Source organism: Euleptes europaea, chromosome 1 (assembly GCF_029931775.1).
Source record: "Euleptes europaea isolate rEulEur1 chromosome 1, rEulEur1.hap1, whole genome shotgun sequence".
In the NCBI taxonomy this organism is placed as follows: domain Eukaryota; kingdom Metazoa; phylum Chordata; class Lepidosauria; order Squamata; family Sphaerodactylidae; genus Euleptes; species Euleptes europaea.
In genome coordinates this window covers 126,606,025-126,730,169 of record NC_079312.1, presented here as the reverse complement: position 1 = coordinate 126,730,169, position 124,145 = coordinate 126,606,025, and the positions used below count along the sequence as shown (strand labels likewise).

Genomic DNA, 124,145 nt, shown 5'->3' with positions numbered 1-124,145 from the left:
ATGAAATAGATGCTGTGTTGGAGGGGAGATTTAAGGGGATTCCATACTCTGAAAGATTATGTTCATGCTCATTGGGGGAGGTGGAAATAACTGAGCATATTATTCTGAGATGTCCACATCACAGGGAGGCCAGATTAAAATATCTTCAGCCTGTGCTTGATGGCTTTCTGGGAGAATTCGATTAAATTAAATTGGAAAACTTACTGTCTGATAAAAATTCCTGGGCATCCAGACAAGCTGCTAAATTTTGCCTAGGGATATGTAAGACTTGGGGAACGATTGTAAAGCCGTTGTAAAGCTGTAGACTTTAATTCTTCTGTTGTACTGAATAATTGTTTTAAATGAGGAACTTTTGTTGAATCTTGTGATAACTTTTGTTATACTGGTCAAAAACCGCAATAAATTTTTTAAAATTATTATTATATATTGTAATTCAAGGATAGGTCAATAAAAGATGTTATGGATTCAGTTAACAGGATATTAGGAAGACTAGTTCTGTTTAACAATTCTTCACTTGATATTTTTTTTAAAATTCTAGCATACTTACATTATTACAGTCATATTGGTATACATAGGTTGTATTGGATCCCACCTAGAAATTTCACAGGTGCAAAGAGAATTTTCACAAATTCCCTCTTTCTGTGGAAGACCTTGGATTCTCCTTAAACTAGCCGCCCGCCCCACCCCCATTCTGTGGGAACAGCATTTGGGGGGATATAAATGAGAATTGACTCCCCTTGCACCTGTGAAAATTCCAGGTGGGATCTAAGCCAGTGACAAAATACAGATTTATAAAATAAGATGACTGGACACAAAGATAGTTTTTCTCAGTGGTTAACACCCACTAAAAGTAGCACGCAATAAGCCGAGGTACTTGTCATGCACAAACCCAACTTCATCACAAGAGGTTAGAAAGTTGCAGCGAACATATGAACATATGAAGCTGCCTTGTACTGAATCAGACCAATGGTCCGTCAAGGTCAGTGTTGTCTACTCAGACTGGCAGCGGCTCTCCAGAGTCTCAGGCGGAGGTCTTTCGCACCACCTTCTACCTCATCCTTTAAACTGGAGATGCCAGGGATTGAACTTGGGACCTTCTGCTTGCCAAGCAGATGCTCTAGCTCTAAGCCATGGCCCCACATATCCACATCTGATCTGCACCAAACTTGAGATGGATTCTATAGCCATGGTTTCTAATCCAGCACTGGGATGCATACTTATGTCTCCTAACTGGCTGGTTGTGGTTGCATCGTTAGAGGATCCACACATGTGACTACTTATTGACTTCACAAATCCTGATGCAGCAAGGAGTTTCCCTTGGTGGACTGAGACAGCCGAATGAAAGGGGGGAAGTTGCAACACTCCAATAATTTGTTCCAGAATAGTCAGGGAAGACTAAAAGATCATTCTAGAAAAAGTAATGTGCAAATTATAGCTTTAAACAACTCAGATCAATGGTTTGACAACTCCAGCTGTTCATGTCAGTAGTATAACTGGGAAAGAATCCCATGTCGACAAAAGAAAATGTCCAGCAAGTTGACAGTTTCCTGGTTCAGAAATCAAGTGGAAAAATTTCTCTCATGCTAAATTCTAAATCCTGAACAGGCAGGTAATATGCATAGAAGAAAATGGTGGTAATGGTAGAAGAGGATACACAAAACTACAAGAGATCAGAAAAGAGCTACTTCACATTGAAAAGATGTCCGTAAGACAAACATTTAAGCATATTGACTTTTTTCACAGATCAAGAGTCTTCTGAGTTGGCACACACTTTCTGCAGGCTGAATAATTGCACGAGGAGGGTTCTTCTTCCCAATTTACCTCCAGGTTCAATACTTCTGCAGATATTGACATGAAATTCTCTTATCTGCTTTGTTTGCTTTAAAATCAAGCAGTACAAAGGCATCCTTTATTGATTAAGGGTCCTATTTCCAAGCAGTCTATTATGTGTTATTTTCAATTATTTCAGCAGACAACAACATATGTGCCGATCACAAGGGTGACAAAAATTAGTTTTTTTAAATCACAGGAATGTAACATGTGATCAAATATGCTACCCCAAAGTATTCTTGCTGTGAACAGTGGGGTGGATATTGTGAGTGAGCTGACAGGAACATTGTGGATGCAAACAGACAAAATTAAAGGAATTATTCAATTGGGAGAGTGTTTAGCACATTCTTTAAAAAGTCATAAAATGTTTAACAACTTGTGCCCATTACCAGAGGCAGGGGGTAAGCAGGCTGCTTTTTCGAAGTGCTAAGAACCTGCAGCACCTACCAGATTTTCGTAGGTGTGATCAATGCATGTGCCCATTTACTGGGGACTTCTAGGAGTCAAGAGAAGCAGCTGCAGCCTCTGGACTGGGCTGTTCTGGATTTAGGTTGCTTGAGGGTGGCAAGAACAATGCCTGTGCCGATTCTGGTGATAGCAGCAGTGGATGAATGATTTATGTGAGAATAATGGAGCCACAGATTATGTTAGAAGAAGGAAAGAAGGGAAAAGACTACCGCAAGCTTCCTTACTCTACAACCTGCCATCTTTATGATTCCCCAAGAGGAAACCTGATAAAACCTATAGTTTTGAACTTCTCATCAAATAAAACGACAATACTTTACAAATTATTAGTTGATAAGGATCCTGAGATAACCAAAAATGTGGCAAAATTTTTGACGATAGTAGTTTCCGATGGGAATCTAGTCGGAAGTAGAATCACAACATTAAGGAATGATTTATTTTAATTTTATTTTACTCTAACTTTTATCCTTTTATATACTGCAGATTGTACTATGCCAATAAAGGTATTTGAAATTTGAAATTTAGTCTACAACAGTACTCATCGGCATGCCCCATGCTCCAAAAATACTATGCTACTTATTAACTTCAGTGAGGTAAGAAAAGGGATCCACATCACTCAAGATACCAAATACTGTCCCCTTGCACTTCAGATGGAATGTAATCCCTAAGAACAAAATATTGGTTATTTGCGGACGCAGAATAGGGAGAACCAACACCAAAGCTGGGATAATCAAAGAGACAACTTTATGTTCATTGCTTGAGAGAGGTCTGCAGCGCACACAGCCCCAGACCCCCAGAGCTAATTGTAGTGCAGGCAATTGGTGGGATCCAGAAGAGTCAGGCCTCCTCTGGTCTTAGGCAAGGCTACCCTGGCTTGGAGCCCTGAGCTGTCACGTGGGTACAGCTCATGCTCCTCCTTGCCAAGCCTTCTTTAGTGCTCGAGGGAGGCATGCCATGTCCAATCCCCTAAGATGTGAGGTCTATAGGTCAAGGATAGTAGCATCCCTCAACGGTAGGGTTCCAGGTCCCTCTTCGCCACCGGCGGGAGATTTTTTGGGCAGAGCCTGAGGAGGGCGGGGTTTGGGGAGTGGAGGGACTTAAATGCCATAGAGTTCAATTGCCAAAGCGGCCATTTTTCTCCAGGTGATCTGATCTCTATTGGCTGGAGATCAGTTGAATTAGCAGGAGATCTCCTGCTATTACCTGGCAGTTGGCAACCCTACTCAAGGGGTTCCTGTCCCAGGTCCCTGAAGGCACCAAGCCCCCAGGATTCTGGCCTGAAGGTTACCCCTTCATCTTTCAAATGGATGCCTCAGGGTGTTCACCTGAGTTGTACCATCATGCACCATTGAAACCATATTTTCTCACACTGCTCTCACATGCTTTCAGAGCCGGGTAGGTGAATCCCCCTCAGCTCACTGCCAATTGTGCCAGAGGGGCAACAAATTCCTACCCAGCCCCCAAATAGGTGACCAACTTGTACCTGCTCTGAAACAGAGGGAGGGAGGGTGTTTTCTCGTGTTTACTTTTCCAAAGGGGGAGGGTCAGCCTGATACAGGCCCATGTGTTCCCCTTCCTTGGGCCAACCTCTCTTTCTGCGTCAGGTCCCAGGCGAGAATGCAAACTGGCTCTCTCTTTGTGCCAGCCAGTGGCCAAACCCTGCCCCCTCCTCTCACTTCCTTGAAGGTGCGGATGGAGCAGCCATGTCTGACTCCCAGTCACAGTGAAATTTGCCAAATTAAAGGACATTGTTTATAGGGATACTATCCATACTTTGCCCTGACCTGGATGGCCCAGGTTAGCCTGATCTCATCAGATCTCAGAAGCTAAGCAGGGTCAGCCCTGGTTAGTATTTGGATGGGAGACCACCAAGGAATACCAGGGTTGCTGTGCAGAGGAAGGTACTGGCAAACCACCTCTGTTAGTCTCTTGCCTTGAAAACCCCCAAAAGGGGTCGCCATAAGTCGGCTGCGACTTGACGGCACTTTACACACACACATCCATACTTTGTGCTACTATGCCATGAAGCAATGGATCTGCTTTCCCTCTGGCTAAACTTCTCTGATGTCAAAAAGATATTGGGAAGGAAAGGAAGAGGAAGCAGAGCCTAGGAAAAGAGAAGGAAGTGAGGGAGCTATACAAGGGAAGAATATGCTCCCTAACCAGTTCCTTGTGCTAAGGCAGGGTTTCGGTAGGGGATAAGAAGCAGGGCCAGTTCTCTGACCAAGAAGGCATATAGAAAAGTCACTGATCCCCGGCATGGAAAAAGCTGTGGACCTGAAGTAGGAATGTAAAGTGAAGATCAGTGAAGTTTAAATATGCTTTCAAAACAATCCACCATATCTGTGGTTGCAGGTTTCTAGCCTCTATTTAAAATGTAACCTATAGTTTGTTCTGTAGGTCCCTTGGACACTGTGCATATTGGTGTCTCCTGCTCTTTGATTGTGGACGAAAAGGGCTAGTTCAGGTGGCTCAAATTCCTCAGAACTGTGGCTCCCAGCCCACCTTCCTGACCCACTCCACAGCCATACACTGTTGCTACGTAACACCCACCATTGTCCAGCATGCCCTCCCCACCCCTCTTTCTGCTCTTCCAGCTCCATTTTGCATTCCTGCCTTTTTCCCCCCTGGGTTGTTTCAACTATATATACCTCCTTCAGCCTCAATTTGTCTGAACAGAAAGAAGGGGAGAAGGCGGATAACTGGGCCAGATGGACATATCCATTGCACACTTAACGGACTACGTATACTTAATCTCTTAACAGGCTCTGGATGTGGAGGGTCCTCTTTCAGTCTAAGGGGTGAGATCAGATCACCATGCTTCTAACTCTGCAACCCTAGAAGGAAACAATGTCATTTGAATAAAAAGATCTAAGGTTACAGCGCTCAGCCTAAGTATTCTCTTCTAGTCAGAATCAGTGCACTGCTGAAAATTAAACACTTTAATCCACTTTACACTGTTACAGAGCTGTTCTTTGAGTGGAAAATGCAGCTCAGACCGCCCCCCCCCCGCCCCAATTAATAAAAGATAGAACATTTATCAGTCTCAAATATACAAAGCCTCACTAAAGACCATATCAGGGTGATAACAATCTCTATGGTTGATAGGTCCCCCTTCTCCTTTGGTGGGAAGTTTTTTGGGGTGGAGTTGGGGTGTTTTGGGGGTTTGGGAGGCTGCACACATGTGCGATCCATGCTCTGGAGCAGCCCGGTGGATTGGCAGGCAATTGCCTGCCAAAACCACCCATCTGGCAACCCTATTCATCTCTTAAAACGCCTGCTGTCCCTTTCCACCTTTATAATTTTGAGCAGTGAAGATTCAACTGGAACTAAAGAGAATTTAATAGGGTTGCCAGGCTCCAGGTGGGGTCCGGAGATCTCCCTAAATTACAACTAATCTCCAGAAGACAGAAATCAGTTCCCCAGGAGAAAATGGCTGTTTTAGAGGGTGGACTGTATGATATTATATCCCACACAGGTCTCTCCCTTCCCTCCTCAAATCCTGCCTTCCCCAGGGACCACCCCAAAATCTCCAGGAATTTCCCAACCCAAAGATGCCAACCATAATTATTACATATAAACAAAATTGCTTTGCTGGCAGGAAAATCAGTACGGCAATTTCTTATCCTCTCTATCTGTTGTTATACAATTTATAGCCATTTATGATATTTTCCCTTCCCCATAGTCAATTTGAAATTATAAGGGTAGTGGCTAGGGTTGCCAACCTCCAGGTAATGAAGGAGAAAATAGACACCTCTGTACATATATCAAAAGGATGAGAAAATCAGTACAGGAAAATAGCTGTTAACATTGCCAAATATATTACAGCTATGCAATTCACAGTATGTGGTAATAAATCCACCAATAGGGTGATTGGTGGATTTATTACCACATACTGTGAATTGCATAGCTATAACCTCCAGGTAATAGCAGAAGACCTCCTGCTATTACAACTGATCTCCAGGCAACAGAGATCAGTTCCCCTGGAGAAAATGGCCGTTTTGGCCATTGGACTCTATGGTACTGAAGTCCCTCCCCTCCCCAAACCCCGCCTTCCTCAGGCTTCGCCCCCAGAACCTCCCGCCGATGGCGAAGAGGGACCTGGCAGCCCTAGTAGTGGCAGCAATGGCATTAGCACTGGCTGGCTAGCTAGGGAATATTACCGGTGAGATAGTTGAATTGAAAACATTCTTTAGAAGATGATTTTATTATCCTGAAAGGCACTGAAATCTAGTCTGAGGCTTGGGCAATTCTGCGAGGTGTCTGCCTTTACGGTGGTTGTGAAGACAAGCCACCTGCTGGAACAACCTCGTGGAACCCCTCCCCTAATTTTTGCACCCGGGGTTTTGCCAATAATAACCCCCCTCTGGAAAGTCAAAAATAGAATGCGAGAGAGAAGGGAAGGAGAGAATTCAGTTCTCCCCCACCCACTTCTATAGCTTTTGGTATGACAGTTGGGTGGTGTGGTGAATGACCTCCAGCTCACGGAGCTGTCTTTTCACCCAGCACCCAAGGGAAATTATTAAAATCGTTAGACCGACTTGTGCTGACAGAATAACCACCATGGGGCGAAGGGCTAAATTCAAAAATCCGGTGGCAGAAGGGCTCCACCCTAAAAGACTCTCCCACCATGAATGGTCTCCCGCCTTCTCTATGATGGAAGAGATGTCTGTAATCACCTTAGTATCGTGGGAGATGACCAGGGAGCTGGTGTCTATGGACTGTTAGATTTCCTGAAGGGTAGACTGAAGTTTGGGATGTTTTAAAAGTTGGCTTATGGAGTCTAAGCCCATTCCTAAAAAGAGGGGTTGAATATAAGCAAAAAGTTCTGGGGACAAAATCATTTCTTCATGGGTCCATACAGGGATGGTGTATTTAAAGTCGCACCCCTGGACAGATGTGAGATTACAGAAACACCTACTCACAAAAGGGAGCATCGGTTGTAACAAAAAGGAGTTTAAAACAAGAAAGGGGCAGGGGGATCTGACGCAAATACACCCTTTCCCTAGGTATACCAGTGCAGATCCAGTTCCCTGCTTCAGGTCATGTTTGCAGATGCTGACCTGATCTATTTGAGGGGCTAAACAGGGATGGTTAGGTTCTAACTCATGATCCTCACAGATGAAGCCAAGGCGGTCTCTGCGCACACATCCCTCGGTGTCCAAAAAGAGTATTCCTTGCGGGGAGAGTCGTGCACAGTGGGAAGGGGTTATCTGCATAGACCACGTCCGACTCTCCCGCTTGTAAGCCTAGGGGGACAATAGGAAAAATGGGAAAAGATTATCAGCCAGTAGCCGTCAGTACACACGTTAGGAGTTCCTGGGACTGGGGGTAGAAGGTGGAATTCAGTGGGGTCCACCAAGGTTCTACTTGCAGCTCGGTGGCTGTTAGTTGTGGGGTGATGAGGTGTTTTATTTCCAGGGGGAGGTGCCCCGCTGAAGCTTCTGTAATTATTCCCCTGACAACAGCGGCGTTTAGGCTATGGGCTTGGGTACAAGCCATGGCGATGGACAGATTAGTTTGGAGAGACTGAGTTCCTCTTAAGAGGAGAGCAAAGTCCCTTTCAATTTGGCTTTCCCAATTTACTCGTATTTCACTAATTGAGTGCTGTACTTCGGTCAGGGAATGCATTGAGTTGGAGATGGGCTTGGCCAGGGCTGAGATCGTGGCTGTGGCATAAGCAAACTTGTTGGCCAGAACTTCTATATTTGCCGCAACTAAAAGGCTGTCAAAGATAGGACATTTTGGAGGACATTGATTCATAGGGTCGCCATGAGTCGGAAGCGACTTGACGGCACTTAACACACACACACACACACACAGTTACGCCCCTTGGAACAAGACTCACTTGCCTTACAGGTTGCCAAGAGTGCTTTAGCTCCTCACTGACTTTAATGTGACCTTCCTTTTCCAAAACTTCACCCTACCTAAAAGTTGTTTATGAAATCCGAAAAGGACAAACTTGTTTGCACCTGACTGGATTTCTTGCAGCCCTAATGCCTAGTGTGACCAACTCCAGAGTAGGAAATTACTGGAGATTTGGGGGTAAAGCCTGGGGAGGCAAGGTTTGGACAGGGGAGGGACCTCAGCGGGATATATTGCTAAGGAGTTCACTCTCCAAAGCAGCCATTTTCTACAGAGGAACTGAACTCTTGTCATCCAGAGATCAGTTGTAATTCCAAGAGATCTCTGGGCGCCACCTGGGGGCTGGCAACCCGACTTAATGCCTCAAATCCAAACAGCCAAGGCAAATATTTTCAGCCTTATAGACAAAATAACATACCTGGTTTAATTCTCTATTCAACCAAATGGCCCATAGCTTTTCTTCTGAGGCAAAGCATTAGATTATGGACCCCTCTGAATCCCATAGCAAATATCAAGTATGGCAGATATATAGATAGGAAAGGGACTCTGCCATTTGCCACGACACCAACGTGTAGGTTCTTCACAGCTCTTATGATTATTATTCCCATCAAGGAGAAGCTCGTTCTAGAGCAGCCACCTCTCTTTGAGAAGGGAGAGGGGCCTGGCTGCTTGAGTATCATTGAAAACAAAGGTGCAAACATCAATTTAGAGGCCATTTCGCCATTAATTATTATGGAAGGCTGGGGTCCATCCATGACATTGCACGGACATCGCATGAACTATACATCTCACTCCCTGTTGCGTCCCGGCCTTTCCGCGGTGCTAATGCTGCACATTAAATGTGGCACATTAGCATGCTGCACACACTAATGCGGCACAGACACTGCCTCTGAGCTGTGTCTCCTTTTGCAAAACCACAGAGGAAAGAGACAGTTGTTCGTGGAAACAGAAACGCCCTTGACTGGCTCTCCTCAGCCACAGTGCTTCATCTCTAAACGGCCAGCCCTCAGCCCACCCCTATGTTCAACTCAGGTTCTTTTCCCTGGGTTCGATGCTGCTGGGAAGCAGGTTTCCCCCCCTGCCTGCTTCCCCACAGCCACATGGTGCCTTCATGCACCTACAAAGGTTTCTCCAGCTTTTTCCTGTCCTCCCAAACCTGGTTTCCTCTGAGGTTTTGGGAAAGATCGCAGCAAAGCCTGGATGGCTGCTGTGTAGGCGGGAAAGTTTGAATTTGCCTGGTCCAGCCCACACTGCAGCCATTTCTTCCCCCAGCCACCAGGGGAATATCACTATAGCAATATCACTATAGCAGTACAACAATATGAGTAACAGGTTCTCTGAATTCCCAAGTTTTAATTTTTTTAAAGCAAGTCTTTAGCACCTTTTGTTGAGGGGCTATAAAGGGAAAGGCACATCTCAATAAAAGGGGCTACAGCAGGGGTGTCGAACTCAATTGTTACGAGGGCTGGATATGACATCAATGTCACTTGGTCGGGCCGGGCCATGCCTCGCCAGCCCAGATCGAGAGTGGGGGTGTGTGTGGCTACCTTGGCTGGCTCACGAGCCGGATAAGAGCGCTCAAGGGTCCGGATACCTCCCCCGCCCCCCGAGCCTTATGTTTATGGCTGTTACCGCGCTAGGTATTTCCAGCGATGTATTAAAAGTTTGGAAATGTTATAAAAAATACTGATCGCACTTTCTGTGTCTTCCCACTGATGTATTAAGAGTTTGAAACTGTTATAAAAAATACTGTTCGCACTTTGTTTGGCCCCTTTAGCTGGGAAGACGTCTTCCAACCATTTTTTAACCGTGGCATCCAAAAACCCTTTTAAAGCGATGCTTTTTATAACATTTCCAAACTCTTGATACATCGCTGGGAATACCTAGTGCGGTAACAGCCTTTGACACCCCTGGGCTAGAGGGTTACTTTTTAAAACAAAATGAAAGCTGGCAAGTGAGAGAATCTGTTATACATGTTGATATCATGTTATAATGATTTTCAATTGCTGAGCTATTAAAAAAAGCTGAAAAGGTCCTGGTGTTGCAGTGTGTGGGGCTGCTGCTGAGAAACTATGGAGAAAACTGGCCATGTGGAAGCCCGGCTGCCATCATGGTGTAATGGCAGCTACTACAGTGCATTGGGGAAATGACGCATGCTTGTCCTCATGTGGAAAAACACTTGAAATAAACCACCCTGCTCTCTATGATGTGCTTGTACCCCTGTGTGCGCACACATATACAAATGCTACCTCCATCACTGAGCCTAAAAAAGAATAAGGCAAATTGGGTCAGGGTGATTCAAAACTGGCCGAGGCTATTTACTTCTCTGATAGAGTTGAGTTAAAAAATCACATGCATTTAGAAAAAAAGCAAGTCTAGAGATAAAGATCTCTAGACTGGATCAGACAAGCAAATAGTTACTCAATTTCTTTACTCTCCAGATGACTGAAAGGTTGAGGCTGATAAAGACATTTTGGAATCTTGCCTATTGTGTTTAAATGTTATGTTTCTCGCTCCCATCAAGAAACAACTGTGCTTGGTTTTGCCCTATAACAGGGGAACCTTTTCCCGCCAAGGGCCATTTGGATATTTATAACATCATTCGCGGGCCGTACAAAATTATCAACTTAAAAATTAGCTGACCAAGCTACAAGCAGGCAGCTGCCCCAGATGCCCGGCACGGACAAGCAGGCAGGTATCCAACCAGTGGCACACTTGCCCACCTGGTGGCACAGGATGGTCTGTTGCACCAGCTGGGCGTAGCCGCCCAGCCGCACGCCAGAGTTGCTCCTGCTCCACATGGTTGGGGCCAGATTCTACTCCTGCTACCTCCGCCTACAGGGATGAAATGAGGACACGCTGGCTAAGAACTCATCCCCACACATTCTGGCCCTGCCCCCTTTAGCCCCTCCACTGTCACCACTTCTGCCCCCAGCCCTCTTGTAGTACAGAGGGAATACGTTTCTCCATGGCCAGGATGGGAAAGGGTTAACACAGTCTCTTGGGTGGTCCTAGCAGTTCCATAGCTAATGACTCTTCTCCAAGGGGGAAAAAAGGTTCCTTTTCTCAGCAAAACAAACACACATCTGCCTTGAATAGAGGCTATTCCTGTCCACGGGAGGGGGCGGATCACCAGTCTTAGATCCTTTTGAGCTAGAGATCTGCCAGGACCCACAAAGGGCCAGACCAAATGATTCTGCGGGCCTTAAACGGCCCCCAGGCCTGATGTTCCCCACCCCTGCCCTATAATATGGCGTTATCCATGATTTTGAGTAGAGTTAGATATTGGATTGTGTTTAAGGATCATGGCTGTTTACGTTGTGCCACCAAAGGGCAATGGAAGAAAAGTCACATCGTGGAAGTTGCCCTTACATGTAACAAAGGGTGGGGGGGAAGATCCCAGGGTGGCGGCGGCGGCGACAGCAGCAGCAGCAGCAGAAGCAGAAGAAGAAGAAGCAGAAGAAGAAGAGTTGGTTTTTATATGCTGACTTTCTCTACCATTTAAGGAAGACTCAAACCGGCTTATAATCACCTTCCCCTCCCTTCCCCACAACAGACACCCTGTGAGGGTGATAGGGCTGAGAGAGTGTGACTAGCCCAAGGTCGCCCAGCTGGCTCCACGTGTAGGAGTGGGGAAACCCACCCAGTTCATCAGATTAGCGTCCTCCTCTCATGTGGAGGAGTAGGGAATCAAACCCAGTTGTCCAGATCAGAGTCCACCACTCCAAAGCACCGCCCTTAACCACTACACCACGCTGGCTCTAGATGCTACTTGCAATGTATTTCAACCAAGGCTTTCTTAGCAGCATATTACGCCATAGAGATTCTCCAAGTTACCCAACATCATCCCCAACTGACAACAGTATATAAATGAAGTTACAATAAATTGCTATTTAATAAGCATAGAAGAACTTAAATTTTGTGCTTTATACCACTGCAACACACCTCGGCATTAATCTTTGAATTTTACCATTCTGTATTATTTCATGCCACTTTGTTGGATTGAAATCTTCCTTTCTCCAAGAGGAAAGCAAATTATTGCAGCATGTTATGCTGCTGGCTCCCTGTTCCTTTGTTAGGCAAATTGGTGGTTGGTTGATGTTTCATCACTAAGAGCTGAAGAGTAAGAGACAGGATCTTCCAATAGGTAGGAACCTCCATGTTTTGAATGAGATATCCACCAGAGGCATTTACTCCTATCTCATGAGGCTTGGGTTGCCAGCTCTGTGTTGGAAAAATCCTGGAGATTTTGGGGGTGGAGCCTGAGGAGGGTGAGGTTTGGGGAGGGGAGGGACCACAGAATGGTACAGTGCCACAGAGTCCACCCTCCAAAACAGCCATTTTCTCCAGGGGAACTGATCTCTGTCATCTTAGGGTTGCCAACCTCCAGGTACTAGCTGGAGATCTCCTGCTATTACAACTGATCTCCAGCCGACAGAGATCCGTTCACCTGGAGATAGGGTTGCCAGGTGCCCGGTGGTGGTGGGCAAACCCCCGGCAATTTGCCCCTTTGCCCGCTGAGCAGCTGAGGGTCGGCGGGCAAACATGCACACGCATCCACGCCACTGCAGGTCACTTCCGGTTGTAAACTGGAAGTGATGCGCACACGCTTTGGGGCATCCACGCGTTGCCGCGCGATCCCAAGCTGTGCCTTAAAAGTCTCCCTGTCTCGGAGGACAGGTAGGACCTGGCAACCCTACCTGGAGAAAATGGCCGCTTTGGCCAGTGGACTCTATGGCATTGTAGTTCCTCCCCTCCCCAAACCCTGCCCTCCCCAGGCTCCGCCCCAAAACTCTCCTGCTGGTGGCAAAGAGGGACCTGGCAACCCTTTGTCATCTGGAGATCAGTTGTAAAAGTGGGGGGTGTCCAAGCCCCACCTGGAGGCTGGTGACCCTACATAAGACAGGGAGCTAGGAATTCCCGAGTCTCAGCATACTGTTTGTTCAGTTTCCTGTTCAACACAACAGTGTAGCTTTGCATGCTACATACTTTACAGAAGACTGCAAACCACATGCAATGTGTCGATCTTGTAAGGCTGACGGTTTCTGTCTCGGTGCACACTCGATAGCCATTTGCAATGCTAGACCATTTTGGAATAATGGCTCCTCTAGCCAGAGCTATGAATAGGCTGTTAAGTTTTGACATTGCTAACTGCTATGTCAGCTCCTGCAGTTTAGGTGCCAAAAATATGATGGCTGGAAATTCAAGACTGCTCTTCAGCTAGAAAAGTCCAGAAAGTCCAAAGACTTTTAGCTAGGGTTACCAGGTCCCTCTTCGCCACCGGCGGAGATTTTTGGGGCGGAGCCTGAGGAGGGCGGGGTTTGGGGAGGGACTTCAATGCCATAGAGTCCAATTTGCCAAAGCGGCCATTTTTATCCAGGTGATCGGATCTCTATCGGCTGGAGATCAGTTGAATTAGCAGGAGATCTCCTGCTACTACCTGGCAGTTGGCAACCGTGCTTTTCGCCTATGCCACTAATCTACCCGACCAACTACTTTTGGGAAATAATCTGATCCATAGAGTTAGGGAATCTAATCCACAGAGCTGGATAGTCAAATAGCGTTGATGGGTGGATCCTTCCCACACACTGGGCCATAAAAATAAATACACCACAACACATCACACAAAGGAACTTGGGATGCGCTTTCACTTGCATTGGTTTTAGTGCCTGTGGCCTTTTATGCGGGGACGTTTCCCTGTGGTCACCCCCGCCGACAGCTTTGGGGCTTCTTTTTGATTATGCATGCTTTATCCACCCGCAGACAGGGAAACGTCCCTGCATAAAAGGCCTATGTTTCAGTGTCTATATTAAAAACAGGGAATTATTGAATTATGATGCTTTCCTACAGCATGAAATGTAAACTGCTTGGACGAACACAGAGCACTAAATGACACTTCATTAAGACCAATTAACAGAATAAGGTGAAAACTACACCCAAATATATTTGCATAAATAAAATTAAGTAGCAAATTTACAACATGTTCCGTTTTTATAAAACAATCATTTGGCTATACGGATAAAACACAAACAGCTTCATTACAGTTCACAGAGTCAGGGAAACATCAATTGTTTTGGATGTTTGTACGAATTTAGCATATCACGGAACGAGGGTTGCCAGGTCCCTCTTCGCCACCAGTGGGAGATGTTGGGGGCGGAGCCTGAGAAGGGCACGATTTAGGGAGGGGAGAGACTTCAGTGCCATAGAGTCCAATTGCTAAAGTGGTCATTTTCTCCAGGGGAACTGAACTCTATCGGCTGGAGATCAGTTGTAATAGCAGGAGATCTCCAGCTAGTACCTGGAGGTTGGCAACCCTACATGGAACAGCAGGGCTGGAATAAAGAGGGGAGTCTCTAGGGTATGCAGCAACATGGGAGCTTTCCTAAACTCTAGGCTTTGTGGCTCTGCTAAACTAGATGAGTACAGGAGGAGTCTCCTCCCTTCCAAAAGGCACATTAAAACTCCTATTTGGTTGTACTACTAAGGGGATGTGGTTGTTGTTACTGTGCATACTGGCCTAATTACTACTAGTCCAAGCCACAGGAACCAGGCACCTTTCGGGAACAGGATTCAACATAAGGGCAGACATATCATCTAGCCACTTGTGGAGAAAGCAATCCTGATAATTGCATAAGGGATGCAAATTGAGTGAATTTGCATGTTTTCATTCTCCACAATTCATTCTCACTTTCTACTATTTTGCATAATTTATTCTGGCTGTTACCATAGGGTTAACATAGGACATTGACACAGTTACAACCTTCTAAGTCCATTGAATGGCATTGTTAAGCACTGGCCCCTGGCAGCCAACCACCTCTCTGGATATTAATAACTCCACAGGTATTGCCCACACATATTCAAACATAGCTTTACAACCACAGGGGCTAGGGACTTTAATTTAAAAAAGCTGAATTCTGTGCCCATTCTGAACCTTTTCGGTGCTCCTGTGGAATCACAGCATCCGCACACCCCTGAGTATGACAGGGAAGAAGCTTCCCATGAAATCAGACAAGCCATCAAAGTCATCCGTACAATTAGATGAGGGAAAGATTCCTTCTGACTCTAAGTATGGGGAAGGAGGGGAGGGGAAAAAAATAAACTCTCCAAGTCATAAGGACTCCCCATAAACCCCATAAATGGAATCTCATAAACTGTACTGCAATAGGTGTCTGTATCCAAGACTTCACACCATTTAAAAGCCAAGACAGCTCTGAAAGAGGAGGAGGTAGCAATTCCCAGACGTTCCACGTGGTGCACATATTCAGGTGTGCATTGTTCCATTACATTAGTGACAGCATGAAAAGGCAAGGGAGGGCCTGAGAAAGTCACACTCAAACCAGTTTCACAGTACCTCACCCCTCCGCTTTTGTTCGACGTTACAAAGAAAGAAACAATTTAGGGCTGGGGATTTAGACAGGGATGGGCACCGAGCACTTTGGAAGTCTGCCGTGCTTGGACACACACACCAAAGACTTACGTGAGAGGATGGGAGTCTCTGTCCACACCTTGGCCAGGATTCCTTTCAGTGACCAAAGTCCTGCGCATTTAAAAAAAGAAAAGAAAGAAAGAAAAAGAAGAATTGCAAACAGGGACTGTTACCAAAAAAGAATGAAGGCATTATCTAACCAACACCGCAACCTTTGCACACGGTGGACCTCCTTTGATAACAAACAGTGCTCACAGGCACCGGTTCTACTTCCTCAAAGTGCAGGCGAGGGAGGGACGACGATCAGCAACTTCAAACTGAATTCAATCTGCTGAAGAGCGTACTCCACATCAGTCAGATTCACGAGGCAGCTGTCTCAATCTGTTTTGAACAATGGCGCACACCAGCGCTTCGAGCACTACAGCAGTTAAACAACGTTAGCAGACGGACAAGGAATATCACGAATTGGGTACTGCCGTATCAGTCAATAGGTCATAAAGAGTTTTTGGAGTGTGGATTTTTCCGTTTGTGAAAGGATGTAGCAGAGCCACCAAATGCACCCGATCAAGGAAATGTCATCGCTGTGATATAAGAAGCAAAGATGAACGGTTACAACTTTCCAGCTTACTTCAGACATGGCCGAGAGAAGGAATCAGAGAGGATGGAAACATTCGGAACTGCGTAGAATGAAGAGGGAAGCACCTTGAATTATGGCACTGGAAGTCAGTTGTACAGACAGCGAGCAATTCCACCAGGAAGCGATTAAATACTGCATTAAAAAAAAAAAAGGTCTTACTATTTGGTGTCCATTTAAGACTATGTTATTAGCTTTATTTCAAGCATGCGCATTTGTTTGTTTTGTTACATTTTTATCCCGCCCAATCCCAACTGAGGCTGGGCTCAGGGCGGATTGCATCCATCTAATATCAACCAAGACAATTCAAGTAAAATATGGTACATCAAAATTAATGATAAACAAATTACAATTTAAAACCTATAGTATCACACACATTTTAACAGTTAAAACCAAATGTTCCAGATGGCGCTCTGCATTCCAGCGCTGATAGCGAATCAGTAGGATTGCCATCCTCCAGGTACTAGCTGGAGATCTCCCGCTATTACAACTGATCTTCAGGTGACAGAGAGCAGTTCCCCTGGAGAAAATGTCAGCTTTAGCAATTGGACTCTATGGCATTGAAGTCCCTCCCTATTTCCACTCCCTCCCCAGCCCAGCCACAGGACCTCCGTCTTCGATGGATTTACTTTCAGCCGACTTCACTTCGGCCATCTCACCACTGCCTACAGACACCTGGCCAGAGTATCTGGGACAGCACCCAGGCGGCCACCCATCAGTAGATACAGCTGGGTGTCATCTGCATACTGGTGACAACCCCATCTGAACCTCCAGTCTAGCTGGGCGAGGGGGGCGCGTGTAGATGTTAAATAACATTGGAGAGAGAATTGTCCCTTGAGGACCCAACACACCAAAGGGTGGCATGGGAACACCCTCTCTCCTAGCACCACCCTTTCTGGGAGCCAGTGTGGGATAGTGGTTAAGAACGGTGGTTTGGAGCAGTGGGCTCTAATCTGGAGAACCAGATTTGATTCCCCACTCTTCCACATGAGCGGCGGACACTAATCTGGTGAACTGGGTTGGTTTCCCCTCTCCTCCACATGAAGCCTGCTGGGTGACTTGGGGCTACTCACAGATCTCTTACAGCTCTCTCAGCCTCACCTACCTCTCAAGGTGTCTGTTGTGGGGTGGGGAAAGGAAGGTGATTGTAAGCCAGTTTGATTCCTTCTTAAGTGATAGAGAAAGTCGGCATATAAAAACCAACTCTACTTCCCCGATTTCAGAGAAATGAGAGCAGCCATTGAAGGGCTGTCTCTCCTCACATTAATGATCTGACCTTCCATGTCCTTGGGTGAACATGTCACCTTCTGTACAGATGCAAAGGCCGCCACATCCTCACATTCAAGGAAGTGAGATAGGGTTGCCAGGTCCCTCTTTGCCAGTGGCGGGAGGTTTTTGGGGTGGAGCCGGAGGAGGGTGGGGTTTGGGGAGGGGAGAGACTTCAATGTCATCGAGTCCAATTGCCAAAGCGGCCATTTTCTCCAGGTGAACTGATCTCTATTGGCTGGAGATCAGTTGTAATAGCAGGAGATCTCTGGCTAGTACCTGGAGGTCGAAGGAAAGATAGACACCACTGCACTAGTATCAAGGAGATTAGGAAGTCAGTACAGAAGCAAAAAAGAGGGGTTTACAAAGTGCAAAACATTTAATATATGCTACCAACCTAATCTAAAGACAACTATGTACAAAACTGATGCTGACTGGTTTGTCAGTTTTGTACATAGTTGTCTTTAGATTAGGTTGGTAGCATATATTAAATGTTTTGCACTTTGTAAACCCCTCTTTTTCGCTTCTGTACTGAGTACCTGGAGGTCGGCAACCCTAAAGTGAGAGGAGGGGTGCAGTTTGGCCGCTGGCTGGCACAAAGAGAGCGCCAGTCTGAATTCACTCCTGGGGCATGATGCAGAAAGAGAGGTTGGCCCAAGGAAAGGGCACATATGGGCCTGCGTCAGGCTGACCTTCCCTCTTTGGAAGGCAATCATCAACAAAGGCGATCATCTAAAGAAGGCCTGGCGTGCCCATGCGACGTATCCATGCGACAGCTGCGGGCTCTGACCCAGGGTGGCCTCACCCTAGGATCCAGAAAATAGAGGAGACCTGGCGCTTCTGGATCCCACCAATTGCCTGCCCTGTGGTTAGCTGTGGGTTTTGGGCTGTGTGCACTGCAGATCCCTCTTGAGCAATGAAAATAAAGTTGGCTCTTTGATCACCCCAGCTTTAATGTCGGCTCACTTTATTCGGCATCCGCGGACAAAGTCCTCACAAGGTAAGGAAATGAAACTCTATCGCCACATCTACTGTACAGCCGCAAAACTGCGCAACAACCATTCAAGGCAGCTGGTGGACAGGCAAGCAGATCAAAGGTTCTGCTCACAGGTGATTGTGTGCCTATTCAACATATTCACCGCGGAGTTCGCAGCATCCCTACAAAGAATGAGAAAATATCACTGAGCCTTGCAGCAATTTTCAAATGTGTGTCCTTGTCCCTCCCCTCCTGAGAAATATACATTCAATCTGCAGAAATAAGTCAGTGAATGTGGCAGTGTGGCTCTGCTTCATAGCATTGCTGGGTATTTTTTTTAAAGCATCAGCTTCATTATTAAGCATAAGAGGAGCTTTAACTTCTTTCAGATCCTTCCTCAAAGCCCACCTTTGGCAGAACCCCAAGGCTGATTCAAGGTATTTTGTCACTCCATACAAAGTACACCAGCCACCTCCTGGGACAGTGCTGCTGCTGGCCAGGTCCTGGAGGTGATGCCAGTGATAGCTGGGGGAGAGCTGAGTGTCTATGGTTCACTGGCACCCTCTCCACTGTGCTGCCCCACTTTGCTGCTTGGTCAGAACGGGCCTTTAGTTCTTTCTTGCTTAGTTCCCAGCCTTAACATATGCGACTTATTCTTCCCTTGTTTATCTCCATCTCTGGCCTGGTGTAGTGGTTAAGAGTGGTGGATTCTAATCTGGAGAACTGGGTTTGATTCCCCACCCTTCCACACGAGTGGCAGACTCTAATCTGGAGGACCGGGTTGGTTTCCCCACTCCACATGAAGCCTGCTGGGTGACCTTGGGCCAGTCACAGTTTTCTCCAAACTCTCAGGCCTTCCTCAAGAGAGCCTTCTGCAATATTGGTGCTTTCAGAGAGTGGGCCCTGTCTCCTGTTGCCAACACCGTAACTTGCAACAGTAGAGGCACCCACAGCGGAGTTTCAGAAGATGATCTCAGTGGTTGTGAACTCATGAGAAAGAAACTGCTCCTTCAGAATCCGGTGCCAGACTCTTTAATGCTTTAAAGGTAGGCTGACCATACTTCCTTGAGGCAAAAACGGGACATTGGGGATGGCAAAAACGGGATAGGGGTTATGTAGCATTAGTGTAACCTGATCAGAGCACTTTTTCTATGAGAATTTACCCTGCCATGCCTGTATGCAGCATAAGAAATGTCAAAACTGAAGGAAACCAACGTTGGAAGTGTAATGAGGTGCAAAATGGGACAAAATTGACATTTTAATTAAAGACGGGACGGCCGGGAAATGTGATAAAAAAGGGTCCCGTTCAAAATGGTACACATGGTCAGCCTATTTAAAGGTCAAACCAGCACATTGTTCTCAGTCTCTGAAACCAGTGCGGCTCAAAAAGCGAAACACTCCTCTCCTCCGAGGTTTTAATCAAGAGTTTGTCTCTAGAGCATACTTTTGTCTTCAGCAGGTTACACTGTTTTGCTGCTTGTGTGAATTACATTCTTAAGGAGTTTAAGTCCACTTCTATTAGCACATGGTTATTTCCGGGAGTGGCATTCAGTCCGAACACAGTGGGCATTCTCCAAATTTATGGGTATTTTCTGATGTAAAACAAAATATGAACTATGTGTATGTTCACAAATACATGGTTTTGGCATAGTTTCTGTTTGGCATAGACTGCACCACTGAAAGCATTTTTGCCTTGATGAAATACGGCTTGAGCTCAGAATCCCTCCCCCCAAACTGTTGTCACATAGGAGCCACTGAGTTTTTCCCATCCCTGGAGAAGATGAACGTAGATGGCAAAAGAAACTGCCCTGGACTGGAACATCTGCCTTGAACCAGGGAACCCTTAACTTGGAATTAATTTTGTAACTTCAAAAAGCACTTTTTGAAAACCAGGATGACTTCCCGGCTGATGAAATTTAGGTAATCGTGTGCGGTTAAACATTTCTGCACCAAGGCCTGCACTAGCAGATGATCTGCTTAACTTGCTCAATAGTATGCCTATGTGTGAAAATCCTATTAAACAATCAGCAATGGGAGCTCTTGCCATACCATGACCAGTGCTAGGAAAGGCTTCAATAAACCTGCCAATATGCATAACGTTACTTATCATTCCAGAGGGGTAACCGTGTTAGTCTAAAAAATTAAAATGGTTATTTATAGTAATACTTTTAAAATTCCTGTTGTCTCAGTATAGTAGTAGTCTAGCATGCCATACTTACATGACTGAACTACTGATACTGTCAAAGTTCATTCATAACAAGACAATACAACTTACTGCCCATCACACTTATTATACCCCCTAATGATTTTCATTACAAGTCAGGCAGTGTTATTCTGGAATTCTTGAGTTTGATGGGTTTCTGAGTTGATACCACACTTTTGCTCCTGTTCAGGCCAGGAAGTTGAGGCTTGTTGTAGCCCGTTGGTGCATGTGCAAAATTGATTTTAGACCTTTAAAACTGATTTTAGTCTCAGCGAGAAAGAGCTCCTTCCCGCCTAAGAGCTCAAGCTAAATTGGAGGAAGTTGTTTTTTAAAATGGCAAGATAATCCACAAGTCAATCATCATAAGGGAAGTCAATGTATATCTCAAGGGCAGGGCATGTCTCATGTGAACATAATTACCAAAGCAAATGCAGGAGGGTTGAGTCAGGAGAAAGCTTTTTGTACAAACTTTTGGAGGGTGGGGGAAGGGGCTTTTTACCACCTATACAAATCAGTCAACAAATTTAAAATTTTGGCCAAACTCCCCAAGAATTTTGCACTCTTCCCAAGGCAATAACTGCCTGCCTCTAAGTTCCACTTCTATGAAGAACTCATACTGTCACATGCCAACCGTCTCCACTTGCACATGGAGAGGGAGACTGGGAAGTAGAGGATGTATACCACCCAAACAGATTCCTGTTCCATGTCAGTAGTTGACCACAGAGGGAGAGCAAGACTGCCAATAGCCTGCTTCTCATTGATGCAACTACAGATGCCATCACCTCTATGTTGGTAGCTCCATGCACTACAATTCCCAAGCAGCAACACGCACATTCCAACATGTTGAGCAATTTAGAATTCTGAACAGCCCTAGGATGAGACTAGGATTAGATCCTCCATTTTGTCATTCAGGGGGCAGCTACAGACACACTTCTAAATCAAACCACTTCTAGCAGCATACACGAAATGGTAAAACAGCTGTCTTATATAGGCCCAAAAATTATTTCAAGATGGTGGAGTGGTAAAAAAGGGGAAATAACGGTGAGCCACATTTTAAATGTTGTAAGATAATAGCTGCTATCTATAGTTGCATTTAGACGAGGAATCGCCAGCTAGATGCCCAAATCTGCTTCTTTGGTGAACCTCAACAAACCCCTATGACACGATGTTAATAGTGGGAACTTTTCCTACTTTCGCTGGATAAAGGGGGCGGTTGAAAAATGGCACTCTTTGTAAGATTTGATACACTGTATGTTTGACTGGTGCTGGAGTGATTGCTTTTTTTCTGATTAAAAAATAATATTAAAAAAACAAACCTTTAGTCAAGGTACAGATTTCAGTAAATGCTTAATCACATTTTTAACAAAAACTGTTTTCAAAAGTTGAGATATTTTACACATTTCTTTGGGTTTTCCATATGATTGCCCCACAACTGTGAAGTTCTTACCACTAGAAACCTGGAAACATTTGAAGAGGCTTCGTAAGAAACAATAAGCTTCCACAATTTTTCAAAAGCACCAAATGAATTTAATAGTCCCCTGTAGTTTGGCTATACTATAATAAGTTTGTTGCTGTCAGGCATATAAAAAAACCCTCTTGGCTATCACTGTGGGCGTCTTTCCCCTTCTCTGATAATGGCTGATTCATGTCTTAAACATGAATCAGTTGTCTGTGAAAATGCTTGCATCTGTAAACTCACCCACTGACAGCATTTTTGGCAGCCCTACTTCAGCGTTTAACATTCTATCAGCAAAAACCTCTGACAGGAATCCATTCTGCAGCTTCCAACACAAGAATAATCATTTTAGTTCACACTAGAAGTCACTCTTTCTCTGCAGAAAAAGACTGCATATTTTTACTATCGGCCAATGCTTTTATCAGAGCTTCACAGGCTCTTTTTTGTTGTTCATGAATTCAGAGAGCAACACAATAAGAATTGTTAAAGGAATCTATTTGGGAAACTCAATACATTCTGTTATCATTAACTACTGTCAGGCTCTGTAACCCAGATGCTGCTAATGCATGAATGAATAAGAACAGTTTTGATGTGACTATGCCTGAAAGGGACCCAAATATGAGAATTTTGCTACAGAATATGTCACACTTATTAGAACAGTGAGCTCACTGAAGATGCCCATAAGTTCCAACACTATCATAGCAGCCAAGCCCCTGAGACAAAGCCCCAAGATGTCTGAATCACTAGATGTAGGGGACAATAAACCACTTCCTCTTCCCGGTACAACTATGGGGACAGGATGACAGTTTGTCAACACCCAGATATATAAGGGAAGGAGAAGGGGGAAATTCTTATTATCATAAAAGATTAACATGTTAATTTTACATTCTGCATAGAAATTTACCTCTGATAAACTGCACAGGTGAAGCAGCATGAAAACACAAACTCAGCACTCTGGTTCAATATTACTGACCTCTAAATGCTTGATATAAGCTACGCCCTTAAAAGTCAGGAACTAAGTTTTTATTTCAGGATTTCCTTTCTGAGTAATATGCTTTGTGTCACAGGGTGCCTGACAAAAAAATTAAACATTTTTGACAGCAAACAAAGACAGTGGGAGTGGAATGTGCTCAGCTGCCCAAGGCTCGAGATGGATGGAAAACAAAGCAAAGTTCAGTACCATCCATATGAGGAACACAGTTCTCAGATTTAATTCAGATCTGATAAGCAAGAGGAGAGTCTGGAGCAAAGAACAAACAAAACACTAATAGGCATGTGCCCAGAAAGGAGACTGGAGACTGACACACTTCTTGTTCTCAAATTAGTCTTCAACAGAATCCACAAATTACTGGTTTAATAGACCTCATCTGTGTGAAACTGCACCACTTGATAAATTAAAAAAATATTCTTTTGCCTCCATTTCTCTTCTATAAAATGCCCCTTCCGCAAGACAGATTAGAAAGCCCATTTCATATACACGTTTTAAAACAGATGTGGCACCATTAGCCCCCCCCAAAAGAGACTGTCTTTTTACATTAAAAAAGAATCCAATAATTTTGGTAATAATGAAGCTCCATATTTCTTTAATCTGAAAGCGGTAATTATCTGCAGCTTGCTAACTCAGTGATTGAGAAGCATCACATTTGTTGAATATTTTCAAAACGGACCAATCCAGTTTTTCTACTATTTCCAACAATGTCAACAAGAAATACAGCAAAACTGGAGACCAGCATAACAAAAAATATAGCTAAGGACTGCCTGATCCAGCAAATACTTCAGACTAACTAGGAAAAATATTTTAAAACAAGCAACACAGCTGATGGAGAAGTCCCAAGTACAATTTAGATTCACAGATATTTTGAACGACTGAGCCTATTAACAGTTTTGAAAAAGTCACACTTGACAAGAAGGCTGGATCTCCACAACATGGTTAAAAGCTCTCAGAAAATGCACCCATGAACACAGGGCAACAATCTTTATTGCTTAGGACTCCACTCGCTCAGTTGACCAATTCCTCGCTCTCATTGAATTCCATAAAATAACCAAAAGTAATGCCAGAAAAAATGAAAAGAGATAGCTTTAATAATAAAAAAGAAACTCCCCATATACCAATTTTACCTAAATTAAACAGAGAAAAAAAAGTAATAAGGAATCTGTAAATTTAATAACCATTTGCTCTCTTTGACCCAAAGGCTTTTGAGGGAGATTCTCGGAGAATTCCTCCGTTCTGAGGAGGTGCTTCAAGCGTGGAGAGCTTATGCCATTGACTTGAAGCATATTCTCAACTCACTTTACCCTTCAGAGATTTTAGTCAGTTAACTATGAATTTTATTTAAAGTCTCCGAGGGCTCTAAAGCTTCTGAAACATAACGCCCCCAGCACTTTTACATGACTATAAAGTCAAAGTGTCAGGGTTTCATACTTTGCTTTGGCAGTCCAATTGCAAACCTGTGCTTTGGTACCCTTCTGTTCTAGCCTGTTCAAGATGTGCTAGCTTTTTAAAAAATCAAGTGTATAGTGTCAACTACTGAATGAAAATAACGGTCAGACCACATGAACTAGGTATTGGTTCTGCCTGAACCACAGGGAAGAAGTGGTTTCAGATTTTAGTTCTGTCAAGAAAGTAGGATAAAATTTCCATCAGTTTCAGGTACTGTAGAAGACTGACCAGACACATTATTTATGTTCTTAATTTGGAAAGTTTCTAATAAACCAGATGTACAGACAAGAGAGAATACTGGAAAGATATTAAAAACCTCCCACATGGATTTCAGACACAAACGGCTAAGGTCTAAATTTGCTGGAGTTTGCCCAAAAATCCAGAAAGACCAGCACTCTTCTTCTTGAGAACTGCCCTGGTTAACTCCGGAATCCAAAGATGCCCTTGATATATCCTGTAAGGCCACTCTTTGTTTTCTGCTCCACTTTGTCCTCCAAGGGTGGGAAAGTGACATGGTTGAGGGCCAGGTCAAAGAACAAAGGTTTGCATGGTATTGGCTGGAACTCTGGCGGGAAATGCACCAGGCTGGCTTGCTTGCTGACCAGAGAAGAATCCAGACAGAAAGTCTCCAACCGTTCTGAAAGCGGCTTGATATGAAAAGAAACAAAAAGAAAGATTAACAGAAATCAATGTGGCCGCTTAACCAAATCTAGTATTAATGGCAAGGCAGTAGTATAAAACTATTAGCAGAAACTTCAGGGGCCTCAGGCTTTATAGATAATATTCCCAAAGCAATGGACAGTGACAATAAAAGATCACTGATATCTGAACTGAACACCCCAAACCAGTCTCAGAAATGCCTCCTTAGGGATAGAAGAGGGAAATATTTCAAATTCTAAACCTCTTTAAGAGTGTATGTAAACAGAAAGGTGACATCTTTTCAAAAGTATGACTGACTAAAATGTAGAAGAGTTGGTTTTTATATGCCGACTTCCTCTACCACTTAAGGGAGACTCAAACTGGCTTACAATCATTTTCCCTTCTCCTCCCCACAACAGACAGCCTGTGAGGTAGATGGCTGAGAGAGCTCTAAAGACAGCTGTGACTAGCCCAAGGTCACCCAGCTGGCTTCATGTGGAAGAGTGGGGAAGAATCCACTACTCTTAACCACTATATCACACTGGCTAGATGTACTACATGCACAGAATTTAGCCTTCTTCTGACAAAATTTCTCTGTACAGCTATTGAGTTGTTTAGATTCAGAGAGGAAATCCTACTTCACGTGATCAGACTATGTGGAATTGTGGTAAAAATGTTTGTATTCCTCGTGTTTGATGAGAATTTTTTTAAATGTGAGACAAGGAAATCTAAGGAGGTGGAATTGAGAATTGTGCATGAAACTTGGCATTATTCCCAGCCCCTTGACCACTGCTCTCAGGCTGCCTTCCTATTGCTACTCATGTGGATCTCACTTGTTCACTCCAATCATGAGCTATAATCTTATTTTAAACGGAATAGGACAATTAGGCATCTTTGTATGATTTGTACAACTAGAAACATGGATTTACATTTTGCAGCAGTGGGAGCTGAGCATTTTGAGCATTTTGCAGCAGTGGGAGCATTTTGAAATCTCACATCAGCATGACCGAAACTGGCTTACCTTGCCATCCTTGACCTGAGATGGGGACTCAACCTCAGGGGTATCTCCAGCATCTGAAAGAGTCACAGGGATGCTCTATGAAAATGCAGCTTCCGGCAATACAACCATTTAACTTGAGCCAGCTACACATAGAAGGTATTTCATGCAACATCTTGTACTTGGGAACCCGTTCACAACTACATGCATGAAGCAACAATTATTAAAGTGACCATATGTCGAACCCATAGCCTTTCCATTCATTGTACTCTTACATTAATACCTGGTATGGGTCCTATGGCTATGGCCACAGCCTTCAATTTGCAAGATCTGAGCAAGGCTGTCAAAGACAGGACATTTTGGAGGACTTTCATTCATAGGGTCGCCATGAGTCGGAAGTGACTTGACGGCACTTAACACACACATGGGTCCTGAGTTGCTCAGAAAAAAGTCAGGGATATAAATATTTAAAATAAATAAATTTAAATGTTCAATTAATATGTATGTATGTAGTGGGTTGAATCCTTTTTTAGTCACAGTTTGGGAACAACATATATGGCCACACAGGATGCGTGGGCGATCTGGCTGTGACATCTGTAACCCTGCTGATTGGCGGGATTGATTCAGCTGATCTGGCTGGCTAGGCAGAGTGCCCCCTACTTCCCTCACTGCTCTTTGTGCATCCCTCCCGAAGCTGCGTGCTCAGTGGAAGAGGATGACCATCCCAGATAGGAGTGTACTGTTCTTCGGTCAAGGGTATACATATGGCCACTCTCCATGCTCAAGGTTATGCATGTGTATTTTATACTGGGGAAGCCTGTCCAAGTATGAAATCTGCCTTCCTGAGCTGCTCCCAACAGAACTCATAGATAATCTAGCACATCATTGTGGCTCTCACACATTTCAGGAAGAGTCTTAAGATGTGTAAGGGTCAATTAAAGAACATTTTTCTGTTCAGAATTGAGACAGAGCCCCACCACTGCAGCATATATGGGAGAGGAAAAAGCCCTTCAAGAGCCAGTGTGGTGCGGTAGGCTGAGTACTAAAATAAAACAAAGGAGAGCTATGTTCAAGTCCCCACACCACCATGGTCATTTACTGGGCGACTTTAGGCCAATCTCTCTTTCTCAGCCTAACCTACTTTTCACAGGATTGCTGTGATAATATAATGGAGGGGGGAACTATATACACTATCATGAATTGGAGGAAAAGGTGGGATAAAAATGAGATGGTTTCCTTCCCGTCCAATCTGATGACAAGCAATGCCACTAGAATGCTCAGCACAGAGATACCAAGGGCAGATCAAATGTGATGTCAAGGGAACTAACAAAAAAGGGAACAAAAAACCCCTAAACCTTAACTAGACAAAGAACCTAAAAGTTGAGCTGAAAATTATAACAAAATACTGATATTATTTATTATGCAGTGTACGCTAAATTAAAAACACTGGGCCTTAAATGTACAGGCTGATCAATTCAAAGAATATATGAAATAGTTGTGATGTCTGTCTAGACAATGGGTTGGATTCCCAGGAGCAGGACTGGGGAGGGCACAGTGGGGGAACCTGAGCAAATCACACACCACAGGGTGAAACCCTTGTGCCCTTGGAAATGCTATGCTGGATCCAGCCCCTTTAAGTGGTACATCCTTTGAACCCAGTAACATGTGGAACAGAATCATGGAAAGCTAGTTAGATTTGAATCCAGTAGCACCTTAGAGACCAACAAAAGTTTCGGTGTATACGTTTTTGAGAATCAAAACTCCCTTTGCCATGGAAAACTAGTGGCTCCCCAACAGTACTAAGATACTCACCTAATATGGCAGCAGCTTGCAAGGAGTATTTCTCTGCATTCACTTGGGTGATCAGCTCTTGAACATCAGGCAGCTCCTAGACAATATCAGTTCAAATATAATGCACTGAAGCATTATACTGTTCAGCAAGTTACAACAAATGTAGTTTTTTTTCAACAGATAGCAGACCATGTAGAACAGCTTTTAACATCCCACCAGATATGAGGAAACTCAACATGGCTAGTAAACAGCACACCTCTTCGGATCCATTAAGAGGGTTTTTTTTTAGTGCTAGCACCTGACAATAACACTGAGATGCATATGCTCAGCACTGTAAAAAAAACCTGAAGAGGCCTGTGAAAGCCACCCCTGCAAACAGTGCATCAAACCATCATTAATGGTAAAGTGACTGGCCCCTGCATGGCAGGCAGAAGTGGCACAACAGGACTGCTGACTGACAAGGCAGAAAGGGGTCTCTACATGCTTTGGAAGCTTCTCAGATATGCACAATACGACTTTTTTACACAGAGAAAAAGGAAAAAGGCCTGAGGTTGTCTGAAAATTCTTCAGAAGGGATGGAAGACTGTCAGCAGCTTTGCTAGAGGGAATTGTGTAAAATTGCTGAAGCCCTTGAGAGTTTAGACCAGTGGTTCCCAAACTTTTCAGCCCACCGCCCCCTTGCTTCCACAAACTCAACCCCAGTGCCCCCTATCCTATCCAACAACACAGTTGAAGGAGCCCACCTCTAGCGCCCCCTGCTGCCCCCTTGCCTCTTAGTGCCCCCTAGGTAATCCCACCGCCCCCAAGCGGGGATACTGCCCACTTTGGGAACCACTGGTTTAGACAATCTTGGAGGGAGAACTGTGGGGGGAGATTTCAAAATAGTTTTCCCCTCCTGTGATCTTCTATGCACCTCAAACTTAAAGTTAATAAGAACAAGACTGTATAAAAGCTTAAAACTGTGCCTGATAGACAGAATTCAAAATTTTGTGGCAATGGTCTTCACTATCTGTTATTCGTCAAAAGCTGCCTCATCAGAACAAAGTTTTTCATCTGAAATGGTTAATTTCATACCTTTAAGTTGTTTTTATAAGTTTCAGCTTCAGCTTCAACTTCATTGGCATATTTCAGAACTCGATCATACAAAACGAGGGCTTCACTCCATTTCTTCACCAGAACATATGACTGTGCAATGAAAAAACACCTAGTGGAATAAAACGACAATGTCAGATACATTCTTACTAGGGCTCAACCAATCAGTGGTAGAGGCTTTAACACAGCTGGCAACCAACAGCACATGATAAATGCAGCTCCACCATAGGGTAATGCGATTACAGACAGCTGAAATAAGTTTCCTACAACAGTGAAACCAGAGCCAATTTCTTACCCGATTCCCAATCTCACACCGAAAACCATGTATTGAAATTTCAGCTACATGGGGATATTCTACAGCTTCCTCCCAACTAATTAAGTAACCTTGTTATTTGCTTGAGAATTACCTGTAAGCTTTATACACCAGCGTCTTTATTCCTATCTCCTTTAGGAAGCTTTTGTCCTCTTCTAGGCCTGGAAGTTGTTGTAAGTCGGCTAAATTCTTCAGAGAGATCAAAATGAGAATTTTCTAAAGACTATTTTTTGCATGTAAATTGGCTTCTTGTATGCTTTATTTAATACTATCTTATGTTCTGGACTAGCTCAAACATTTATTCCGGAAGATTCACCTACATCTTCAACTCAAAATACGAGCTATCATGCTTTCAAAGCACTGCTCTCTTTAAGTGCTAACTTTCTTACAAGCTAATATCCTTCCCATTTGCTGTCCAGAACACAACCTGCAACTACCAGTAAATGCTCATTCAGGAAACTTAAATGTCTTCCATTTTAGTTTGCATGCAATCAATTACCACTTTGTGCCTAAACCTTAAAAACGAACAAAACAAAACAAAAAACCCCAATAAAGACTAATGAACTCAGTGCTTCCTAATCTTCAATTGTCTACATTTAACTTGATCAAAAGATGAAAGCCACAGAAACCAAAAATACTGAAGACCTTTTCTGCCATTGTCATTACCTGTAAGATGATGTCATAAAGGCGTATCAAGTCCTGAGGTCGAGGGTTACGCTTGCCATCTTCTTCTGGCTGCTGCTGCTGAAGTAGGGCCTTCTGCAAAGCTTTTGCCATGCTCTCATTGCGCTTGATTGCGGTGGACAGCTTGATGTAAGTCAGGTAACTAGAAAATATCATTTCAAGAATGTGGGATACTGTTAAAAGGTAGCTCAAAACCAGCCAGGTGTAAACACCATAACAGTTCTGCTATCAACTAACATGCAAGGTAAGAGAAAAGACTGTCAGATCTTCTCAGAACTTGCGTGGAAAAACTGGACCAATGAGCATCTCTGATTTAAAGATCCAGTGAATAAACAATGACAAAGATTTCTGCATCCAGCAATTCTCTTACCTGTGCAGGTACTGGATATTTGAGACTTTTCCAGAATCCACTTCCAAACAATGATCTCGTTGCTTCTGTAGGAAATAGAGTAACACTTCGTTGTATTTGATTGAGAAAGACACATGAAGCCTGACAGCAGCAGCAATTAGTATTATTAAAAAACCAACAAGGCCTTCCAAAATGGTTCTTAAAGCAAACCTCAGTTGAGGAGGGGAATGCCATCTACAAATCAAGGCCCTCCACAACAACAACACTTTATGCTTACCTGGTCTGGTTTCAGTTCTTCACGAACAGCCTGTATCGCATCTCGGCACTCACTCAGTAAGGACTCGAACAAACGCTCTTTAGTTCCTTCTTCTTCTGTCTAAATACAGAAGCAGTGCACAAAAATTCAAAATATCTGGGCTATTGCCATTTTTATCAAATCACAACCACTAAGCAGGATTACAGACATGTAAGCATCATGTGAATAAGATCAGAAACTTGAGACATGTTGAACTAACTGGTCATCTTCCCCCCCGCCCCACTAAGGCCCCTAAGATACACTAAGGAATAAGCCAGACCAAGGAGACTTCAGCAGTAATTCCTTCTGAATTTGTAAAATAATGCTTTTTTTTTTGCTATTCCCTTTGTTCAGTAGCAAAAACTCAAACAAAAAGGTGAAAACATTCTGACTGTTATAATGAATAGATAAAGTATGAGGAGATCATTATCTTGAGAAATACCTGGTTATTCAGGACACAGGCTCACACATGACTGGATAAAAAACAAAGAACTCTTCAACTGCCTTGTTCTTTCTCTTCCTAAATGCCAGCATCTATGCTATTCTACATTAAACCATCTGAACTGCAATTCCTATTACCAACAGCTTGTTTATAGTTGTTCAAAGAAATGACTGTCTCCTGCTTAGATCTAGTGTTTTGATTCCTCCCCACTTCCTCTGAGGCGACCATAACTAGAGACTGAATGTTGGGGCTTGTGGGGCTAGGCATAATCCCTAGAATGACCCAGTGGGTGAATTTCCCCCCCATGTTTACAGTTTACCTGATTTGGGATTCAAAAAAGAATTCTCTACAAGTCAGACTGGCCCAAGGATTCTTTGGCCTTCCTTAAAGCTTGGCTTGACTGACATGGATTGCCCATGCATGGCTAACATGCAATCCTCAAGTTGGCTACACAGCATTTTTATTAACTCAAGAAGCCCTTCAAAAAGCCACTCTAACTAGTTTGCGGATAGCAATTTTAACTGCTTAGTTCTCTTCCGATGTTAATTAAATTAATAAACTTTGTTTGCATGCACTTTGATCTTCGGCTATGTATAAGGAAAGCTTAATAATCAAATTAAGAAGTTTCCTAAATAGTAAGACGGGAGCATGGTTACTACCACAGAGGCAAGACAAACAAGTCTGACAACATTCTTAACCACACCTGTGAGCGTACTTCAGTTTCAGACATGCAAAGAGAAAACCAACTAGAACAGCAATGAAGTAAAAAAAGAGGTTCCCAAATTGCAAAACGGTATAGAGTTTAAGCCTCTCCTAAACATTTCCTGAAGTAGATCAGGAGCAGTTCTCAGCCCCAGGATCAAGCCCGTGGGGTTCACTCTGCTCCCATTACACCTGGCCAAATACTACCCATGTCTTGCCCCTTCCTTTTGTTTCACTAGCATGCCAAAATGTTTTAACAGGAAGATGTTGCAAGCTTTTGGCATTCAGGCCAAAAAGGCTGCCTACCAGTGCTTTATGTTATGTAGTATATGACTTCTTGTTGAAGACATGATACAGCTAACTACACAAGCATAAGCACGGTCACCAACAGTTGCTGAAGAAGCTCTTGTGATAAGAGTTAAAATGCAGGCGTTAAGATTCTTAGAGAACAGAATAAGGAAGAGATGGACATACAAGAACATGAGAACAAGAGGCATTGTTCTAATTATGGAATGTATGATGAGCTCCTGAAAGTAATGCTCTGCATCTGCAGTGTGGCTTTTGGAATGACTGGAACAGATATACTCATAAGAAGAACTGATTACAATTGCAAAGACAATTGTGAGAGTGGGATTTGTTCATTTAACCGGGCTTCGACTTGGGTCATTCCTGGAACAAGGCTCATGCATAACCCATTCAAAAATAAACTTGCCTATACTTATTTACAAGTCATCTTTCTCCCCAAACAGAACTCAAGTCTATTCTCAGCATCAACTTTAAAACATCCAAGATTTTAAAATAGCAAAAAACATATTACAATTCAATCTGGTAATAATTTTAAAAACTATCAAAAAACATTAACTGAGCACCTATCTAAGAAAACTCAGTTTTGCATAACTTCCAAGAAACTCAGGAAAGCTATTCCACAGTATAGGTACAATCATGGAACAAGCAAAGAAGGAGCATTGGCTGAGTTTACTAACCAGCAACAAGGAACAACAAGGAAATGCCGGTCACAGGAATGAAACTGCCCATGGCAGATACCGAGAGAGATGGTCCCTCAAGCATGTTAGGTCCCAGGCTATGAAAGGTAATAACCAGAAACTGGAAGTAGATCCAGAATCAAATAGGCAGCCAGATCAATGTTCTCAATTCAGCAGTAATGCTGTGCAGCTGCGTTTTGCACCAGCTGAAGGGTCCATGTCGTTTTCAAGGGCAGACCCACACAAATTGTGTTAGAAGTCTAGACTTAAGGATACGATTGCATGGACCAGCAAAGCTAGATTGGCAGAGTCCAAATATGGGACCAACCTCTTTGCTTGCTGGAGATGACACCACATACTTCTCACCATCAAATTTATCGGTTTTTCAAGAAAGAGTGCTTGTGCATAGATATCAGGCACGTGTATCCATCCAGCGGAAATCATTCCAGAAGCTATTATATAGATGTAAAACTTTATCAAGCTGGCTGCACGTCTATTCATGGCAGGCCTGTTCTGTCACGAAACTCACACCTCCTATATCCTCACAGATTACTGCTGGCTAAGCCAGAACCATGCACAATTTGGAACTACACCACCTCCTGGACACATAGCCCTATTACACATGTTATACTCTTCATATACAGGAGAAGGATAATGTGCAGCTACCTAATCAGACAAGAATACGCAACATTGTGCGCAGCAAAAACTACAAAGTGGCAGCTTTGGAGGATTTTCCACTTACCTGAGCAATAGCTGCTTCAGTATCTGCCAGCCCTAGCAGGAAGATCCTCACTTTGTCTATCTTCACTGGCACAGTTCTTCCCCTCCATTCCACCTCGCTCATAGTGGCTGCCTGCTTTGCTCGAGTCTGGGTGATGAGTGCCTGCGAAGCAAAGAGGTTATTACAGGGTTGAGTATCCCTTATTTGGAAATCCAAAATGATCCAAAATCCAAAACTCGGAGTGCCGACATGACTGCGCCTGACCTAATGCGACGGGCCCAGTCAAAACACAGGCACACAACAGACAGCTTATTCAGCGTCCCCAAGGGAAACTTACTTATCGGTAGCATATAAATTCAGAGTCAGGAATAATGGTGATGCCAAACAAACACAGATTGTCCACATGGGTGGCTGAGATAGCAACAGCTTTGCTTTCTGATGGTTCAGTGTGTACAAACTGTTTTATGCACAAAATTAATAAAGATATTGTATAAAATTACCTTTAGGCTATGTGTATAAAAAACAAATGAATTTCATGTTTAGACTTGGGTTGTATCCCCAAGGTAACTCATTATATACATGCAAATATTCAAAAATCCGAAACACTTCTGACCCCAAAAGATACTCAACCTGTAGTGGGAAGTGTGAATAGCAGCTCCTACTTCCATACTAAGTTTTGTTTGTTTTGTGTAAGAATCATGAAATAAATGTGGCAGTTTAGCTTTTTATAAATTACAACACATTTAACTTATTTAATTTTTCAATCTGCCCTATATCTTAAAAAGCTTGATAGGCAGTTATAAACAAAACATTTACTTTAATATTTACTGTTTAAAACCCCAACAACTAAAGCACTCCCCTCTATTCCTGGCTAAAAAATGTTTGCCTGTATAAAATGGTCTAAGCTGGGGCTGGGGGTGCTGCCAGGTCCTTTAAGGGATTTTATCATGGCCCGTGGCTCCTCTATCATACTACACACAAAATACCGAACCATATTTGGGTCCTGTCTGTGTCAAGGTTAGCTGCTCATATATATGTTTTGCTAAGTGGCTGAGGAGCAAAGAAGTTTGCTGCCAGGGCCTGCATGATGCAGCAAGACAAGTGTGTAGGCGTATACACACATGCAGATTTGCTTGTACTAGTGTCTCTGAGGCAGAATTCATGTTTTGGTATAGAATTTAGCTAGGAAATATTTTGCACGAAAAATTATAGGTATGATATTGATTGGAGGACCACCTTTGCTCTGCAACCTGAGCATGACAACCTTACACTAGGTTAAAGTTCACACGGACCTCTGTAGAAGGAGTCCTAAAGCAGGAAGCAGTTGCCAGGAAGGGCCCTCTGTAAGCCTCATTGTTGAGACTTGAAGCAAGACGACCACCATCAAGAGTTTACCAATAAGAGGGTGAGATTGAAGAAGGGAAATGAAACATCCTGAACAACACAAGTGCAGTAAGGATTTTAAAACATGCAGCTGGAACACACATCGGCAGCAGCACTTCTTCCAAATACTTGGGATACAAATATTACCTCCAGTTTTTCGGCAACAAGCCCCTCCGTACCTCCAGATCTCAGCCTCATTTGCATTAACTCACTAATAGCTGACTGGTCACCTAAGATATAAGACACCAAATATTGTTGCTATGAAACCTAGGACAACATTTGTTACTTAATGAAGTCAGAACAATCAGTGTGTATTTTTTTAAATCTGGTGAATCCAATGATCCATCAGTGGTCAGCAATCTTTGTTGTAAGTATTAGACAGATACAGATCCTTCCCTTGTTCTCGTCTTCCCAGAAATAGGCTGATAGAAGAGGGGGAACAAAGGGATTTCACCCCTTTCCCCCTCCTCAGTGCAGCCCCCCCCCCCAACCTGTGTGGCTATCAGTTCCTTCGAGTCCCATAACTCTGGGAATCAACCTTCCCAGTGTTGGAAAGGATTGTTGGGGGGGAGGGGAACACAGGAAAGATTAATGATCCTTCAACCCACAGATCACTGGATGAAGCCATAAATAAATTTAAGAACCCTTATGGTGCAAAAGAAAAACCAATATGCAACTGAAACAAGGAACTAAAGATGGCAATTGCTTGCCATTTGAACCTTGTACCAGGAAGACGTTTTAGCTAAATGATCTAAATTATGAACTAAAACACTGTCTGGCACAAGCTATGTGGGCGACCCAGTTGTGAGGAGTTTCTCAGTTTTCATTTGCAATGGTACAAAGGTGGGGCTTCTTCATCCTTTCCTTTCTAGCTGTTTTACATTAAAACATTCCTCCAAATTGTTTTCTTCCCTAAAGATATGGAGCAGAGAACAAAACAGTGGGGGGGGGGGGGGAAACAATATTAATGGAAATGCCAGAGAGAAAAGGGTTAAGGCGTTCCTCCTCTGCACTCATTTCACACTGCAGACTAATCTCTGCAGCTACATTTTGCAAAACCGAGAAAGTGTCAGGAAAACTACGTACAACAGAGCACTGTATGTGTTACTGCCCTTATTGCAATTACTGGGTTTTGGTCTAATATAATTTTTTGCACAATCAAGGGGAAGGAAATATTAGGAGGGCAAGTAATGATGTAGATCAAAGCTCTGAAAGAAAACAAGGGCTTCACGATCACCTAGGGCCTGCCTTAACTTTCTTTGGCATCCTATATTTCAGTAGATTCTTGTAGGTTTTCAAGCTATTCTTGACCATCACGACAGAGAAATTCTGAAGTGAATGTTGAAAATGATAAAAATGCTAAGCTGACTAAGATTATGGATTCTATGACATGTCAATACAGATGCATCGAGCAAGTTATTACGATACTCTCCCATCTTCTCATTTTAGAACAGAACCAACACAGAGATGTTTAGCACTCATTCCAGCCATTTTCTTCCGGTTTACTCACCGATGTTATAGGCACAGTAACGAATGTTGGGAGAGATCTCCTCTACTCGCTGATTATATAGTACAGCCTGCTCCTCTGTGAAAGCACTTGCCAGCTTTTCATATATGGTTCTGTAGCAGGAAGGTGAAAACTTAATTAGTATAGCAGGATTAGTCCCTTTTAGTTTGAAGAATTAGTGAGAGCAGTCTTCAAGGTGGCATTTTAGCTTTACTAATGTGCTTTTCAGTACAAGATGAAGAGGAGTTGGTTTTTACCCCCATTTTCTCTACTTTAAGGAGTCTCAAACTGGCTTACAATCACCTTCCCTTCCTCTTTTCACAACAGACACCTTGTGAGGTAGGTGGGGATGAGAGAGTTCAGAGAGAACTGACTAGCCAAGGTCACCCAGCAGGGATCATGGGCAGGAATGGGGAAACCAACACAGTTCACCAGATTAGAGTCCGCCACTCATGTGGAAGAGTGGGGAATCAGAGCCGGTTCTCCAGATTACAGTCCACCGTTCCTGACCACTACATCACTATTGAGTTTAAAACATATCAAAAGAAAAAAAAATCTACTGTAATATTTCAGTGTGTTCACTTAAAACTATAGGTCACTGAAAGACATAAGAACAGGTAATATTAGAACATCTTAAAGAATCTGAATGGATAGACTCACAAGGGTAGCTAGTGTGCTGTCTGAGTAGCCTTAACAAGATTCATGTAAGCACAAAGGTAACAGGGAGGAAACTCACTTGCATTTATTAAAAGCCTCCATGGCTGCTTTCCATTCCTGGTGCTCAAAGCGGAGCATACCCGTGAGGTAAGCTGTATATGCCTGCATAAAGAGAGCAAGATGAATGGCAGTCAGCGTGACAGAAATGATCTCTGTATGTGGCCATCAAGAACATCTCAGTAGAGACTGGACACTTCTCAGATGTCATTCTCCCTGTATCGTCACCACAAATGCGTTAACAGTTATAACCATAAAGCTCCACAGTAGACCTGACATCTATTTCCAACTCTTCCACCCTACCATACACTGGTACAGACATTATAAAATTCATTTCTGAAGCACTAAGAAGACAACTTGCATGTATGTTGAAGTGACCTTAGGAAACTTCTACCGAGCAGTTAAGCAATTCTATGTGGGGGGGACCTTAGAGGGGGAACCCACCTAAGATATATATATCCCTGAACTTCAATATTACCCACTTCATATTAAAAACCCAAAACATTAAACTGCAGAGTATTTTAACACTACCAGTTGCACCAATCAATATGTAGAGTACTGATCCGTCTTTGAGATTCAATACATAGCCTCCAGACTAGGCTTTCAGGGACAGAGATTATAACAAGCAAATGTCTTCATATTAAAGCAGGACATGCTTACTTTGTTATTAGCCTGTCCGCAGTGCTCTCCTACTTCTCACTGGAGAGCTTGAAATAAAAGTTCTCAGAACCATGTTTCCCAATGAAGCACTTGAGTTGCAGGTTTTGGTTTTCTTAAAAGAGAGATTGGTTGGCTCATAACTTTGGAGGCTGCTGTTCAAGGTTTCATGTTACACCACAGTTGTAAGTGAAAGGAGGGAAACGAAACCTTCTGAATGGCATGGACTAAATATTCAGTTTGTCACACTTTCAAAGACCAATTTGGCAAGGCCTAGATTTTTTGACCCACCTCCACTCATGCTCCCATACACATATCAAAATTCTACTTATGCCTCTGTCATCTCTCGTTACGGGATACCACTTAAACCCCTTCAGTGCCAGCAGGATAACATGAATCGGCTGTGGTTTAACATGCAGGTGGGCCAGCTGGAAACTTCGGACAGGCTGAACAGAAGCGAACCATGCTACACTAAGGCTGCAATCCTATGCAGTTACCTGAGAGTAAGCCCTAGTAACTAAAATGGGCTGCCTTCTGACTAATGTGTCTAGGATTCCACTACAACCATTAGCTGCCTGTTCCTTTTTCCAGTTCTGCTGCAGTATCTAATCTACTGCTCAAGCATCTGCCCGAGACAAAATGTTAGACTATGATCACCCACTGCTGCGAACCAATTGGTATGTTCTATAACTAGGGCTTAACAAGTCAGCTACAAACAAACTAAGCATTCCTGATCTAATCTCCCAAAAAGTTTTAATGTCATTTTATAATTTAGACTTGTTTTATAATTCACTCATTTATTCAAGAAGAGCTAATTTATGTTCTCTCTGCCTCTGCTACAAAACAGTTCTGAAAGCCAGAATTAACCTGAGCTTCCAGCTTGGTCTTGGCATCCACTCGGTTGCTTTCACACAGGCGCTCCAGCTCCTCGGCATGTTTTACAGCTTTGCGCAGGCGAGATAACAAGTGGAATCGTTTGCGGGGTTCGGTGTTGGCTTCCTGCTTAAGCTGCATAGCATAGCTCCAAGCTCTCTCGGCATCCATAAGAATCAAAAGCAAGTATCTGTAGGACAAGATAACATTATTTCTCATCTACTGGTTCAAAAATGCATTCCAAACATTTCTTCTATCACTCAAGCAGTAAACCCCATTGAACTAGAAAATTGCTTAAATCAGAACAAACATGTTTATCTACTCCTGGTCAAAGACCCAAACACAGAAGAACTTACATTAGATCTGAAGGCCTTACATTAGCAAAACTATTCAAGCCCTGCACGAAATCTAAACAATCTTGCATGGCAGCAACCTAGAACTGATACCAAAAGTATTTCAGACCTAAAAAAAGTTTGTGATACTGTGTTCAGCTGGTTTCTCCACTGAAAACTAGGATTGGATCCAATCAACCACAGTGAGTTTGTGGAAGAAGCTTTCTTACTGTATCCCTTTGAAAAAAATGCTGAGGGTCAGTGGAACCTGAGGAACAGTGTGTGAGGCAGCACAAGGAACGGCAACAAGGCAAGATCAACAGGAATCCCACCGTTTTTTATGCATCCTTTAGCCCCATTTGCAGAAGACAATGTGCAAGAGAGGTAATTCCTGCTAATGTGTTTCTTGCTGAAGCTCCTATGTTGCATCCCACACAATTCTTGAGGGTTCCTAACCCTCATGATGGCCTTTCAGGGAGCACAGGGGGATGTGGTGAGAAGGGGAAGTTGGCAAAGATCCCTTCTGTGAACTTGGCCATTTCATGATTGATTAGATTAAACCCATGGTAGTATAATGGTCAAGCACAAGACGTGATAAAGGTATCTTGAAGTACCACTAAGTAGCATGAAGAATGGCTGTAGTCCCTGTTTTAGACTGTCACTCACACTGATTTTGCTGGCCTTTATCCTATCTGCATGGTATAGTGGTTAAGAGCAATGGCCAAATTAGACATTATGATTTTTCACAGGTTGAATTTGGGTTCATGGTCTGCCTTTCCAACCATCAGTCACATATCACATGCTGGGAACTCATTTCCCTACCATGGTTTGGATTGGGACCACAGCATGGGGAGCCCTGCCTCCCCCCACACTATTTTCCCAACCTAGAACAGCTTGAGGGGCCACTATCTGCTCCATGGAAGCACTACATGCACAATCCCCTCATGGGACAAACAGCCCCCCTGAGCCACCTGAGGTCAGAAAAATTGCATGGGGGAAGGCTAAATCTCCTTCTCCCCTACGCCATGTTCCCAATCCAAATTAGGGCCCTGCACACTTTGGAAATGAGTTCCCAGTAGTGTGACATGTGACTGCTCATCTGAGTCAGATCATGGAACCTTGACACAACCCATAAAAAATCATGACTAGTTTGGCCCTAAGATATTGGAAATCTGGGTTAAACCCCACGCCTGGCCCATGAATCTTGCTAAGTGATCTTGGGCCATCAGCCTAACCCACCTCACGGGTTTTGAGAGGATAAAAGAGGAATCATGTATGCCAGAAGTCTGGAAGATGGAATATGCAGTCCCCCAAAAACTGGTATTTTAAGTACAAGAAGAAATCTGCCGCAAAATTTTTGCAATATCTAGCAGACTTAGACCTAGTCATTCTTCTGCCAAAAAGGGAAAATCTCCCCCTCCCCAGCCAAGCATCAATTTCATGTATCTAGTACTCTTCCTCTGCTGCACCACCTGATAGCGGTATGAAAACCTCCAGAGTGGTTCAGCAGGTACCCTAGAGCAGCCGTGTCAAAAAGCATGTAGCACCATTCCCCTTCACCACTGCTGCATTTTCTGGTATGGATTTATGAGTGTACACTTGGTCTCACTATTTGTGGACGTCATGCTCAGTATAGCTATTAGTGCTCCAAATACCTGTTATCGGATAAAAGCTCTTCTGTTACTTTCTTCCCTGTGAACTTGTGCCTATTTCCCATCTTGAAATTAAGAGTTTTTCTGAGCCTTCTTAGTCTGCGGGAGCAGTAACCCCTGGTGGAAGCAAAAATCACAAAGAATAGATCATACAAAGAATACAACTTCTTCCAGTGTCAGACTAAACAAAAAAGAAGAGTTGGTTCCAGGCACAATACATCTACAGTTAGTAAAATAAAGTGGACTTTAAAAACTATTTAAGAATCTGAGAATCCCATTAAGTATGAGAGATGCTAAAGCACAATGAGGCAAACCCCCTACTACAATTTCCTTATACTGGAATGCAACAGCCACCACAGAAGCAGATGTTTCTTACAAGACCGCTGAAAGAATTAGCAACCATTACTGTCTAGCAATTAGCTTGTATACGTTGACCAAGCATACTAACCTGTATCGCTGAAAATCACCATGCCGTAACCCGTGCTGCTGCTGTGATTCTTTAATAATCTGAAGTACTGAATAACTGGTTAGGGAAACTTACACAGTTCATTAAAGGAATGCTATAAACATCTGAAAGATACACACATGGATTTGGTCAATACTTCACTGAACTTGTCATGTTCAGAGAAAGGAATTTACCAAAACCTTCAAGTGGCAAAAGCAAAAGGGGGTTAGATGGCAGACATTTCCCTTTACTCAGACCAGTTCACACCTTAAAAGTCTGACAAACATTTGTGCCATGTTTGGCCTTTGGATGAAAAAAAGATATGAACAAGCTTTGGATGAAGAGCTGTATATAGAAAACAAATAAAAAACTGAAGTAATTTTGTAAACTTCTACTCTGCTATTATCTCTGCACTTGAAACTCATTTAAACAAGCAGAATTTTGTGGCAAGCCTAATTTTAACCTATTGTTTTCAAATGGTTATTTTCAAACTGTGCCCTGGGGTACATTGGAATATGAGTTTCTCAATAATATGAGAAATAATAAGTTTTATTGATTTTCCCATCCAGTGTGCAATCCCAAGAGAATACTGGGTGAGTTCTTGGTTGTTCTCAATTCACAACAATTAGGGCTAACAGGTTTAGCAAATGCCCTACATGATCTGAATATGCAGTCTAAACCAGAGCTTGACAAATCCAAGGTCACCATGAAATTTCACTGTAGCACCTAGTATTTTTAGCAATTATTTTATTGTAGTGTCTCTCCATGAGAAGTACAAAGCTCATTTATCATTTCACATCAGAATATTATACCATTCAATGGTGGTGGTGATGAATTCATTTCTTAACTAGCTGCTTTTGATACTGGCTCAAACAATGGAATTATGAGAAATAGGGGAGAAAGGCTAGCTTAGCTTTGAGCTAAGCTTTTTGCTGTCGTGATGACAACCAGGACTATCCCTATATCTATTTATATATAACATTTCGGTCATAGCTTTAATAAAATTATGAGGACTGAAGAGGTCAGGATTAGGTTTTGAGGCAACAATAATTTGACTAAATGGCAATTACAATCCAATCTGGGAAATCTCATACAATTATCTTTGACTTTAAAAGAGGAAACTTCTCTAAAATTAGAAAACTGGTAAAGAAGAAGTTGAAAGGAACAGTTAAGAGGGTTAAATCTCTTGAAAAGGCTTGGGGGTTACTCAAGTCCACATTACTAGAGGTTCAGCTAGTTTGTATACCGCAGGTCAGGAAAGGTAGTAATAAGTCCAAGAGGTCACCACCATGGCTAACGGGTAAGGTGAAGGAAGCAATTAGAGAAAAAAAGTCTTCCTCCAGAGACTGGAAGGTTTACCCAAACGAGGCGAACAGAGGCAAACACAAACTTGCACAAAGGAAATGCAAGCAGATAATTAGAGATGCAAAAAAAAGATTTTGAGAGGCATATTGCTAAACACATCAAAACAAACAATAAGAAATTCTTTAAGTATATTAGGAGTAGGAAACCAGCTAGGGAAGCGGTTGGACCATTGGATGACAATGGGAGTAAAGGAAGTCTAAGGGAGGATAAAGCGATTACTGAAAAACTAAATGAATTCTTCTCATCTGGCTTCACTGTTGAAGATACAGGGCAGATTGCTTCTCCTGAACAGAGATTTTGGAGAGGGGAAAATGAGGAACTGAGGCAAATAGTGGTAACAAGGCAGGAAGTCCTAGAACGTCTAGACAAACTGCAAACTAACAAGTCACGGGGACCAGACGGTATTCATCCTACAGTTCTTCAAGAACTCAGATGGGAAATTGCTGAACTTCTAACAAATATATGTAATATGTCCCTTCGATCAGCCTCTGTACCAGAGGACTGGAGAATGGCCAATGTAACACCCATTTATAAAAAAGGTTCCAGGGGGGACGCAGGAAATTACAGGCCACTTAGCTGAATGTCTGTTCCGGGTAAATTAGTGGAAAGCATTATTAAAGATAGAATTGTCAAGCATATAGAAGGGCAAGGTCTGCTGGGCAAAACCCAACATGGCTTCTGTAAGGGTAGGTCCTGTCTCACTAACCTATTAGAGTTTTTTGAAAGCGTCAATAAGAATGAAGACAGGAATGAGCCTGTGGATGTTGTGTATTTGGATTTCCAAAAAGCTTCCAAAGACTGCTAAGCAAACTTTATAGTCATGGGATAAGAGGACAAGTCCTCTTATGGATTGAGAGCTGGCTGAAAAATAGGAAGCAGAGAGTAGGAATCAATGGTCAGTTCTCACAATGGCGGGATGTGAGGAGTGGGGTGTCTCAGGGATCTTTGTTGGGACCGGTGCTTTTCAACCTGTTCATCAATGACCTGGAGTTGGGGGTTAAACAGTGAAGTAGCCAAGTTTGCAGATGACACCAAATTATTTAGGGTGGTTAAAACAAAATTGGACTGTGAAGAGCTCCAGAAGGATCTCTGCATACTGGAAGAATGGGCATTAAAATGGCAAAAGAGACTGTGTGAGCAAGTGTAAAGTGATGCATATTGGGGCAAAAAATCCCAACTTCACATATACACTGATGGGATCTGTGCTGGCAGCGACAGACCAAGAAAGGGATCTTGGGGGGGGGGGTGGATAGCTCAATGAAGATGTCAATATAGTGTGCGGCTGCTGTAAAAAAGGCAAATTCCATGCTGGCCATAATTAGACGAGGAATAGAGAATAAAACTGCTGATATCATACTGCCCTTGTACAAATCTATGATGAGACCACACTTGGAATACTGTGTACAGTTCTGGTCACCACACCTAAAAAAGGATATTACAGAGCTTGAGAAGGTGCAGAAAAGAGCAACCAAAATGATTAAGGGACTAAAGCAACTGTCCTATGGGGAGCGGTTAGGAAGCTTAGGGCTGTTTAGCTTGGAAAGAAGGAGGCTAAGGGGAGACATAATAGAGGTCTATAAAATTATGCATGGTTTGGAGAGAGTGGACAGGGAGAAGTTTTTCTCCCTCTCCCATAATACTAGAACACGGGGTCATCTGCTAAAGCTGGAGAGCAAGAGATTCAAAACAGATAAAAGGAAATATTTTTTCATACAACGCATAGTTAAATTGTGGAACTCCCTGCCCCAGGATGTGGTGATGGCTGCCAGCTTGGAGGGCTTTAAGAGGGGAGTGGACATATTCATGGAGGAGAGGGGTATTCATGGCTATTCGTTAGAATGGATGCTGGTCATGCTGCATACCTATTCTCTCTAGTATCAAAGGAGCATGCCTATTATTTTGGGTGTGGTGGAACACAGGCAGGATGGTGCTGCTGCAGTCGTCTTGTTTGTGGCTTCCTAAAGGCACCTGGTTGGCCACTGTGTGAACAGACTGCTGGACTTGATGGGCCTTGGTCTGATCCAGCAGGGCCTTATGTTCTTATGTCTACATAGTAACATAGAATTGTTGCAGCTGAGCATTTCTGACAAGGTTAGAACATAAATAGATTTTTTAAAAGATGCTAGAATTAGTAAAATTAATTTACTTAATTAATTTGCTGGCGAACATTCACAGCAAGTCTCAGAAATTGTGCCACTTTCTCCAATATACCAGGAGAGTGATTATTCAGTAAAAAATGAGCATTAAGAAAATCAGGGGAATTTGACTTTTTTGTCAAAATAGGGCCTAGAAATTTGCTGAGAATTTCTGCATAAAATCTATATGGCAATTAATGTACAAATGAAGACTAAAAAATGAGCTTGGCTCCTAAACATTTTGGCTGGCTCCTAGATCCAAAGAAAATTTGTCAAGGCATGGTCCAAACCGCGATCCAGAATCTTCTGATTTGTGTAAGCATTTAATGACAAATGAGTTCATGTGGAAAGGATTTCCTGAAGGTAGATGGCTGAAAAACACTTTTAATATACTAAATCCTCTGAAGCATGTCTGCTGGAATTACTCTGGAAGTTATTGATACAAAGTTGCATAAGGAAAGGCCAAAAAGGCTGGGACTTCAGTTTAGCGAAAACGTGACTGGAGAATGATAATATTTCTAAACTAGGCACAGGGTGCAGTAAGTGGATAGAAAGAACATTTTCTCCTATAAGCTCAGGGGCACCCAGTGAAGTTGATGAGCAACACACTCGAGACAAAAAGAAATACCTCCTCACTCAGTGAGTCATTCCATTCTCAAATTCACTGCTAGTGAATGCAGTGATGGCCACGCCATAGGTGACTGCTGCTAGCCATGGTGCCTAAAGGGAAGCTCCAAATTCAGAGATAGTAAATCTCCAAATACTAGTGCTAGGAAGCAGAACAGGGGAAGGTCTGAGGCACTGTATCCTATTTGTTGGTTCTCCAGAGCAACTATGTGAAACAGACAGACCACTGATGTGGCCTAGTAGGGCTCCTCTTATGCTCATATGTGCATAGTATGAGAAGTCTACAGCTAGGATTTTGTTTACTGAGCACATCCAAAGCCATCTGGGGAAAATCTTCACTGAAACCCTGTTAAAGCATAGTTTTTAAAAATCTCTTTAGTGTTCAAACATTTATTACATTCTATCCGTTAATTTTAATTTGGATACATCCAACTCTACAACTATGTAAGATAAATCAAGAGTGACTTCTTAAGCATTAATCAACAATACTTAAAATGTGGCAAACAAAAACTGTTTTTCCCTTAGTAGAAAGGAAATAATGTAAAATGTTTACAATAGGACAATACCCTCTGGAAGAGAAGGGGAGCATTTTGCTCTCATTTACAACAACAATTTTAGAAGCTGTAAACAGAACACCAATAAGAATATGAGCATTCCAAAATTTCATCCTTGTATTTACAAGCAGTATTTCCAGATAAACATGCTTCATGAAGCACATAACATTTCCAGAGTATATGTGTATGTATAATACCCCCCTGACCTGGATGGCCCAGGCTAGCCTGATCTCATCAGATCTCAGAAGCTAAGCAGGGTTAGCCCTGGTTAGTATTTGGATGGGAGACAACTAAGGAATACCAGGTGCAGAGGAAGGCATTGGCAAACCACCTGTTAGTCTCTTGCCATGAAAACCCCAAAAAACGGGTCGCCATAAGTCAGCTGCAACTTGACGGCACTTTACCCACACACATAATACCCCCAACTTCACATCAAGCTTCTATTTTGGGTGCATATTTGAAGCAAACAAAATACCAATACTAAATAGCAGCATCCAATAAATTAAGTATTTGTATTTATTTTGTACAATGTATGTGTAGAAACCAATTCAGCTGTTATTCACTAATTTTTGACAGATGCTTGCATGGACCTTACATGTTGCCCCAATGTGCATCACTTTACAATGATCATTATGCTGAATGGCATTTGCCATTTGGTTGCCCAGCCAACAGTTTGGAAAGACAATTTTGGAGTTCTTCATTTGGAGTTCTTTCCCATAATAAATCTCTAATACCTACCCACTGAAATACACAGTACCAAACACTAAATTCAAACTTGTCGAAATGTGTTTACTAGCTGTCTTGACGTTAAATGGTTAGCAATATTTACTGGCAGGGTGGATTTGATTTAAATCAAATCAATTTAAATCGCTTGTCAGTAAGACTAGATTTTCACTACTTAAATCTCTAGTAGGTAAGACTATATTTAAATCATGGCTTTCTACATAAACAGCACTTCTCATGATGTTGTTTCATTCAGGCCACCAGGCCTTGCATTTCTTTGTTGCAGTGTTTGCGTTTTGCACTCATGCCTCCCTTACCCATAGGTAGAGGAACTTCATTAAAATATTGCCAAACTGGGTCTCTTTTACAGCATGCTGCCATTATAGGTTTTCTCCTCCAGCAAGAGAATATGAGAAACCTCAGGCTATATATACAAAGATCCCAAGACTTGTGGAGAATTCTGCTCAAGAGGTTTCACTATCATTTCTACTGCTTGCCCCTCCTAGCTCCTTGTGCAGATCTATTCCACTTCAATTAATCTTCTATCCATTGAACTTTTTGAAAATTAGCACTTAAGAGGTAAGGGGTTGTGTCTATGTACACAGATTTGCAAAGGAGCAATGGCATTAAGGTCTTTTTCTCAACTATGTATAGTTTAAAACGTTTTTGACTTGAAGAGGCATGTTATCTCTGCAGATACAAAGTCACAGTTTTGAGAACTGCAAAACCAAATATCTGTGATAATATCTTTTAGATAGAAAAACTGCCCAAAATAATCTTACAGAAACACCTGGAAGAGCAGGACATTGTGAATGGATTAATAGAATTCATTTACCAAAAATTGTAAACATTGCATCAAAATATCGCCTCGTGCTACATGATTAAAAACTAATCCTTAGTCCAGACCTCTGGACTGTAATGTATCTTAAACAGAAAACTATCTTTTAGATAATTTTTCCTCAAAAAGCATTTTATCTAAAAAATCCGATTTAAATTAAAAAATCCAATTTTAAAAAAATCACTGATTTTTGTCCACCCTGTTTACTAGCAGTTTTGAGGAATTAGAATGCCTTATTTTCTGGAATATTCATCTTGAATTCTGTAGCTATATCCAGGACAATATAAATTTAATATTCCTACCATTACACTGAACTTCTATCAGTCACAGCTCAAGTCACTCAGAATTTGACGTCTGTTCTCCCGACCCTGTACTGGATCACAATCTCTTCTGCACCCAGCACAGAACCTGGCCTTACCTTTAAGCTATGTTCAGCCTACATTGAATAAACATATGCCATAAACTTATGCCAGCCTGCACTCCTTCAGCTTACCTAAATCATCTTCTTTAAATACCTTCTCATTGGACCCACTGCCATGCTTACACCAGGAATGCCTTTCCAGAACCCATATACTATATTGTCTCTCGTCAAAAATTCCTCCTCAAAACCGCCTTACATTACTCTGAACAGCACCAAATAGTGATTCTCCTCGTCCATAAACCTTATCATACTTGGGATGTGTTTCTTACCAAATCAAAGCATCACTTTCATAGTGATTTAAGTGGTTCTAACCACACCTTCCAGAAGGTAAAAAGTCTGCTGAGTCACACTCAAAACATCCACTATTTAAGAACTACAGGTGCTGGTCAAAAAAAACCCCCAAACAAGTCAACGTTTAAGTAAGTTGCTTATCTACAATCATCATTATATCACATATAGGGCAAATTCCAATGGAAAGACTATAGCAATTCCTCACCCACCCACCCGAAAACACCTACAAACAAAACAACTCATCACTTGCTCTCACATCCTTTCTGCAAACTGCACAGATTTGACATTACATCTCTAAATATTTCATACACAGCCATGCTTGCTTGATTTCCCAAGTGAATTTGCCTTGGGCTAATTTCCACAAAACAGATTCCAAAAACGCTGTTTCCAGCAATGGCTCTGTGGCTCTGTCAGCTTTGGAAGGGCCTCTTCTTAAAAGATGCCATATGTTGCTGGACCCTAAGCCTGAACGATGGGCATCTCTCCTGTAAAATTTCATGGTGAGAGAAATACTAACACTATACTGGTTGTAGAAAAGGGCAGGAGTCCAGTAGCACCTTAAAGACTAACAGAAATATTTTCTGGTAGGGTATGAGCTTTCGTGAGCCACAGCTCACTTCTTCAGATGCAGCTAGAATGTGAATCCATCTGTCTTTAAGTAGAGGAGAGTGAATTCAGACCAGCGTTAGTATGTAAATGTTAACAGATTGTAAATGTGACTAGCAGGCGTGCTGGGATGAGGTGTGGTCTGCAGAAGAGTCTGTGATGTCCAGGGGAGAGATGGGTGTGGAGAAATCAGCATTGGTCATGAGCCATGAACAGCTATTGGTTGAAACCTAACATCAGGGAAACCAAATTAGCCTACATTTATTTCTCAGATGTACGTGCTTGAGTCCCCATGCATCAAGCGTGCCATCCTAGACCCGTCGCTCCCGCAACCCCCCTTGGAAGTCCGCCAAGGGCCCCTTCGCCAGTAACCGCAGCCCCACGCCCGAGGGGAAGGAGTAACTGCAGAGCGGTATGTGGGGGGCGGGAAGAAACCAACGGCTTTCTCAGACTCCAGACTGGGCGCCGTACAGAGGGCTCAACCGCAGCCCGGCCGAGCCTAAAGTGACACGTCCCCATGAGCAGCCCCACCCCCGTCATGCCGTCAGGATACTCTCCAGGCCCAGGCTATCGCCGAGGTCGCCCGCCTTCGGCTTTTCATTTTCCTTGTTCTCCTCGGGGCCGGCCGCGGGGGCCCCGGCCCCGCAACCGCCTCCTCCGCGGGTGCCGCCGCCTGCCGCCACCTGCCGCTCCGCCGCCATCTTGCGCCTCTTCCGCTTGAAGCGCGGAGCATCATGGGGTGGCAGGGAGAGGGAGGAGGAGGAGCTGCCCGGAGCGCCGCGCGCGGGAGACATGGCCGCGGAGGATGACGGGATGGAGAAGGTCCGGCGAGGGAACGCTGGACTTTTAGAAAGAGGGGCTGAAGAATCTGATTGGCCGCTTAACGTATTCCCCGCCCCCTTTAGCTGACGTGTTCTGACCAGCGAAGATTGATGCAATGGTCAGAAGGGGCGCGGGCTCTATCGTGTTGGAGCCCAATGGGGGTTGCTTCTGATTAAATAAACGTGTTTAGACTCGCTCGAGGAGGTTGCACCGGCGTAGGCGTAGTAGCCGGTTCAGATGGGGTATTATGGAAGTAGAATGGGCCATCTATGTATGAAACTTGGTGGAGGGGCTAAGTGTCTAGGGAAGGCACATTGTTTTGCTATTAGTAGTACTCTTTCAAAGGGAGATTGGAGAGAGAAACTGCTGAATTACAGTTGATATTCAAGCTAAAGTCCATGCCTTTACCTGGGCTGAATGAAGCCCTTGCATCCATGGCTCATGACCAATGCTGATTTCTCCACACCCATCTCTCCCCTGGACATCACAGACTCTTTTGCACACCACACCTCATCCCATCACACCTGCTATTCACATTTACATCCTGTTAACATTTACATACTAATGCTGGTCTGAATTCACTCTCCTCTACTTAAAGACGGATTCACATTCTAGCTGTATCTGAAGAAGTGAGCTGTGGCTCACGAAAGCTCACCCTACCAGAAAATATTTTTGTTAATCTTTAAGGTGCTACTGGACTCTTGCCCTTTTCTACTACTGTTTTGCTATCGCTATTATATTTTTATTTACCTTCAAAACATTTTAAGAAATTATATATATAATTCACTTTTATCCCAACTTTCCTCCAGAGAGCTCAAGGTGGCATATATAGTTCACCTTTCCCCCATTTTATCTTCACAGCCCTGTGAGGTAGATTAGGCTAAGGGTGTGTGACTAGCCCAAGGTCACCCAGCAAGCTTGACTGTACAGTGGAGATTCGACTGCTTTCTCAAGATCTAAGTTCAATGCTCATACCGTTATTTGGAAACCTATACATAAAGGCTTGGATCTCATCTAGAATTTCCACAAGCACAAGTGCAGGGAGATGTCCCATCCAGGAGCCTAATTTCAGAGGATGTTTTGGGCTGCTGCAGGAGGAAAGAGCTGGTGAAAATCATCCCTCCTCTGTCACCCTAAATAGGCAGACTCTACTTTTGTTGGGGGAATTAGCTGAAAAGACAAGCAGCGAGGGGGGGGTGTAACTGGGGTTGATTACCTGTGTATACCAGGATAGTCCTGGGGGAAACTCTCCAATGAGCAGGCAGTTGACCAATTAAAATGAGTTTTATTAGATAAAAAATAATAAGGAACATACTTTCAAGCAGTGGATACATGCACAGAAATCATACAAGAGGAAAAGAGTGGAAGTTGGATAGGGTTTCAGGGATGGGTGATATTTACTGGTCTTGAAGGGACATTTTTTAGGGAAAGCAGTGCTGAAGAGGGAAACAACCAGCGTTTCTGGGAGTGAAGAAAAGAGACCACACACAAGTGGGAGTGTATGCATGGATCTAACACCCACACACCACACACTATGAATGGCCAAAGGACCAATATTTATACTCCAAAATGGGTCTTGAGGCAGTATGGGTTAGCTGTCAGGAAAACCAGAGGCTAAGAATTGATTGCTTTATTAGGGTCTGAACAAAAAGATACAAGAGGCTTGATGAGTCACCAGGACCCAAGAGAATGACTGCGCTATTCTCTTGAATATTGATCGATTGTTAGGAAGGATGCAGATAGGCTAATTAATGGTCTGGTTGAATTAGGGTGACACAATGGACATTAGCTAGCCTCACTGTGCAGCCAGGCACACTTTAGGGCCAGTGGAAAAGTTCAGCTGGCAACCTCCTTCCTGACCAAGCTTGACCCACAAGGTGGATCCCAAAACTCTTTGAGAAGCATCCATTTTGTGGGAAGCAGTATCTTGCTCTTATGCCAGTCTTTGGCCTCCGTGCCTTCGTGGCACCCCTTAGCGGGAGGAGGGGTCCGAATGCTTATACCTCCTTGTGCCCGTGGAAATTCCAAGCAGGATCCAAGCCAGCATCCTTAACAAGGATACAAAGTTACTGTGATAGCTGTAAATCAAGGGTCCCCAAAGTGGTACCTGTGGGCGCTGTGCTGCCAGCTGACACCTTTTCTGGCACCTGCCTGCCAAGTGTTTTTAGGAAATGAGTGGGTCCAGATAAGGCCTTTGCCCAGCAGGGCTTCTGATTGAGTACTGGAGATTTGATTTGCTGTACAGCTTTTTTTTTTAGGAGCCCCATGGCGCAGAGTTGTAAGCTGCAGTACTGCAGAGAAAAGCTCTGCTCACGACCTGAGTTCGATCCCGACGGAAGTCAGTTTCAGGTAGACGGCTCAAGGTTGACTCAGCCTTCCATCCTTCTGAGATCCGTAAAATGAGTACCCAGCTTGCTGGGAGTAAAGGGAAGATGACTGGGGAAGGCACTGGCAAACCACCACGTAAACAAAGTCTGCCTAGTAAACGTCGGGATGTGATCACTCCATGGGTCAGGAATGACCCGGTGCTTGCACAGGGGGCTACATTTACCTTTACAGCTTTTCAAAAATGTTGCTTTGACAGCTGTTGCCACTACAGCACAAAAATCTAGACTGTGTTACTGAAGTTAAGCTGCGGCAATCGTTTTGTGGTTGGCTTTGCCCCCCGAGGCAGCCATTTTGTGGCAGCCATTTTGTTGCTGTGCCCCACATGCCATGTCAGAATTCCAAATGTGCCCACAGGCTCAGAAAGGTTGGGGTGGGGTGAAAATGAATCCTATTATGGGCTAATGATTAAATGAGGCACTGCATTGTGTGTGCTTTGGATAGGGTTGCCAGGTCCCTCTTTGTCACTGGTGGGAAGATTTTGGGGCAGAGCCTGAGGAAGGCAGGGTTTGGGGAGGAGATGCCATAGAATCCAATTGCCAAAGCTGCCATTTTGTCCAGGTGAACTGCTCTCTGTTGGCTGGAAATTAGCTGTAATAGCAGGAGATCTCCAGCTACTACCTGGAGGTTACAAGCCAAAAAATGTAGTCACAATTTTATATAAATGCAAATTCTTTGTTACAAAATTGTCAACAAACAACCAACTAGTGTATACATGCAAAGTATCAAAAAGATACAAAATCCTTCTTATATCAGATAAGTAATATAAATATTTTTGTTTTCACTCTTATGTTAATAATGTTGTCTATAGAAGACTAATCATATATGAATTCTTGTTTCAGGCGCCAGGTAGAAGAGGAAGACGGCCGTTTCTTTCTTCTTCAGTTCCTCTTCTGACCCTTAATTTTACCAGTTGGTATATTCGTTCAATTCTACGTTTGTTCTTTCCTTTATTCAAAAGCTCCCCATGGGTAGTACAAAAAACAAATTCTCTGCTCTTTCAGGCTAGTCAGGTTCCATAGATTCCTCCTTGGGATATATCAGCCAATGGAGATCAGTTCACCTGAAGAAAATGGCCACTTTGGCAATTGGACTTTATGGCATTGAAGTCCCTCTGCTCCCCAAACCTCATCCTCCTAGGGCTTTGCCCCAAAACTCTCCAAGTATTTCCCAACCCGGAGCTGGTAACCCTAGCTGTTAGGGAGCAGAACTTTCAGAGATGAGCGAAACAAGTTTCTGGCATAGTAATTCCACAGTGGTAGCTGCTCAAAAAGAGAACACTGATCTCTTGAACAATTAAATTAAATTGAATACACTATTGCTTTAGTAATTAATTAATATCCTTTTGCAAATTCAGATCCTGAAAGGAAACACTGACTGGTAACTAAACAAAGGAGAAGCAAATAATAATAGCATTTTAGAGGGTGTCATCTAGTCTAATACACTTTAAGCAACTTAAAGGAATCTCTACAGGCCAGCCAAGATGTTTACAGACATCCCAGAGGGCACAGAATGTAATACTGAATTAATGTGTGCTACTTAAAGTGCTTTTCAGACATCTCCCTTTGTTGATGAGCACATGGCAAAACAGAATGGCAGTTTTAAGTGTGTTTTATCTGGTTTTTGAACAGACTGAGAACCACAAAGGAAGACTTGATTTACAATCACACTTCAACCTTCCTGTACCACTTGTGTTATGTATAATGCATAGAGATTTCAACCTGACCTGGTACATCCTCAGGTACAGCAATGGAAAGAAGGTCCTACTATCTTCTCAGGTCCCTGCATAGTTGCACCCATCCAGACAGCAGATTGGTTCCTCATGGCCAAGTAGGGCTGTTGAAATTTTTTTCGGCAAAATTCGGCCCATTTTTATTTGGGAAAAGCCGAAATCCGAACTCCCCCTATTAGGATCCGTGGAATTTGGCATGAAATTCGGCGTTCCCAAATTAATTCGGTCGAATAAAGCCATTTAAAGCTTTCCATGGCTCGGGGGGGCATTTTTGGAGGTAGAGGTCCCAAACTTTCAGGGTAGCTTGGAGGGACCCTACTTGCAAGAACCACCAAGTTTGGTGCAGATTGGGTCAGGGGGTCCCATGTTATGGGGTCTGGAAGGGGTCCCCCATCTGCCCATTGGAATGAATGGGAGCCGGCAATCCTTAATGTGCACCTAGACAGTGACAAATCCAAGGCAAAACCTTCCATTGTTTCTGGGGCAGCCAGAGAGAGACTCACTGACCCACACTGTGAAACCAGTGGAAACAGCAACAGTCACACTCACAAAGAGGAGATCAAGCCCCCCCACCAGGACAGGTAAGGTAACCCCCCCTTTGGCTCCCCCCCCACACAGTAGAAGCCAGTCCGTGGCTTCTAAGAACTGATGTAACACAAGCAAGAAAAGCTTTCATACTATGCTGAAAGTGCATCCTAGAATGCTCAAAGCGTAAGTAAACAGCGTTACTAGCATGGGTAATGTATCTTTTCATTTCAACACAGCCAAAGTGCATCTTATAACGCTACTAGTGTAAGTGCGACCTGCGCAAGTTGCGTATCTTCAGTATCGATAGATTTCATGCTGCTGGATTCAAATCTTCCACAGCAACAATCACACTCGCAAAGCAGCAATCAAGCCCCCCCAGCAGAACAACCCTCCCGAACCAGAAGATGCAAATTCCAAACAAAGGAGAAGAATGGGCCAGACAGAGAGAGACTACTGACATGGGATGTACTAAAACGAATGACAGGCTAGCCCAGGGGTGGGGAGCCTTTTTTCCACCAAGGGCCATTTGGATATTTATAACATCACTCTCGGGCCATACAAAATTATCAACTTAAAAATTAGCTGACCATGGCCCGGGTGGGAAAGGGTTAACACAGTTTCTTGGGCGGTCCTAGCAGCTCCATAGCTAACGACTCTTCTGCAAGGGGGGGAAGGTTCCTTTTCTCAGCAAAACAAACACACATCTGCCTTGAATAGAGGCTATTCCTGTCCGCGATAGGGTGCGGATCACCAATCTTAGATCCTTCTGAGCTAGAAATCTGCCAGGACCCACAAAGGGCCAGACCAAATGATTTCGCGGGCCTTAAATGGCTCCCGGGCCTGACGTTCCCCACCCCTGGGCTAGCCCATTAGAAACAACGGGAACGGCTGCACAGCTGCACTCAACTCCAGGCGAGGGTGGCAATGGGCAAAAAAGGCAGAATGCACACTTCCGCAGAGGCGAGCGGGCACCCCCCTGCAGAACAGGCAAAAGCCCCCCCCCTCAAACCAGTACGGCTCGGCTCAACCCCAAACAAACGAACCAAGGAGAAGGAGGTGCGGGTGCCAAGTGGAGGGAGACTCACGCACGCACCGCCGCACTGACTCAACTCCAGGCGAGTGTGGCAATGGGCAGAAAAAGGCAGAATGCACACTCCCGCAGAGGCGAGCGGGCACCCCCCCGGTAGAACAGGCAAAAGCCCCCCTTTGGTTTCCCCACCCACCCACAGAAACTGCTTTCCCCACCCACACACAGAATCTGCTTCCCCCCCCCCCACACACACAGGAGAAAAGGTATAGAGAAAACCCCCAAAAATCAAACTGTGTGGATGTCTTTCAGCAGGAGCAGGGAGGAGAAGTAAATCCAATCCAATCCTATTCCAGTAAGCAGGATCTCTCAGGTGCAGCACCACCAAAATGGAAGGAAATGAATACAGACTCAGGATGGGACGGGAGTTTTTATACTCTTCTCCTGGCCAATTCAAAAGGGAGAATCCCTGCTCTGATTGGCCAGAAGAGGACCCAGCTTGGGCCACCATTGGCCGCGGGAGAATTCGGGGGAGAATTCGGGGACACCGAATTTGCCCAAATTGATTCGGCGTCTGCCCAAACTCGCCGAATTCGGCTCGTCGTTTTCCGCCTTTTTTGACTTTGGCTCTATCAGAACTGGAAACCGCCGAATCTGGGGAAATTAGGCTGTTTTTATGTCGGATGGAACCGAATTGACAGCACTAGGCCAAGGCAGCCTACTAGGGTTGTCAGCTCTGAATTGGAAAATACCTGGAGATTTTGGGGGTGGAGCCTGAGGAGGGCAGGGTTTGGGGAGGGGAGGGACTTCAGTGGGGTATAATGCCAAAGACTCCACCGTTCAACTAGCTATTATCTCCAGGTGAACTGATCTCTGTCACTTGGAGATCAGTTGTAATAGTGGGAGATCTCCAGCCACCACTTGGAAGTTGGAGCAACCCAAAACAGCACTATAACACTATAAAGCAAATAAGTGAATTTTATAAAGTGCAAAGTGAATAAATATATACAGCATATACAAAGGGAGTACAAACAGATACAAAATTTACAATAACAATCCAATAAGTATGACTTATCAAGAGGATGCCAAGGATCCTGATTCAACAGGTAAGTTCAAGTAATCAACCAATTAAGGTATCATTTGATATTAGAATTTTTTGAATCATTCAAATTCTTTTTAGGTTGCAGTTATTGGAACAAAGCCACAGGAAAAAGATGTCAGACGTGTTGTCTAGATCGGGACCACGTTTCGCATATGGCTTCTTCGGTGACCTGTATCAATAATAGATATAAGTATAAGTGCCTTAGTAGGTGTTGTCTCATAGGGACCGCAAAGATTTGTATCCAGGTCTCCAAAAGGACAGAATAGTCAAGGAAAGATAAGGATGGTACTTGAACTTACCTGTTGAATCAGGATCCTTGGCATCCTCTTGATAAGTCATACTTATTGGATTGTTATTGTAAATTTTGTATCTGTTTGTACTCCCTTTGTATATGCTGTATATATTTATTCACTTTGCACTTTATAAAATTCACTTATTTGCTTTATAGTGTTATAGTGCTGTTTTGGATTGCTCCAATTATCCTTACAGCACTGAGCCTTCTTTTCTTGTGGTTTACCACTTGGAAGTTGGCAACTCTACAGCCTACACATACATCCGAATCAGGCCCGTGTCATTTTCTGGCACCAGCTGTAAGGCTTTCAAGGAGCTAGCCTTTCCACATAAAAAGTGATATGATTGACCTTAGGCCTGTGATAGACAGATGGGCTGCCTCGACAGAAGACCGCTTCATTTGTTCCCAGCTTGCCACGTGCCTACCCTTTCCCAGCCTGACTCTCTGCCTTCTGCTAGAGCTGTCCAACTTCTTTTCCTAACCATGTTCCCAAGATCTGGTCCCATTCCAGCCCCTTGAGTTCCTGGCTGCCTGTGTCCCAGTGCTGACAGGGATAACCTCTGAGCAAGGTAGCCCCTGGGGCTTGCCACAGTAAAATAAATTGTAAGTATCCCAACTAGCTGCCTGTGGTAGCTTTTCATGGCTCCCTTGAAGCTCGGATTTGGGCCGCGGCTTTTAGATTCTGGGTCAAGATTTATCTCTCCACAGAGTCGAATGGATACTTACATCTACTTCAAGCTGATTCTTATCAGACCTCGTGGAGTAAACTGGTTGAACGTCATATCCAGTCTTTAGGAATCTCTCTTTCTGACCTAAAGGATCGCGGGTCATTGGCAGCTCTTTCTTCAATCCTGAGCTGCTTGCAAAAACTGGATTTTAGAAGTACTACAGTTAAGAGCACGTAGAGTATGTTCACTTCTATACCTTGGTCTAAACTTGCTGTAACCTCTCCCAATGTATTTTGATTTTCTGACAATCCCCCGATACAGACAATTATTTATGTTGGCTAGACTGAATGCATCAGGGGAGTTAATGGGTTGTTTAAATAAGGTACCGTATTGTGAGAGAGTGTGCCAGTGTGCTTCTGGCCAAACAGACACTCTTCAGCATTCCTTGTTTAGCTGCGACCTGCTTAACAAAGCTAGATACAGATGGATAAAGCCTTTTATCTGGAAATCTGTCTGTGAATTGGATAATTTGAGGGTTCTTTTAGCAGGGGTGGCTTTTAATACTACATTGGCAGTTGCCAAGTTTTTCCCGCAGTCAATCAAGGAAAAAAAAAACTAATTTTCTTATGGGTTATCTAGATAGTTCTTTTTCTTTAATTTTTGATCTCAGTGTGACATTGTTCATGGCTGAACTGGCCATATGAACAGTATCGTTAAAGTAAAGATAGCCTTTCATGTGAGCTTGAGCTCAGGAATCCTTGGAAGAGAACACCCAGCATTCTGTCCCTTCCATGAGCCACCTGATGAGGGGAGAAAGCCTCTGCTGTGCAGAGTTCATCCCTCGCACTATGCAGTTACCCCTGGAGGAATGCCCATTCCCCTCTGAGAAGAACTAAAGCAGTCTTTCCCCTCTCTTTAAACACACGCGCAAACCCCACACTCTCAACCACCTAAATGGTCAGCATGTGTATATATGGGGAGGGGGCTGTGTTTCCATAGACACGATTACTTTTATTGTAGCCTTTTGTCTCCCTGGAAACGAGAGGCGGGCTTGAATACATTAGTCCTCCCCCCCAAATACTCCATACACAAGCATTCAGCGCGCACAGGGCTCGGTGAGGGGATAGTTAAGCTACCCATAATTGCAAGTGGCGAGAAGTTTAGTCCCTCCGCTTCGCACACCTAGAAGGGCAGCCGCAAGCGCTTCCAGTCAGAGAAGAGGCAGCCAAGCAGCCTGAAAAGAGACTCCAGCGCAAAGTCAGAAAACTGTTGGCTACAGAAAGAATATAAAGACGGAGCTCTAAGAATATGATACCAATTTGCTGACAGGCAGCATTTTCTGAGAGGGACCAGTGCTGAGTTGGGAGTCAACCTTGAGTCAAGTAAGAGTGTGGCTACGCAAAAGATCGGCTATGAAGGAAAACTCTTCTCAGAAGAGAAGTTCTGTCGGGAAGTGATCGGCCTGGAAGCGATGCAGGGGTTCCTGGCTCACCCAGGCTGCTGAAGGACCCGTTTCCCCTCATCTCTTCCCAAATGACAGCATGGATCCTGCTTCCAAGATGAACAGATCGGTGCCCCAGCTGAACTCTTCTGGCAGTGGTGAAAGCAACAGTTGGCAGCTGGTGCCAATCATCATTCCCCTGGTGTATTCGCTGATTTTCCTTGTTGGCACAGTGGGCAACTCTCTGGTGCTGGCAGTACTGCTGAGGAACAGGCAAGTCAACAATACCACCAATCTCTTCATCCTCAATCTGGGAGTGGCCGACCTGTGCTTTATTGTCTTCTGTGTGCCCTTCCAGGCCACAATCTACACCCTGGACGACTGGATCTTCGGGCCCTACTTGTGCAAAGCTGTGCATTTCTTCATCTATTTGACTATGTATGCCAGCAGCTTCACCCTCGCAACTGTATCCCTGGACAGGTGAGCAGGCAGGTGGTGGGCTGGGTGTTTAGATTTTGTCTCTGATTTTGTCTCTTTGGGGAGGGGCCATGGCTCAGTGGTAGAGCATCTGCTTGGGATGCAGAAGGTCCCAGGTTCAATCCCCGACATCTTCAGTTAAAGGGACTAGGCAGGTAGGTGATATGAAAGACCTCTGCCTGAGACCCTGGAGATCCGCTGCCAGTCTGAGTAGACAATACTGACTTTGATGGGCTAAGGATCTGATTCAGTAGAAGGCAGCTTCATGTTTTCATGTGTTCAACACTGTGCAGTTTCAGAGATTTCCAAATAACTCTGCAGCATGTCACGGTTTCATCTTTTCCCATATCCCTGCATGCGGACACAACTCGGTCTCATTAGCGATGACTGAAAGGAAGGGAAATAAAGCAGGAGTCCCATGGCACCTTAAAGACAAAAAAGGGGAAAAAATATTCCAGCTCAAGCATTTGTGATCCAGAGCCTGCTTCATCAGATGCGTGTTGTCATGTAGTACATGTACCTGTTTCTGATGAAGTGAGCTCTGACTCATGAAAACTTAAGCTGGAATAAATGTCATAAGCCTTTAAGGTGTCACTGGGCTTCTGCTTTATTTTGCTGCTACAAACACAGTCTGATGTTACCATCATGAAAAGAAGAAGAGTTGGTTTTTATATGCTGATTTACTCTACCTTTTTAAAGAGAATCAAACCAGCTTACAGTCTCCTTCCCTTCCTCTCCCCACAACAGGCACCTTGTGAGGTAGGTGGGGCTGAGAGAGTTCAGAGAGAACTGTGACTGGCCCAAGGTCACCCAGCTGGCTTCATGGGGAGGAGCAGGGAATCAAACCTGCTTCTCCAGATTAGAGTCCAAAAGGAGGGAGAACCTCTCAAACAACTCAGTTCAACTGAAGGTATTATTGCAAGCGATCATTATCCATCAGTATACATTTTGTTCAGGGCAACAGATGCTGAAGGGAAACACTGGCTAATAACTAAACAGAGAAGATTCCAAACTACAGCATGAAAATGGGCCATCGAGTCCAACACCCCCTAGGAGATGAGAGAGTCCATTTAGGCATCCTTCCTGGTAGATCAGTCCAAGACAGACAGACCACAGTGAACCCAATCCAGGATAGAGGTGCAGGGTACCTGTGGAACAAAATACTTCCAAACAACCTGAAAGAAGAGTATGTTCCGTTACCATGCTGATTCCATAGACTGCCAGGGAAGAAAAGAAACAGTGAGGAGGTATGACTAAGTGACTAAGATTGGGAACTTTGAACCCAGAAGAATCCAATCTTTCCTCAGTCATGAACTCACTAAAATAACCTTAGGAAAGCCTCTCTTTCCACCTCAGCACCCAACTGCGATAAGGGGATAGTTTTACTTACCAACCTTGCAGGGTTGTTGTAATGATTACAGAGCTGATATACAAAGAGACACTTCAAACACTAAAAAAGGGCTATAAAAAGTGTTGTTACTATTTTACCTATTATTGATCAAGTAATTGTTGCAAAAGGAGCCCCATAGTGCGGAGTGGTAAGCTGCAGTACTGCAGTCCAAGCTCTGCTCACGACCTGAGTTCGATCCCAATGGAAGTTCGTTTCAGGTAGCCAGCTCAAGGTTTACTCAGCCTTCCATCCTTCCGAGGTTGGTAAAATGAGTACCCAGCTTGCTGGGGGTAAAGGGAAGATGACTGGGGAAGGCACTGGCAAACCACCCCGTAAACAAAGTCTGCCTAGGAAACGTCGGGATGTGACGTCACCCCATGGGTCAGGAATGACCCGGTGCTTGCACAGGGGACCTTTACCTTTAATTGTTGCAAAATGCTACCGTCTCTAAAACTCTCACTTTTATCATCTATATAGGCATATTGAACAAAAATGAAATTAATTTTGCATTGAGGCACTGATGTCCCAGGCAGGTAACCAGAACATTTGGACATATAGCAAATCCTGATTTCAGTTTTCTCTGATGTAATATGCCCTATGAAGAAATGGTTATGCATGATCCATGGGTAGTCATGCACAACAGTCATGTTGGAATAATATCTGGAGACTGTCAGAAAGGGGTAAACATTTGCACCTATATAACAAGGCAGGTGGGAACACACATCCCTATTGACACCCTGCAATGCAAATGAGAACTGCTTTGGGTACACCGCATCCAAATGCATATCCAGTCTGTGTTAGCAACATCTGTTCAACATCTGTCTTGCTGTACAGGCCAACTTGTGAACATGGAATAGAAAGCAGAAGAGAGGCAGCTAGAAGAGAGGCATTTTGTACAATGTAGGGAGTATATTAACATTATAAACAAATATCAGCAAGAAAAACACAAACTTCCCAGGGACTATGCTAGAGCCCTTTTTCAGTTATTACATTTTACTACACGTGGGGGGAGAATATGTGACCTCCTGATATGCATGACTGCCACACACATGTCAAAATGGCGATTGCCCCTATTGGGAGAATCACGTGTAGTGTGTTTTCTCCATACAAGTGACAAAATGTAATGTAATGACTGAAAGAGGCAGAAAGCACAAGCTACTACCTGGAGGTTGGCAACCCTAGTCATCATGCAAACTCTGACGCCCTGCTTATTGATGATGTGCCGAAGTTTACGTCAATGGCAGCATATTTTCAAGTCAGAACCTTGACTTCTTAGATAGGGTATGACTCATAGGAGATTCTTATTTTTGGCTAACCCCAACCATGAAGGCTGTGATTTGTTCTATCTTACTTTGTATCCAGCATAAATGGCTTTAAGTCTTTTCTGCTTCAGCAACAAATAAATCTTGTTGTTTCCCGTTCTGTAGTTTGACAAACCTCTACAGACTTTCTTGAATCTTTTCTTTCCCAGTCTTGTTCTTTAAAGCGCTGTCAGATTTTTTGTTTTATTTTGCAGCTTTATTTCCATCACCAGCTTCACAATGTCATGCGGGTGCTCTCAAATGAGGGCTTTCCATTATCCACGCAGGGAAAAAATCTTTATGTAGAAGCAGCCCAGGACACGCTATTTCTGAGTAAATAAATTCAATGTTCTGCTAGTGGAGCAGAGCCTTCTGCTGGATGTAGTGAGGGATCAGAGGTGAAGCTCAGGCAAGGAGAGCTGTTAACAAATACACAAGCGTGTCATTTTTTCATCTGTTGTTTGTGCCATAACCTTGAAAGTGAATGTATAGGACTGGGCTATTAAGAAATAAATGCCAAGCAGAATTGTGTCATGTGCTTTTGAGAAAAGTAAATGCTTTTGAGTAATTTCTGGCGGCAATAATGTGATTAACCCGTGGTAGTAGGTGTGTTGAAGAAATTCCACTCACCCTTTCCTGCTGTTGCATTAGGGTTGCCAACTTCCAGGTACTAGCTGGAGATCTCCTGCTATTACAGCTGATCTCCAGCCGATAGAGATCAGTTCACCTGGAGAAAATGGCCGCTTTGGGAATTGGACTCTATGGCATTGAAGTCCCTCCCCTCCCCAAACCCCACCCTCCTCAGGCTCCACCCCAAAAACCTCCTGCCGGTGGCGAAGAGGGACCTGGCAACCCTGTGTTGCGTAACAAACCAAGATGCACCTCTCACTGAAATAAAGCCAGCCATTGTCTATTTGAATATGTCAATGCATATGTGAAAGGAAATATGTCTGTTGACACAAAGGGACATTATTCACTGACTGAATTTTTGAGAGAGCAATCCTAAGCAGATCTACTTGGACATAAATCCCATTTTATCCAGTGGGTTTTACTCCCAGGAAAGCAGCTTGAATTTGCTAAAGGGCAGTTGTGCTGTGTCAGTGAGTAAGGTTTTGCCCTTATTGAACCGGAACTTGTAGAGACTGTAATTCAAGGCTGTTGTGGAACAGGGTATAGAAAAGGATGATCTACAGGTAAGGTTAACTGGTCACTTTTCTCCACCGGTGGGAGATTTTTGGGGCGGAGCCTGAGAAGGGTGGGGCTTGGGGAAGGGAGGGACTTCAATGCCATAGAGTTCAATTGCTAAAGCCGCCATTTTTCTCCAGGTGATCTGATCTCTATCGGCTGGAGATCAGTTGTAATAGCAGGAGATCTCCTGCTACTACCTGGCAGTTGGCAACCCTATCAACAGGAAAGGCCAGATGAGAACCAGTTTTTCTTGGTTGAGATGGTCAGACACAGATACAACAGGAGAAGGAGATTCTTGCCCATTTGACAGAATTGTGGAAATCACCATGAAGTGGTGAATTTAGAATTCAACGCACACACTGCCTTGATAGCTAGAAAAGTCTGCAATAATTTATTTCATTTATACCCTACCTCTCTCCCCAGTGGGAACCCAAAGCACCTTTCATTGTTTCCCTCTCCTCCATTTTCGCCTAACAACAACACTGTGAAGTAGGTTAGGCTAAGAGTGTGTGAGTAGACTATCTGGAGATCTCCTGATATTACAACTGATTTCCAGATGTTAGAGATCAGTTCACCTGGAGAAAATGGCCGCTTTGGCAATTGGACTCTATGGCACTGAAGACCCTCACCACCCCAAAAATCTCCTGCCAATGGCAACATTGGCAACTTTACATGTGACTGACCCAATGTCACTCAGCAAGCTTCCGTGGCAGAGTAAGGTTCAAACCAGATCCCAGATCCTAGTCACTTTGATCACTGTCTACCTACAACTGACCATATATTGAATTTGGTTTGTGATTTTAATTCTGATTACAAAATGGAATTTCTTTGCCAGGGTCAGGCCAAGAGAGGTCCTATACACTTGGCACTATTAACAAAAGGATGAAGGAAATATAAGCCAGCTGACCAATGGAAGCTCCACTTCTTTCTCTACATCATTGAGAACTAGAAAAGTTTGCCTTTTAAAAAATGAAATCTGAAAATTTCTGGCTCTTGAAAAAGTGTCCATTCTTGAATGACAGGTTCACATTGACTATATGGAATTCCCTTGAATTCAGAGTTGGATTTATAGATAATAGACATCATGAAGATATTTTAACAACCTTTCTTAAGTTAAAAGCAAAAAATGAGAATACAGTAAATTCAAAATGAAAATATCAGCTCTAAATATCAATACATTCTTGAGAAATAGTAGAAATACGAGTAGAATAATAAATCTGGGATATCTGTGGGCCAAAATGAAGCCCTACAAATTAAAAGGGGATTAAAATTTTAGGGCTAATGAAATGAGCATTTGAACAATTTTATTCTGAAAGAAAAGCAAACATCTTTAAATTCAAGTAACTAGGCCAAAGAGACCATGACACTGATATCAAGTCCCTCCATTCTTTGAATATGTGGGGACACTCTTGTTGAATGTCCATATGTATATGTAATATGTGGGCCACGTACACAAAAATTCTTCAGATTAATTTGTGTGTGTGTGGGTGGGAGGGGTTAAACCAGAAATTAACTACAATTAGCCTGGCAAGATTTCTTTTCTTTTATAAAATATTTATCTTAATTATTCAAACAGAAAACCACCACCCAAACAAACAACAATAACAACAAACCTTTTAAAAAACTTAACAAAAATGCATAAAGTTGAATCAGAGTATTGACAGAGGGCTTAGTATTTAACACATTTTCTGATTTATCTTTCAATTACAGATAAGAGATGAATTCATCAATGGCACTGGGGATTTTAAACAATATTATTTATATTTTAGACTTAATTCCTTTCCCATAACCCGAGGAAAGGCTTAGATAGATGCTGAATACCATTCTGATTTGTGTATGAAATAAAATCATGCCACGTTTCATAGAAATCTGATATTTTAGCTTTACCTTTCATTACTCAAAAGTTGATGTGTCAATTTTACTGCCATAGCTGTTTACCACAGTTTGGAATAACAAGAATGTAATGTTAAAAGTTCTGTGGTTTTCCAACATTTTCGCTATTACTCTACGTGCTGCCATCAACATAAACACTATTAATCCCTTGGATGACGCTTTTCCATTCCCCCCCCCAAGATTGTTAACTGGTGTAATCCTGGTGTAGCATGTATGGTTTGATGTGTAATATTTGTCATTTCTATAAATATTTTCCTCAAAACTGTGACACTACAGAGCATGACCACCACATGTGAATATATTTGCCTTGCTGATTGCAATTTCTCCAACATTTTGTATTATTTGTATTACTTACAGCCCAATTTTGAAGAGGGGGACAGATCCACAGTGGCCGGGAGTGGCGCAGCCATGCCGCCTCCTCAAAAGCTTCCTGGCCGCTGTGGAAGAAAAAAGGCCAAAAAAGGTGGCACAGCACCGCAGCAGCATGAGGGGGTGTTCCTGGGGTGAAAGGGGTGAGGAAGCTGCCTAATGGCAGCTCCTCCCCAGGATCACCCCAGGAACACCCCCTCGCACTGCAGCAGTGCTGTGCCACCTTTATTTGTGGCTGCACTGGCTACAGGGGCTGGCAGTGCCCGGACGCTGGCGTGTTTACCAGGTGGCACCTTTGCTGGCACGGGGTCATGCCGGCTCTTAAGGAGCTTCGCCCCCCCTTCAGGAATGGGTTCTTAGTCTTGCAAGACCCACCGGAGTAAAATACCATTGGTGTAGTAGTTTCAAAGAATTCTCCCTAGGGGCAATTTACTCCATATTTTTTGTTCTATTTTTATTCAAAAATCATCTTCCCATACTGTTTTCAATTCGGTTGACATACTTGTTTCTATTTCAATTAAATGAGAATATATTTTGGAAATTAATCGTTCTGTGCTATGCATATGTTCCATCAGGATCTGTTCAAATTTCATCATCTTTCTGGTCATACTTTGCCTTACTGTAGGATTCATAATTAGGTAGTGTAATTGTTGAAAAAGAATCAAATTAATTGACACTCCTTGCAGCTTTTCTTTTAATTGTACTACGAAGGAGAGTTCCATTTTTATAAAAGTCTCTTATTATGTAAATTCCCTTTTCTTTCAATTTAACATATTTCTCTGGCTTGCCTACATAAGAAAAAATTGGGATGTAGCATAAAAGGAAGTATACAGTACGTATGATAAGATAAGAATGCATTGTTAAATTATGGTTCATTTCACTCTTCACATTTGAAGAATAGTTTACCGTATAGTCAGTTCATTAGACTTAGGAGGAACTCTACTGAGGAAAAAGATTTTCATACAGCTGCAGAGAATTTATCCAAATCATTAATAGCAAAGGGATACCCACAATGAATAGTCAGTAACGCATTTAATAAAGTACAGAATATTAATCTCCAACGGATATTGTCCAATAAAGTTAAAACTACAGATAAATCATTAACCTTCTCTTTAGAATACACTCATTTGGCCCTAGCCATAAAGAAAATTGTCCGTAACAATTGGCACATTTTAAATACCATTCTAGGTTGTGAACAGTTGCCAAGAATAGGTTTGAGAAAAACCAAAGCTCTTAAGGATCAGTTGATAAGATCAGACTATAGGATGCTAGCAAATCCACAACCAGTAACTACCGGCCACCATAGCTGTGGATGCTGTGTCAATTGTTCCCTGTCCCTTCCTGTTAAAGAATTTGTATGCACACAAACAGGCTTTCTGTTCGTCCTCAAATAATTTACCAGTTGTGACTCCAAGAGAGTAATTTATATTATAAAATATGTTTGTAATTTAATTTATGTCGGTAAAACCTCAAGATCATTGAAATATAGAATTGGTGAACACCGCTCTAGGATCTGGAACCAAGTTCTGGAATCTCCAATGGTCCCACATTTTCTGGAAAAGTGACATAGGGACACTGACATGCAGTTTTTTGCAATCTGGCAGCTACATAAAAATATACGTGTGTGTGTGTGTGTGTGTGTAAAGTGCCGTCAAGTCGCTTGAAAGGATATTATGCCAGCAGGAGACTAAATTTATCCACCTATTTAAATCAGTCCATCCTTATGGATTGAATTCCTCCATGGATCTATCTAGTTATATATAATTTTCCTCATATTGTTTCTTTTACAGCAATTTTTTTTAAATAATTGCCTGTCATACAGGTTCACTTTAGATATAGGTAGACAGCATAGTAACAAAGGAAACACCATGATGAAAGTTTTTAAAGAATACTTACCATTAACACTTACCGTACATAACTGAAACACCTGTTTGTGGATAAATCACTATATTAGAACAGTCATTGGGCTTTGTATTAATGGACATAAGAGTCATACTCTATGAACTGCAAAGTTGCAGTCGGGTGAGTAGAAATTGCAAGAAGAGATATTGATGTTAGTTTCATTGTTTTGCTGAGAGATGGGGTTGTGGATATTATTTAATTTCATTATTGTTATAGATAATAGGAAACATATAGTCTGAAGAAGCCAGCGAAACAAGATAAAAACCGGGGTCTTGTCATATTATATTATATTTGGCAATGCTTAAGCTGTACACAGCAGCGACAGCAACACTCAGCTGGGCACAGCAGCGATATTTCTAAGGAACCTTGCCCGATTGGCCAGCAATGATCAGCTGACTACAGGAGCATCTCTTTGGCATTCGCAGCACGAAGGATTTAACGTTTAAAAATCCCTGGTGAACCATCTCTTTGGCATTCGCAGCTGCGTTGAATTTAACGTTTAAAAATCCCTTGCGAAAAATCCCTATACACATTACTAAACGGTGGTTACAACACAGTTAAGATTTTGATCTGCAAACGGCATGGGACTGCAACGGTATAGGATCTCGTTGATCTCAGGGGACTGTATACAATCAACACCAGTTTGTTATATACTGTGTAATTGTATGAGAAATAGCTCACTGTATCATTATTTTGTATGTTGGCACTATTGTTTTGTATAAATAAGAAAGTACCTCAAGAGTAGTAAAATTAATTAGCATCATAATATTTACTGACAGATGAATCCTGGGAGGGGGCTAGTTCCACAGTGACTGGAAGGGGCGCAACCACGCTGCAGCCACAGAGGATTCCCGGCCGCAAAACGAAAATTAAAAGAAAATAAAAACAAAACTCATCCCAAAATCCCTCATTGAAATTAAAGGGGCTACACCACCAAAAACGTTGGCATTTCCATGCCACTGCGAGAAGGGGCATTCTCGGGGCGGAAGGGGTTAGGAAGCTGTCTAAACGCAGCTCTGCCCCCAGGAATGCCCCGGGAATGTCTCTCAGGACACCAGCACGGAGACCTGCACCACTGCAATGCTGCCAGGAGGCAGCTCCAGCACCCGAGCCCCACACTGCTGCATCGTGTGTTGGCACCAGCACGGATGCCACCCATGATGGCATAAGTGCCCCTTATTCCGGGTTAAATGGGCGCTTACATGCTGGCTCCTAAGGAGCTTCGCCCCCCTTTAGGATTGCAGTATTAACTAGGTTCTCCCCATCCCCCTTGATCCAATCTATTTTGTCTCAAAGTCTTTGTAAGTTGTAGTCTTTTGTCTTGATAAATAAAACTAGTGAATATTTTTTGTCACTTTACCAGGTCTTTTGGTTCAATTGCTATGAGAAGCGTTTGAAATAAATAGTTTAATTTTGGCACTGCTACCATTTTTATAGCACTGGTTCGGCCTATGATTGTCAAATATATCTGGGACTATCTTTTAACATCTTTTCTTATTCGTCGGACCACTGGATGAAAATTTAACTGCTGGTGTTCATTTAAATTCTTTGGAATAGTTATTCCTAAGCATTTAAACGATTTATGAAATACTGGGATACCTATGTCATTTTGGATTTCATGTTGTATTTTGGGTTTAATGTTTATATACAGCATTCCAGATTTTTTTATAATTAATACATAATCCTGGTACTGCTCCATACTCATGGATCTCTCTCATTAATTCTGGTAAAGCTTCTTTAGGAATTGCAGTTAATATTGTCACATCATCTGCAAACATATTGATCTTGTGTATTTGACTATTTACTTTTAGACCTCTAATATTGTTGTTAGTCTTTATGGCATTTGCCAAAGGTTCTAAGGAGAGGACAGAGAGCAGGGGTGATAAAGGAGTCCCTGCTTGATTCCTCTAGCCAGGGGGAAACTTCCAGAGCTAAATCCATTTACTCACACTCTAGCTTTTGATTTTTGATAGACTGATTGTATTGCATTCATAAAGTATTGCCCAATATTTAATTTAATGAGAGCCAGCATGGTGTTATGGTTAAGAGGGGTGATTTGGAGTGGTGGACTCTGATCTGGAGAACCGGGTTTGATTCCTCACTCCTCCACATGAGTGGCAGACGCTAATTTGGTAAACAGGGGTCGGTTTCCCCACTCCTCCACATGAAGCCAGCTGGGTGACCTTGGGCTAGTCCTAGCTCCCTTAGAGCTCTCTCAGCCCCACCTACCTCCCAGGGTGTCTGTAGTGGGGAGGGGAAGGGAAGGTGACTGTAAGCCAGTTTGATTCTTCCTTAAGTAGTAGAGAATGTCAGCATATAAAAACCAACTCTTTTTCTTTTTCATCAATGTAACTTGATTGGGCAGACTTGCTGACTCCATGCCAGAATCAGTGCATGAGGTGGCACTTTTGAGGCAGCAATGCGCCTCTGAGTATAAAATGAAAACCATCCTAGAGCCTCTGCCCACACCACTTTACAAATCGGTCTTACTGATCCCTCACATTTCTTTTATTTCTTCGACTGTTCTCCCTCCTCCTGAGCCATGTAATATTCTAATTAGTTTAAGCTATGTCTTTACGCCTTATGAACAGGAGTCTTGTGGCGTCTTAAAGACTAACATGTTTTATTCTAACATACGGTAAATTTACCTGGATTAGAGCCCACTTCGTATGATACAATGACTGCTATTGTAAGTGGTTTCTTTATTGTTCATTTATTTTATTCAGTACATTTTTATCCCACACTTTCTCCAAGGAACTCAGGCTGTTATATATCATTCTTCCCTCCTCCTCACAGCCACCCTGTTATTCCTTATATTTATTTTATTCCTTATATTTATAGCCCGCCCTCATTCCCAGCAAGCCGGGCTCAGAGCGGTTAGATAGGTTAGGTTGAGAGAAACTGACTAACCCAAAGTCAACCATTATGTTTCACGGCAGGGTGGGAATTTGAACCTGGGTCTCTTAGGCCATCATTCTAATCATTACTCATACTGGTTCTCTAGCTTACTTTACCTCTGTACTTTGCTTGACGGCTTGAATTTTACGTGATACCATTTTACTCTCTCCTTCCTGCATTTCATGGTCTTTTAATTATCCTGTTTGCAATTGTTTCCCCTTCATAAACGCATATGTGTCTGCCTAGTAAGGATGTACTACATGCATCTGATGAAGTGCACTCTAGTCCATGAAAGCTTATGCTAGAATAAAAACTTGTTTGTGATGTCACAAGGTGTCCGTTATTTGTGTGTGTGTGTGTGTGGCAAAAGATTAATGTGGGTGCTCTTCTGGAATTATTTAGACATAATGTTATTTTATTCCAGTGCTCATACAGTGCAATCCTGAGCCTGCGGTGGCGTTCAGCCCCCCCCCCCCACGCCGGCATCTGAGCAACTTATGCCAGTGTTAGTGGCCCGAATGCCGGTGGGAAGGCCTGGACACCAGTTGCCGGGTGCTGCCGTGGTAGCGCCATCCCGGGACGCCGACAGGGCTTTCCACCAGCGTCCCACCGGCATAAAAGCCTGCGCCAGGCATAAAAGCCTGCGCCCAGGAGGCGTCCCGGCATCACAGAAGGCGTTCCTGGGGTGTTCCGGCACCGGGCTGGGGGAAGAGCCACCTTTAGGTGGCCTCCAAAGCCCTTTCGAGAAAGGAATGCCCCTTTTTTATTTTCACGAGATACCCCACCTTTTTAGGTGGCGTATCTCCGGGTTGCATGGATTTTTTATGCCATGGAGAGGTTTCGAGGGGGGGGACCTCCTTTGGAGGCAGCGCAGCTGCACTGCCTCCTATGACCGGTGCAGGCATTCCTCTCAGGAATGCGCTGATAATTCACTATAATCACCAGAATCAGCATCTTCCCAGGGTCATGATTCAACTCCTTCAGCTCTCTCTCCATCACTCCAAATATTATCCTGACTATTGTGTATATCACTGTAATTGTGTCTTATAAATTTAGTTTCTCCTCACATAGAATTTTTCAGATTATTCTGATAGTGCCTCAAGTATCATGATAACTCTTGCTTTTATTTTGTCTTCTCAGGTACTTGGCCATAAGGTACCCATTGCATTCAAGAGAACTAAGAACACCCAGGAATGCTCTCATAGCCATTTGTTTCATCTGGGGTCTTTCCTTTATCTTCTCTGGACCATATCTCAGTTACTACCAGGAATTCCAGGTAGCCAATGTTACTGTTTGCCATCCTATTTGGAAAACCTCTCAGCGCAAAGTCATGGACCTCTGCACTTTTGTCTTCAGCTATGTCATTCCAGTGTTAATTTTGAGCCTCACCTATGTGAGGACCATCCGTTATCTCTGGACTTCTGTGGATCCCATTGAAGACATGTCTGACTCCAAGAAGGCCAAGCACAAGGTCACCCGAATGATCATCATTGTGGCTGTTCTCTTCTGCATTTGCTGGCTGCCCCATCACCTGGTCATCCTCTGTTTTTGGTTTGGCTATTTCCCACTGAACAATTCCACCTATGTGCTTAGGATCCTCTCCCACTTGATTTCATATGCCAACTCCTGTGTCAATCCCATTGTCTATGCTTTGGTATCCAAGCACTTTCGTAAGGGATTCAAGAAGATCTTCAGCTGCCTTTTGCACAAGAGAGTAGCCAACAAGGTCCATGTGGCACAGGTGACCCGCACTGTTAGTACCTTGGAAGCAGATCTGACTGAGGTGACCCATGTCAGTGATCCCACACATGCCAGGGTCTCCTCCTGTTGTCAATTCCCTATCCAGACATGGAGTGAGACAGAGCAGCTGAGACGACAAAAGAAAGTTGCCAGTTCTTTCATTACCTTCAATGTCACTTAGTGCTTTCATCTGGCTCTAATCAAGGAGGAATCCTTCTTAAGCATCGTGGTATTTGATTTTGCATGAATTAAAGAACATAATATGGGATTCTAAAAAGCATAAGAATAACCAGATGGTTCATGCCAATGATCCATTTGCTTCATTGTCCATTGCTCTTAAAAATCACCTCTATCAGAAGCTTCAGAAGGTAGTGCTGATGCTTGGTTTCCCTAGATGTCTGAATGCCTCCCACCAAAATAATAACAAATTAAGCAGCAGTTGACAGTGAAGACTGACACTGTAGAATCCATTTTATGGTGAAACAAGCAGGATTTATTTTGTTTCTGTCAACCTGTGGTGACAGCATTATATATGCCGTCCTCTAGCTAAGAACTCGAAATGATCTGAGATGTGACTTCATGCCAAGAGACCCAGCTCTTTCCCTTAGAGGTACTGGACCATTATCAATTTGAGTAGAATTGTTTCAAGTGTTCGAAACACAGGCATCTGGATTACAGTGGTGATGTATCAGGCTCGCAAGTGACCTTTGTGTGTAGAATCATATAAAAGTGTTATTTAAATTATAAGATCTTGGAAGACTGACATCTCAAAGATGAAGGAGCAGCTACTGGCAGTGTGGCAACTTACCCCATACACCTGAGAAGATTAGTTTCCCCGAGCAGCGGATAGATAATTGTATACACTCAACTTGGAATCCATCAACCTGTTGAATTTAGAGTTAATGTATTTGTGTAGTTCACTTTGTATTAGCAAATAAACTTGTGCCTGCTTTCAACTAATGTGTGTCGTGTCTAAACAAGGGAGATGTATAGTAAAATACTGAATAAGGGGTTGAACTACCAGTGCTTCCACGAGTAACAAATGGGTAACAAACAAAGCATGAGTAACACTTTTGTGCTACAGAGAACTAGAGTTCTCTGTAGCACAAAAGTGTTACCCATGCTTTGTTTGTTACTCATTTGTTACTCGTGGAAGCACTGGAAAATGTAGAGAGCATCATTCCTCATTAGTCATACCTGGAAGATTCTCTGAGGATGAGAGGATGTAAGTTGTTGCTGGAGTTTATTGCTCTGAAAATTGAGTGGTTTTATACTTATGTCCGTGGCTTGTGTGGTGAGACAGGTCTCGCCAGTGCCTGTTTCTGCACTATAGCAATTGAAGAAGTTACTCGGCCTACCCAGGTCCCCAGCCGCTAGACCCCAACAAGGCTCCTCTTCCTCTACATCCCACTTTTCTGAGTATCCACTGCCACCAGCAGATCAGTTCTCACTGAGGGTCCGCATCCGGGCTCATCTTGCATTTAGTCTCTTAAAAGTCCTTAGCACCAATTTTGAGTCTCCCTCTCTATCCAAATTGCCACAGAGGGGACCAGGCTCTGAGCTCTTTTGGCGAGCAGGGTTTGACAGCCTCCCCCTCCTTTCATATTCCTGGTAGGTGTGGACTGAACTGGGATTAATGCGGTTTAGAGAGATCAGGGTGACAGTAATGAAAAGAATGATTTACATTCTATTGTGTTTTCCTATCAGCTATGAAATGTGTGCTTTTAATTTACTACATTTGCTATATTTCAGGCTCCAGCTCCTGGCCTGTAGTTTAAGCTGCTGTGCTTGGAGACACAGGGCTAAAGACCTGGTGAGGACCTGAAATGCTAAAGACAATTCTAGAGCAACAACCTCATGGTATGTTGTTAGTGGTTAAGATGACTTTTGAATATGGCCGGGCTTATTAGGACACAGTGAAACAAATTTCTGGTTCTCTAGGGGATACTACGAACGCATACTCTAGCAGAGAGTTGCAGCTACTCTGAATATTTTACTTACAATACAAGACAATTTGCATAACTCTTTGGTATGGATGAGGAGGCCATCAGAACATGGCTTTTTCACTCGAATGCCAAGTGTGCAATTTTCAGCATAAAGTAGCGTATTTGGGAATTGATCTTCAGTGAAGTGAAATCTCCATTACCATTTCACAGAATCATAGAATCATAGAGTTGGAAGGGACTACCAGGGTCCAATCTAGTCCAACCCCCTGCACAATGCAGGAAATCCACAACTACCTCCCCCCCCACACACCCAGTGACCCCCACTCCATGTCCAGAAGATGGCCAAGATGCCCTCCCTCTCATCATCTGCTTAAGGTTATAGAATCAGCATTGCTGACAGATGGCTATCCAACTTCTTCTTAAAAACCTCCAGAGAAGGAGCGCTCACCACCTCCCGAGGAAGTCTGTTCCACTGAGAAAAGGCTCTAACGGTTAGAAAATTCTTCCTAATGTTGAGACGAAAACTCTTTTGATTTAATTTCAACTTAAGATCAAAATGTCCGGGTGGAGAATCTGGAGCAGGTAGCCATTTCTTTGTTTTTGCATTGTGTTTCACAAGAGCAACAGGTATGGGTTGAATTTTGTCAGCAAAAGCAAGACTGGCATAAGAAGTTTCCATTTCTTGTTCTCTCCTCAGATGTAAAGAAGGATTCAGGAATAGTCAGGACTTGGCTAGCTCCTTAACGGCGTGGGCCAGATCTCCAGTGACAGACTGATGACAACAAACATTTTTTAATATTAAAAACCCAAGTGGTAATCCTAGCAGACCTCTACTGTGGATTCACAAGACCCTCCAAAAGATTATTTTTCTATCACTATTTTCACTTGGTCAACTTTGATGGAGCCCTTTAGGCAGCATACAGATGATAAAACAAGCAAATCAATAATCTCAAAATTCAACACACACATTAACTATTATATGAGCAAAATCTCCTCTCTAAACCCTTGAATCTAAAGCCTCCTGTTGTTGATGCTGTCTCCTCCCCAGAGGGTCTGAGAAACTCTTTCCTGTCTGCAATGGTTAATCTCCATTAAACCTCTTTGCCAGAACTGGTTGTTCCTACGTCGAGAGATGCAATGCATCCTATCAATAATCGCTATATTTAGTCAAACAATTCTCCTGGCATGAATCATGTACAATGATTGTATAAACACTCCCATTATATATTACCTTATTTACTGCCCTGGTCTGAATCTTCTGGGGTTGAAGGGGATATTTATTTAATAGCTATCTCATGCCTTCTCTTCTCTGCAACTTCTCTATAATTCCCCAGTCTGATGGATAGGTCCTTCTTTTAAGTGCTTTCAGAATGAGGAAATAGTCTGGCTTGAGATCAGCAGTTCACCTTAGCTTGATTTCACAGCTGGAAGACATGGGAAGGAGTGGAGCACATTTTTAATAGCCCCCAAAATACGAAAATAAAGTTGTGTATGTGGGGAGATGGTGAACTGAAGGAAACCCACAGCAATTCCCCTTTTATGTATGTAACTCACACATACTAATTTTGTAATATACCAGGCAATTCAATATCTTCACACAATTACATTTCAGTCATTTTTTCCTAACTTGAACCTTTTAGGGTTAACTTGTATCTGAAAACCTTCTGCCAAAAACAAAAACCTTCTGCCGGTGGTGAAGAAGGACTTGGCAACCCTATGGATGCCCCCATTTTTAGAAGGAGCTTCCACATGACTAGGGTTGCCAGGACTGTCTTCGCCACTGGCAGGAGGTTTTTGGGGTGGAGCCTGAGGAGGGCGGGGTTTGGGAAAGGGTGGGATTTCAATACCATAGAGTCCAATGGCCAAAGCGGCCATTTTCTCCAGGTGAACTGATCTCTGTTGGCTGGAGATCAGTTGTAATAGCAGGAGTTCTCCAGCTAGTACCTGGCAACCCTACACATGACACTCAGTCAGAATACCACGTGTATGGCTCCTGAGGCTTTCCCCTATAAACCAGAGTAAAGGAAATGGCTACTTAAAGGGGAAAGTGCAGAGTGGCTGTGGGCAGAGCCTCCATCGGGAAGCTCTGCCAACACCCAATCTGGGGAGAGGACAGAGCTAAGCTCTACTGTCCATCCCCCCTTTACACTCTTTAATGGGCCTTTTCCTCACTGATGCAACAGATCAAAAGGGGGAGGGGGAGCAGCTAAGCTAGGGTTGCCAACCTCCAGGTACTATTTCACACATGATAGTTTTTGCATAGCACTGATTTACAGAGGTAGGGACAACTCATATTAGAAAACACCAACACACCACCTGATAAACTTTCAGTCACGGTATACCAGGAGGCTGTGAATTCTTACCATATGTGATGCTAAACAATTAGGGTTGCCAACCTCTAAGTAGTAGCTGGACCTCTCCCACCATTACAACTGATCTCCAGCCAATAGAGATCAGTTCACCTGGAGTAAATGGCTGCTTTGGCCATTGGACTCCATGGCATTGAAGTCCCTCCCCTCCTCAAACCCCGCCTTCCTCAGGCTCCGCCCCAGAAACCTCATGCTGGTGGCAAAGAGGGACCAGTGGCAACCATATAAACAATGGTAGAACAGGAACCGCAGGATTATGGGTAAAAGCAACAATCCAACCTTTATTACTTTTGAAGGACCCCTCCTAGAAATATTTGTGCTCAGGTAGAACAATAAAAACCCAATGCAATAAAAAACACACCAAGAACTAGAAACAGGAAATAATTAGAAGGGAGGGATCCCTAACTTTCAGAGTATCAAATAAATAGGACAGATTTTGCCTGGTGCCTAAAATATGATGATTGGTTGCACAAAGGGAACATCCATTAGGAGGAAGGCCCATAAGGAAGGTGCCACCACAGAAGAGCCCCCCTCCTGTTGACACCTTTTGAAGGCCGAGTCTCTAGGGTCCTCTGATGATGATCTCATCCGATGAGCAGGTTTGTAGAGGAGGAGGAGGTTGTTCAGATTTCCTGATCCCAGACCTTTTAGGGCCTTAGAAATCAACGCCAGCCTTTTGAATTGCACCAGTGACCATTTCTGACCACCAGCGGCATATGTTCTCTGCAATAAGTCCCTGTTAGCAATCTGGCTACCATATTCTGCACCAGTGGAAACACCTGGAGAGGAGACTCTTTTAAAAAGCCACAGTACATCATAATGGGTAGTCTGCGTATTACTAGGTTTGGAATACTTTGACCAGTCCTTTTCCAAGAGTGACCATGGCTGGCATACATAGCACACTTGTTAAAAGATGCTCCAAGCTATGGGACCACTTGTGTACCAAAATTCCCTCCAGGACTGAGTCAGAGTTTGCAAAGTACATTGACCAAACTAGGTTGGCCCTAGAAGATGGCAGGGATGAAACCAGGTGGGTCGTGACTTCACAGAAAGCAAACCAATTTAGGAGGCAGATTCTGATATTAAACGAACTGGATTGACAGGACCAAAAGCACAGGTTATTGTAAGGGGCTGTATCATGGAAACCAAGAGAGCTGATTAAAGTCCGCTAAACAAAATGGAATAAAAGGACGCCAAACTCTAAATGAGTGAAGTTCCAAACGAAAAGGAATAAAAGAAGCCAATAGAAACACATATAGTAAATTGCCAAAGAGTGGACACTACACTTTTAGTATCCAAGGTAACTGTGGCCTTAACAGAGGGAGCTGGCTCAAAGGCAGAATTTACACAGATGTTTTAAAATTGATTTATTTCTCTCTGCTATCATTATCGGCTCTCCTGAACTTTGTCTCCTGTTCCTGATCTCAGGCTCTCTTGCTGTTTCCTAGCAGGGACTTTTTGGCCTGCTTTGCTATTTTCCCCTCACCAGCGGCATTTCCTGTTTGGCTGCAGAACCATTGCTTTCAAAATGTGTTGACATGAAAAGCAATTCTGGGGGGGCTTATGGTTGTTGGGGAGCTTACAACTGCAGTCCTTGTCTCCAGTGAGAAATCTTTGCTTTCAATTATTAATTTTAAACGTTTAGAACCTCGACTTTCTTTTTTGTGTAGCTATCCAAGGTTGGTGACTACAAATTACAACTGTAGGAACAATACAGATTAAGTATCACAGCACAATGTCTTCATTCCACAGTGTTGCTCAGAAGACACTCAAAGAATATCATAAACTGCTTGGTGTAGTGGTTAAGAGTGGTGGAATCTGACCTGGAGAACTGGGCTTGATTCCCCTCTCCTCTACATGAACGGCGGATGCTAATCTGGTAAACTGGGTTGGTTTCCCCACTCCTGCACATGAAGCCAGCTGGGTGACCTTGGGCTAGTCACAGCTCTTAGAGCTCTCTCAGCCCCACCTGCAGGAATCATGCTAAGAGCTCAGTGGAGGATGTTTCAGGTATCTGCTTTATCTTGTGGCTGTCAAACACCATAGAACAATTGGACCCATTCTTTCACTGTACTTTGCATTGTATTGAGCCACAAAAATTATCATTGATCCTAACATTTCCTTTATCTCAGGGATGAGCAACTGCCTGGTGTAAAAGAAGGAGTGTTCATATGTGTGATAAAGCTACTGGTTGTAGAGACCACCCTTATTGTCTAGACTCATGCCTCCAACAGACATCAGCAGCAGCAACAAATAGGTTCCTTACATCAGTAGGGTAGAATGAATCCAGTGACACTCCCTGACCCCTATAAAAACTTCCTGTCAAGCTTGCTTACAGCTTTGGGCAATTAGGTGGCCTGCTTTTGCTAAGAAATGGTTTGAGTCCTCACCGGTTAAGCTCATGTCCTGCTTGCTCATCACAAGAAGGGCAACCGATTATTCAGAGGACACTTTAGGTTCCTTGAGAGCACTTTGACCCTGTTTGCTAGGTTACTTTCCACACTCAGAAGGAGAGCTGGTTTTTATATGCCAACTTTCTCTAACTTTTAAGGAGATTCAAATGGGTTTACAATCTCCTTCCCTTCCTCTCCCCACAGCAGACACCTTGTAGAAAAAGAAGAAAAAGGGTTGGTTTTTATATGCCGACTTTCTCTACCACTTAAGGCAGAATCAAACCAGCTTACAATCACCTTCCCTTTCCCTCCCCACAACAGACACCCTGTGAGGTAGGTGAGGCTGAGAGAGCGTAACTTGCCCAAGGTCACCCAGTTGGCTTTGTGTGTAGGAGTGGGGAAACAAATCCAGTTTACCAGATTAGCCTCCGCAGTTCATGTGGAGGAGTGGGGAATCAAACCTGGTTCTCCAGATCAGACTCCACCACTCCAAACCACTGCTCTTAACCACTACACCACAGTGGCTCTCTGTGAGGTAGTGTGAGGTGGGTGGGGCTGAGAGTTCAGAGAGAAATGTAACTAGCCCAAGGTTACCCAGCTGGCTTCATGTGCAGGAGTGGGGAAACCAACCTGGCTCTCCAGATCAGAGTCCACCGCTCGTGTAGGAGTGGGGAATCAAACCCGGTTCTCCAGATTAGAGTCCACTGCTCTTAACCTCTACACCACACTGGCTCTCAACTGGCTCTCAACATACAGACAACTGTAAAGGTAAAGTTCCCCTGTGCAAGCACCAGGTCATTCCTGACCCATGGGGTGACGTCACATCCCAACGTTTACTAGGCAGACTTTTGTTTACGGGGTGGTTTGCCAGTGCCTTCCCCAGTCATCTTCCCTTTACCCCCAGGAAGCCGGGTACTCATTTTACTGACCTCTGAAGGATGGAAGAGGAGTCAACCTTGAGCCGGCTACCTGAAACCAACTTCCGTTGGGATCCAACTCAGGTCGTGGGCAGAGCTTTTGACTGCAGTACTGCAGTTTACCACACTGCACCACAGGGCTCCTACAGACAACTGTACAAACGGCATTTACCCTCTGTCATTGCTGCTGTCTGACCATACTCCACTGTGAACTATTTGACAAAGAAAGACAGTCAGTCATATATTGTTTATGTATTTTTTAGTTTTATGTATCTTTTTTAGTTTTATCATTTGGTGCTTGTCTGAATATGCCTGACAGATCTCAATAGTTTGTCCATGTGCATTGTCACACAGCACCCATGGAAGTCATAGTTGTCTACATGTAACCTGTGAGTAGAATTTAATTACCTGGCCCAAACTGATTTTACCTACCGTGCAGGTACAAAAGTGGCTGTAAGGCAGCTAAAGTGAAATTGCACCACCACGGTTATTGCGCAGCTGCAAATCTGCACAGCCAAGTGCTTAAGCTGGGAGCGAAGAGCAAACGTGAGACAATTCAACCTGAACATTTGCCTCATGAATTATTGAAGCCATCAAAAACGGTATGTTCGCCATGAAGTTCTCACTGTGCCTACTTTTCCTGCTTGCTCTGGTTGGCAATCATGAGTTTTTGGACCCCGATGAAATGTAATGTTCACCAGTGTTCTGCCTCATGACTGTGCATGTCACTTATATTGTACATTAGTATGGGTTTGTTCTTTAAAAATAAATACAAATGGTAGCTCGTCTGCTACAAATGTCAATAGCTAAGGTTAGGCATAGCCAAATGTTGGTGAATCCACTATAATGAATTCCACGTTGGGCCACCACAAAATCTAAAGTAGTTGAGAAATGTTTTCATTCGGAAGAATCCAACATCTGGGGCAGGAACTAGGAGGGTGAAGGGATTCATGGATTAATGGGGACAAGCACAGCAGACAAAGGTGGTGGCTGCAGAGAGGCAGGTAGATTTGCAAAAGTTTCCAGATCCTGATACACTCCATATACATTCTTATACTTTTAAATAATAACAAATATGACTAAAACCATGGATAATTAAGGGTGCTTGTCCCATTGAAATCATCGTCATTAGTGTGCTTATCTATGACGTATAGTGCTATAATACTACTATTTTAAAAAATGAAAATAGAGATTATCTATATCAGGGGTGTCAAACTCAATTGTTGCAAGGGCCGGATATGACATAAATGCCACTTGGTCGGGTCAGGCCACTCCTTGCCAGCCCAGACCGAGAGTGGGGTGGTGGTGGTAGCTGCCTCGATTGGCTCGCGGGCTGGATAGGAGCTCTCAAGGGGCCAGATCCGGCCCGCGGGCCTTATGTTTGACACCCCTGATCTATATCCTGTCTATATGCATGTAGCATGATCACCTGCATTTCTAGATCTCTGGGTTTATTGAACAAATGAAAATCACATTTTAGGTAGACTGATCTTTTGAACTTGCCTATGCAGAGCCCATGTGTGTGTGTGTGTGTGTGAAGTGCTGTCAAGTCGCTTCCAACTCATGGCGACCCTATGAATGAAAGTCCTCCAAAATGTCCTATCTTTGACAGCCTTGCTCAGATATTGCAAATTGAAGGCTGTGGCTTCCTTTATTGAGTCAATCCATCTCTTGTTGGGTCTTCCTCTTTTCCTGCTGCCCTCAACTTTTCCTAGCATGGCTGCCTTTTCCAGTGACTCTTGTCGTCTCATGATGTGACCAAAATACGATAGCCTCAGTTTAGTCATTTTAGCTTCTAGGGTCAGTTCAGGCTTGATTTGATCTATAACCCACTGATTTGTTTTTTTGGCAGTCCACGGAATCCGTAACACTCTCCTCCAACACCACATTTCAAAAGAATCTATTTTCTTCCTATCAGCTTTCTTCACTGTCCAGCTTTCACACCCATACATAGTAATAGGGAATACAATGGCATGAATTAACCTAGTCTTGGTGGCCAGTGACACATCCTTACACTTCAAAATATTTTCTAGCTCCTTCATGGCTGCCCTTCCCAGTCTCAATCTCCTTCTGATTTCTTGGCTGCAGTCTCCCTTTTGGTTGATGGTGGAGCCAAGGAATAGAAAGTCTTGAACAATTTCAATTTCCTCAAATTATTAATGTTCCTCCCTCCAATTTTCACTCCACCTTCATCTAAATCTAATTCAGCTTTCCTAATTATATGTTCTGCATATAGATTGAAGAGATAGGGAGATAAAATACATCCTTGTCTGACACCTTTGCCAATTGGAAACCATTCCGTTTCTCCATATTCTGTTTTAACTGTGGCCTCTTGTCCAGAGTACAGATTTGCACATCAAAACGATCAGATGTAGTAGCTCACCCATTTCCTTTAAAACCAGTCATAGCTTTTCATGATCCACACAGTCAAAAGCTTTGCTGTAATCTATGAAACACAAGCTGATTTTCTTCTGAAATTCTCTCGTATGCTCCAGTAACCAGCGTATATTTGCAATATGATCTCTAGTGCCTCTTCCTTTTCTGAAACTAGCTTGAACATCAGGCATTTCTCGTTCCATATATGGTAACAGCCTTTGCTGTAAGATTTTGAGCATCTCTTTACTTGCATGAGAAATTAATGCGATGGTCCGATAGTTGCTGCAATCTTTGATGTCTCCTTTCTTGGGAATTGGAATGTAAATGGATCGTTTCCAGTCTGTGGGCCATTGTTTTGTTTTCCATATCTGTTGGCATATTCTTGTCAAGATTTTGATGGACTCCGTTTCAGTGGCTTGGAACAGCTCTATTGATATCCCATCTGCTCCTGGTGATTTGTTTCTCCTGATTGCTCTCAATGCAGCTTTCACTTCACTTTCTAAAACTGTAGTTTCTTCTTCGAAAGATTCTTCTTGGAAAGAATCTTTTATCCTTTAATCTCTTCTGTATAGTTCTTCAGTGTACTGTTCCCACCTTTTCTTTATTTTGTCCTGTTCAGTTAATGTATTTCCATGCTGATCTTTCAGCATGCCTAACCGTGCTTTAAATTTCCCTTTGATTTCTTGAATCTTGTGGAACAGATCTCTTGTTCTTCCTTTTTTGTTGTTCTCTTCTATTTCTTTACACTGGTTATTATAATAGGTCTCTTTGTCTCTACGTACGAGTCGCTGGAACATTGCACTTAGACATTTGATTCTATTTCTGTCACCTTCTACTTTTGCTTCTCATCTATCTCTGTCAATTTTAAGAGTTTCCTCAGACATCCATTGAGGTTTTTCTTTTCTTTTGGCTACAGGAATAGTCTTTGCACATTCTTCCTTGATAATATCTCTAGTTTCCATCCATAGTTCTTCAGGTTTGCATTCACTTGAATTCAGTAATGCAAATCTGTTTCTTACATGGTCTTTAAACTCTTCCGGAATATTGCTTAGATTGTATTTTGGTGCTATGAATGTTTTGGTATTTTTCTTAAGCTTTATCTTGATTTTCGATATTAACCATGATCTGTACCGCAGTCGGCTCCTGGTCTTGTTTTGGCCGAGAGAATAGAGCTTCTCCATCTTCTGCTTCCAATTATATAATCTATTTGATTTCTATACTGGCCGTCTGGTGATGTCCATGTATACAATCGTCTATTTGGTTGCCTGAAACATGTGTTTGCAATTAACAGATAGTTGTCTTCACAGAATTCTACGAGGCGTTCTCCTGCTTCATTCCGTGCTCCTAGCCCAAATCTGCCAACAACATTTGATTCTGCTTTGTTTCCTACTTTTGCGTTCCAATCACCTATGATTATCAGCATATCTTGTTTAGGTGTGTGATCAATTTCTTCCTGAACACTGGCATAAAAACTTTCAATTTCTTCCTCATCAGCATCTGTAGTTGGGGCATAAACTTGAATGATGCTTATGTTGATAGGCTTTCCCTCAAGTCTGATTGATATTATTCGGTCAGACTTTGCATTATAGCTCCTGACTGCCTTTGCTACATCTTGCCTCACTATTAAAGCAACTCCGTTTCTTCTCTTTTTATCATTCCCTGAATAAAACACTTTGTAATTTTCTGATTGAAAATGTCCTAATCCAGTCCACTTTAATTCACTTACTCCCAGGACTGAAATGTCCATACGTTCCATTTCTTGTTTAACAATTTCAAGCTTACCCTGATTCATGCTTCTCACATTCCATGTTCCTATTATATGTGTCGAACAGCTTCGGACTTTCCTTTTGCATCTATTCATGTCAACCACTGAACGTCCTTTCGACTTTAGTCCAATCGCATCATTAAGAACAGCGCTACTCGTACTTGTCCTCTGCTCTACCCCAGTAGCAGATTGAGTGCCATCCGACCTGGGGGTCCCATCTTCCAGCACTATATCTTTTTTCATTTTGGATTGTCTCATCATAGGGTTTTCAAGGTAAAGGTTGGTCAGAAGTGGTTTACCAGTGTCTTCTTCTGCGCAGTACTAACCAGGGTTAGCCGTAGTGGCACTGCCGTTGTCTATGAAAGATCCTCCGCCAGTGTCACCTTCCACTACTGCTGCTGCCCAGTAGCTAACCTTCAGGGATTCCTCTGCCCCCATCCCCATTGGAACTGCCTGTTCTCTTCTGCGGATGTGGCCATTGATCCCTTAAGGGGGTGGATGCATCTCCGTCTGGTGTCTCAGCTGTCACCATTCCGTCTTGAGTGACTCTGCTAGGAGTTTAGTCTCTTGATAGAGTCTAGACCCCTTACGGTATTGCTCTCAGCTTCCCTGACACACACAAACCCCCTCACCACGTTAAGGTGTGCATCCAAAATAAAATATAGACTTACTTTTCCCCCTTCGTGGATAGATGAGGTAGCTGTGCTATGACCAACCACTTAATGCATGGGCAAAATGGCCTGAAAATGAGAGGATTAGTGAGGAAAAACCTGAGTTTCACAGACTGAAAATCCAGACCCGAATTTGTCTATTTTAAATGAATGAAATTATTCAAATATGGTGCTTTTCATGATTTCAGACCGCATCCTCTGCAAATGATCATTATTTTTCTATTACTGTCTGTTAGAAAGAACACATGAACTGAATATCTATGGATACTGTCACTGAAGCACTATGAGATGCTTTGTTATCTCTGCCAATGATACGGAAATTACTAAAAAGCATCATTATATTAAAGTCTCCATTTATTCAAAGCAAAAAAAAAGAAAAAGAAAAAAGGACTTCCTGCCCAGGCTTGGACACAAAAGACACCCCAGTCTCTGAAGTGCTTTTAAAAACAAATTCCCCTTCATTAATCTCATTATTTCAGATGCAAACCAGTACGATCACATATTTTCTTGATTGTCAGCAATGATGGAACTAATGTGCTAGCAAGGCAATGGAAGTAACATATGTGATGCTGCATACAAACCTATTGGATGGATGCTTACGCTCTGGGCTTTGGTTGTCTGTATCAGTGGCGTAGCGTGGGGGTGCAGGGGGGGCCGGCCGCACCGGGCGCAACATCTGGGGGGGCGCGCTCGCACTCGCAGCTCTCTGCCCCGAGGGGCCTGGTCTCCATGGCTGGGGGAGGGGGGGCAGACCCCCCCCCCGTCCCCAGCAGCCGCTCTTCTCCAGAGACCGCTCCAGCCTCGCCTCGCCCGCCAGGGTCTCAAGGGGAAGCCTCCCCTCCGGCAAAAGGGCGCTTCACCCGACCCGCCACCCCTTTCCTCTCCAGTGGGGACCCAAGACGGCTCACGTCGTTCCCCTCTGCGGCATGTTATCCTCACCCCCACCGGGTGAGGTGGGCCAGGCGGAGAATGCACGCGCTTGGCCGAGACCACCCAACACGCGTGCACGACGCAGCTGGGATTCGACCCCTGCCCCGCCGAGCCGAGCGTCCGCCAAGCCACCCTTCCTGGCGCCGCAGCCGGCCTGGCCGTTTGCTGGCAGGGAGGCAGGCAGGCAGGCAGGCAGGCCCCGCGCCTCCGCGCCAGCCCGGGGGCACGCGCACCCCCCCCAGCCCCCTGGCCCGCTCACCTGCGCGCCGTCCAGGCGGCTCTTGCTGCGGGGCCAGCAGACGTGGCGCAGGGAGGCGTGGCCCGGCCCGGCCCGGCCCCCTCGCCAAGCACCTGCGCGGCACAGGGAGCGGAGCCGGCCCGGCCCCTGCGTGGCACAGCAGCCCCGCTCCCGCGGGAACGTGCCCTTTCGGCGCAAGGCCGGCCCTTCGGCTTCTGCCGCCGGCCTTTCCTTCCAAGCCAGCTCCTGGAGCACGACCTGCAGCAAGACCCCCTCCCTAAGCCCCAGAAATCAAGCTGCCCTCCCTTCTGCGCCCCCCAGCAAAACCAAGATTTGAACCCAGGCCTCCCAGGCCCCAGTTAGCACAACATGCTCTGCAGGGGACCAGTGCCCCCCCCCCCACAGGCCCTCTCCTTGGAAACACATTACAGCCCTGGCGGAGGCTGCGGACACCAGGATGCTCTTCTGAGAAGTGTTTGAAAATAAACTTGTATTTAGATGCATTTTACTTTAATTACATCAGTATTTTCATAACAAACAATACATGTGCTTAGGGGGTAAGGGTTTCTTTAACTAATCTAGTGGAAGAGACTCGAGTGCTAAAATCCACGGGTTAGGGGGCGCAAATTACTTGCCTTGCCCCGGGTGCTGACAACCCACGCTACGCCACTGGTCTGTATAGCAGAGCAAAAGATTGGTAGGATTATTTAGGTTCTAATCCTCCAGAACATATAAGGTAGTGGACAACTACAGTCCATGGGCTTAGAAAGCTGTAACTCTGTCTAGGATTGCCAACTCCTACGATTGCCAACTCCTAGAGATTTGGGGATGAGCCTGGGGAGGGTGGGATTTGGGGATGAGCCTGGGGAGGGTGGGGTTTGGGGAGGGACCTTTGCGGGGCATAACGCCACAGAGTCTGCCCTCCAAATGCAGCCATTTTGTCCAGGGGGACTGATTTCTGGCTTCTGCAGTTCAGTTGTAATTCTGGGAGATCTCCAGACCCCACCAGGAGATTGGCAACATTTTAAACATTATGATGTATTGATTCAGGTTATATCAATTTGAGAAAGACTGCCCGCTGACAATTGGAAAGGAAATTTATGAAACATTTGTTCTATTTTGTAAGAACCAAGTGAGTTTTATGGGAATAAATTTAAAGCAAAGTGGGATATGTTGAAAGTCCATATATTAGATTCTGAGTGGGAGATAATTTTTACAGAAAGCCCTGCAGCATCACCATATATCAATCTGAAAGGGAATTTTTATAATAAGGATGGCTGATACTTGAACCCTCATTGATGAAATGACATTTACCATACTGCTGAGGATAAGTGTTGGAGATGCTGTCAATCAACAGCAGATCTTATTCCTATCTGGAGGGAATGCCTGGTTTTGAATTAGATCTTATGTACTGTTGATTTAATAACTGGTTTTGAGATACAGTAATAACTCACAAATCATGGCTTCCTCTAGAGCTGTTTAGTTACAGCGCACTTCATCCTCTTTATACTATTCTCTCCAGGATCAGAGGAGCATGCCTATTATATTTGGTGCTTTGGAACACAGGCAGGACAATGCTGCTACAGTCGTCTTGTTTGTGGGCTTCCTAGAGGCACCCAGTCGGCCACTGTGTGAACTGACTGCTGGACTTGATGGGCCTTGGTCTGATCCAGCATGGCCTTCCTTATGTTCTTATGTTCATCCTAGATGGGCTAGGGAACCTGCTAGGGCTGTGCAGTGGCTCTGCAGCACAGCTGGACCAGCCAGCAATAAATATGGCTAGGATGGAAGTGGTGTGACACTGCTGTAGCCAGGACAGCCACCCCAACCCACTTGCATAGCTAAAAAACAAGGCCTCAGTAGCAGGTGTGAGGTCAATGGATAAGACTTCCACAGCTCTTCCAGGAGGAAGCTTGGACACAGAAGGCAATCTGGAGCAGCTTCCTAGGATGCTCCCACATGGGGACTTCATAGTGTCAGTCAAGTGGTGACAGCCGCTTCCTCCCGTTGGCACGTGGGTCTTCCCATGGAACATTCCAGAATGTGGACTCTGTTCAGCAAAAGAGAGTTCATTGTATTAGTCAATAGGGGCACAGTACTCTGCCCTTACACTACATAACTTTACTTACCTGCAAAGATAATGATGAGAAAGGGGAGCTTGGAACCACTCCAACATACCCATTAGAACAGTATTATAATTGCCTCTTGTAGCATTGTTTCACACAGTAGACCCTTTCAGTATTCTGCTTGGCCCATTACCTAGACTGGTTGGAAAACAATATTATGATCCAGTTTGGAATTTACTAGCCACCGCTAAAAAATTAACAGAAAAATGTTGGTGCAATGTAGAACCTCCTTTTTCATTCCTGGCTTATCGAATAAATGTCAACTATTACAGAGTTCCATAGGAAAAAAAGGTGAATGGTAGAAAGAAACGTATTCCTTATGCCAACCTTTCGTTGATTCTTCAGAAGAGGAAGAGCATGTGATTTTAAGCTGCTTTGAGACTCCTTAAGGTAGAGAAAAGCTGGGTATAAAAACCTACACTTCGTGTTCTTCAGTTCATGATTCTGTTACAACATGGATGAAAGTGTGTCTGTATTTGTTTTGTAATTCATATAATCAGAATATGGGGTGGACTTTGAATATCTTGCTAGACAACTTGGTCCTGTTTTGGTGGTACTAAGGTTGCCAGGTGGGTGGTATTGGGGGCAATTGCCTGCCAATCCACCCAGCTGCTCCAGTTTGGGGGTTTGAATGTTAAATCAGTCACGGTGATGTGGTACTTCCAGAAGTGCCGTGTAAGCATGCCCGTGTGCACCCACGGCCGCCCCAGCCCTAAAACCTTCCGCTGATCTGAAGGCGGGACCTGGCAACCTTTTACAACCTGGTGAATCTCCCCTGCCACAGTTTTTCTTTGTATTTTTTGTAGAAATTTTAAAAATATTTTAAAATAAGTATAACATTGAAACTCTAGTATTTGAAATAAGAGTCACACAATGTTCTATGCAGATTAGCAGACAAGAAGGATCCATTACATTACTAAAATTGATATAGAATAATGGATATCCCTTACAGTACCCTGGGAGAGACAACCTGTATGTTTCCAAAATGATACTCCTCCCTCAGCCTGTGACTATAAGTGCTTTTGAGGAACAGCATGCCGGTTATCTTGTGTATTAGGTTTGCCAACCTCCAGGTGGTGGTGGTGGGGGGGGAAAATGATGGAGTTCTTCTGACATTACAGCTGATCTCCAGACTACAGAGATCCATTCCTCTGGAGAAAATGGCAGCTTCAGAGGGTAGAGGCTATGGAATCAAATCCCTGCTGAGCTCCCTCCCTAAACTCTGCCCTCCCCAGGCTCCACCCCCAAATCTCCAAAACTTTCTCAGCCCAGACATGGCATGTCTATTGGGTATCCAGGAAAAGTCGAAAAGAAAAGGAATAAGTTAAGCTATGCTAACAAAATAAATCACTATTATATCTAATTCTCAATAACAGGAGTGTGGCTCAAAAGACCCACACAATGGAGCCCACCAACATCTCGTGAGACTACATGGTGAGATCTCAGTGGCCATTTTGAAGGTTGCTAGGCAATTATTCCCAAGGATTCGAAGCCCTAGTTAGTGTCACTGTGGGGGAGGGGGGGAGACAGACTTAAAAAGAACCAGCTGGAGTTTCCGAATCAGTCTCGAGGACCGCCCTACGTAGAGCAAGTTACAGTAATCTAGCCTGGAGGTGACCATAACATGGGTGGCTAGGTCAAGGCGGGAAAGATAAGGCACCAGCTGCCTAGCTTGGCAGAGATGGTAAAAAGCTGCCTCGGCTGTGGCTGTGACCTGAGCCTCCATTGATAAGGAGGCATCAAAGTTCACATCCAGACTCTTGACAGCGGGCACAGGTGTCAACTGCATGCCATCCTGAGCCGGGAGCTGGCTCCCCACCTCCAATCCACCCTGACCTAGCCACAAGACTTTAGTCTTCGATGGAATATGCTTCAGTCAGCTCTGCTTCATCCATTTCGTCATGGCCTCCAAGCACCTGGCCAGGGTGTCCGGGGCGGTATTAGGCCGTCCATCCATCAACAGGTAAAGCTGTGTGCCATTAGCATATTAGTGACAACCCACCCCGAAACTCTGGACTAGCTGTGCGAGGGGATGCATATGGATGTTAAACAATAGGGGAAAGGATCATTCCTTGCGGGACCCCACACACCAAGAGGTGCTGCAACAATATTCCTTCCCCAAGCGTTTCCCTCTGTCCCCGACCATGGAGAAAGGAGCGCAGCCATTGAAGGGCTGTGCCCTGAATCCTAACATTGGTGACGTGGTAGTCTAAAAGATCATAATTGACCATGTCGAAGGCTGCTGAAAGATCTAGTAAAATCGGCAGCCCCAACCCGCCTTAATCCAGCCGTCGGTGAAGATTGTCTGTGAGGGCGACCAGCGCTGTCTCCGTCCCGTGACCAGGGCAGAAGCTTTACTGAAATGGGTCCAGAGCCAATGTGTCCTACAGGAATGCCTGGAGCTGTTCAGCCACCACTCTCTCAACTACCTTGCCCAGGAAAGACAGTTTTGACACTGGGCAGTAGTTAGCCAGATCACTAGGATCTAAAGACGGTCTTTTTAAGAGCGGGCGCACCACTGTCTCCTTCATACTCGCTGGGAAGACTCCTATACTAAAGGACAGGGTAATGATCTCTCCCAGGGGAAGAGAACTCTGCTTAGAATGGCAGTGTAAATTATCTATGTGGTGTTCATGGCTTGAGAGATTTCATATAATGCTCCTGTGACAGGCAAGACAAGAAAAATCGAACAATGCAGTTCCGGCTGAGCAGAACACGGAAACACTGGATTTGGAAGAAAGCAGAATGTGTTCCATGTGGTGCCTTTTACAGTTATGAAAAGGACTTAAAGAGATACCTGAGATATTTCTTGAATGCACTGAAAATCATCAAGTGAATAGGAATGGATGTAGAAAAAGGTTGCAGGTAGCCAGATTAATCCAAAGTAAAATTCAAAAACAGAAGCTGTGTCATCCTTTTTATTAGTGCCAACCACAATATCATTGTAAAAGATCCCTCCCCTGTTCCCACTGTCTTTGCCCATGTGGTGGTGGGGAATTGGATGCCAGTCTCCAGGTGGGACCTGGTCTCTAGGCCCCTGATCATCTTCGTAGCTCTCCTCTGTACTCCCTCCCTACTGTCCACATCCTTTCTGAAGTGGGGCCTCCAGAACTGCTTACAGTACTCCAGGTGCAGCCTGACCTGGACAGTGCACAGTGGGACTCTGACATCTTGCAATTTGCATGTTATGCCTCTGTTGATACCCCCCAAGACCACATTAGCCTTTTTTACAGCTGCATCACACTGACTGCTCATATTCATTTTACAGTCCACCCGTACCCTTAGATCTTGTTCACACACAGTACTACTGAGAAGTGTATCCCCCATCTAGTATGCATGCTTCTCATTTTTGTTACCAAGATGTAGAACTCTGCACTTATCCTTGTTGAACTGCATCTTGTTCACATCCGCCCACTTTCCCAGTGTGCAACCCTAACACAAAATAACATTGCATTCATGGCCCATTACCAATGCTGATTTCTCCACACCCATCTCTCCCCTGGACATCACAGACTCTTTTGCATATCGCACCTAATCCAATCAAGCCTGCTATTCACATTTACATACTGTTCCTCTACTTAAAGACCAATGGATTCACATTCTAGCTGTATCTGAAGAAGTGAGCTGTGGCTCACGAAAACTCACACCCTACCAGAAAATATTTTTTTTAGTCTTTAAGGTGCTACTGTACTCTTGCCCTTTTTGACAAAACAACAGGCAAGCTTTCAAAATTTCCAGAATTCTTCATAAGGCTGAATGCTTTTTAAAAGGATAAGGGGGTGTCTCAGGTTATGATCTTACAAGACCTTGTCTTGAAAGCATTCTGTGTGAAGTGCTGAGCAGATATGCAGACTTGAAATGGTGCTGGTGTCAGATTACACCCTTGGCCTTCTGGGAGGAAGAAGGAAAAAAGCCCAGAAATATTCAATGAAAACACAAGGGCCTCTAATAAAGCTAAGAGCAGAGGGAAAATGTGGTAGTCATTGTATTCATGTATGTAGCTTCCTCCAAAATCAGCAAGCATCATGCAAGAGTAGACATTCAGGGCTTGAAGTGGAGAATGAATGGGGAAAATATAATCTCAGCCATAGAAATTGTTTTACTGTAAAAGACAAAGCAATTTTTTTGTCAAAAAATTAGTTTTCTGTCTGTCACTGATAGCATTTCAGACATAAAACAGATACACTTCTTTTGATTTAGTTAGCCATTGCATAGGATTTGGTAAGCATTGTGGGATAAGCTTCTCCCACCCCATCCAAATACTTCTTGGGGTAAACCAAATTGATATTTCTCCCCAAAACAACTGTTACAATGCACAGCATGAAGAAAAGGGCTGCTGTAAACCACAGTGACTTGATTGGAATGATCAACTTGCCCAATGCAGCCTTGGGATGCAGAGGAAATGGATGTATTAAAGTTTTCGTGAGTTCCTGCCGTTGACAAGCACTCAACAATCAAGGGGCACCCCAGGAAGCCACTTTGCAGCTCTGGTCTCCAGAAATGCTTCCCTCATCTCTGTTTTATTGAATGCTGCTGCTCATTTAGTATCCCACTCTTGTGCAGAATGATCGGGTCTGTAGGTACAACGAGAAAAAACAGTGGGTAGGTCTTAGAAGTAGGGCTGTTGAAAACAAAAAAAAAATTGGTTTAATTTGGTTTCGGGTTTAAATGGCCTTTTTTTATTCGGGAAAACCTGAATGCCGAATTCCATAGATGGGAATTCGGCTTTAAATTCAGGATTCTCGAATAATTTGGCCATTTAAACACATTAAATGCATTTCACGGCTTTTCGCAGCTCCTGCGGGGGCATTTTTGCAGGCAGATGTCCCAAATTTTCAGGGTAGCTAGAAGGGACTCTCCTTGCAAGAACCCCCACGTTTGGTAAAGATTGGGTCAGGGGGTCCGGAGTTATGAGGTCTTGAAGGGATCGCCCTCATCCTCCTCCATTCAAATGCATTGGCAAAGTGGCTGTGTTCACACTCTTTAATGTGATGTTTGCAATGTATCTGAATGGAGAAGCTGGGCTTTGAACAGTGGGTAAGTTCACCCCACACCTCCATAGAGTGTATCACATTGTATCTCTATGAAGGCACCGGGCGAACTTTCCCACCCACCGTTTAAAGCCCAGCTTCTCCATTCAGATACATTGGTAAGATCATATTAAAGAGTCTGCCAATTCCCCTAAGGGGAACTTCTCTCTGTAGTCTGGAGATCAACTGTAATTCTGGGAGTCTCCAAGTCCCACCTGGAGGTTAGTAACATTGGACAGAAGAAAGAATTGAGCCCAAGTCTGAAGCTTGCTGGGAAATATTGCTAAGAGTTGTGTGGCTTCTCAAAGCAGTTCTTGAAATATTTTCAAATAGATTGATGTTGCTTGAGGACAAGTGATGTTGCCAAAGTTTATTACTCTCAAGCTCCAAACACAAACACAGGCTTACTGTCAATATTATGAAGGTGACCTGTAGTTTCAATTTTAACTCAGACCTAACACAAAGAACCCCATCTTTCCACCCCTAACCATCTACCAATGGTGTGCTGCTGCTTTTCTGGGGGTACGTAGGGTTGCCAACTTAAGGCTGGGAAATTCCTGGAGATTTGGGGATGGAGCCTAGGGTAGGCAAGGTTTGGGGAGGGTCCTCAGCATGGTATAATGCCATAGAGTCCACCCTTCAAAGCTGCCATTTCCTCCGGGGGAACTGATCTCTGTCATCTAGAGATCAGTTATAATTCCGGGAGACCCCAGCCTCCACCTGGGGAGGGGCTGAGGCTCAGTGGTAGAGCATCTGCTTGGCATGCAGAAGGTCCCAAGTTCAATCCCTGGCATTTCCAGATAAAGCAACTGGGCAAGTAGGTGATGTGAAAGACCCCTGCCTAAGACCCCGGAGAGCCACTGCCGGTCAGAGTAGACAATACTGACTTTGATGGACCAAGAGTCTAATTCAGTATAAGGCAGCTTTATGTGTTCATCCAATCCTGCACTGGTGGGAATGCGGCCTGCCTCTTAGCTCTTGTCCTCACACCCCAATGGCTGCAGTGGGGGTGGCAGGGAGACTGGGAACATAAGAAAAAAAGGAAGAGCCCTTCTGTAGCAGACAGTCCATCTACTCCAGCATCCCACTTCCCATAATAGCATACCAGATACCCTGAAAGGGCCACAAGCAACTTTGTGTCAGATAGGCTCTCCTCCGGCCCCGGATAGAAACAAGATGGTTTCCCCCACGGACAAAATGGAGTCCTTTTGCACTCCGTCCCTCCCCGTTTGCACCTGGTCTCCTGCCCAAGATCTGCAGCTCAATGGAGACCCGCCCCGGTAATGGCTGATCTGATACCAGGTCCCGCAGAACAATACTGGGAGCCCGGGAAGATCAGCACTTAACGCACGCATTTTACTCTGAATACTTTTGCTCAAGTCTTTACCGGTAGTTTGCTTCGGTATTGTGTCTTTGTTTCCAATAATTCAATCAACCCCATTGTATCCACCCTATTGTCGTGGTGCAGGCGAGGAGCGAGGGCTGAAAGTTGTAAGCGTAGTCTGGGGAACAGTCCAAGGTCATTCACAGTGAAGGCAGAGTCCGAGATATCAATACAGGCAAGGGAAGTCCAAGGGGTTAGTCAGAGCCAGTCCAAGAAGTCAGGGTACCAGGAATCCAAAGGATAGCAGGGAAACAAGGCCGGTACACCAGGAGGTTGGTGACAAGTTGCTTGCACAACAGCCAAGCCTAACTGATGGCTTAAATCCCTTCCCCTACTTCTGTAGCAGAGCCAGCTGATGCTGATGAGGCTGAGTTCACAGGTGGTGCTTCAGCCCTGCTCTTCCTCATCACTGCTACTGGGGAGGTTCCTGTGTAAAGCCTTCAGCCTAGCACTCTGCCGTCTCTGCTGCATTGCCAGACAAACCTGTTTTCTTTTCTGCTCCAGTGGCCTTGGCGAGGCCTCTGGAGACACTGCATGTTGCAAGGTGTCAGGTCCAACTGGAGTCCTTGAGCTGGCAGGCTGCAGGCATGGCGAGTCATCTCCTGACTTTGGCTGATCCTCTATTCTGGCCTCTACTTCCTCTTCGTCAGAGGAGGTCTCTGCAAGCTGACTCTCTGCCGGCTGACTCATGACACCTATATATATTTCAATATTTCCCCATGCCTGTATGCTAGCCTTAAGTCTTTTGACCTGCTGAAATAGCTGTTCTTCTGAAATAAACTTTTTACTCGCTGTATCGTCTGGAGGAAAGTTATTTTCTGGAATGCATCGACTTGCTGAGGCCTGACAGTAGGCTAGCATCTCCTCTTCTTTATTATTTTTGTACTATTGAAGTAGTTTTGGACAGGATGTCTGCACGGTCCACTAACCCGTTCCTTGCGGATGAAGATCTTCGCCAGAAATACTGGCCAGGGGCAACCCCCCTCGCTGAGGAGGGTCGGGGAGAAGGAGCTCCGGGGCGGCACCCGACCAAGCGTGCCGGTTTTCCCCCCGAGAGGCCGGCCCGGACCTCCGGACCTACGCACACCGAGTCGCAGGGGTGGATCGGGACCAACCGACGGATGGCGACGGACCCGACCGCTTTTACTGAGGGCCGCTGACCCCCATGTACGAAGGGGGATGGGTGATGACCGACTGATGGGACGACTCCTCGACCATCCATGCCCCTGGTATCCCAACCCTCGGTACCAGGGAGGAGGAAGCCCTACTGTGGGAGCGGAACCAGGCACTGACTTCCCAGAACCGGGATCTTCAGGCGCAGCTGCGAACCCTCCAGAGGGACATGGAAGCTGTATTGGGAGTGGTGAGAGACCTTCAAACGCCCATCAGCACAAGGACACCCCCACCCATCCCACCTAGGCGGCCTGCGACCCGGGATCTGAAGGTGTCTTTTGATGGGTCCTGTGCCCAGCTGCCCCACTTCTTGCTCCAGCTGACCGGGTTCATGGAAGACCAAGGAGGTACTTTTCCTTCAGAGGAAGCCCGGGTCCGATACACCATCACCCTGCTGGAGAGAGAGGCGGTAGAGTGGGCGGTCACGGCGACAGAATCCGAACCCCGGATCCTACACTCTCTGAATGCATTCTTGGGGGCCCTGCAATGCCGTTTTGAAGACCCTCACCAGGGGGAGAGGGCCAAGATTGCCATGCGCAAGTTAAAACAGGGGGCTCGCTCTGTAATGGAGTATGGCCAGGAGTTTCAGTCCCTCTCTTGCAAAATAAGAGAGTGGAGCGAAGCCACCAAGGTCCAACACTTCCGCGAAGGACTGCGGTGGGAAGTGTTGGACAGCTTTTTGACCCTAGGCGACCCACAAACGGTCAAGGAATGGATCCGATTGGCAGCGCAAGTTGAGACGCTTAAGTCAACGCTCCAATTTGCGAGGGAGTGCCCGGCGAAAGAACCTCCCTGAGGCCCTCCCAAGGGGGGCGCCGCGACGGAGTCCCGCCGCGACGAGGGGGGCTGGGGCAGATTCGCAGAAGAGAGAGCACGCCGCTTCAGAGAGGGAGCCTGCCTACGCTGCGGGGGTGTGGGGCATTTTGCGGTGTAATGTCCCAGCGGATCTACAGAATCGGCTGCTGGCAGAGCAACCATATCCCGGAACTGAGGAGAACGGAGGGCCCGACCACCCACTGTGGGATGACTGCTATGCGCGCCGACCCGGCACCCGCTCCCTGCACTCATCGCTGCTGCTCCAGGGACTCATCGCCAGCAAAAAACGAGGAGGGCTTTCTGTGAGCGGACCGGCATGGAAGGCTACCTTTAGGAACACCAATCCGGTTCCGACCTGGGTGAGCGATCAGGGTAACACCTTCCTGATACCAGTGGTGTTACGGAATCCCAAGGGGGGGGATCCAGCCATCCCCGACAGGAGGGTGGGCCAGAAAGGCATTCTCCCGGCCAGCATGCCGGGACTGAGAGGCGAGGCCAGGAGTGACCCGGGGCAGGGCAACGCCCCAGCGGGCTGGCTCCAGCATCAGGCGGCCCTTACAACAAGGGAGAGGGGAGCCAAAACAGGGTGGCCTAGAGGAGGCCTCGGGGGGAGGTAGCTCTCAGGCTGGCCGGCCGGCGGGAAGACGGGCCTGGATGTACACCAGATGGCCCCCCGACCAGACCACCCGCCAGAGAGGAAAGGGGCGGGGCTGGAAACTGGGAGGGCCCTTGGAAGTTCGGGGAAGGTGGAAGGGGTGGGAAGCGCTTCAAACCCCCGCCGGCCAGCTGGATGGGACTGGAAAGAGCCGCACTCAAGGGCTCAAAGCCGCGCTTTTGCGACCCGTGTCCTAGGGAAATGATTATGTTCCACAAGGCTAAGCATCTTCCTGCTGTGAACAACTTTAGCTGAAGCATGGGAGGGGGGGAGGGGAAACCAACAACCCCAAACCCAGGGACAATAGACACCAGGTGCCACAAAGCAAAAATTGTAATGCAGCTCACTGACCCACCGTCAATGCTCTTTCCACTGCTTAATGTCCAATTAAAGGTGGTGGAGAAGCAAGCGGCAAGGCTCACTGCCAATTTATGAAGCCTTCCCCGATGGCTCGGAGCCTAATGTGCAGACTTCTCTCTTAAACACGGAACGCAGCGCTGGGATTAACTGCCGATCGGTGGCCCATCTGTTGCTCCAAGCATGGGGCTCCATGCTGAGCTGGAGGCAAAGTGTTTGCCCTGGTGAGTTTTGTTGGCAGGGGGCCTTTACCTGCTGCCCTCTGATTAGGTTCCTAGTTCCGGATTTGATGAACCAGTGATATAAAACAATGAGAAGACTTTTTCAGGTTAAGAATGCTCACATATTTTGCTCATGCTCTGTCCTAAACCCACATAAAACTCTCTCTTTGCTTTGCTACTACTTGGAGGTTTCATTCTTTGGTAGGGCTGCCAACCTCCAGGTACTACCTGTAGATCTCCTGCTATTACATCTGATCTCCAGCCAATAGAGATCTGTTCACCTGGAGAAAATGGCCACTTTGGCATTTGGACTCTATGTCATTGAAGTCCCTCCCCTCCCCAAACCCCTCCCTCCTCAGGCTGCATCCCGCAGGTGGCGAAGAGGGACCTGGCAACCCTATTCTTTAGGAGGGTATATGGTGGAATTGCAAGGCCACTGTATTCAAGGTGAAAAGGGGCAACCAGGGGCTCCTATGCTTGTGTTAGCCATCAGTTCTCTGTTTGCAATGGTGGATTAACGTACCAGAAAATTTCCAGGGTGTGTGCGTGTGTATGTGTGTATGAAGGCTGCTCCACTGGAGGACTCTTGGGGGCCAGGAGGAAGCCAAGCTGAGCCTCGGCAGCACTGGCAACACCACAAGGCCGCTCAGCTCAGACATGCCCAGTGGTGGTGTGGGAAGTGACATTCACCATCATAACTGCTGTTGGTCAGGTCTGGCAGTGCCACAGAGGCTGCTCTATATCACTATCTGCCTTGGTCAGTTTGGAGGTAATTGTATAGAAAGGTGGTGGCAGCTATCCTTAGTCGAGTCATGAATGTGGGTATATTAGACCACTATTCCAGGTATGTTTTAAGGCATCTTCATTTGCCTTTAGAGCAGTAAAGATGTCTAATGGGGCTGTGGCTGTGTTGACTAGCATTTAAAGCCAGCATGCACAGTGGAACTGCCAGGCGTGTATTTTGGATCTTCTTAAGATGTTATGATGGTAAGCAGTGCTGACTGTCAAGTTGTTGAAGGCCGTTGGTTATTCCTGGCATGAGTCACAAGGTGTTAATGGAAAGCAATTTAATCTACTGTGGTTCTTGTGCATTAAAAGTACTGGGTCTAAAGGTGAGAAGAGTGTAAATTTAACGAGACCAGGTCCTTGTCCAATGACAAGTGGTACAAGTGGGATTTAGCATTGGTGTGACCAACTATGGACCTGTGGAATAGGTCCATGTACGGTTGGAGAGCACATGAAACAGCAAGCTTGGGGAAGCTCAGCAGGCCTGGATCAGGTCTAGGGTTGCCAGGTCCCCTCTGGCCACTGGCAGACGATGGGGGAGTAGGGTTGCCATATCCAGGTTGGCAAGCTTCTGGAGATTTGAGGATGGAGCCTGGGGAGCAGAGAGACCTCAGTGGAGTACAGTGCCATAGAGACCATACTCCAAAGCATTCATTTTCTCCAGGAGAACTTATCTTTGTAGTCTGGAGATGAACTGTAATTCCAGCAGATCTCCAGGTCCCACCTGGAGGGTGGCATCACTAATCAGGTCAATGACTGTATAGGAAGCCTCCTGCGAACCCCAGTGTAAGCTGTCTTACACTGGGTTAGACCATTTGTTACTTATTTATTAATTTTTCATTTTATATCCCACCCTCACTCCCTGGCCTCAGCCGGGCACAGGGTGTCTCACAACATGGTACTCTACACCAGTACAATAAATACAATAAAACCACATAAAATCAATAAAACATCAATATCTCCAGCTGATAGAGAACAGTTCACCAGGGAAAAAATGGCTGCTTTGGCAATTGGACTCTATGGCATTGAAGTCCCTCCCTCCCCAAACCCCGCCCTCCTCAGGCTCCACCCCCAGTCCAGGACAGCCGAACACTCTATGGACCACCAGAAGATTATTATTAGTGGAACGTTATGTTCTCAGGGGGTTGTACCAGGAGAGGTGGTCCCATTGGTTTATCAAAGTCAGTATTGTCTACTCTAACTAGTACCAGCTTTCCAAGATCTCAACTAGTGGTCTTTCACACCATCTACTACCCGACCCTTTAAAAAAGTGGAGATGCTTAGGATTGAACCTGGGACATGCTGCATGCAAATCAGATGCTCTATCTCTATGCCTTGGCACTTTTAATTTCCTGTATATAAAAAAATTCATGTAAAAAGGTGGTATATAAATATAATAGAGACAATGAATAAATAGTGATTTATTAAAATATTTATATGCCACATTTCCTGCCAGCCAGGGCAGCTCAAGGTGGCTTAGAAAAACCATGACCCATGGGCAATATACCATTTAAAACAAAACAGACAACAAGAAATAAGTGACTATAGAATATTCCGTTTACACAATATAAAGTAAATTAAATACCAAATGTCTGCCTGAAAAGGATAGCCTTTGGTGTGTTTTTTTCTAATGAAAAATGGATAGCATAGCAGCCCTCCTCACATCCTCAGGAAAGGCCCTCCATAATGCCAGGGCCACCACTGGAAAAGTGTGGGTCTCTGCTGTAGTTGACTGCACAACTGGAAGAGAGAGCTTAAATAAGCTGTGAGTCTTTCACATGGAGGTTTCCTGTGGTTCAGGTGCCAACCTACAGTGGTTTTTCTCTGAACTTCTTTACAACCTTGCTTTCCATATGTTCTATTTCCATTTTTTCTTCATTATTTCTCTATGCTTCCTCAAACCACCTTTGATCCGATTTGAGAAAAAACAGAGAAATGACCAGGAAACCATAGAATGACCCCAGATGGAAAATGAGGATGTCATAAGCTCTGAGAAAAGAAACACTGCAGGTTGGCGTCCACGTGCGGAGAAAATCTCCCTGTGAAAAGCCCCTGCTCTGGAGCCTGACCTCTGATACGGCAGTGTTTTAAAATTAAGGACCAAGTTCTGTAGTACTGCAATGCTCTGGGACCCATGATGCTTCCTAAAAATAAGGGATGCCCCCTTTAAAAGGGGACATCTGGCAACCCTGGTGCTGCAACAGTAGGCTAAAATAACCTAGAAGAGGGTTATATGCTGTATAATAAGCAATGTTAATTCAAAGGTGAATTATCTTGTGTTCTAAAGCGGGGGACTGGACTGGTCTTTCCCCTCGTTTTCTTTGGGCTCCCCGGAACCTGGCCTGCCCCGGGAAGTGGCGCGCAGGCAACGGCTCACCTTTGCTTTTGATGTACAAGAGTATTTGGAGGAGGAGGACTTGTATGCAGAGGAGGCTGACTAGAATACGAACTACCGAGTCAGCCAAACCCGATGGACTGGGGGGGCTGAGGAGGAGATCCATGCCTTGAGGTTTCAAAACCGAGAGCTGTTGGATTGTATGGCCCGTATGCAGGACCAAATGGATGTATTGCTGTGTGAGTACGGTCGCCTACAGCAAGCTCAAGGGGCGCCGGCGTAGGCACCGGTCCCAGGCCAACAACCCCCGGGCCAGCAGCCTCCGATGCAGCCGGCTCCGGCACAGCTGGCTCCAGGGCAACCTCCGGCGCAACCGCCTCCGGGGCAGCTGGCCCCAGTACAACCGGCTCCCGGGTAGCCAGCCCCTGGTCAACCACCGGCACCACCACCAGTGGGACCGGTCCAGCCTATGGTTCCGGTCGTGCAGTGGAAGCAACCCCGTTTGCGAGTGACATTTGATGGCTCCTCGGACGCTTTGCCCTGTTTCCTACAACAAGTGGACAGTTACATGAGAGAACAAGGGCATTCCTTTCCCACAGAAGACAGCCGAATAAGATTCGTTTCCTCACTTTTGACTGGAAAGGCTACAGAATGGATGGTCCTCCAGTTTGATACCCGGGCCCACTCCATACGGTCACTTAATGAATTCATGCGAGCGTTGAGAAGATGTTTTGAGGATCCATTTCAAGGGGAGAAGGCCAAAGCGGCCCTCCTACAACTCCGTCAAGGATCCTCCTCAGTCCGAGAGTTTGCGGATGAGTTCCAAAGACTCGCTAATAAAATAGTGGATTGGACTGAAGCTACCTAGGTGCATTACTTCAGAGCAGCGTTGCATTCTGAGATTCTAAACTGGGCATACATGCAGCGAGACCCAGCCACCTTGGAAGAGTGGATTTTACTGGCGGAGGAAGTGGAAAGCCGCCGCCAGTTTATTTCCCTTGCCCGACGGCAGTCCAGGGAGGGGGGAAGCCAGAGAAACCCTCCCAAACCTGCCGCTCCTCAGGCCCCGTGGAGGCCGGCTCTACCTCCGCAAGACCGAGTGTTGCAGTTTCAAAGGGGACTCTGCCTCATTTGCGGTGCCATGGGTCACTTTGCTGCCACTTGTCCGTCACGTCCGGGACTGCCGAGTCCCACTCCCCAGCCAGAGGGGACTCCTCACGGGAGAGGACGCGCTCGGGGGAAAGGCACCGCAGCCGAGTGGAGCATCGCTCCAAGACGAAAAGCGCCCCCAGCTCTGCACGCCGGAGAAGTGACAACGGACCTTTCGCCAGTGGACCTGTCGGGGTCCAGGATTACAGTTACTACTCCTGGGGAGGATAGCTCCGCTTCTTCAGAGGAGGGTAACCCCTGGAACTCCCCAGCCCTTAACTTGGAGTCTCCCCTTGAACAGCCAAAAAACAGACTGGGTCTGCGGTAGAAGGAGTGATACCGCAGACCTCCACAGGTGTTCCTGCGAAACCTGAGGCTCCTTTTATGGTGAGTGAAGTCTTACCCAACGCCCGGGTGGAGTGGACCCCCCAGTGTCAAGCCGCCTTCGATAGTCTTAAGCAGCTTTTTACATCCGAACCTGATTTGCAGCACCCAGACTGCAATCAACCATTCGTAGTGCACGTAGACGCTTCCGATGTAACGATGGGGGGTGCGCTCCTGCAGCGGGGGGAGGATAGGCACTTGCATACGTGTGCTTATTTTTCTAAAAAGTTCACTCAATCTGAACTCAATTGGGCCGTTTGGGGAAAAAAAGCCGCTGCGGTAAAGCATGCCCTGACAGTGTGGAGGCAGTTTTTAGAGGGTTCCAAGGTGCCTTTTGAAGTGTGGTCTGAGCACAAAAACCTAGAGGCCCTAATGGGGGCTCGCAAGCTGTCCGCGAAGCACATGCGCTGGGCGGACTTCTTTGCCCAATTTTGATTTGTCCTAAAATATGTACCAGGGAAGCAAAACCTTCTGGCTGACGCTTTATCCAGACTTCGCCAATATCCCACCAAGGTTGATCAGCCCACAGAGTCGCTCTTCACCCCTGCCCAATGAGGTCTATTGCCCACCTTAGCTGTACAAACCCGTTCTTAGACCCGATCCCCACCGCCGCCATTTTCCGGTGGGAGGGGAAGCCCCATGCCCAGATGAGCCGGCAGCACCACCCGCCTCGCTTCCTCCTCCCCCTGAGCGACTGACAGCCATGGTTCCCGAGGTGCGGGGACCTGAGCGCACCATTCAGTCACTCCCTGCACCTGTGTCATCTCCGTCCCCGGTCCAGCTGCCCGCCAGCACAACACCAGAGGGGGTGGAAGGACTGACTGGTTCCTTTAAGGAGACTCTTCTTCGCAGTTATCAAGCAGAACTTTCCTCGCAGGCCCTTCCAGCTACTCTAATTAAATGCGGAGAATTTTGGTACAAAGATTCTAAATTGTATGTTCCGGAAGTGTTGCGGGGGGAGGTTTTGGGTTTGGTTCATGGCGCCAAGACTGCAGGACATTTCAGATTTCTCAAGATATTGCATTTGCTACAGAGACAGTTTTGGTGGGCGGGCATGCGGTCAGATGTGGACACCTTCATCCGCAGCTGCCCCATATGTGCAGCAGCCAAACAATCTCAGGGAAAACCGCCAGGACTTTTGCAACCGTTAGAGACTCCCTCAAAACCATGGGAAGTGATTGCAATGGACATCATGACGGACCTACCCCCTAGTGGGGGAAAGACAGTTCTTTGGGTGATTACTGATCTGTTTTCAAAACAGGTTCATCTTGTACCCTGCACAGGTATCCCTTCCGCCCCGAAATTGGCCCGCCTCTTTGTGTCACATGTCTTCCATCTCCATTCCTTTCCGCACAAGATAGTGACGGACAGGGATTCAAATTTTGTGGCCAAATTTTGGAAAGCTTTTCTCAAATTGGTTGGAGTAGAACAAGGACTGTCTAGTGCCTTCCATCCCCAAACGGATGGTCAAACTGAACGGGTGAATGCGGTGTTAGAATGCTATTTACGCTGTTATGTTAATTACCATTAAGATGATTGGGTAGACCTGTTGCCTTTTGCTGAATATGCTTATAATAATGTGGTTCACCAATCCACAGGGTTCAGCCACGGTAAAGAGTTTGGCCCCGCTGGTCATGTTGATGTTTCTGAGGAGGAGGGGGGAGCTGACGTGGCCAGATGGGTGTGTTCCATTCAAACAACCTGGCAATGGCCATGGTTAAAAATCTGGAGCGAGCCGAACGAAAGTACAAGGCTCAGGCTGACAAACATCGCTCCCCCGGTAAGGAATGCAAGGGGGGGGGATCTCGTCTATCTGTCCACCAAGATCCTACGATCCACCCGCCCGTGTGATAAACTCAGTGCCAAGTACGTGGGTCCGTTCCCCATTTCCCAGATTATTAATCCAGTGACTGTAGCTCTCCTTGCCCAAGTCTCTACGGAGAATTCATCCTGTGTTCCATGTCAGTCTTTTAAAACCGTACATTCCTTCCCAAAAATGGCATTCTGAGCCACAACCCGAAGTGCCTGAAATGGTGGGGTGGGGGGAGGAACATTTTGAAGTAGCTAAAATACTGGATTCTCGCATTCGCTACAGTACCCTTCAATACCTGGTCTGCTGGAAACATTTTAGTCCCACCCAGGATGAATGGGTGCACGCCTGTGATGTCTCCGCCCCCCGCTTGGTACAAGAATTCCATGCCGCCTACCCTCACAAACCCATGCTGGGAGGGTGAAGGGGGGTCTTTAGGGGGGCAGAATGTCAGGAGCAGGCCATGAGGATGGTATGTGGTAGTGTTGTTGTGCTGCTTCCAGGTGCTGTTGTGCTATTCTGTCCAAAGCCAGTCTAAGCCCCGTGTTTAGTCTTCATAGATTCCCATACTGTGGGAATCGCTGAGTGCTCCTTCCTGCCTGTTGGAGGGGGGGGGGTTGCCTGGGTAACCGGTTATCTCCTTTTGCTCTCCCATATATGCTATGTGCCTTGCCTTTGACCCTTACTAGTGTCCTTTTGAATATGGCTTCCGAAACCTGTCGATTCTAACCAATAAAATTGCTTTCGTGGATTTGCCGTCTGCTGAAATCTGTTTATGGGTTTGCCGCAGGGCTAGAGCTTACAATGGCTTTGAATTGTTTGCCAGTGTTCCTTCAATGGCCTCTTTAGTCTAAACATTTCTACTGTTGACAGGTCCCACTTGCTGATTAATTTCAGACAAAATAATAGTAATTAGAACATGTATTCATAAGTACATTCATTTTGTTTGAAATTAAAAGCTCCCAGTAACACTATTGTTTGGACAAAATGCTAAGAGGCTCCCTTCTTTGGCTAATGGATACCTGCCAGATGTGCTTCTGGGAATGTGCACGACTGAATCATGCCAGCTGGAATAGCCATACACACACACACACACACACACACACACACACACACACACACACACACATGCACAATTGCTGGAGAAAAAACTATCAGCCTAGTAGAGCTTAGCAGTGGGAAAATCACGCTATCCAAACAAACTGTTTATCTCTAGGAGCGGGAGCAATTCTGCCCCCACTGGCACAGAATGCAAAATAACGGTTCAAAAAGAGAAAATATATGCACAGAATTACAAAGGGAGAAATTAAGTAGCACAGAGCAAGCAAAGAACATCCAGGTAAAAACTGTCTGTTCTGTCAGGCGAGAAGGCAAGCGCCTTGTCATCATCAGAAATAACCAGATATGTTGGTAGTGACAAACTTTCATTACCACTGACATTTAGGGTTGCAGCCCCTGGTCTGTAATATGGCAGAGAGATGCCAGATGCCTTGAGTTACACAGAGAAGACCCGGGGGAAATTCTTTCTCAGGGAATGGAGCTATAATCTGTTTTCATTGCCAACTGAGTGGAGATACCTGCAAGGCAATACCCATTTGCCTAGTTGCTAGGAAGGGGTAAGATGGATGGCTAATTGGACGCCCTTAGTAGGGCCACAATCAGTGGCGGACCTACATTTTTGGGGCCCTGAAGCTTGAACTGTTATGGGGGCCCCTTCACAGCCAGCAACAATAGGGCAACATCCAACAAGGTCCAAATGGCCTTGTTGCCCTTGCGAGGCCCACGAGGCCCAAATGGTGGAGAACAGGGTGGTGGGGTGGAGTCCTTGCAAATGGGCCATACAGTGATGAAATAAAACTATAGAACTATTAAGCCGTGCACCAATGAAGGATTTAAGGACCCAACTGCCAAAATGTAGGCTATGAACAGATTCTGGTGAGCTCAGAGAGCCCTTACAGCTGGGGGTTTGAGAACTGCAAGCCCCCGAGAAAATTTTGAAATTTGACCAATTACAGGGACATTTTGAGGCCATATGAAATAGGTATTAGAGTATATTCTAAGGTCAATATTAAGTACTTCAACCCATTGGCTTATGATTCTATCACTTAAAAACCCCATCGATTTTGTTGAGAAATTTATTCATTAAAAAAATGTAGCTTCAGGGGGCCCCTCCAGGATTAGGGGCCCTGAAGCTTAAGCTTCATTAGTTTCACAGTCCACAATGGTTTGAGACGTGCACCCTAAGCTGACTGGAGAAAAGGGTGCAGAGGGATCCATGTGAGGGGCACTTCCAAACTCATTATAGGGTAGGGTTGTCGGGTTTCTCTTTGCCACCAGTGGGAGGTTTTTGGGGCGGAGCCTGAGGAGGGCAGGGTTTGGGGAGGGGAGGGACTTCAATGCCATAGAGTCCAATGGCCAAAGTGGCCATTTTCTCCAGGGGAACTGATCTCTATCGGCTGGAGATCAGTTGTAATAGCAGGAGATCTCCGGCTAGTACCTGGAGGTTGGCAACCCTATTATAGGGTGAAGGGAAACCCACTCAGCTGGGACAGGGAAAGTAAATAGGGATGTGTACAAATATAGGGATATTAAGTAAATAGGGATGTGTACAAATGATGCAATAAGAAAGGAATTGCAGCAGATTTTAAGCCTGCAGAGTAAGCCCAGCTTCCTGCTTCCTTGCCTGTCCCCCATGCTTCAACTAGGATGACTGCATTTTAAACACTTCTTGTGTATGTTCATTCATTTGAACTTTCACTTGTTGTGACTTTTAAAGAAAAGCAGACATATTTTAAAAGCTGTAAAACTGCTCTGGGATGTGGGGGAGTTGGTGGGAAAGGAAACGACTCCCAGATCTTAAGAATGGGTTCAGGATATGTCAGAACTGAAGATGGTCTCAGGGCCAAACTAAACACTTGGGTTTTTAAAGAGTGGGATCCAGACTCGGGTTCCCTGCAGCCACCCAGCAGCTACAGGGAAGGACTGTTAAAAATAAAGGAGAGGCCAAACGGGTTCAGAATGCTACAACTGAGGGGGCTCCTACCCCCCCAGCTGTTTTCCTGCTCCAAATCAGCACTCGGGGGGGGGGGAGTTATTTCCTTATTTTTACTACTCCACATTTCCCCTATATTTACTGCTCCACATGGAGCTAGTCTCTGGGTCTGCCGGATTACTGCCTGCTTTTCCTAGGGTGGCAAATGCCTCCTCTTTCCCATCAAAACCAATGGAAAATGAAAATGTAGAGCTATCTATGCAATAACTAACAGACACTGAGAAAAATTGTGTACCTCCTAAAATACACAGATCCAGCTTTTACAGTTGTCTGGAACGCAGTTCTCTTGGCTTGCTTGCACACTAGTATGCTGTCCCTGATCAGTTGCACATCAACAGTGTCTGGTGTGCAACAGGACTGTTGATTTACAATAAGGTTGCCAACCTCCAGGTGGCAGCTGGAGAGCTCCCACTAATACAACTGATCTTCACCGATAGAGATCACCTGGAGAAAATGGCCGCTTTGGCAATTGGACTCTATGGCGTTGAAGTCCCTCCCGTCTCCAAACTCCACTCTCCTCAGGCTCCGCTTCCAAAATCTCCAGGTATTTCCCAACCCAGAGCTGGCAGCCTTAATTTACAATCATGTTGATGCAGCCACAGCAGTCTGGGTCTCTATGCAGGCCTCTAGTTCACATCAAGATCCTTGGTGGGCAGCTCAGGAAAAGAGAACAAGAAGACTGGCACAGCAAGCAGCAAAACTGCCTTTCCTGGGTTTGGTTGACATGGAGCGGAGAGAGTCAGTGTGATGTAGAACTTTGTTCTCCTGCTTCTCAGAGCGTGCTTCTTAATGACAAAATATTAGACACCAGGTCTGCAAATCTGTCCAATTTTACCAGGTACTAAAGACACTCATCTCCTTTTAGAAATTACAGAAAAAAATATATTACCCAGTACAGATGAAAATTCAGAGAGTGTCAAACCTATGTCAAGTGAACAGCAGGAATGCAGCTGCGATCCAATCTGTTAAAAGCTAAACTTTTAATGAGATCACAAAGAAAGTTCAATCATCGTATCTGAAGGTATATAAAGGCAGATAGCACTGGTAAAGGAACTGCAAATGAACAAATTATCCTGCTAGAAGGCTCCAATGAGTTTGTGACCAAGAAGGGTCATTACAGCAAAACCATTGCTATTGCTAGGTTCTTTTACAGAACACAGCCTCATTACTACTCAATTGGCCTAGCCAGTTAACAGACTGTAGCAATTCCATTACAAGTTCCATTCTTGTTCGTGTTTGGTGGCGTTGCAATGGTTTTATATGATGCCGTTTCTTTGAAAGAATGGGAAAATCTCTTGTTCAGCACTTTGATACAGGGGCCTACATGTCCAATCTACAACTAAGGAAACATTTCAACAAACTGATAACCCATAGTATGGTGGATCTGCAATGTGACTAGTGCAATGTGGCCCTTTAAAAATTCTGCAGCAGCAAAATGTGATGGAACAACAAGGAGAAAGGGGGACAACAAAGGAAAAGGTAGGAAATACCAGTGGGTGAAGAGGATGCATGTGGTCTGGGATGCAATCTGGCTACCATACTAATACAGCAAGGTTGTCAAACATATGGCCGGGGGCCAGATCCAGCCCCTTGAGAGTTCTTATCCATAGGGTTGCCAACCTCCAGGTGGCGGCAGGAGATCTCCTGCTATTGCAACTGATCTCCAGCCGATAGAGATAAGTTCACCTGCAGAAAACAGCCACTTTGGCAATTGAACTCTATGGCATTGAAGTCCCTCCCTTCCCCAAACCCCGCCCTCATCAGCTCTGACCCAAAAACCTCCCGCCAGTGGTGAAGAGGGACCTGACAACCCTACTTATCCAGCCTGAGAGCCAGCCGAGGCAGCTCTCCCCCTCCTCCTGATCTGGACTGGTGAGGCATGGTCCGGCCTAGGGTTGCCAACCTCCAGGTGGTCCGCGAAAAAGAAGAAAGGCTCCATGCTGAATAGTTATTGGGCAAGAAAGGACAGCACGACAATATTTAAATATAAATATGAAAAAACTAAATTGTGACTAAAGTTACAAAAAGACAAACAACAAGGATACACAAACAACTATATACACTATGCACAAAGATCATAAGGAAGAGTATCCGTCTGAATAACAAATAGGCAATAACTAGGCAACAATATATCAGCCTTTACAGTTGAGTAAGATTTCTTCATGTACAAAACCTATCAAGTCCTGGTAAATGATGACTCGCTAGTTCCTTTTAACTGCTCTTGTTCCTTTTAACTGCTCTTCCACTCCTGGTAAGGACTCAAGATGCTGAGTTCCTTCCACTCCTGGTAAGGACTCAAGTGGAAGGAACTCAGCATCTTACCCCTCTGGGGAAGCATTATGCACTTTATTTTGGAAAAGGTTATTCTTTGAAACCTGGTATCATGGATGATGATATATGATTCCATGCATTGCATCTTTTGAAGGACTGATGAAGAACTGAGCCTTTGTGCTCCAAAACGATCGTATTCTCCTTGACTCTTCATCTTGCAGCATCTGTTTTGAGAAAAGACCAAGATAGTTATTTCAAAGGACTTACTTGATACTTACCTGATAGAATTTATATTTCAAATGAATTGTGGAATTTTTGTACATCCACTGCTGTACTGAATGTATGTGTTGTTGGTGGTTGCATTACCACATACTGTAAAGTGTTTACGTAGCTATAATATATTGGCATTGTTATCAGCATTGCTCCTGTACTGATTACCTGGAGGTTGGCAACTCTATCGATAGTAGTCCTTGTTGAAGTTTGCGTTGAACAATTTTGCGCCTCAGCATTAGCCACAAATTCTATTGCACCAGTGCAGAAAAAGCATTAATTGGTGACCTAATAGCACCTCTTTCTGTTTACTGACACCAGCAAAGTGTATCTATGCAATTTTTTCTTTTTAGTTTGAATGGATTACTGCTGTTGGGTCACGACACTAGGAATAACACCTAATGATAGATACAGAGTAATGGCATAATAGCACCAATTTCTGATTTTTTAAAAAATGGCGACCATAGGAGGCAGTTTGGACAGAGGTTGACAACCAGAATCGGAATTTGCAACACATGCTAAAACACGCATGATCCTGAGAACTATCCAGGCACCTTAAGTAGTAAGTCAACAGACGTTTTCTCTTTGAACTGCATGCCTTTTAAAATTAGAGATGGTGGCAGATGGCGGTGGGGGAGGCAGTGGCTGCAAATCCCTCTCCCAAAATTGTGCAAAAAAGCAGTGTAAACATGTGGAAGATATCTGAATTTATTCAGAGGTATCACCCAATGACCAATTCCCTGTTTGCAACAGTGAGCAGGATGTAAGCCAAACCAATGAGTGCTTGAGTGTGCCTAGTAAAAGCCTTTTTGTTTATGGATAGCATTTATATATGCCACCTTTCTCTCATAACAGAATTCAAGGCAACTCAGGACATCAACTTTAAAGCAATCCCATATTTAAAACAGGAAAAACCCCAACTACTGAAAACCAATCCAATCATAATTTAAAACTCATATCAAACATATTAGCTAAATGCCCTTCCAAAAGCTGCATAACCTTCTAAATTCAGCAGTGGGGGAGCCTTTCTGATTACTCAGAAAAGCCATTCTGCAGTGTAGGCCCCACACAAAAACATGAGCCCAGGCTGACCTCATCACATGAAGCTGCCTTATACTGAATCAGACCCTTGGTCCATCAAGCTCAGTATTGCCTACTCAAACTAGCAGCAGCTCTCCAGGGTCTCAGGCTGAGGTCTTTTGCATCACCTACTACTGCCTGGTCCTTTCAACTGGAGATGCTGGGGATTGAACCTGGGACCTTCTGCATGCCAAGCAGTTGTTCTTCCACTGAGCCACAGCTCCTTATCAACGTACAAAAGGGTACAACAAGGATAAAACTGGTCCAAGGAGTGAAGCTGTTGCATAGGCTCAGTCCTTCAAGTATGTAGGTCCCAGGCCATGGAAGAAGAAGAATTGGTTTTTATATGCCGACTTTCTCTACCACTTAAGGAAGAATCAAACCATCTTACAATCACCTTCCGTTCCCCTCCCCCACAATAGACACACTGTGAGGTAGGTGGGACTGAGAGAGCTCTAAGAGAGGGGTGACTAGCTCAAGGTCACCCAGCCGACTTCTTGTGGAGGAGTGGGGAAACCAACACAGTTCACCAGATTAGTGTCCGCTGCTCATGTGGAGGAGTGGGGAATCAAACCCGGTTCTCCAGATTAGAGTCCACTGCTCCAAACCAATGCCCTTAACCACTACACCACACTGGCTTTAAAGCTAATAACCAGCACTTTGAGTTGGGCCTGGAAATAAATAGGTCACCACTGCAGTGCTCTCAAAACAGGTGTTGTATGTTCAAAGAAACTTATACTGGGCAGCTGAATTTTGCATGATCTTAAATTCCTCTGCCTGTTTTCAAGGACAGACCTTTACAGAGCATGTTATAGTAGTCTAACTTCAAGTTTATTGTTGTATGGACCAGCATCGCTAGGTCATGGTAACAGCATCCATTCCAGATAAAGCTGTTGTTGGCTCCAATGTGGGAGAACCCTCAATGTTACATGGAACTTGAATGACTCCAGACAATCTGGACAAAGAATATAGTGGACCAATTCAATGCAAGATGGCAAAGTGTGTGTGTGTTAAGTGCTGTCAAATCGCTTCCAACTTATGGTGGCCCTATGACCTTCAAAACATCCTATTGTTAACAGCCTTGCACAGGTCTTGCAAACTAAGGGCTGTGGATTCCTTTACTGAGGAATCTCAAGTTCCTTCCCTGCTGCCTTCAACTTTTCCTAGCATTATTGTCTTTTTCAGTGACTCTTTTCTTCTCATAATGGGGGCAAAGCAAAGTACAGTAGCCTCAGTTTAGTCATTTTAATTTCTAGGGGGAGTTCAGGCTTGATTTGATCTTGAACCCACGTATTTGTCTTTTTGGTAATCCACAGGTGCCAATAGCATAGTCAAAGATAAAAGCAGAGCTGCCGATAGTACTGGGTTCACTGGCCTGAATGGGTGTCCCGCTGTTCCTGGTAATCAATGGTCTTTTATGCATGGCTGTTTCACTCGCTGTCACCCCTCCGATGACTTCGGGTCTTAAATGACCAAATAGGGGGCTTTTATGCATGGCTGTTTCCCTCACGGTCACCCCTCTGACGACTTAGGGAGCCAGCGTGGTGTAGTGGTTAAGAGCAGTGGTTTGGAGTGGTGGAGTCTGATCTAGAGAACCGGGTTTGATTCCCCACTCCTCCACATGAGCTGCGGATGCTAATCTGGTGAACTGGATTTGTTTCCCCACTCCTACACACGAAGCCAGCTGGGTGACCTTGGGCAAGTCACTCTCTCTCAGCCCCACCTACCTCACAGGGTGTCTGTTGTGGGGAGGGGAGGGGAAGGGAAGGTGATTGTAAGCCAGTTTGAGTCTCCCTTAAGTGGTAGAGAAAGTCGGCAAATAAAAACCAACTCTTCTTCTTCTTTTCTTCTTTGTTTTGATTATGCATGCCATTTCCGACCGTCAGAGGTCGCTTCACTCTCCCCCAGCATTTCCCCACGTTTTGCCCACGTTTTCAAATTTGCGAGAAAACAGGTCTCTGAAAACGTGGCCAAAACGTGGGGAAAGGGAGAGGGAGGCGACCCCTGACGGTCAGAAACGGCATGCATAATCAAAACAAAGACCCAAAGTCATCAAAGGGGTGACGGCAATTAAAACAGCTATTGCCTATGAGACCAATATGATCATTTTGCTGGCTTGACTAACTGGATGTTTTTCTTTCTATATTAATGATTTCATTCAATTGAAGAAAAAGGAAGGAATGTTTGGATGAAGTAATGAGAACAGGAACAATGGAGGTAAGAAAACAATATAATACATATTAAGATTTCAGGCTTTGGTTGACTGCTTTATCAGATTACAAATTCTCTTACAAATATTTCTAAATTGTGGAAGCCTACAAGAGGCTCTTGTCAAACACAAATCTTCAGGGGTGACCTTGGTTTGAAAAATGTTGTGTACATGCCTGAACAAATTCCTTTGTGTGCAGCTTCATTTCAACCAGGGCAAACAGATCATTGTTGAAGGAAGGGTATGTTCCACTAAGATTCAGTGAGAAGGGATGCTAATTAAAATTTTTTTTTAAAAAAAGACAGTCCTTACCGTAAAAGCCAAAGAAAATAAATTATTTGAAACCTGCGCAATTTCTGACTAGGGTCAGTCTGTCACCAGTTGTATCCATTTCTTGTGCATTCAAGTACTTGAAGGGCTGTCATATAGAGGAGGGTGCTGAGTTGTTTTCTGTTGCCACAGAAGGTCGGACCAGAACCAACAGGTTGAAATTAAATCAAAAGAGTTTCCGTCTAGACATTAGGGAAAATTTTCTAACAGTTAGAGCGGTTCCTCAGTGGAACAGGCTTCCTCGGGAGGTGGTAATCTCTCCTTCCCTGGAGGTTTTTAAGCAGAGGCTAGATGGCCATCTGTCAGCAATGCTGATTGTATGACCTTAAGCAGATGATGAGAGGGAGGGTATATTGGCCATTTTCTGGGCATGGAGTAGGGGTCACTGGGGGTGTGGTGGGGAGGTAGTTGTGAATTTCCTGCATTGTGCAGGGGGTTGGACTAGATGACCCTGGTGGTCCCTTCCAACTCTGATTCTATGATCCACTAGGATGGCTGTACAGGTCAATGCACTGTTTTTCTAATAGCAGGCTTCAACTAAACAGATCTTCTTGTTCATCTGTAACTCACTTCTTTAGGAAAGGCAGATCAAACTCAGGAGAAAGTCATAGGAAAGAGACAGGATCAATGCCTATGCAACCACACAGATGTATTATTTATTATAATAAAGCACTTGTATTTTTACCAGAAACTAAATAACTGCCCTTATTTGCCTTTCCTTTTCTGCTTGCCATTGTAAACACGTCTGATTGTACCCTAGACGTGTTTTTCTTTAAGATGCATTCATCATTCCCTTCCCTCCTGCAAGTAAATGCATCTGATTATTGCCTTGTAGTTACTTCCTCTGTTAGCTACTTTAGGATAGTTGTTTATTTAAAATGTATGGACATAATGCCTGCGTGAGCCCTGTGTGAGGCAAGGCAGAGGATGGCACCCAGTCAAGCTAGAGTTGCCAGGTCCCTCTTTGCCACCACCAGCAGGTTTTGGGGCAGAGATTAAGGAGGGTGGGATTTGGGAAGGGAAGGGACTTCAATGCCATAGAGTCCAATTGCCAAAGTGATAGGGCTGCCAGGTCCCCCCTCTCCTCCAGCAAGAAACTATGCGGCTGAGGTCGGGATTGCGCGCGCGTGTGTGGGTGCGTGCCAACGCTCATGTGCATCACTTCCGGTTTACAATGGGAAGTGCTGCCTTGCGAGGGGCCTTTTCCTCTTAGTTTGAGTGGTAAAGCTTGTCGGATTGGGGCCATTCCCGCATAGCTGGACTAAGTTGAGCGTTTTGACGCTGCCTGTAGTTTTGCATTGGTTGTAATTGATTGTACTTTTGTTCTTTATTGTGCGTATGTCTATTTCATGTATACTCCACTTGCACTTGTATGTATATATTTAGGACTTTAGTATTTATTCACGTGCTGCTTTGTTTGTTTCTAACCTCCAGGTAGTAGCAGATTTCCTGCTATTGCAACTGATCTCCAGCCAATAGAGATCAGTTCACCTGGAGAAAATGGCCGCTTTGGCAATTGGACTCTATGGCATTGAAGTCCCTCCCCTTCCCAAACCCTGCCCTCTTCAGGCTCCACCCCAAACATCTCTAGGTATTTCCCAACCCGGAGCTGGCAACCCTAATTATCAGTAATGTTAAACTGTATAACCTCAGTTATGCAAATAGGCTCTCCTATGGTGGCTCTTTGTTCTCATTTTGCTTTGACTTTTGATGTAGTTTGGCTCTTTAATTGTAAAAGGCTGCAGACTCCCGCGCTGCATACTGCTTAGTGAAAACAGGTAACTTCAGAGCCACAATACTCTTATACCAAGTGGTGATATAGTTTCATACAAGATGCAATTTTACCTTTGTTCAATTGCTAAGCAGTTAGGAGGATATGAAATGTGCCACAAGACTGAGTCGCATAATGGGATTGTTCGGAGTCATCTTTGTTTTTGATTGCTCCCAGCCGAATAATGGCAGATTTTAACTAGTATGAAATCCATTTTTCTCCAAGTGCTGTCTATTTATTCTGCAAGGCATCATCTGCCTTGCACAGTATGGGAAGCCACAGAATTGTCCTGCCAATTATTTTCCATCAGTACTGTGCTTCCTGGTGTGACAAGGTCCTGCACTTTTGGCTTTTGTTCTGCATCATGCGGCAGCAGCTGTTGCTTATTTATTTGTTAGTGTCTGGGTGTACGTTTCTTTGCACAATGGTCTTGCTCTCTCTCTCTCTCTCTCTGCTTGGGTTCTGGTGTCACAAGGAACGTATCCACTAGACTTCTTTTGTGTTGTGTAGAACTGGTGTGGCGTGGTTGCTAAGGGATGAATCAGGAAGTTTGAATCTTACTTTTGTCATGAACTCAACAGGGGTGCTAAGCAAGTCACTCTCAGCCTCAGCATGCCAACCCCACATCTGCAATATGGGGATAATAATACTGACCTTGCTTACTAGGTTGTTGCAAACACACAATGAGATAATCTACAGGAAGGATTTTGAATACCCGAAACTGCTACATAAAAGCTATCAAATATCAGTGATGTGAAATCTTGTCTGTGAATCTTACCCTCAGTCATCCCTCAGTTATAAGGTAACAGCAATTTATAAATACTAAGTATTCGATGATATGGGGGGAATGGCAGTGAAGTGATCCTGAGCAAAGTAGTCTAGATAGTCATGTTTTTCTAAATTGATCCCACACATCTAGGGTTGCCAGCTCCGGGTTGGGAATTACCTGGAGATTTGGGGGTGGAGCCTGAGAAGGGCGGGGTTTGGGGAAGGGAGGGACTTCAATGCCATAGAGTCCAATGGCCGAAGCAGCCATTTTCTCCGGGGGAACTGACCTCTATCACCTAGAGATGAGTTGTAATAGCGGGAGATCTCCGGTCACCACCCGGAGGTTGGCAACCCTACACACATCTGTGTTTTGCACCCAGGACTTTCAGGTCTCCACTAGGTTAGAATGAGTATTCCTGGCATGTCTCTTTTTTTAGAAATATCAAATTATTGCCCTGAGGTAAGACATACAACTACGTCTGCTGTCTTCATTTGATCTGAATCCTTGGCTTAGGACAAGCAAGGGAAAAAGAGGCAGGAGGGAGCAGATTCACTCAGGCCCACACAATCACGTCAGGTGCCAGAACAACAATCTTTGTGTGTGAGAGAAAAATGATTACTTCATTGATCTGTGGCACTGACAGTCAATACAAAAGTCAGCACGCTTGACACCCATCTCAGGATAAATGAGACCTCAATAGTAATTTAGCACTGATGCCACCAAGTTACATCTCTTATCCATATGTAGCTGCTTGGCAAGCAGTGTTGTCCTGCCAACAGCTGGGGTAAATCTTGACCACACGCCCCCCCCGAACAGAAATCTAGGGAAGCAAAAGCGTGGTAAAATTATCCTTAGTCCTTGAGCAGGACACTATGGCCCACCAAATGGATAAGTTGCACACTGTGGTAACTTGCCACTTGGTCGTCTGTATTCACACTGTCAGTCAAGATCACTTTTAGGAAAAGAGGGGTGAGTGTGATGGGGAAAGAGCTGTAACTTCATCACGCAATTATCCACAGTAGAATTGATCCTCTGTTGTTCAAGGTTTTAAAGCAGGGGTGGGGAACCTTTTTTCTGCCAAGGCCCATTTGGATATTTATAATATCATTCGTGGGCCATACAAAATTATCAGCTTAAAATTAGCCTGCTATATTCCCTGGGCGGTCCTAGCAGCTCCATAGCTAATGACTCTTCTTCAAGGGGGAAAAAAGGTTCATTTTCTCAGCAGAACAAACTCACATTCTCCTTGAATAGAGGCTATTCCTGTCCGCTGGAGGGGGCGGATCACCAGTCTTAGATCCTTCTGAGCTAGAGATCTGCCAGGACCCACGAATGCTTACGTGGGCCTTATACGGCCCTCGGGCCTGACGTTCCCCACCCCTGTTTTAAAGCAACTCGAAACCGCAACAGGTATCACAACTAACTGAATCCACATTTACGCACTCCGCTGTCAGTGATGCTTCATTGTCTGCGTACAGCTGGTGTGTAAAAAAAAATATCCGAAAGAAAGGGAACAGCAGCATCTAATCAAACAGCAAACAATAAATGAGGTGATGGTTTGATGACTGAGCAGAGAAATTAAACTATACATCCTTTTATGACCATCACTCCTTTGTAAACATACACATTCACAACCCAATCGCAGATCATAAAGGATTATTTGTTGGGGAGGTCATGGAAGCCCAGGAAATAATGTAGCCAGAGGTAGCTGTTGATAAAAAGAAAACCAGGGTAGTTTTACCTCTTTTGTTATACACAAATGAGTGCAGAGGATGGTCATTGACGTCACTGTCCATCCAGAGACATCAGAGTAGGCCTGTTACATAAAAAGTGGCTCACTAGCTTGCTGATCGACTCTTTCCTCACACCTGATCCGAACAGAGTGGTACCTTCTGCAGGTATGGTGAACCAGTATACGTTGATTGCCGGTTATTTTGGGTGGCATCATAGCCTCGGTAACATAGATTGCCATAGAAACTTTGTGGGATAGCAAACCTTTTGCAGAGCCTTTTTACAAAGTTTCTGTGGTTATAAAATGTTGAGCACAAAGGCTGTGCAGTTGTTACCATACTGGGGAGATCAGGCATTAGCTAATACCTGAAGACTGCATCCATCAGTCCAAGAATGGGAAAGCTCAAGTGGTCTTTGTGCAGAAGGCTGGGGGAAGAAGAGCCGCAGCTTATTTCATACATGAATTCCTGTAATGTGGAAGTGGTTGTGTCTTTGTTCAGCGTGACACGCTGGAAGCCATTTCAGAAATCAAGACAGGCAAATCTGAAATCTGGTTGACTGACAGATCTAAAGTATAGTTGTCCTCTTGACTGTGTGAATGGGATGTTGGGGGACTGGTTTTTGGCTGTGGTGTAATAAATGGATTATCTTTGGCATGGAGCATCTCAGTTATTCCAGCCGTTTTTCACACATGAGAAATCTGAACACTGAAGTACAAAAGAGCAGGCCAGATGACTTTCAAGAATCTTCCAGCAACAATCTATCATTCAGGCCCAAGTTTGGAGAAGAGTAGGATTAAGGGTCAGTTGAGCACTGTAGATGTATTTTGCTATGTACATGTACATTGTTCTCAAATTTTCCCATCCTCTTGTTGAAGCTGTAGACACCTGCTAGTCCCCCAGAAGAAATCCACCAAAGATACTCTATGGCCATTTTTGCATGGTCAATTTTGATGCTCGCTCAAAGCTCTTTTTTAAAATGCGACTTTAAAAATGCGTTTTCATGGTCCCGACGCAAAAGGAGAAGATCCACCCCCCACACTTGCCTGCTCTTTTGTTCCTGTTTGCATAGCCATTAGCATATGCATAGCTAACGCGACTCTGTTGAGTTGCATTGTTCCTTGAGCAGGATTCTTCGAGGCAAACACCAAAGGTTGCGTTAAATGGGCTCTTTTGTAATGCGAAGCAGGTATGCGCCGGCTTCGCAGTCACTTTCGGACTTATGGTTCAGTGTGCAAAATTAAAAAACATATGCGGGGCAATTCAGCCTGGAATGCGCCTCTAATTACCGTGCAAAAATGGCCTATGAGAACTCTGCTTGGTTCACAGTGTTCTGGATCCAAGCTACTGTTTCATCATCATTGTCTATATCCGTGTTGGCGAACCTATGGCACGCATGCCCGACCCGGCACGCGTAGCCCTCTCTGCCGGCACGCGGGTAAGTGGCTCGGGACGGGACCGAAAATCCAGACGGGCGAGGCAGCGCCGAATGGAAGAGGTGGAGAGAGAGCAAGCCCGCTTCCCGAGGGATGGGGCGAGGAACCGGCAAGCCAGCAGCCAGGAGAAGACAGAACGCAGCGACGCGGCGGCGCGTCGCTGCACCCCAGCTGTAGCCCCGCCGCCCGGTCACGCCTGCGCCAGTCAGAGGACTTGGCTGGGGGCGTGGGGAGGAGGGCAGGATGTTCCAGCCCAAATAAGGTCTTGGGGGCGGGAGTATAGGGAGGGCTGGAACATCCTGCCCTCCTCCCCACGCCCCCAGCCAAGTCCTCTGACTGGCGCAGGTGCGACCGGGCGGTGGGGCTACAGCTGGGGTGCAGCGCTGCGCCACCGTGTCTCTGCGCACCGTCTTCTCCTGGCTGCTGGCTTGTCGGTTCCTCGCCCCTCCCTCGGGAAGCGGGCTTGCTCTCTCTCCACCTCTTCCATTCGTCGCTGCCTCGCCCGTCTGGACTTTCGGTCCCGTCCCGAGCCACTTACCCGCGTGCCGGCAGAGGAGGCTCCACCCCAGCCTTGTCGACCCGTAGCAGTCCGGGGGCTGCAGGGACACGGCTTCTTGCAAAAGGCCCCTGAAGGCCAGGCCGTCACCTGCGGCGCCTCCCCTGCTTGGCCAAGAGGAGCCGCCGCCGCCCCGGTTCTGTCCAGCGCGCAGCCCAGCCGAGCGGCCTGGGAAGCGGCGCTGGGGAGCGGGAGCGGCCGGTGCGGTGGGGGGGGCGTGCTGCGGTGGCGGCCGGCGGGACTTGTGCCCAAGCAGCCGCGCACCACTTCGCCCTTCGCCTTCTTCTTCCTCCTCCCAGAGGCTCCTGGCCCAGCCTGGGCTCCGTTGCAGCCCGGGGGGGGGGGCTTAGCCCCTGCCAAGGGCCCCCCGCCATTGGCCTGCCTGGCCTTTCCCAGAACGGACGTTGCAGAGCTGGGGAAAGTGCCCAAGAGGGCGGCCAAGATGGCCAGCCCCTGGGCGCCTTTTTATGAGGACTGTAAGCAGATGATGAGAGGGAGGTCCCCTTGGCCATCTTCTGGGCGTGGAGTGGGGGGGAGGTAGTTGTGAATCTCCTGCATTGTGCAGGAGTTGTTTTTTCTAAACTAAAACCTCAGTATTCAGGTTAAATTGCCGCATTGGCACTCGGCGATAAATAAGTGGGTTTTGGATTGCAGTTTGGGCACTCGGTCTCTAAAAGGTTCGCCATCACTGGTCTATATACTAATAGCAAAGTTGGCCAAATCTGAGGATACTTAAATCCGGAGCTGTGAACAGGTAAGACATCTTTCTAAAACTCTTAAAAGGGCCCCAGGTTTGCAGAGAAATGTGAAATCTAAAACACACACACACACACACACACACACATTGGAGTTTAAAAAAACCCAAAATGATAAATATAGTTTTAGGCAGCGATTCCCTCAGTGGCTGTTGCTAGGCAACCACAGTATTTCAAGCTGGGTTTCTGTGAGCAAAAAGGCTGGGGGATAGGGCAGGGTCCTTTCCAGACCTATTTTGGCCTGAGAGAGGACTTGTTGGAGCCAGACCTCTAGGGTTGCCAGCTCCAGGTTGGGAAATTCCTGGAGATTTTGTGGTGGAGTCTGAGGAGGGCAGGGTTTGGAGAGGCCTCAGCTGAATATGCCACAGAGCCCGCCCTGCAAGGCAGTCGTTTTCCCCAGGGGGACAAGATGTCTCTTGTGTGGTGTTGTAATTCTGGGAGGTCTCCAGGTGACTTGATACCACCCAACTTGCATGACTGAACTAGGCCTAGCTGCTTGCTACTGTTCAACAGCAGCCACCTTCTAAAAGCCAGTGTGGTGGAGCAGTTAGAGCTTCAGAGTAGGGCCTGGGAGACCCAGGTTCAAATCCCCATCATGCTGTGGATGCTCACTGGGTGATTTTGGACCAGTCACATAGTTTCAGCCTAACCTACCTCACAGGGTTGTTGTGTGAATAAAAAGGAGAGGAGAATAATGTAAGCTGCTTTGGTCCCCACTGTGGAGAAAGGTGGGGTATAAATTAAGTCAATAAATAATAAATATAGCTGAAGCTGGGAGGCAGATAAAAGGTAGGTTGGTGAAAGGCTGAGGAGAGAATGAGGCAGGGAAAGGGGAGAGGGTATGAGGGTTGCCAGGAGGAGGGAAGGAGGAAATAGTGTGGGGAGGGGGATACAGGAGAATGGTAACCCTATCCTTGAGGGTTCTCTATAGGGTTGCCAACCTCCAGGTGGTAGCAGGAGATCTCCTGCTGTTACAACTGATCTCCAGCCAACAGGGGTCAGTTCACCTGGAGAAAATGGCCGCTTTGGCAATTGGACTCTATGACATTGAAGTCCCTCCCCTCTCCAAACCCATCCCTTCTTAGGCTCCACCCCCAAAACCTCCCGCCGATGGCGAAGAGAGACCTGGCAACCCTAGTTCTCTACCATGCTGGCACCACACAACTGGGCCGAGTTTTCCTAGGTAGAGTTTGCCAGGGAAGAGAGGGAAAACTTAAGACAGAAGAAAAGATAAAGGTAGGTTGGCTGTTGGGTGGGAAGGATAGGGTTGCCAACTCCAGGTCAGGAAATTCTTAGAGATTTGGGGGGATGGAACTTGAGGAGGGTAGGGTTTGAGGTAGAAAAGAGGAAATAGTGGGAGAGGGGGGAAATGGGTGGTCCCTGGCAAGCCCTTGCAGGTTCCCACTTGTTCAGCCTAACCGACATCACATCGCATAAACACCTTGGATGCTCAGAGAAGGAAAGAGCATTCTCCAAGGAGAAAAGATACAGAATTGTCTGTCTTTCCTTCAGTGACTAGCCCAAGGTCACCCAGCTGGCTTCATGTGGAGGGGCGGGGAAACCATCCCGGTTCACCAGATTAGCCTCCGCTGCTCATGTTGAGGAGTGGGGAAGCAAACCCAGTTCTCTAGATTAGAGTTGTGAGAATAAAACGAGGAGAGGAGAACCATGTTACACCACCCCGAGCTAGGAGGGAGAGCAGAACACGTGTATTAGATATTACTATATCTAATTATAGCTGCTGGAATCCCAAGGCAATCACGAAAGGGGCAAAAGCCGCCACCCACAGACAAGGTAAGGGTTTCTGCATACTTGAACGATTGCCCAGGGAATGTAGAAAAATACGTCATTGTAAACCAAAAAAGTGGGGGGGACGACACTTCAAAATGGACTGACGAAACCCAGATCTGCTCCAGGAGGCACAGAATGTTTGAGAGCAGCTGAGAGTCAGTTAAAGGGGGAAATAAATCAGGCCGCCTCATAAAGTGCAAACAGAATCTCGGAGGGGTGGTGGTGCTCCAAATTGTTTCCTGCTCCCACTTTCCCTCGGGTGGCCCCCACCTCGTTCTTATAAAAGGCAACTAATCATATTAGCAATAATACTTTGTCCAGAGGCAAGGAATGGAATGTGTTGCCCAGCTCCATGATGGTGAGATTTATTCTGATGCTTCGGTAGTGGCCTAATGGAGTTAGGGAGGATCCCTGGTCAAGACTGCAATTTTCGGAGCACACTTCTGCTGACAGCAGTGATGGAAAGCTGTTGTCTGGCCTCAGCTGCATGTAGATAACACATACCCATAGTAGTACATTCTAGCTGTATCTGAAGAAGTGAGCTGTGGCTCACAAAAGCTCATACCCTACCAGAAAATATTTTTGTTAGTCTTTAAGGTGCTACTGGACTCTTGCCCTTTTTGACTACTGCAAACAGACTAACACAGCTACCCACTGTGAATTATCTCCATAGTAGTTGGTTGGTTGGTTTTGGGTTTTTTTTTTTAATACGCCAGCTTACACTCACCTTCCCCTCCCCACAACAGACACCCTGTGAGGTAGGTGGGGCTGAGAGAACTCTAAGAGAGCTGTGACTAGCCCAAGGTCACCCAGCTGGCTTCATGTGGAGGGGTGGGGAAACCAACCCGGTTCACCAGATTAGCATCCGCTGCTCATGTTGAAAAGTGGGGAATCAAACCCAGATCTCTAAATTAGAGTCCACTGCTCTTAACCACTATACCACGCTGGCTGTCTAGTGGGAAAATACAGAGAAGAAACAAAAATACTTTAAATAAATTCATTTCTGAAGCACCATCCATACCACCAGTGGTGAAGCACCTGGTTGGCCACTGGGTGAACAGACTGCTGGGTTGATGGACCTTGGCCTGATCCAGCATGGCTTTTCTTATGTTCTTATGTTCCAGATTTTGGGAGGCCCTGGGCAGATAGTGCCCGGGGGGGGGGGGCTTCTGCACTCCCCAGGCCCCCTTCCCTTCTCACCAGCCTTCCCACCACCTGTGATCACAGCTGCCTGCACCATGTTCATGTCTTTCCCCCCACATCACTGGCTGTTGTGTGCAACTGCCGTGGCCATTAAGAACAGCTGCATCTCTGCAGCACCTGCCTGCACTTTCCCATCAATGCTGGGAAGCTGGGAGCAGGGGTGGTGGAACACTTGCAAGCTAATGGGTACGAAAGGCACATGGACATGTGGCGGGGAGGTAAACAGGTGTGAGGGATCTGTGACAGTGGGCCCCACCAGTAGCCCTGGGCCCTGGCATAGGATTGCCAAACTCCAGGTACTAGCTGGAGATCTCCTGCTATTACAACTGATCTCCAGTCGATAGAGGTCAGTTCACCTGGAGAAAATGGCCGCTTTGGCAACTGGACTCTATGGCATTGAAGTCCCTCCCCTCCCTAAACCCTGCCTTACTCAGGGTCTGCCCCAAAAACCTTCTGCTGGTGGCGAAGAGGGACCTGGCAACCCTACCCTCGCAGCTGCCTCACCTCAGGGCATGCGGATGCTGGCCCTGCATCTTATCATAGGGAAGTGGTACTGAACTCAAGCAGCTCTAAAGCTATATTAAGTGGTGTTCTCCTTCCTTCATCCTGCAGGACCTAAAAAGGATGGAGTGGAAGAGGATCAGCCTGAACTACCTTCTTTTGGTGCTAGGTAGGACAAGTTTGTCTGAAGGGATGCACAGTGTAATGGATGGGTGTTTGCTTTCATATCCGCTGATGTAAGTCTGGGGAAACTTGTCAAATAGGCTAAATTGTAAGTCCTGCAATTTATATTACAGAAATATAAGGTCAGATCTGGAACCAACCAAGTTGAGCTCTGGGAAAGGCACAAAGTGAATAACCAGCACATCTTCAAAGAAACAGAAGCCCTTTTCCTCTTGTAGCTCACTATTCTTACTACTTTCTAAGACAGAATGTCAACTATTAACATTCCACAGCATGCTGCAATTTGATTGCAAGACATTTGACGGATGAAAATCACTAGCATTTTGTTCTGATTGTCGCAGGGCAATCATAGGTTATCCAAGTGCAATCTTGTCACTATTGCTAGGACGAATTTCAATTGTTTCAACCTCAAGAAGGTGAGAAGTTGCTAGGTGAGATGTGGCTCTACCCTTGTCCATCTTGGCTTATCACTGCTTGCCTGAGGTTGGGGGTGACTGGTTGGATCCAGGAGCGAGTTGACACTTCTTTGAGGGAAGAAGAAGAGTTGGTTTTTATATGCT

The 124,145-nt window shown here is 44.9% G+C and overlaps 2 protein-coding genes across 2 annotated transcripts; one reads left to right on the top strand and one right to left on the bottom strand.

Moving 5' to 3' along the window:
- Positions 1-24,698: 24,698 nt before the first annotated feature.
- SRP68 (signal recognition particle 68) lies at positions 24,699-49,393 on the bottom strand. Its single transcript, XM_056856857.1, has 16 exons — positions 49,246-49,393; positions 41,136-41,202; positions 40,691-40,804; positions 38,698-38,893; positions 37,196-37,278; positions 36,463-36,572; positions 35,100-35,182; positions 33,591-33,731; positions 30,704-30,802; positions 30,448-30,512; positions 30,060-30,219; positions 29,488-29,582; positions 29,063-29,192; positions 28,010-28,085; positions 26,222-26,274; positions 24,699-25,208 (listed from the first exon to the last, which is right to left on the bottom strand). The coding sequence occupies exons 1-16, from the start codon at positions 49,391-49,393 to the stop codon at positions 24,981-24,983; spliced, it is 1,848 nt and encodes a 615-aa protein (XP_056712835.1). The 3' UTR covers positions 24,699-24,980.
- A 9,396-nt stretch (positions 49,394-58,789) lies between these two features.
- Positions 58,790-72,028, top strand: GALR2 (galanin receptor 2). The gene is made up of 2 exons (XM_056856868.1): positions 58,790-59,169; positions 71,248-72,028. The coding sequence occupies exons 1-2, from the start codon at positions 58,790-58,792 to the stop codon at positions 72,026-72,028; spliced, it is 1,161 nt and encodes a 386-aa protein (XP_056712846.1).
- Positions 72,029-124,145: the final 52,117 nt, after the last annotated feature.

What these genes read in the sequence shown, in the direction of transcription:
- SRP68 (XM_056856857.1), bottom strand. Translation starts at nt 49,393, where the DNA reads ATGGCGGCGGAGCGGCAGGTGGCGGCAGGCGGCGGCACCCGCGGAGGA. An exon ending in AGACCAAGCTGGAAGCTCAG is followed by an intron (nt 37,279 to 38,697) that starts GTTAATTCTGGC and finishes CTCTTTATGCAG; the next exon opens with GCATATACAGCTTACCTCAC. An exon ending in AAGAACTGAAACCAGACCAG is followed by an intron (nt 30,513 to 30,703) that starts GTAAGCATAAAG and finishes TATTTCCTACAG; the next exon opens with AAGCAACGAGATCATTGTTT.
- GALR2 (XM_056856868.1), top strand. Translation starts at nt 58,790, where the DNA reads ATGGATCCTGCTTCCAAGATGAACAGATCGGTGCCCCAGCTGAACTCT. An exon ending in GCAACTGTATCCCTGGACAG is followed by an intron (nt 59,170 to 71,247) that starts GTGAGCAGGCAG and finishes TTGTCTTCTCAG; the next exon opens with GTACTTGGCCATAAGGTACC.